We start from the raw sequence: 138,255 nt of genomic DNA, 5'->3' as shown, positions 1-138,255 counted from the left end.
ACTTCTCAAGATGCAGTTATCCCTTTACATGGATGACTGCTTTTGGAGAAACAGTAGGAACATGAGGTTTGCCAGGTTCACTAGATTCAATTTCAAAACCAATTCAAAGATATCTTGCGATAATGTCAGTTGATAGCAAAGAATAGCACTGAATTCTTGATTGTAAAATTTTAAGGTGCAAAAGAAGAGAAGCAAACATCACTCTAGAAATACACCTATTGAGACCAGCAGGTCAAAGGATGGTGGAGGATTGTCCAGTCACTCTATTTTTCTTTCATAGCCAGATGAGGAATGTTGCTTTGTAGGAAGGGACACAAGTCCTTCTGTTCTTTCTTTCCTCTGTTCTGACAACAGCTCCTGGGACCCCCCCCCTAGAATTCCCTTTTTCACAGTGACAGAAAAATTTTCCTCCCCCTCTCTTCTTTTTTGGTTTCTGTTTTTAAGCTGTCTCGTAGAGCCTTGCACTGGTAGCTGGTACCATGTCTGCAGTCTTGTGGCAGTGGCACGTTCCTTCATCTTTAAATGAGTTTCAGGCTGGTCACAAGCTTTTAATGGTCCATCAGACCTCAGTCTCATGGAGAAGCAGTTCACATTTTGGATTGCTGCTTTTGGCATGTGTGCCTGCCCTCAGCATTGAGACCCACACACACTGGACTTAAGAGCTGCAAATAAGAATTACCCTCCTGAATAAGAATAAATGGGAGAGTCCATAACTCCCTGGCAATCTCCATTATGTGGTCTAATGCTAAAGGAAAATGTTTTAGAATTCAGTCCGAGGTTGGTGAGTATTTACATTTCTTGATAAAGAATCAAGGTTCTGGTTTAGTTCCCCCTTCCCAGAAGTAACACCTGTTCCTTTATGGTTGTTGTCAATGTTTCATTTTCATTAATATATTTGATAGAAAGATTTTTCCAGCATTAATCCCCACAGAGATAAATCTGACTGTAAAGAAAAGGGACTCTCTTCTACTTGTCTCTTTACTCTCTTTTTAACTCTTTCACCATATCCCTAAATAAAATGTCAACACCCCAAATGACGTATTTGTTACCTGGTGATGTTTTCTAAGGAAGCTTTGCAGTCTATTTCTTTGCCTCCTTTTTTTTGGCACAACTGTACAATAAGATCTCACATCAAATTGCCCCAGTAAGGCCAAGAGAAGCTGTAATGTGTATATAAGTGCACTAGTGAAAAGGTCTTTTTGATTTCCCTCTGGGAACTGATAGAAAATAGGAAATGCTGTTCAGACGTCTCTTCCGTGAATCTGTGTCTCCCATGAGAGTTGTTCTTACCACATACCTAAACCAACATTAATCCAGTATGTAAACCAGTCATCCTTTTCTACTATGAGTGTAGAATAACTTTCTCAAAGAGAAAAATTAATTCTTTGCAGATACCTATAGCACAGGTATGCACCTAATTACCACAGTTTGATCAGTTACAGTGCCTTTTCTACAAAGTAGCTAGTACTTCCATACTCTTTTCCATACTGTATGTGTTTAACTCAAAAGTACAAAGGTACAGCCCTAACGTTTACCAGTCCCAAGTTGGAAACATATTTATAGATACACATTTAATGTACTGGACCTCAGTTAGCCCTACAATAGCAATAGTCACTCACAAACATCCACTAAAAAGCCCAGTAATGTAGCTATGATGACCAAGCTTTGCAATAAGAATTATCAGTCTTTTGAAGAACTTATGTTTTACAATAGTGAGCATTCAGGGAGGTGGTGTTCATGTCACCATGTGAACAATTCGTTGCTTCAGTCTTTCTATTAATATAAATTGCAGACTTGCTTACATGTAGCAGGATCCATGGAGTGAGGGATGAGTAGGTGTGGGGATTCATATTTATGAGTAACCCAGAGCTGGGTCATCCCCGTAGTTTCAACTGGCTGATGACCAGCTGCCTTGTTATCCAAACCCTCATCTATTGTGCCTTCAAGGAATCCATCCTGCAGGGATGCTTCTGGGCTGCATGCTTCTCCATGGCTCCCTGAACAGCTTCTGTCCACTGTTCTGAACACAATTCTGTATAGTGGTGCTCTCTGTTCAACCTTTTAATGGTGCTTTTATAAGATGCTGGTTAAATAGTTTGCATGTGCTTTCTGAAAGCTGACGTGTAAAGCTGTGACACACAGTGCTCTCTCTGGTATTGTCTGTGTCCCAGAACTTAGCATTAACTGTGCTACTCTTGACTACAAAAGCTGACAGTGCTGCCCTGTCTCTTGATCATTTCACTGCAGCCAGAGTGGAGTCACCACGTGTGACAGGCCTGTCTAGGCTGGGATATGGGTGTTTAAAAGCAGCAATTCAGGCCAGGCAGCTTGGCTTGGAAGCAGCTAGAGACTCTGATCTGTGCATTGTGGGCCAGGAAACATCACAGCCCAGCTCAAGGACTTGTTTTCTGTCTCCTATTGTGCATATACATTTGTTTACCATGTGACTGTAAGAAATCCATTTCTGCAACAAACATTTTAATTTGGACCACACTCCAGTGAGGGACTTTTGCTCTTAGGCAAATAACCAGTTATTTCAGATGAGTTTTATGTTTTGAGGTTGGAGTATGCCTGAATAGGGCTTTTCCATACCTCACAAGTAATTTGGTGTAGTAGTCTGCTGCAGAACAGAAGGATGCAGAAAGATGCTTAGCCTGACAGATGCTCCTTTGGTGGTGTGCTGAAGACTTTCAAGGGCAGATCTCTTCCTGGGAGCAGGGAACATAATTACTGTTTATATGATTTCGTACCCTGGTGCTGAAGTTGATTTGTAGCATCTCTTCTGGGGTGGTGGTGGCTGAAGTTATTGCCAGAGCAGATCTCAGCCTCAGAAAAGAAAATAAATACATATAATATATATCCCTTGCTGGCAAGCAACATGTATTCAGGATTATGTTAAAGATAAATGCTGAGAATGGAACGTCACAGACCTAAAAATATAGGGTTCCCTTTCTTCAAGGAGAGAGAACCCCCTTGTTTGGTCAGCATAAAATATCCCAGGCTTACAAAATGTATTAAACAAATTAATTGCCTATGTGGTGATTTTCCAGGAGTGCATTAGGATATCACATACAGTAGGCACTATTCTTTTCTCCTGAACAGCAGAAAGATGACAACTTATTTGTAATACAAGGTTCCCATTGATTAATTGATAAATCTTAATTTACATATAATCCAAAGGTCAGCAAGAGTGTCTATACAATGTAGACATATTTAAGCACCACCACCCCAATTTCCATAGAAATGCACAGATTATCTTTACATTACATACCCATTGGTCTGTACCCAGTCTATGTATAATATAAATCTTACAGTTCTGTTTTTACAAGCTGCAAAGTTTTGTTTCTGGAGACCTTCAGTTTTAAACTGGCCAGAAGGACAGTCACTACAAATATGATAGCAAAGTGCCTAAAAATATGGATGTTTCTGTAAAGGTAAAGATACTCTCTTACTACACAGCCACTTGACTACTGTATGTGGTGCTCTCTTGCCATACACATCCCTAAACATTGCCTTTCATTTGTGGTGTTTGTTTATTGTTATAATAGCACAGTCTTGCAAGGATTTTGTCTTTGCAAATTCATTGGCTGATTTTAACTAGCATGCATTTTTACAGAAAATACAAAATTATGTTTTTTTTTAGAAAGCAGCTATGTTATTTCTTATAGTTTATGATAATGCAACAATTGGCTTAGATTACTTAGAAGGTATATAAGTATCACTTGACTTCAAAATGCTTCATTTGAGATTTCAGAATGCCTCCTGTTCACTACAAGACAATATAACCAGCTCTTGTCCTTTTAATCTTGTTACACTGGGGAGGTGGCTTAAACCTTACAAATCTTATTACTAAAAAAAAAAAAAAAAAAAAAAAAAGTGCTGATGTTTTCAATTCCTAATGTCTAAAAAGAGAACAATTTTAATTCGTATTTTTAACTTTCAGCATAGGTGGATTTAGACTACCCTCTTATTTATGGAACTGCTCTTCCCCACTTTGTTCAGCTGTCACCATCTGAATATCTCTTTAGCCCTTAGGGAAATATGGCAGTTGTACAGAGAGCACAGAAACTGCATCACATTAACACTTCTGAATGGAACCTTTTCAATGTGCCTGTGAGATTCAGGAGCCTGGACTTCAGTTGTTCAAATGTTTTGAAGTAATTGCATTCTGTCTGGAGGACATCTGTGGAGGTCTTCACTTTCTTTCAAGGCAAGAAATTCTGTAGCTCGCAGGCACTCACATGACATTCAAAGCACGTGTAAGATGTGAATTGTCACAATGCTTATATGTATTATTAAAGAGACGTCTAAGAGCACAAGAAGCTGCTTTCTCACATGTCTGAAGATACTGGAATTTGCTCTATGTATCTGAACTGAGAAAGGTCACATAACCAGTCTCCTCAGAACATCCTACGAGCAGACAGGTCTTTGAATGAGCCACTGTGGTGGCTCTTGAGTTTCTGCATGCACCACCTTCATGATTTCCAGCAGAGTCTATCTCGTCTCTGTGGTGATAACTACTTAGGAATGGCCCTTTGCTTCACAGTCCCAACCCCTTTAATTTAAGGAAGGGGAAGTGAGCTGCTTCTCCTCGGTCTGACTTGCTAGATGAAAGTGTGCTAAGAGCCCACCTTCAGACCCACAAAAGAGCACTCACTGTCAGGGTAAGACAGGTACAGCCCACTGCAGCAGCTAGGAAGAAAGAGTAAAGTAACAATAGCCAAGTTTTGTTTGCACTTCCCCATCTCACAGACAACCTGTTTCAAAAGATTTTAAAGTAGAAAAGCTTACAGTAAAGGGAGGAGTTGTTGAGAGTCTCACAAGAGATGAATAATACTGTTTATTCTTCTCAGTATTCCTTATCTACTCCCTATATAGAGTGGCAGGAGCAAGTCATCACCACCCAACCATGATACAGTTGGATTATCTTTTATCAAGTCTCTGTATCAACAGAACTGAAATAAAAGAATTCTTAAATACATGTTTTTGTTCTGTTAGAAACCCAACATGGACAAATGTAAATGCACTGAAGTAAGTACCATATGTAGAGCCGGACTTGCATCATGAGGGGTTTTTAGCAAAAAACAAAACCAAACACCAAATAAACAAAAAATCCAACTCTAACTGGAATACTTTATTTAAACAGAATTCTTTGCATGAGCCAAGGCTGCAGGATTGGGCCCTAAGAGTTTAGAAGTTTGGTTTAGTGATAGGTATTTTTGTTTGTATTTTCAGTGAAATGTATTTTCTATTAGTGAATGGATATGACTTCCACAAGAACAACAAAAATTGTCAGTTATATGGAAAATTATGTCTAATAGCTAATTATTAAAATCATGCCTCAGTAAGAGTCACTAAAATTTGGTGCTATATGAGCTTTAGCGTAAAATAGCTTTATATAAATGAACATTGCATACTAAGAACATAGTGGATAAGAATTTGTTAAATACAGACACTTTTGTTTATTTTATGCATTGTTTTATAATGGAAAAAAATGTGTTACTGGAATATCTCTGAGCAAAGTTCTCTTACATAGTGTTCTAGCAACAAAAAGTGTTTTCTTGACAGCTATTTGAGTCTCTGATCACTGACACAGAACTTCAAAACATCCTGAAAACAGTATGAGCTTGTGAAAAGAGAGGCTTGGAACTGTCCTGGCTATCTTAGAGTGGATATAGTTGCATATACTGCAAAGTTCAACTCTGTAGGCATCGAGAGCAACTCAGTGATTCAACTCCTCTGCCATATTTACCTGGAGTCAATGCATGCAGACTTCTGAGATAGCATTAGCTGAGGCTTGTTTGCTACCTGAAGGGTTATTTGGCTTGCTACCTTTTTGAAATCAAAATACTTTAATCAACACCACTGCAAACACTGAAATACTGTAGTTTTGCAGAATCTATGTTCCGTAAATTGTAGTTTAATTTTAATTGCAGGGCTTATCCTACTGTTAGAGCAGTTCCCATCCAACACTAAATTGCATTTGTAAATTAACAAATGCCATTAAATTCCTCTCAATATTTTGTAATAGAATACACAAGTTGATGTCATTTAGTCATACCTTTGTTCCAAGAATCTTCATCAGATATTTCTATAGCCAATTCAGCTTTTGGCTGCTGAAAGCACAGTAGGCAATTATGGTTATTTACTGTATATGTAGACGAGTTGTATGTAAATATTTCTGGGGGAAAAATGCTACATGAACATATGAAGCTGTTATCTAAAAGTAAGAACATAGGTCAATAATAAAAAACAGGTTTTATTTATGTACAGTAGTATCCTAATATTTACTTGTTTATATGCATAAAAAATTATATGATTCTGTAATTATTCTCTGAAAGCATTTAAAAGAGGCTCTGCCATTTTCTCTGGTTATTATATTTGCAAGTAACTCTTGAATTTATTGGAAATCCATGTAAATGATGTCAAATGGGAAACATGTTACATTGCAATGAAATTAATTCAAAACTCCTGGCAAAATTCACTGGATTAAAATCTATATATAAATTCAATAGCCAGACAGAATAAACCACAATAAATAAGCTTTGTCTTTTGTTTCAGTGGGTGGGTGGGTGGTTGGATGGTTGGTTACCTGTGCCTCTTTTTGTTGTTTTCTTACAAATACATTAGTCAATCCTTGCAGTCACTTCATCCTGCAGGTCTTAAAATCTGCATTATTTTATAGAATTTTGTTTGTTCTTGGAATTTTATGTTGATTTCATTATCTGACAAGAACTACTAAGACTTCTTTGTGACATATAGCACCTTACACCTCCCAAAGCCACAATCCTGTCAAGATTCAAGCATGCACACAACAGCACCCATTTTAAGTTGTCTCTGACTAAAGCAGGGGCTGCCATAAATGTAATGGTACTATGCTCTTTAATGCAGGTAAGAACATTGGGTATGAGCCTTTCAAAGTTGTGCAGCTTTCAGCATTTTTAAAGTTGCAATTACCAGCCCTGTGGATTATCCTCTGAAATTGCTGTGGCATTTGATTCCTTTTCCTTTATTATAGATGCTCTCTAGGTAATGTTCCCCATCCATTTGCCACACTGCTCTGTCAGTAGCAAGACTCATTTGTGTAGAAATACTTTTAAGACCATCCTGAAGCATTTCAGAGGCAGGTGACTTAGAACCATTGCTGAATATGTAACACAGAACATGGAAGTCTAACACAAAGAAATGTCATCTTCTAAGCATGTGACTGGAATAAGGCTCCTTTGTACACTAGAGCATGAGGCTAAAATAATAGCTAACCTTTTGGGGCTTGCACTCTCCATGACTTGCACCTTCCTTCTCATTACGTTTAATGACAGATAGGAAAAGAGCAGCTTTGCCCACTTAAATACTAAGTAGTTACTGATGAACAGGTTCCTGGAAAATTCACAGTGTAGACAGGGATTAGTTATGCCAAGCTGGGAGGCTGAAGAAATTAGACGGAGACAGACAAATAGAATCTATTCACTGACAAACTGATGGCTTTTTAATATTTAATCTGGGTAAGTATATTTTAATACTCAAAAGATACAAGGTTATAGGTGAAATAGAGAATTTGTAAAAGTAAGGAATATTTCATGTGCAAAATCATTCAGGATCTGATAAGTGTAAAAGAAGACTGCTTTTTACTGCATCTTTGTTCAAGGGCCAAGAAGCTGCAAAAACATGCAATTTTATATGATTTTTTATTAAGTAACTGTTGAATATTATCCAATGCGGGCTGCTCTTCTGAAAAAAAAAAATATGTGCACAGCATTATCAAGAGAACTTTTTCATGGATTTGTTTTTTCTGATTCTTCATTCTGAACAGTTGCTCAGCCATAAAATAGCTCTATTACTATGGTTAGCTTCAGGTTTAAGACCAACCACACCGAATTATAAATGTGGCTGGTTGAAATATTGAACAATTTGCCCAGATTCCGGCTAATCATGTAGCTGCATGCACACACTTGGGAACACAAAGTACAAGCATCTTTGTTCTCCATAAGCTTTGACATCACTTAGAAGTAAAGCTTTAACCTAATGGGAGCTCGGTGTGCAATCAGGAGTATACTGCAGTGACACCTGGTGTTTAAAATAGAATTAGTCCCTGTGAAGTGTGGCTGACAATTTACTTTTAATTGGGTATATATTCACTCAAAGACTCACAGTTCATCCTGTGTTCATGGAGCATAGCATTATGTTGAACTAGAAAGCATTGGAGCTAAAGAGTGGCTTGACATTGCTTCGTAGAAAATGTGTCTGACAGATTTGTTTCAAAAGCCCAAAACTGCAGTGACATGATCTTCCTAGCACTGTAGCTGGCAAGATACTGTAGTACTACTTCTTCTCAGTTGGCTATTACATAAATGAGATTGACCTTTTGTGTAACTCACACGACTGGAATTTGTGTGCAGCCTTTGTGGAAGAGCTGATAGGCAAGAATAGAGAACTGTCAGTTCAAGCAGAAAACGGGGATCCTGTGTGTGTCGTCGTGCTAGAAAGCATATTAGAGCTGCAATAGATTCTTCTGAAACGGCTCTTGCTAAAGAGCTTATTGACCAAAGTAGTCAAGATCTGCATATTTACAGATGTGACTGAAATGGCATGTAAATCCCATTATCAGTTAATGTAATTAAGGATTATTAGGATAATGTAAGATAATAACGAGGATCATTATTATTATTAAGGATTTCAGTTTGCCACAAGATGAAATAAAAATAAGATCTGGTAGCAATCTCTAATTTGGACTGATGAACTATTTCTATTATGCAAAATGTTTGTTCCACCTATTTGAAAACCACATACATGCTCTACATTCCATTCACATAGTTAATCCTTAAAATCTGACAAGGGCAAAACCCTAAAGCTAGTATTCTGATTTTCCTTTATGCCACAAAATTCTGTTAAGGGGTTGGCCAAGCTACAAAAGTCAGATTATCCTAAAAGTCACTGTTTTTTTCTTTCCTTAATTTTTCTGGAAAATTATGGGAGCCTGTAAAAACAAACAAATAAACATGAACCTGAACTTTCTAAGGCTGCACTTAGGTTGCATGTCAACCAGCAGAGAGCCAAGCCTTGTCCAGCAGATACTTGAAAGTTGGCACTCAAACTAGCATTCAGAGGTCTTTCTAATTTCTCACCTGCATCTTATTTTCAGCAGCAAATTACAAAGGAAAAAAAAAATGGATCTGGGCAAAATAAAGTCTGGATGGGTTCTGAAGGAAGCAAACAGCTGCTGCTCCAAGTAATATAATGAATCTTGCAACCCAGCAGCAGAAACTGTGCTGTTTTTAGGTTAGAGGGCTGAGGTTGTCACAGACTGGAGAAGAGATTTTATCAATAGCTTGCCTTTAAATGCCACGTAATTCCTTGAGTACTCCTTCAGGTTATTTTGGAAGATAGGAGTGACATTTGCTTTCCCCCAGTTTTCATGCACCTCTCCAATTCATCATGATCATCCAAAGATAATCAAAATGCAATGATCTCAGCCAGCTCCCTCAGCATTTTGGGGTGCATTCCACTGGGGTCCATGTCCAGTTTGCTTATGTATTCTGTAACCTGATCCTCTTCCACATCACGTACACATTCCTTGCTTCAAACTTTCCCTGTCTCCACGTCCTTGGATTGCTGAGGCAGGTTTTCCTAGAAGAGACTGAAGAAGGCATTCAGTACCTCAGCCTTTTCTATGTCTTGTGTCACCAGCTCCCCTGCCAGCTTCAGCAGCAGCAGGCTCACATTTTCCACAGTCCTTTTGTGACTGATAATGGTCACAGAAAGCCTTCTTGTTGCCTTTGACACTCCTCACCAGATTTAATTCTGGTTGGTCTTCGACTTTCCTGTGTTTTGCCTGCTTGGACAGCATCTCTATACCCTTCACAGGTCTCCTGTCCCTGCTTTCACCTTCTATATACTTAATTTTTGTGTTTTAACTTTGCCAGAAGTTCCTTGTTCATTCATGCAGGTCTCCTGCCATGTTTTGCCTGACTTCCTGCTCCTTAGGATGGACCCCTGTTGACATTGGAGGAAGTGAAGCTTGAATATCAATCAGCTTTCTTGGATCCCTCCAAAGCCTTAGCCCTTTGGACTCTTTCAAGCAGATCCCATTCAGCCATTTCATTCACCAAATAAGAGGATTTTTGTGGAGAAGTAGTATTCTGACCTTATTTGCAATGACTTCAGCTGCTTGATCAGGTGTGGGGTTTTTTGCCCACAGAAACTGTCTCAGTAGCTGTAAGCATAAACAATGGCACAAACCTGTATGAATAATGTGATGGTATTTGTAAATCTGACGTTTCTTTCCCTCCAGATTTTGCATCTTAGGTAACACTTGAAGGAATTGAAAAATGTTGATTGCCACTCATCAGTGACATGTCTGCAGCTAACACTATAAAGACTGATAAGATGACAAGGATCCCATCCTTTATAATTTTCAGCTAAAATACTCATTGGGCAGATGAGTGTAAAGAGATGAGTGGGAGTGAAGTCCATTCTCTGTTGTTCATTGTAATAGGTCTTTTGTGGTACTCTAAACAGTGACATTATTTTTTTCCATGTGTCCCAAATTCCCACTAGGTCCTCCTGGGTTCATCTACAATGTTCTCCAATACACATGGTGTCTGGCAAGCCTCCTAGCCCAGGCACAGCCTGCTTCTGCAGCCCATGTTACCAGAATATACAGTCAGCTCTGGCATATGGGGTAATATTCCCTAAGCTGCCTCAGCACAGCTCCTCCTTGGTCCTGGAAGGTCCAAGCCTCAGCTCACAAGCCTGCATAGAACCAAGCAAGCCTGTGCAAAGAGAGCTCTATGTCTCTGCACCAGCACTGCAGTTTGGCCACAGCCCAGGAAATTACCCCACACAAGGGAGATAAATAGGTGGGTGTATTTCTTTTACTCTCTGTTCTTTAACTATGCATGGGTGTCAAGGGGAGAGGAGAAGGCAGAGAATCACAGGTTGGAGATCACCTAACTTCCCTTGTCAAAGTGCTTCTTATGCACCTTTCCTCTTGGAATTGTCCAAGCAATGGCTTATAGTGAAAATTGACCAGAAACTCAAGACAGAAAGAATTCAGGTTGTTTGTGGTCAGTTGTGTGGTTCACAGAACAAGAGAGTTTGGAAGAGAGAACTCTCCCATTGGAAATGTGTGAGCTGGAGGAAGCACCACCATGAGGTGCTACAGCAAGAGGAACCACCTCATAAAGAGAACATGGCCTGGGGGTTATCTTGTGCATTTCAGCCACATATATGACAAAATTAAAAACAAAATTACTATCTTGGTGCCTGTGGTGGCTGTACAGGCACGCACGTTCTTAATAAATTAAGTAATTTTAGGTTAATCTAAAAAGACTCTTTCAAAATACAAATTACTCCTTTTTGGACCCAAGATGAGCAAGTTTCTGTTTGCTTTTAAAAAAACCCCAAAACACTTTAACATGTATGGAGGATACCTGTGCAGCTATGATAGCCCTAGATGGTTATTACAAAATAAGAGCTGAGTGTTTGGGTTCCCTGTACCACTAATGGAGTTAGGTGCCTTCAAAAGAGTCCCCAACAAGCAATGTACTAAGAACAAACTGCTTGAGGCAGTCACTGAGGAACACAGAGGATGATATTGAGGGTTTGCTCACCCCGTGTAGGATAGGCAGGTACTTCCCGGAAGTCATCTTTCACAGACACAAACCATCCCAGTATGTTCTGACAGCTTGTGTCTTGAAACCTTGTGTGTTGGGTGAGATGATGACAACTACTATTTGTAGCATGAAAACAATAGCCTGAAGAAATACTTAGCACATGTTCTCTTCTAGAGAAGTGTAATATGAACTCATTCAGAGACTAAGCAACCATGACCACATCCGTATGGGGAGCACATGTCCTTTCAGCTAAACACATCTCTATTTGTGCACCATTGCCCTCTTGGCAAATCTGCATAAATCCAATGCTTTAAAGCATGTGTCATCTCCATTATAGTATGGTGGGAAATGTAAAGTTCTGGGTACACTTTAGGCTGCATTCAGAACTAATTTAGAGGAGTGCTTGAACTCATTTGAGATTAATATCTGGTCAGGCCAGGACATCTCTCATGGGTAACACTGAAGTCCAGATTTCCTTCTGGTATTTCAGAAATAACAACAGAAGCTGTATCTTGAGGTATTTGTCTCCAGTGATGCACATGCAATTTCCATACTGCAGAAAGAAGAAAGCTGCAGCACTGACAGCCACACAGTACCATTTGAAGTGTAGTTAATTCATTATTAAGCTAATTCATTTCTTCCTCTATAAAGTACATTTGCAACAAGGGAAAAGAATGAGAGTCCTATCCCATCGCAAGGGGTTTGTGCTACTTATTCTTCACAGACACAGAGATAGTTTAAGGTAGGCAAAAAATTACAGGAATTTTCATCAGACAGACTTTGCCAACATCTGCCATGTTACTACACCCAGCTTGTGGATTTGACACCAAAGGCCTATCAAGTAAGTGCTGTTGCATGTTTGCCTTTCCTCACCATACAGAAAAAAATGTCCTCTTTTTTCCTAGAAAGCTGCAAGCCCTAGGCATGATTGCCTCTGAATCCATCAGTGGTCTCAACAGGATCCAGGATTTCAAACGTTCTTCTTCCTTGTATGTAGGTTTTGGGGCCCCCTCATAACTTTTCTCAGGGTTTTTAATTTACAAATTATACTCCCTGTTGGGGCAGAAATAAAAAAACTTGCCATTAAGTTGCCTGATTCCCTAATTCATTTATGTCTCTGATGAACAGATTCATACTGTCTGTTTATACAACATGCATCCACTCATAGGAACAGCCACTAGTGAATAACTTCTGTTCTTGCTCATTTTAGTGAGTAGTATTTCTTCTGTAAGGGATGTACCACTCACTCCAGTGACCACAAAAGAAGGCGTATGTTCCAGAGACAATTTTGGACTAACATGGGCATCCAGGAAGATTGCAAAGTGTTCTGTTCCTAATGGGAAGAAGTTGGGTACTGCAGGGTACAAGGAAACTCTATTGTTTGTGCCTGATGGGATGGAAGAGCCAGAAGGGGAAGAGGAACAATGGGAGACAGAATGCAGTTGGGATAATTTTCATTTTTAAGACTGCAAAGCTGAATTTCAGTCTTGGGTTCTGGCAGATATGCAGGGTAGCAAGCACCCTCCATACAGATGTCTCAGAGTTCTGGGAGGTTTTAAGTTCAAAACAGTGACTTCAGCATTCAATAGCCCTGGCAAGCCTTGAGAGGAAAAATTTGGCATGAGTTAAGGATCTCAAAGAGAGGGGGAGGGAGACTGCTGCCAAAAGCTCTCCATTTTGAACTTAGTTTTTCTCAGAAACTCAGTTTCTATTGCTGTTCATTAAAGCTACAATTTTTATACCTGAGGGGAAAAAAGAGGCAAGGGATAAGGAGAGGAAGATGCTCTTAATTTTGAGCAAGTGTTCACTTCTTTCATTCCCACCCTTAGGTTTTTGACGGCACATTCTTAATTGAAATAATTATTGACTATGCTTCTCAACTTGAGTTTGGTTTAGGCAGTAACAAAGGCATTTTTGGCAATTAGGCTTAATCTAGAAACTGAAAACAAAGCTCAGTGTTTCTTAAAAACAAACAATGTTTTTACTGTTTATTAAGGGAGGTTGTTTTTTTCCCTCTGGTGCTATTTTGAGTTCTAGCATGTCTATTGTACACAGGCTGGAGCGTTCACTCTGGCTGTTTACAACAATTTCCCTTGTGTTGCCAGGATTTTCTTCTATGAAGCATAATTTTGTAGGCAACGTACAAAACAAGCTGCAGTGTAAATAAATGGAATATGTGTGAAAAGTGTTGGCTCAACATCCCTCAAATTTGTCACTAGCCCTAAAACTGTCATGAGAGCATTAAACACTCATGACAAGTCAAAAGCACAGTAGGTATCTCCTTGGATTAAATTTTAAAGGATTGTTTCATTTGTGCAAATTTGGAACTGCAAATATTTCTCTAATTTCCGTGTCTTTAGGGTAGGCTTTGGTGACTGCCCAGATTTCATTTTGGGTCTGCTGAGCTCACTTGCAGTCACAGCTGTTGTTGCTACCAACATGCCCGAGACCACTGATTTTAGCACTGGAAGGAGACTTTTATGGTGCAGTAGCTGGAAACTGTTTTTCTGGGGCAACCACGTGTGGAGTTAATGGGATAGAAGCACTTTGTACTATTACATCTTCATGTTCTCCACAAAAGGTCTATCTCACGCACTTGATGCACACCGGGCAGAACCACATGGTCATAGGACAAAACCAATGCTTTTTTTGACTCTTATTAAACTTTTGAGGGAGTGGGTTAAGCAATACAACATCTTACTGTGATGTTGCTACTGTGGAGAAACAATGAAAAACTGAAGCAATGGGGAGTGCTCTTATTGTCAGTACCCTCACCCTCAAAGATGGCTTGGTACATGGCTACAACACAGCATCCCCCCAGCCATGTAATCCATCACACACACATCAGACAATTTGGGATGTGCATGCAAGTTTATATGTATAACACAAGGCAGAGTCAAGAGAAAAACTTTGCACAAAATAATATTGAAAAAAAATACTGAAAGTGTTGAATTGCAAGTAACTTAAAAGGTTATATTGCAAATTCTCCCTACTAGCTTCATGATCAAAATCACAGGCCAAGATACAGGAGCTTGTGTCGCCCTGTGCTGTGCCCCTTTTCACAGTTGGCACATGCTCATTCCTGCAAGCCTGGGGACAGCCACTGAAATCCTCTCTGATAGCTACTGCTCAGACACATTTTCATTTCTTGTCATAACCAGACTGGTGTAAAAGTTAGCCAAGAAGCACAGCTCTTGTGAATGGGTGTCTCATCTCCTCCACATGCTAACAAACACCTTCCCAGCATCAGTGAAAAATCAAATGTGCCACCCTAAGTGGACAAGAGCTCTGTCACATATTTAAGATCTAAGAAACTGGTTACAAATCATTATTAAAACAGAAAGAAAAAGGAAGGTAATAACAAGGCTTATAAATGTCTTACTGGTATGGATGCCACTGGTAAGGACTGCCCCAACCTGAGCAGAGACTCAGACTTCCCTCTGTGGGCAGTTTCTGAATGCCCAAAAGTAGTCGTTGCTGGAATTACCTTCCTCTGGATCTGAAACAATTAGGCTGGCTCCCAACAGGGTTCAATAACTCAGAAATGGTGTTTTGTTAGACTGTATGATCAAACAAGCCATCACAGAATGTAAGATCCCTTTCTATTTATCAGTTGCTTAAGAGATGGTTAATAAAACTATCCAGTTTTCTGATGAGCTGCTGAAAAACTGTGTTCAGGACCTCTGACAAGTGGCAGCTGTAGAGAATCTTAGAGTGCCCTAAGAAAGAGGGCAGCTGCACTGTGACACCTAACATGAGAAAGAATCAGGGCTGCTGCCCATGGCATTTCTGAAATAGAACATGTGCATATGCTATGTGGAACACAAGCAAGATACATCCAAAACTTTATGGATAACTCAAATCTTCTGAAAGGCTGCAACAGATCCTGTGGTTCCTAGAGGTGTCAGAGCTATTGTGTATGCTGCATGGCTGATCTGCCCATGTGCTGGATATAGATGAGTTTGACTGAAAGAAGAGTTGTTTTGTTTAGCTCAAATTGACATGGACTTTTCAGTGCATGTTTTCTCATGTTTTCTCATTTAGGCCAGTTTCCTAACCAGAATTCTACTCATCTCCCCAAATGAATGCTGTAATTTACTTTCAATATGCACTTTTCATCTTCTGTGGAAAGCTAAGAGGGGTGCTTCTGGAGAGGAGGAAGCCTTCCAGGAAGGAACTGCAGTGAATTAATTGCTTGAGGAAGCCAGTGGCCTGCCAAACTGGGGATTTCAAAAGCAAAAGAGAAATGGATTACTCCTCCTTCTCCTTACTACTAAGTCTAAAAAAGAAAGTTCAAACCACAGTGAGACATATTTTAAGACTTTTTTTAAGTCTATCACTGAATCATTCTATTATTTTTCAGTTGTAAGAGTTATTCAATTAGCAGTGACCTGGTAGAACAACTTTATTTCTCTAGGTACCACTTGGTGTGGCTAAGGAATACAGTAAAACTGAGACTAATTTGCTGTGAATGCTAGTGCACTAGACCATGAGGCTCCATGTCACTAGAAAGCTGCATGTGGCACACAGATTACAGGCTATTTTTTATTGTCAAACTCAATCCTTCATTCAAACAAATGCATTGTCAGAAGCCTAATTATTTCTGTTAGAAGCATTTCAGCTTGTTATAAAGGGGCATAAATTAGTCTTTCTCTGCAAATTCTTGATCAGCACATTACAATTCCAAACCATTTGTGAAATACACCATTTAATTTACAGCCTGTTTCTCTCTATGTGGGTTCTGATTACAGAATCATCAATCATTATAGAGTATTAGCTCTATGATGAGCCATGCACTGGTTGGTTTTTGTTTTTTTTTTCCCACTCTGGTCTGAAATTAATGCCATTAGTTTTTTCCTCATTATCTCCTGTTCCTCATAATTGCTAACAGGCAAACTGGAAAATCTTGCCTTTCATTTAATCATCTTGCTCTTTTCAGCAGTGGGAATTTTGGGCAGATACAGTAACAATCCTTCTGCCTTCATATTGTACTACAAAGTTTCACAGGTTTTAAAATTCTTTGTTATCAAGCAAATGTTCTGTGCATGCATTGGAAGCTGACTGTAACTATGAATGGAATTCAAAATCAATTGAATCAAAATCAATGGAAAAATTTCTACAGGCCTAGCACCTGTTGGTACATGTCTCTGAGCAAAACTTGTGCCTTATAATTATGCTTTGAGGGAAGAAACACAGCAAAACAGTAATATCTCTTTCCATTGCTGGCATCTTCAGGCCAGGTCAGAACACCAAAATCAAGGTGGCTGGAACACGATTAGAACTCAAGGATTAGAGTCTGTGGGTTTTTTACCCATAATGGAAATAATAACAACTGGAAGATGTTTTAACTAAATCTGTAAAGGAGATGGGATCTCTGTGGAGCACAGCTGAAAACATGCATGTGGAAACCTGGGTCTGGTAAGAAGAGCTGGAGGTGGCTACCTGAGGAAAAAAAGACCTGGGTGACACTACAGCAAAATGTCTATTTGAGTACAAAAACAAGAGCCAGTTTTTTAAGACTCTGTAATGATACAAATCCCACCAAGCAAGATTTACTACATCTCTGGGCAAGTGATGCAGGGTGACCTCACATTGCTGGGAGGCAGACACCACCTTTAGTGAAACCTTACCCTAGATTTAATAGCTCAAGGGCAGGTATCTCTCCTGACCAACATCATGAACCACAGGTGGAAGTGATCCATCTCACAGCTCAGGCTGATCTGGACCTTGGAGCAAGAGAAGTAACAGCAGTTCTTTCAGGCAGGCTGCTCCCCCTAAACACAGTCTTTGTGGCTTATTGCTGTGAGTGTAACACAGCACTGACACAGCTTTCTTGAAAGGCTTTTATGCCACCCACTTTGGTTTTGTGTTGATGATGTCAGAGTGTGTTACATACAGAAACAAAGGCCCTGGCTGATCTACCGGATGCATCAGTGTGAATTTGTACTTCAGAGGACAGTACAGGCCTTTGGAATGCAGGTAAATATATGAGTAGGACAAATCTTCAAAGATTCACATAGAAAATTTTTCTGAAATACTGTAAATAAATTATATCCTTTGGTGTGCATAGATTGGGAGCACAACAGCCAAATCCTGAATTAGGAGCAACTTCATTGTAGAGAAACTACCACCAAGATCTATTCGAGATTTTTTTCAGCCTTTCTTAATACTTCTCTTACTTATTTTATGTCTGTGTTGGTTGATCTGAATTTTCTGTAAACTGAGCTCTGAACACTTTTGATTTTACTCTCTTAAGGAAATCGGCTTAGTAAATTTCTTTAGTTTAATAAGGAATTCACTGTGCTCATCCACTTTCTGAAACCAAACCCAGCTTTGGTGATTAATTGTTGTTTTCCTGGAACAAGTAGAAGAAAAGTCTACTGCTTGATCCGGCAGCAACACAAGGCTTTTGGAATCTGTCCACTTCTGGAAAATTTAGCCCAGTATTTTTTAAGGGTCTATCACTTTCTGTCTTGTATATCAAGATAAAGTAATACTCCTTGTCTTAAGAAATTTTCAGAAAGAGAAAAAGGCTGACCATCAGCCTTTGAGAAAATTTTAAATTTGTCATTTCAGGATCCCGCTTTATTATATAAGGTTTTGTCCAACACATTGACAAAAGCAATATCATAAACATCATATAAGACTTTATTTAGCCACAAGGTATTTCTTAGTAATATGAATGACAATAAGCCCTAAATTGCAAATAAAAGCAAAGATGTGAAGGAGAGTTGTATTCAAGGATTAAAACCACAAACAAATGTGTTTATTTATCTCAAAGCAACAACATATGAGTAAAGAGAAGTTTTCAATTTAAACCCTTTTGAATGAACTGGAGAATCTAATAGCAATGGGAAGCAGAACTACTAAGGTATTATCTGTTCAAAGGCAAGAACATGTATGAAAATGACTACTAAATCCATTGTCACAAATGTCTTTGAGATCAGTGAAGCGGAGATATTTAGTGACTTGGCATTGCTCAAAACCCACTAATCTCCATGAGCAGACTGAGATTCAAAGCAGACCAGAGAGCAACCTTTTGTTCATCATAATAAAGAATTTGCTGTATTCAAATGAAGTCACAGCAAAGTGGATGCGTGCCAGTGCAGCACCAGTGTTCCAAGAGAAAGGCAAGCTAGGAAATTATAGACCCTTCATCTCAATGTCTGCAATTTGCAAAATAAAGGATACAACTGAAGAGAACGTTTGCAAAATGCATAGGCAAAGGAGTATCATTCTCTGTATCTACTTGTAGGTAACCAGCAAGGATAGGTGGCATCAGTTAATTAATCTTTTTTAAAGAACTATGCTACACTTTAGTTATTAAAACACTCAAAATAATTGGTGCAGCAGGCTGTTCACGTAATGCACTGCGGCAGAAGAGGTTAATTCCCCTCTAAAATCAGTGCCGTTACTCTATAAGAACTTGAGCAAATTAGTAATCTAGGTCCCAAGTCTCCTAAATTTGGGTTTTGCAGATAGCTGAACTGAGCAGCACAAAGAACAATGCGACCACGAAATAGAGACACAAAATGAAAATGATCCAGACTTTGAAGAGCAGCTGTATCATGTATCTTCAGCACACTTACCTGCGTCATGGTAATTAGCCCAAGCCTCTTTTACAAGGGTGTCTAGTCCTCCTCTGTCCCAGTAAGCTTCCATGACGAAGAATTGTGTTCAAGGAGAAATTGTGAGGAAATAAGTATTAGAAACAAAACTCTTGGCTTCATACACATCTCTTCACACACACTCTTCATTCACTATCTTGGGGCTAGCCTCCCATTCCTACTACTTGATCCTCCTGCCTTTCCACTCTTCTGCTGTCCTTCTTCTGTGACTAGAACCATCCTCTGCCACTCCTGTTTATTCTTTTCTTTGTTGTGCTTCCTTGTTTCAGTCTGCCTTCATTTTTCACTTCTGTGTGTATCCAAGTAACATCTTCCAAATTACTAACTCAGACAAGGCAGTAGATCTAGCTCAAGTGAAACTGTTTATCTCGTACACAACACCAAACTTGTGCATCGTGTTAGCACCTTTTGGTAAAGTATCTTCAATACCAACAGGACAAAAAGCCTCCAGGAAGACTTGTGCTGGCTTCTCCCTCTGCTCTGCTTGCTCTGCTCCTTCCTGCTGCTCCATTCCTCCTGCAATAAAGCCTGACTTGACAGTTCATTCAAAAACAATCAAACAAACAAACCAAAAAAGGAATTATACACTAAGAATTTTGTTCTATAAACACCTGAACCCTTTGTATTTAGTAACATGTCAGTACCCGCAAGATTTTCTTTTTGCTTACATAAATCATAGATTAAAAAACAACACACCTCGACCAAAGGAAGCCAGCAGAACATAAGAGCTGAAGTGTTTCTAAACAAAGCCAAACTATTTAGAAACCAAAAAATTAATTTGATTTAGAAATTCAAGCCAAAACATTACCGTTGAAAAGATAATCACAAAAAAAAAAAAAAGCTTTAAACACCATCACTTTAAAATTCAGTTTTTGTTTTACAACAAAACCAAAGCCCTAATCTCCTGGAAGAGAAATGAGTGAGATGTAGTACATAGAACTTAAAACCTTTTCCTGATTCCCAGGGGGTTTGCTGCAGCTGAATTGAATTTGCCACAGCCATCAGCTGCGACCTTGACTGCATATCACGTTATGTGTATTGTACCCAAATCCCACTTTACACGTGTATTGTGCCTGTAAAGCAGGTGACTGCTCCAGTACAAGTCGTCCCAATCGCGTTCACGTCAGAGGGTCCCTGGTTATCAATTTTAGCTCAACAATCATGAGGTGTTACAGATCCAAGTTTGGGTAATTTAACACACTTGCCGGTTTCTGAGCTCATGTAGGAAAGTCTCTAAACGTTTTTTTTTCCCCTCGCAGAGGAAGATTACAATGGCTTTATTTGGTATTTTTTTTAAGGAAGCCTAAAGTCTTACACAACCCTCCGACGCGTAAGCAGCGGGGGCTTTACGGAGTTTATTTATAACCGGCTGTGGCACCGATCACTGCAGAGCCCGAACCGCACGGGGCCACGGAAAGGGGCAGAGCGGAGGCGGCTGCTGGCGGGGCTGCTCGGAGCCGGCACCAGCGCCCTCCTCCGCCACCGCGTAGGAAACACGCGGGCCTCACCGTGGCCGGGACACGATCTCCTTCCCCGCTGGGGGCCCGGGACACGGCCTCTTTCCCCGCCGGCGGTCCGGGACACGGCCTCTTTCCCCGCCGAGGGTCCGGCCCTCGGGCCGCCCCTTCCGAGGGGCCGGGGCCGGGCCGCCCCCGCCCCTCCCGCGCAGCCCCGGGCGGCCCCGCGGCCCCGCCGCTCGTGTTTACGCGCCGCGCTCCGCCGGCGGCAGCAGGAATCCGAGGCAAAAGCCGAACAGGATCGCGGGCGGGAGCATGGAGCGGGGGCCGCCGCAGCTCGGCTGGCCCTCAGGCGCCCGGGGGCGGTGCGGAGAGCGAGGGGCACGGTCCGCTTCAGTTGTGCCTGTCCAGCCCCGGGCGTGTGTGACTTGTTTGTTTACTCGGGATTTTGCTTCGTGGAGGAGAGCAGGGCGGGAGAGGCAGGAAGAGGTCAGCCGCGTTTCCACATGGGGAACGGGACAGCTTGATCCCGAAGGAGGACGGACGAGTAGAGCGGAACAAACAGCCTGGTGTGGTCTCGTTCAGCCTTTTAGGGAAAACCGGCCCATCCAAACTGTCCGTTTTTCTGGACTCTCCCAAGGAGTTGACTGGAAGGAGAACCTCCAGAGTAACTTGCATTTTTTCAGGGGGATTCCCTGGAAAAAACACCAAAACAACCAAGCCCAACCAAACAAAAATACTCCACTAGCACCAAAAAAATATCTTTTATGAACCACTGCACTCAGTAGAAAATAGGAACGTGTACAACACAGAAAACATCTCCTGCCTCTCCAGCTAGTGAACTGGTTTGCAGCTGATTGATGAAGGAATCTTTGAGGTGCAGGTGATCCTCGAGTTACCTGGCTATCTGGTGTTTCCCTTAAATTTTGGTTAGTGGTGTTTACTTGGAGCCTTGTCGGTGAGGTATGCAAGCAAAAGAATGTGTAGTGTCTTTCTTCAAAGGAAGGTATTTATCTCCACGATAAAGAATTTATGCAAATGAAACGATAGTATCTTATAATAGGTAGCAAGATGATCAAAATGAAATGGTACCCATTACTTAATTTATTGGTGTAGATATTTTTAGTGCTGATGTTGACTGGCAGCTATGTAGTTTTTTTCTTGCTTCCACAAGATTTACAAGGGACTTTCCATGTAAAAAGCGAGTCTGAAAGAAGTTTATGGGTCCTGTAATATTTACGTTGTTCTGAGTGCCTGATCTAATTTGTTCATTTTGAAAGGAAAAGCTAGTTATTTTCTTTGTAATTGCTACCTCTGCAAATTCATCTTAGACTTTCAGAATCAATCAGAGTTTTTTGACCCTTCGCTGAGAAAGAGGAAGTTGTCATGCTAATCTTGCAGTTTTCTTAGTATATATTTAATCTAATTTGCAGGGGAAGTTCCACCTGAATTAAGACAATTAATGAATACACTTGCTTAAAATAGCATTTCCATTATCATCTTTCATTTCCTATATCCTTCCTTTAATTCTGATGTCATTTCAGGGATTGTTATTTACACGCATTGCTTCTACCCCACATGAATGAGCACAAACAACATAGAAACCCCCTCAAATACCTTTGTGTGTGTCTGTGTATGTATGTAAGAAAACCCCAACTATGTATATATGGTTATTTCTATTTTGTGCTTGAACATTTGCATTTCAGAGGCCTGTGTGTCTGCCCTCAATGTAAACTCTTCTGTTTTTTTTTTTTTTCTGTCCTGCGCTGCTTTTGTTCGGAAAATAAAGTGTTTTCTTTCTCTGGTTTCTTTTTATTTTTTTTCCATGTTCAGTCAGCTAATTAAGTAGGAAAATGTTACTCTTACTTTTTTCAAGTTATCCCTTTGTTTTTCTCAGTCTAGTTAATTTGTAAAAAGGGGAAACATAGTCATTGTACTAGCACTAGCATGAAACGCCAATGAGCTGACCTCTTTATTCAGGGGAGGAACAAAACCTTTTAAGAGACATAAACATGTAAATCATGTTTAAGTACTAATGGCAACAGGAAGACCTCTGGGGAGGGTTTTTTAAAAAGCCATGCAGGTTGGCGTTTCTTCTCTCACAGTCCAAGGATGGACTGTCTGAAATTCCTTTCGTTTCTGTACCAGTAAGGTTATTCAGACCTAGTCAGTATTTCAGAGTGGTAACTGAAAAGCAATGTGTAATGTCTGGTGAATTTTTCCACTTCATTCCAACGCATGGCTGGCACTAGGACCTCCTTCATGCAGAAGGCCCAGCCTTGTCTGCAGGGTGGCATTCTACTGCACACCAGCAAGACACAGAAGTGACCCTGTGCTCCCCACTCAGCTGACAAGCGGGGCAGAGGCGTGTCACAGAAGCGATGATTTCACATACTGAGAAGGGGGTCGGAAGGTTGCCACCTCTCCTTTTAAGCAGCATCTGGTAGACAATTTTCTGCCTAATATTGTCAGTCATTCCCTTGTTCTTGAAGGTGCCTGGCTGTCCTCCCAGCTGGAGTGAGAACTTCAATGATCACTAGAAAGCAAAACAAATGCAAAGTTTACAAAGGGAGTGTGGAGAAGGCAGGTCCCCGAATAAAGAAGTTGGCAGGGGCTCAAATGCCTGGGATTATGAAGAAAGTGGAACACACACAATGCACACACTGGTTTGAATACCAAAGCTCAAACAAATACATTTGTTGCACACTGCAAAGTGAATTACTAGTTGATTAGGTTATATTTGAAAAAAAAAGTTATTAAATGTGCAGTAAAATGAAGGTTTCTTTGTTTTTGTATTTGCTGCTAGATATTTTAAAGGCAGGAACTGAAGCATAGCATCCATGTGGGAGGAGGCAGAAGCAGGGGGATCTTGCTTCTAGTGATACAAACCTGGCATTCATGGACAAGGGCAACCATATTCAGATACTAAAGAAAATAACAAAAAACCCTATTCTTTCCTTGAAGGCATATTTTTAAAAAAGCGGAAATAAGAGAGTAAAAGAAAAAAATAAAAAGAGAACTAGCTAAGGCAGGATTCGGGGTGCTCCAATAAAATGCCTGCAGTTGATGAAGCTACCTTCTCCTATGAGGCAAACTAAAGTACACCAGTACTAGTGCTTGTTAGCTGTGGCTAGTGCTCATCCCTGATGGAAGCTGCTTTGCTGAGTGATGGTCTCTGGTGGAAGCAGTTCTGGGATCAGCAAGCAGGGAGGTTACAGAGTAGTGCCTCCTTTGGCATTATGGAAAAAACCTGCTTTTGGAAGTAAAAGGAACTTAATCCCTTGATGTGATATCAGGCAAGCTTTGCCTGCAGTCTTGATCACAGCGGCAGCTGCTGACTAGAACAGAATGTCAAACAGATCAATAAATAATTACATTAAAAATTTGATGAATACTTAATGATGGACTAAGTGAAATGTTTGGGAAAAAATATGTATCATAAGACAACTCTACCTGATGTTAATTAGCACAGAGTAGTTAAGGCAGTGCTAGGGGAAGCCGATTTTTTTTTCCTGTGGCTAGTGCAAAGGGCTTCCCAGTGGGTATACTGAAAGAAGTTAGACAATAATTATTCAAGATGAACTGAAAAGCTGTCAGTGTAATTCACCTTCACAGACTGCTCTAGAACTTGTAGAGGGAGATATATATATGCTTATATGTACTTATTGTTTGAATTGTCTCATATGTCTTTAGAGAGAGAGAAAATTCATATGAACTGATTGTTAAGGTTAAAGGCAAAGGAGCATCTGAAACATTTCTGCTGTGTACACAAAGGGAGCGTGGATGTGCACATTAACTTTTAATAAGCTTGGAAATCACTGACATGTAAACAGCTCCTATTCCAGCCAGAGCCTGTACTTGCGTTAGAAGCATATTATGCTGTGGTACAATGATGAGATACCTCTGTTGAGCTAAGTGATACTGTATTACCCCATATATCACAAGAATTTACTTGATGTCAGGCCCTGGCTATGGGCCAGAATTGTTCAGCAGATCACCCCAAGAGTGCTAAGACTGAGTCTCGGGCAAAAAATGTTGATGTGCGATAGTGGATTATTATCTGTGTTTGACTTGTGTTTGTGAATGTAAATATATAGAAGACTGTACCTAGGTCTCCCTGACTTCCTCCACAATGTAGCCCCCCTGGGAAGCACTTGAAGGACAGCAAGGGTTCAGCTTCAGCTCCATTCATACTACAAGTCAGACAGACTGGAAGAAACTGAGCTAACAGTCATTTCTATCTTTTGTTTGTATCAAATATTGTGAGAAGTTATTCCTACTACAGCTCCAATCTGGCTCGCCTGAAAAGTGCTAGAAATCTTTAACCAATCTGTTGTAGAGTTGTCAACACTGGCTTCTCATTGCATTTGATAACCCAACAGGAGTAAAAAACATTAGCAGCTCAGATTACTAATGGAAAGTCAGTCTTCTCGAAACCCCTTCCTGGGACTGCCTTGGCCATCAGCCTAGTGATCTCTGGATTGTCATTCCCTCTGGACCCCAAAACTATTTTGGCACCTCTCACTCCACCAGAATTTGGTTACACTTTTCTTCACCCTGACCATCTCTTCTAGGGCTCACATGCTGTCCTGCTCTGCTTTGAGACCCAGTGGGCCATGATGTGGTGGAGTCCTGTGGAGGCAGCATTTTGGGGGATGGAGCATCCTCCTGCAGGCTTGGGATGTTTTGTGTTCCTGAGAACCTGCCTGAGCTCCTCTGCCTACTGCCCCCATGCTCCCAAAACAGAGAACCCAGCTAAGTAATTCTTGAAACAATTACTGAACAGACAACTAAAAGCCTTATAATTGGTTAACAATCTCTGTTTTTATGTTCACCCTCCAAACCTCGGGGCAAGAGGTGTCAAGTTAGCTGTACCTTACAGCAGGTTCCAGAACAAACCTGGCAGAAAGTATGAATAGGGAGTTCAAAGAGAGGCTGAAGTGTGAGCTGTCATGGGAGTTAACAGATGTGCCTGTACAAACCCAGCTGTACTTTATCACCACTGTTTTCTGCAAGAGATCCTTTGGTTTCCATTCCTTTTGGACATTTGTGGTGTTCATGCTAGCACACAGAATCTAATTCAGTGATAACACACTTCCTCTATATAGTTTCTAAATTTGTTTCTTGTTTTGCTGCAATTAAAACACACAGGAGTTTGAAAAATTAAAGGAAGTCTCTCAGTATATATCCCAGTATGTGACAGATAGGAATGGGACCCTTAGTAACACATAATTCAGATAACTGTGAGTACAGACCACTAGAGAAGATCACAATTAGATTCAGGTAGTATTGAAATGATAGAAAACATTTCAAATAATTGGAATAATTCTATTTACATGCCTTTAAGGTATAAGAAACTATGACTAGCATTGAAATTCATGTTGAAATTCATGTTTAAGGTAAATCTGAACATTCAGCATAGAAATAAAACAAAAAAAACCCCATTTATCTTATTTCTTTTTTTTCCTTCCACAGATCTCTCCTTTATGCAACATCAGTTTCAAAAAGCTGTGAATAATCCACTCAGCTAGGTGTCAAGAAGCTAAGTACACATATAGTAGCAGGAAAAAAGACAGAACATCTTGTGGCAGTGTGTACCAGGAGTTTTGGCTGCTGTTCTGCTGAGATGGGCTGAGCCGACATTGCAGTGCAGCTGGTCAAAGCACATGGAAAACATCTGGAAATGACACTTTTGGAGGGGAAATTCTGCTGGAGGCCCTGATATGCCATAATTTGCCAGCAATTTTGTTGCAGAGCTTGACCCAGATCTCTGGGAACCTTGAAATAATGAATGCAAACAACTGGTTTGTGGGTTGGGTTGAGAGAATTCAAACAACTTAGGTAGTTTGACATGAAAAGTAACTTAACTATTTCTTTAAGAATGGGTACTGTATTATGTATAATTTCTTGCCTAAAAGATGCTGTATGCTATATTCCAGAAGAAAAAAACAGCACTACTTTTGGAAAGGGATGAATTAACCCAGGGTGAAGCTTGGCCCCATGCTGACAATATGTGTACATTTGGCCTGTTGGCAAGTCTTTACAACAGAACGTGCAGGGAGAAAAGTACTGAACACTGAGAAGGGAATGACTGTAATTCACTTGTAGATGGAAAAGAGTATACATATGGCTCAAATATAACATGTAAATGCAGATTTAAGACTTATAGAGGAAGAGTTTAGGAAAAGCATGTGACAACTTTAAGTATAATTCAATCTCAGGAGGCATTAATGAATGGCATGGAAGCCTGTAGCAAATTTAAATGCTGGCCACAGTAACTTCAAACTTTTTGGAAACTCTCTTAATTTTTTTTTTAAAGCTTTTTGGAAAGGCATTTTAAAGCTTAAAGCATAGAATTTAAACCAGAAATTATTTCCCTAACTGTTCAGATAATTTTTTTCTCAACAGGCTATAGATACCACTGTTTCAATTATTGATCCTGGAAAAAAAAACCCCAAAATTTTCTTAATTTTTTTTTTTTTCCTCCAAAAGCTCCATTTTTTCCCCATTTATTTTTTTTAGGACAGAGAAGGGAGATAACTGAATTTTTACTGAGGCCTAAGACATCTGGCAACCTGTCCTGCAGGTTGTCACTCGAACCAATTTCCAATTAGGTTGGAAAAGACCTCTGAGGTCATCGAATCCAACATATGATTGAACACCACCGTGTCAACTAAATTACAGTACCAAGTGCCTTCTCCAGTCCTTCCTTAAGCACCTCCAGGGACTGCCACTACCTCCCATGGACAACTCAGTCCCATGTCCAAACACCCTTTCTATGAAGAAATTCCTCCTGATGTCCAACACAAACCTCCCCTGGCATAGCTTAAGACTTTATCATCTTGTCGCCACTGCTTATCTGAGAGAAAAAGCGGCCTGGCTACAACCTCCTTTCAGGGACTCGTAGAGAACACCGAGGTCCCCCTGAGCCTCCTTTTCTCCAGGCTAAGGAACTCCAGCTCCCTCAGTCACTCCTCACAGGACTTGTGCTCCAGACCCTTCCCCAGCTCCGTTGCCCTTCTCTGGACACGCTGCAGCACCGCAATGTGCCGTCGGGCAGCCCTGTCCCTCCCGCCGTGTGAGCACAGCACAGCACAGCAGGGCAGGCCCGGCCCGGCGCGCCGCTCCCCCGGCAGGGCGCACTCGGGGCGAGGCGGGTGGGCGGCGGGGCCGGTCTGCCCGGCAGCGAGATCCGCCCGCGCCTCCAGCCGAACGAAGGCAGCGCGGCCCCGGCGCCCCGCGCCTGGCGGAGCCGCGGCCGGCGGGAATCCAGTCCGGGTTTTGGCGCCGGGGACCGGCGGCGGCGAGGAAAGGCGAGCGGGAGGGGACCGCGCGCTGCGCCCGAAAGCCGGGCCAGGCCGGGCCGGGCCGGGCGGGCAGCCGGCGGAGTAGGAGGGAGCCGGGAGCAGGTGGGCGAGCGGCGGGGCGGCCACGCCGGCTCCGGGCCCGCCTGGCCGCGGTCGCGGGCCCCCATGGCCGCGGCGCGCCCGCCGCACACACCCACCGCCGTCCCCCGGTGAGCGCCGCCGCCGCCCCTTGGGCACCTCGGCGGGGCCGCTGCCCGCGGCCGGGGCTGAGCGCGGCGGGAGGCGGCCGGGCCGGGCCGGCCGGGCGGAGGCACCATGCAGGCGCGGCGCTTGGCCAAGCGTTCCAGCATGGGCAGCCGGCGGCTGAGCGCGGCGGCGCCGCAGGTGGACGCGGTCCGGCCCCCCAAGCCCGAGAGCGCCTGGAGGCCGCCCCGGCGGGAGGGCTCTGCTGCGGCGCTGGAGGAAGAGGACGAAGACGAGGACGTGGTGGTTGAGGTGGAGGAGGAAGAGGAGGAGGAGGAGGGCGGCCTGGGGAGCGCCCCCCCGGCGCTGGCCGGCCCCGGCAAGGGCCCCCTCCGGGGGAGCCTTAAGGTGCGTCCCGGGAGGGCGCGGTTGAGGGGCACGAGCGGGGGAGCGGGGCTGCTGAGGCGGGCCGGGCCGGCCGGTGTCCCGGGCCGGGCCGGCGAGAGCTGGGGGCGGCCTGGCGCTGGTGGCGGGGCCGGGAGCGGGCTGGCGCCGGGAGACTACGGGAGACTTCGACGGCGGGTCGGGCCGGCCGGCCCTCGGCGAGTCCCAGGCGAAGTGGGCTGCGGGGGCGGCTGGCTGAAAGCGGACGGGGGGCGTGGGGAGCCACCGGGGTCTGGAGGAGTTTGAGCATTTGGAGTGGAGACTTGGCTGGGTGAAGCTCGCGGCTGGCGGGGTTGGGAGGATGTTCAACCCGGCCGTGTGCGCAGAGGTGTTCGGAGAGCTGAGCCTGCTGGGCATGCGAGCTGCCGGGGCAGGGCAGGGCTCGGCTCCTGCGAGCGCGGGTGGCCGTGGTCGGGAGGCCTGGGTGGGCGACCTGTGGAAAGTTTAGCAATGCAGCCCTTCTGTGCAGAGGCCCGATTCAAATCCCATCGAAACGTGCGCCGGCAGTGCGCTGAAATCGGTGCGGTTTGGAACAACCTGATGAAACACACCCACTGGCTGAGATCCCGCAGATTCAGGCTTAATGATTTTATTATGATGCGTTTTCTGTAATTATTTTTCTCTTGGGATAACCAGGGTAGTAGGATTTAGTCTATGTATAGTGCTATAGAGGATTTGTGTGATAGATGTCCGCTTGTTGTGGAAAATTAATGTGTATAAAAATTTAAAGGACACCCACTTGAATTGATTTTGTTTTTCAATCTAGGTAATAATTCTTAATAAGATTTCAGGGTTGGATAATTAGGAGTGCTGTGTTACTACTGGAGTCTTTCCTGTATCCACAAATGGGGGGACAAGAAGGAAACAAATCCAAAACAAACAACACACAAAGGAAAATAGCAGAAATGCAAGTTATCCCCATATTACTTCAGAGCAGTTTTGTTACAGCACTGTGAGAATCAGTCTGACACAGTTGGGTCATCAGACTGTAGCTCTTCACTGGGTTTGTCAAATGCCATGAGTTATGGTTAGGGTGTCTGGGTCAGACCTTCCGTGGTACTGAGGCCTGACAGGCTGGAACAGCTTTGTTGCTACTGAACCAAGGCTTGACACTTGAGTGGTAGCCTTAGGATGAAGAGCACCGTAATGGGCTTCTGGTCCCATCATTCTCCCCTTAGTAATGAAAGTCTTAAGTCGTAGAGGAGGTTTAGAGGGAGTTCCTCTGTGTACCTAATAGCAAAGAAGAGTGAAATTCTCAAGTGGAGCACAATAAATTGAAATATAACTGGATTACACAGGTATAATCTGCATATAATAAGTAGGAGTATACTGTCCTCTTTGTCAGCCCTAAACATGTTTTCAAGTAGTAGGTTGCTGGTATTTGTGCCTTACACTTAGGAGTATGTGTACATACAGCAATATTGTGCTTGTCTGTATTTTACTTCCTTGAATAGTAAACCTACCTAATAGGTGAGATGAGTGTAATAATGTCTATACTTATAGTGTATGCAATAAACTGTCAAGTCACTGTTGATAGCCAGGTGCACATATTTACTTTCTATGGAGGAATGTTTCTAACTGTCATTACCTGCTTGATTTCTGCCTTCTCTGTTTATACTTTTGAGTATTATAAACTACGAGGGCTTAAAATTTAGCATTGTAAATAAATTATCTTTGGTTTCTGTGTATTTCTTTAGAGATTGTTAGTGTGGGAGTTCTCAAAGTTTAATGGGAGGGTTCTTCCAAGTAATTTTGAAGCAACAGATTAAAATTCCCTGCCTTTGGCATTGTGTTTCTGCGTGCTTTTGAGCATGAAGCAACTGAACTGCAAAGGTGCTTTCCAAAAGTGTCTCTTGGCTATGTGGCCCTGAGTGTGTCAGAGGGTGGGTTTTCCAAGCAGGTTGTGTTTCTGTTAATGAGAGAAGCAGGCAGAAATTGAGTAGTGAGGTCCAACTGCAAACCACTGGGAAGGTAATAGGACTGGCAAGATCTGGTTGTGGTTTGTCAACTGGAATTCCTTCCAAATGGAGAAGTGGCATGGAGTCAGCAGCATTTGGCTCCCGGACGGGGGCTTCTGAATTGGGTACTGAGATCAAAGTATATTGTAGGGGTGTCCACTCCTGAGAGATGGCATGAATTGTTGCATTGACCAATATTCTTCATAATAAGAGAAATCCTAAAGAGCTCCAGAATTTATTTGGACATGAAAACAAAGTGGTCTAGGATTTTGCAGTGTATGCTATCTCGATGATGTAATTAAGAAACATCACATGGTGTTCTGGTGTATATACACATGTACACTTGATGCCTATGCCCTTGGGTGAAATGGCATTTTAAAGTTAGAGGTTTCAGGGGCTTGTGACAAAGTCACTTCTGTTGACTGCCTATGATAGGTGGATGAAAGCATCAGAGGGTCAGCAATGGAATTAATATTGTTAAAAGGTGCCTGAGAATTTGGTCCACCAGTCAAAATCAGCAAAGTACTTGCACTATTAGGTCTTACAGCCATATTCTTTGCTTCAGAAAGAAGTCCACTGTGTGGCTGTGCCTTTGGTAGTCTGATTTTGACCCTCACTCCTAAGCATGGGGATAGAGAGGAAGAAGTACTTTATAAAGATAAATACTATTTATCTACTTTCTGAAGTTGTGGAAAGAGAGAACTTATATAGACAAAAAAGAGAGACTGGTGGTCATGGGAAAGATACAAAAATTACGTCTTTATGTTGCTGTAGCTGTCTAGCTGTCCAGGAGAACACAGGAAGACATTTTTGTTGCTTTTTCTCCTCTGCTATGCTGTCATGCTAGAAGAGGCATGAGTGTGCTGTGTGTGGCTGGTGGGTAATGGCAGAATAGCCAGAGTCTTGGAGAGCTTGTAAACCCTTGTTGAGAAGTGCTGTTTTCTTACATTGTCAGACCTAGTTCATTAATCTCTATATGGAAATTAATTACACCAAGGTGTTGATTATGCAGACTCATTGTGCATGTGAAACTCTTTTTGTGCAGGCCGTATTTGCTTTGGCTGCATTTGGATTTTCAGCCATTTGAAATGAGGTGAAAAAGTATAAATAGTGTAATTGCTAGTACTTTGTCTTGAAGTATAGGTTAATTTACAGTCCTGTTTCTTTCGTATGCAGCCTAGTTCAGATATCACAAACAGTGACATTAGTGCTTTGCTGGGGTTAGTGCAGTCTGTGGAAACTGCTGAGTTTCATCATAGGGAAAGAAGTTTTGAAGTAGGGTCCATCAGCAGTCTTCAATGCTGACTTCATCAGATCCTTAGAAGAAAACTCCACTGCAAGTAGCAGAGTTATGCTAATTTGTCTGTAAACCATCAGAATGCTATGATTGAAAATGTGGGCTAGTAGTGAGCATGGGCTTGTGATAACATGCCAGCATGTTGCAATGTTTTCTCTACTGTTAGGAATAGTAAAGGGGTTAGTGCTTTCTTCTGTTTAGCCAAGTTGAGTTGCCAGTTTATCTCCAGCCCAATTTCTGTCCTCAGGCTAAAATTATGAACACAGGACATTGCTAATCCAGCTGACTGTGGGTGCTGCACCTGTTCCTCAGCCATGGAACTATCGGTTCCAGATACTGCCTTCTTTGTGAGCACCTCTTCATAGTTCAGAAAGATGAATTTCCCACAAGTGGATTTGATCCTGCAAATACTTAGCTCCCAAAATGATAGAAAATGATCAGATGAAGAGTCTGAAAACTAAAGGCCCAGAGAGCTGTGCAGAGGAATACAAGCCCAAGCAGTGTAAGCAAGACTTGAACTTCATGCTTACACTGGGCACAGTTTTACCCACCTTGGGAAGTGAAATTTATGTCAGGTGCAGGGTAAGGAGCATGTACAAGTCTGTTCAGAGGTTTCAGAGTGGGGATGGCAGACATTGGTAGGAGTTCATGAAAAATTATGGTTTTGGACAGTTTTTGTGGTTTGTTATGTTTTGGGTTGATTTTTTCACCCTTTTTTTTTAAGATAAAGGCATCTGTGTGATATATAGGATGCAGGAGAATCTTTAGAGCTTGTGTGGAAGAAATCAGTTACCTTGTAGTTATGTGATGTTCAGCTGCATTGAATTAACTCTCTTCTCTTTTGCTCCTTCTTCTAAAGCCAGGTGTGATTTCATTGCTGTCCTATAATCAGACTTTCAGCTTTGCTGTTTGAACAGACTGTATACTTGTTGCAGACAAAAAAGTGGGTTTTCCTGCTTGATTAACAAAGTGTTTTTTAATTTAACTTTCATGTGTGTGTTCAAATGTGTTTTCAGAGGCAATTTGCAAAATACAAGCTTCAAATACCAGATTTACTTAGTGGAGGAGAGACTTTGCAAGACACATTAGGAACTTAGGAGGAAAATTAAATGTTCCCTTTCATACTACTACTAATAATAATGTTACTTTTATAAATACTGCTAGTTATTAGAACACCAGAACTCATGTCCTGAACTTGGAGCCTGTTAGGCTAGGCTGTGTACAAACTAAGAGCAAGCATGATCCTGGTCTGCCCACTTCTGCAAAGAGTAACATGAGATAGGAATGGTCACTGATGGGCTGTGAGGAACAACTAAAGGGTGAGACAAGAGAGGCAGATAAACGCCAACAGCTTAGCCATATTTTTGTAAGTAGATAAAATTAATTAATTTTTGTATTTCAAACTTTGTTTAATTTCTTGCTGTTCTTGAGTGAAAACCTGTCTAGTGAAGTTGGTGTGAAAAATTGATGGGTAGACTTGGGATTTTCTTCTTCCTTTTGAAAAAATTTAAAAGTTTATACATAATACAGGTTACTGGAGGTTGGGGGCTAGACTTGGTGAGAAAGTCAGATAGTGTTTCTTTTCTCCATTCTCCCCTAATAAAGAATGAATGGGACTAATTTGCTGAGGATTTTTTTCTTGTAATTTTGTTGTGGTTGTTTGGACATAGACCAAACAAAGCCACTTTGCCTCTAAAAGGAATTGTATTAGAAAACTGTAATTGCATAAAAGTGAAGCCACTAACAGTTCTGATCTTCATTTGCTATGTTCTTTTTTGGTCTAGAATGAGGTCAGTTGAGAGTGGTCAGTTGACAGCTTCCAGGTATTCAATATATATCAGTGGATAGAGATGTGCTGCTCAGTCTCTGTCACTTGTCATGCTCAGTCTCTTGGGAAGGGACCCTGGGAGACCACCTGGCCCAACCCCCCAGCTCCAGTAGTGACATGTAGCGCTGATTGCCCAGGACCATGTCCAAATGGGTTTTAAATATCTTCAAGGAGAGAGACTCCACAGCCTGTTTGGGCAACCTGTGCCAGTGCTGGGTCACCCTCACAGTGAAGAAGTACTTCCTAATGTTCAGAGGGAACCTGCTGTATTTCAGTGTGTGGCCATCGCCTCTGGTCCTGGTACTGGGCACCACTGAGAAGAGCCTGGCTCTGTGTTCCCTCCATTCAGGTGTTTCTAGATGCTTTCAAAATTCCCCTAAACCCTCTTCTCCTGGCTGAACAGTCCCAGCTCTCCTCTTAGGAGAGATAATCCAGTCTCTTAATCACAGAATCATAAAACAGTTTGAAATGGAAATCGCCTTAAAGAGCATTTCTTTCCAAGCCTCTTGCCATGGGCAGGGATGTCACTTGCTGACTAGACCAGGTTGCTCAGGGCTCCATCCGACCTGGCCTGGAACATTTCAGGGCTGGGGCATCTACCACTTCCCTGGGCACCTGTTCCAGTGCTTCAGCACCCTCTGAGTAAAGAATTTCTTCCTAATAGCTACTCTTAACATGCCCTCTTTTAATTTTAAAACTGTTGCTCTTTGTCCTGTCATTATGTCCATGTAAAAAGTCCCTCTTTCCCCTTTGTACCTTTGAGGTACTTGAAGGCTGTAAATGAGGTCTCTCCAAAGCCTTCTCTTCTCCATGTCAAAATCATTCTGGTGGCCTTTTGCTGCGTTTTCTCTGGTGTGTCCATATCTTTCCTTTATTTGGGATCCCAGAACTGAACCTGTCATTCCAGGTGTGGCCTCTCCAGTGCCTTAGTAGAGGGAATGGGATCACCTCCCTTCATCTGCTGTCAGTACTTTGTCTAATGCAGCCCAGGACATGGTTCGGCTTTTTGCCGCAAGGGCTCACTGCTGGCTCATGTTCAACTTGGTGTCCAGTGGGAACCCAGGGCCTTTCTACAAAGCTGTTTTCCAGTTGGATGGCCTCCAGCACAAACTACTGCCTGGGATTGTCCCTCCCCTGGTCCAGGACTTCACATTTCCCCTGCTTGGGTTTCTAAATGTTCCTGTTGGCTCATTTCTCTAACCTGTAAAGGTTTCTCTGGATGGCAGTATGATTGTTGGGTGTATCACCCATTCCTCCCTGTCTTGTGACCCCTTCCCAGGGATCAAGGTGAGGCTGGCTAGCCAGCCTGTAGTTCCCTGGGTCCTCCTTGGAGATAGAAGTGACTTTTCATCTGACAGCTGAGTATTGAGAAAGTTATTTTCATGGGCTGGTAATTAACATTTGTAATATGTCCTGTGACAAGTGCAGATGCACAGACCATCTGTGCCTTTGCTGATCCTGTAGTCTTCCAAGCTTTCTTCAGACCCAAGGTTGCAGAGAAGTCTAAGAATCCTGTAAATCAGCTTTAAACCTCAAGTCCTACTGTGTTTTTCCAGCTGCTAGATTAGAAATTCCACTGTTACAAGAGCACCAGAGAGCTCTTACTAGACTGTGGGGTAGTTTGGTGCCTCCAAGATGAGAGCTAGGCTATTTGGCCAGTCAGGACCATGCTGGTCCTTCCTGGTATCTGCTCTGTATGTACTGCTGTGGATTGAGCTATGATGCTTTTTTTAAATTTTTTTTTATTCCCTCAGAATGATTCCCCATTGGCGTTATAATATTTTCAAGTTATTCATTGAATTGCTTATTTCTAAAAATAGTGAGCAGCTTGACTAATACTGCAGCTTAAGGCCAGCCCAAAGACTACAGAAGGGCAATAGGTTAAAAGGGAAACTCTTAAGTGTTTTTGTTTATTTGCGAAAATTGAACAGGAAAGATAAGGTGAATGAAAAAAATGTTCATTATCTCCTCTGGGAATCAGCTTTAACTTCATGAATTTGTGTTCATGTTTTTCACTGTAGCATGTTGCGGAGCAGAGCACATAGGAGTTTAATGTTACCACTGCTGCTGCCCAACAATCTGTGATGGGATCACTTTCGCTACTCTGGCACCTTGCCAGACTTTCCAATCTCTAATGATTACTGCAGTGACATTTGTCTTATTGTATTAAAAAGTAAATGTGTGGGTGGTATTTGTTGTTTGACAACAAAACTAATGAAGACAGGAAACTGAACAACTTCTGTTGCTTGAACTTTGAATAAAAACACAGATCTTTTTATTTGTGTTTTTGTAAAACATACAGAGTCTAATTTCCATAAAATCCTGACCCAGCTGAAGTTGATGGAAAAATCCTACCAGTTTAAGCAGATTTAGGATTTCAACCCAATTAATTGAACAGAAGTACAAATCTACTAGTAGCCTGAAACCTTTTCATAGTGGTCCTAATAATTGTAAAAGATTGTTATGATCACTAAACACAGAGTCAGAGGGAAGGTAAAATGCCTCAGTGATCAGATACCGATGTGTGAAATTATATAGCTCAGTGTTTTACCATCTTTAATGTATTTTTTTACATGGTGGATAAAAGATTATTTGAACTTTAGATGAACAGTGCTGTTAAAACAAGCAGTCAAGATTGGATGGTTACTTAGATTTTATTTTCTGCTTCAGCAGATAAGGTGGCTGATGTCTACATCATACTGACATAGACAGCAAATTGTACAATCACCTTCTGTAAACCAGACTTTGTAAAGCTGGCAAGATAAACATTTGAGCCAGCCTGATCTTTTATGTATGCGTATCCCTTTTAAAAAACCTCTCATTGGATCCAGAATGCTTTTAACCTCATACTTCTCAACAGTTTTCTTTCTATAATGCAGTGATGAGAAATGTGAGTACTTCAGAGGAAAAAAAGTCTTATTTTTCTACTTTAAAATACTTTAAAGCGGTCAGTGTGATGCAGTCGTTGCTGCCTTTAGGTGTAGGTCAGTGGTGATCCATAAGGCCACAGAAAGCCATTCTCATCTGGTTTACAGAGCTATACAGAAAAAGCAGTGAAATGGATAAGGGTGAATTGGTGGTTGCAAAGGATTTACAGTGATGTTTTGCTTCAATATGTGTGACCAACGCTCTTTCAGACAATTGTCCCTCCTTTCTCAGAGAAGGAGAGAGGTGATGGTCTTGCCGATGTTTCTTTTTCCATGCTGGTAGGTCCCTTTGCTGGAGCTGTGTTTTGTGCCTGGGCACTGGATGAAACAGACAGAGTTTTTGGAGTTTTTGTTTCATCAGTTCCAAAAAGGGTAAAGTGTTCCCTGTACTTCTGTCTTTTCTTCCAGCTCCCAATTACTCACAGGCAGCCTTGAGCTTGTGCCAGAATTTATTGTGTGCTTTTGTGGGTTACTGAAACAGTGGAAAACACATACAGCAGCATCTGTAGACTCTGTGGTGTTCTTCAGTTGTGGTGGATCAAGGAAGGGCTTGCCAAGTAACTTGATAGTGCAGAAGAAAAGGTGGGATATCACAGCTAGGACAGGCATATGGAGGAAAGAGAAGGTTAGAAATGGAGCAAACCTTCATCCTTTAGAAGACAGAAGCCATGTGGCAGCTGGACGGTGCTTAACTTTGTGCCTGATGGTCCTTCAGGTTCTTTGTGAAGGCTTTTCTCCCATGAGATATTGCATCCCTGTAGTGGTTTGATAGAGGGCTGTTTCCTGGAGCAGCTGGAGAATGTCGCCCTTTACCTCTGTGCATTTTTACTGATGTTATTCTGTTGCTTCCAGGGATAATGAGTTGTAACTCTGTGATACCGTTTATTGTACAGTCAGACAAAAAGGAGCTCTTTTTTTTTTTTTTTTTTTGGCGCCGCTCCTAATCTGAAATAGAAAAACTGCTACCCATTTTTGTCTCGAGCTGAACCCTGACTTGGGACAATCTTCTACTGGAGGTAATGCTTCTTGCTTGTTCCACTCTGCTGAGGGATTGCTGAGGGAATCGTGCTTTCTACTCCCAGGCTCAAGATTTGTTAGAGGAGATAAGGACTTGGGTTTAGTTTTTGTCTTGTAATACCTCCTCCAGGCTTTCAGCATCATGGATTAGCATCAGCCCTTTCATTTACAGCACCTATTTAATTCAGAAGTTAAAACAGTTGCATACATCTGTGAACTACCTTGGTTTAATTTCACTGAAATGCCATCATTTGAACAAACAAAGAAAAAAGAGCCAAGTCCCAGGATGTAAAGGCAAATGGATTGCATTTCCATGCCCTTTTAAGTGTTCTAAGATCTGCAGTATCTCGTCTCAGCTGGCTGCTTTCAAAGTCAGACAATAAATTTTGATCTCAGAAATCTCACACCTCTGTTTCTTAATTGCAAGAGATCTTGAAAATAAAGCCAACCTGGTTTTATTTTCACTAAAAATATCCTGCTATATATCTCTGTCCAGTCAAGAGGAGGAGGGCTTTCAAATGCAGATGAACCAATCAAGGTTTTTTACTAAGGAGCAATGAGGCAGCATTTCCAAAACCTTCTGCTAAGTGTGGGGAGTTCCCTACTGCATCTATAGTTTGATTTTTGTGAGCTCTTACTTGCTTGATCCTGAATGAAATTATAGAAGTGGTAGTACTTCTTTGAGCTGCTGCCATCCTTACTGATCCCAGACCACCAGCAGATGAAGAGAGAAAGAAACAAGTGGAGTGTCTTGTACATCTTCAGCAATGGTCTTGAAATAGTTAAAAGATATTTTATTTGCACATGAAATTCAGCTAGTAAAGACCATAGTGATATATCAGTAAGACAGTCCATACACAAGGCTGTATTAAGCTACATAATCTGTTCTGTACAACTTTTTTATCTGGACAGCATCAAAATCAGGGGCAGCAAAGATACTAGGTACTTTACCATCGGGTTCTAGGACCCTTTTTGCATGTCTTAAAAGTAAAATCCCAATTTCATAGAAAATAAATGTTCATAGGCATACCATAGAAAATACCCTGACATGAGGTTTCAGAACTTCAGTCAATGGGAACACCTGTTTTGATGTTGATCACTACTTGAAGCTTGTAAGTGCATCTAAAATAAATAAATAAAAATAAAATAGAAAAGATAAAATAGAAAAATAAAAATAAAACCAGAAAACAATTATTTGAACTTCCCTGCTACCCCACATTAGCATGCTTGGTTTTGTCTCCAATTCCAGGGTTTTTTGAGCTTCCCCAAAGGTGACCAGCAAGACCCAAGCGTATCTTCCTCTTTTCTCCATCTGTTGTCCTTGGCCAGCCCAGGACATGCATTTCCAGGCCCTCATCTGTTGTCTGTGTGGCCACAGGTTGCTGTGGTGGCACTGGGCAATGCTTTCATTGCAGGAGAGGTGAGGGGAACCTGTTGCCTGGCAGAAACCCTTCCTTCCCACTTGCAGGGCCAGGCACGTAGGTCCTTGTGAGAAAAAATATGTGATAATTGGTTTAGTTAATTTTAAACTCACTTTTTGTGCAACCAGTAATTGGGAAGGCAATTATGACTGCCCATTCCTGGCCTGCAAGTCCTGCTATAAGTGTAGTGGAGTACCAGACACTCAGTGGTGAGCGTGCTTTGCAAAGATTGAAGCAACAGAATTCCTAAATAAAAAAGGAACCTGTTTTTTGCAACTATGATCCTCCACTTTCCTCCTGTTTAAGGTTTTCCAAGGTAGTGTCTGTATTTTTAGGTGTCTAGAGGCAGTGTGTTTTTCAGGCACTTGTTTTATTTAAGAAAAGGGAAACAGGGCTGGAATAGTTCTGCTGAGATCCTGCCAGCGATGCCAAGGATCTTAGGGGCCAATGTCCAGCTGGAGCCCAGGTAGCCAGCTGGTTTTACAGGGTGGTGACTGCAGGTCACACCCCTGTATGCTCAGCATGGCCAGGACACCGAACACAGTTATTTCTTTGGGACTTAAAGATTGCAAGCAAATTTTGAAGATGCACACTTCAGTAGTTAGTAATAAAATTTGGTAACTGTTACTGTATTGGTGTCTGATAATGTGAGAAGTTATGTCATGTAATGTCACCTTTCTGTGAGGAACTTACTATGCCTGCATATGGGACAGGAAAGAAAGCTATCATACTTCCACATCTTCATTCATTAGTTGATGTGGTGGAGAGAAAAAGGCACAAGTATCTGAATAATTTTTGTTCAGACCTGAAAATGGTGGATGGGAAGGACCGTGAATTCCCAGTGTTCCTTGCTGTCTCCCCTTGTAATCTTAGTAAGACCTTTCTGTCCAGTTTTAGTAGCATTTATGCTTCCTGTGCCAGTTAGTGCTCTATTTCAGATGTCACAAGTTGGTGGTGGTTTTATTTGGGGTACAATGGGTACCTGGTTGGGTACTGGATTTCAAATGTGGGAGTGAAAGTTTCTACCATTCATCTGGGTAGATTCTCTATAACTCAGAAACACCTTAAACTGATACTGGGATACATGGGTTTTGTAGACGAGTTAGGTTTTGCCAGGTAGGTGCTGACATACATGTGAGAGTAGAATATTCTTGCTGACTTCAGTTCTTACTGCATAACAATGTATTGTGAATCCAGGGAACTTAAAATGCTTAGGATTGTGTTTTAATATATAGAAAATATGTTCTATGGATGGTTTTCTATATTCAGTTAAATGAAGATAGGGACTTTGTCCTAGCCTGGTTGAAGATGAGTAGTACATTACTGTACATTAATGTGTACTGTATATTGTAAAGAACACTTACAGTGACCTTAAAATGCATTATCTTCTATATTGTTAGAGACCAACAATTTATAAATGCTTACAGTGATTAGATTAATATGACTTATGTGTAATGAACAACTGCTAGTGAAGTGAGTAATTAAATGCAAAGTATACTCGAGAATGTAATAATACATTGAAATTCAGGGCAGATTATTTCCAAGCATCATTATGAGAATCTGTCTTATCTCTTTGTGTTCCAGTATGAATAGAGATTTCTGGCAAAATGGAAATGTGATGCATTCTTTCCTTCCAGTGAGGACACTGTTTCAGAATGTCAAAAATTATATCTTTTTACATAAAAAAACCCCTCTATTACAGGAACCTGAACTGGAAATATTGTACGAAGCAGTATGAGTGAACCAAAATCTTAGTCATTCCAGGCAAATAATTTAAATTTTTTTTTTTTAATTTTAATTTTAAAAATTTAATTTTTTTTTACTTGCATTTAATTTTGGTAGCAGGTTTGTTTTTTCTCATTTTTCTTTGTTATATTTTGTTGTGAACTTTATTCCTGATTTCCTTCTTGTTGAGAAAAGTGTCTTTTGCCTGTCCCTAGGGCATTGCCTGGCTGTTCAGGCTGGCCTGAAAAGTGCCTTGCAGTTACTGAGCTCTTGTTTTGGCTGAACATTTTAAACGTATGTCACGTTACATATACACACTTTATTCTTGTTTCCCATTAACATGCTAGGCTGAAATGTATTGATTCCTTCTTTTGCTTTCCCACTGAGCTGCCTATTTTTTTAGTAATGGATGAAAAATGTTGCTAAAGCCTTGTTTAATTTTAAAAAAAATCCTGGGACTTTTGTTTTCTTAGCAGTTGGGAATTTTATTGGCAGTCCCAAACACTTAGGATTATTACATCTATTTCAGAAAATGGAAAGAAGTGTCACAAAGCAGAATCAAAAAACTGTGTATGAAAAGCAGTGGAGTTACACAGCAGGTTGGCTGATGCTAAACCATGTTGTAGCTAATCTGTCTAATCTGGTGGTTTTTTAATTGGTGTTTAATCTAAAGAGTTTTTGATGGAATTAGATCAACTGATTACATTGTAAATTCGATGGAAATCAAAAATCCACATCCCAAACTGTGCCTTCTTTATCAGCTATGTAATGTTAATATTGTGCATAGGCCTAGGACTCACTGTTAAGTTAAAATTATTTATCTATTGACAATGCAAATAGCCAGAATTGGAGCAGTGAGTTGGGTGATTGCTGGTGGAGTGGGGTTTTTTGATACGTGTTTTTTAATTAGCATGTTACACTCCCACTCACATACCACCATCCCCCAGCCCTGCCTCCCCCACTCTGGAAAACAGCCTAGTGTGGCTTGTTTTTTTTGGAATGAAGCGACACTGGAGTTGAGTCCAGTTATAGTGGTCTGTAAGTGAAGTAAAGGAAATACAACTTTATGGGTTGAGGGAGAAAAAGAAGTTTGTACAAAAATGGAAACATGACGACAGCTTCAGGATTATTAAGATAAAGTGGAATTACTCCAAGCTAGTTTCCCAAAATGTATTTCCACTAGTGTGTTTGTTTATTGGGAGCTTTGGATGCAGTCAGCTTTTCTACAGATACTTCCCTCACCCTTGTAAAATTGTTTTATTGGTTTTTAGAGGTTTTTTCTTTGCTTTTATTGTAAAATTATCTTTGCTGTCTGTATGAACAAAACATAATGGCACAAAATAGGCCACAGTTGGAAGATTATTTACTTTACACAGTCCTCTAAGATTCAAAGTGTGCATGGAAGGGACATGCTCAACTTTCTCATATGTCTTTGTCCTTCCAGATCCTAGCAGACATTTTTTAGGAGAAACATAAGTTAGCTAGTGTCCCCCCAGAAGCTTAAGGGGCTCTCACTGCTGTACTGCCTGACAGTGAGCTGCAAGCCTCTCTCTGCTGAGGCTGTGGTTGCAGGCCAGTTTTTTGGCAGGTGGATGCAGTCACACTTGTGGTGTAAGATCTTCCTCCTCTTGTGTACATCGGTGTAGCTTGATTGAAGCTGCTGAATCAAGGCACTGGGTGTGAGAGGCAGTGCTCTGTTGTGTTGGGCACCTGCCATATGGAAATCAGCCCTTGAGCTGTTAATAAAACTGTCAGCAAAGTAGGCATGGTATGTGATGTGGCAATTCTTTCAATAGTTTGTTGTATTTCCATTTGTGTAGTCTGTTGCAAAGCCTGGTAAAAATTACATTTCTATTCCTGCTGTGCTCACCTGAATCTACAGGTTCTGCACCAAAAAAATAGGAAATTTGAAAGAACATGGGTAGGAGTCAGTTTTTACATTTGAAGATAGATTTCCATACAGCTGGGTCACATAGAGGCAAATAATGCCTGTTAAATGTTAGTGAGCTATTTGAAAATAAATAACTCTGTTTTTTAGGCAGCAATGTACCATAAGCAAGGGAAGATGATAAAGTCCAGTCAGGTTGTACTCAAGGGGTGACATACATAATCTGTCAAATCTGAGTCTCTGTGTTTCCATATAAATGTGATAGGTCTACTTGTTCTGGTGTTCACTGATCCTTTGAATAGACAATTCAGTGCTTGAGTTGTCTTTTTGATCAATAATTTTTTTGCTGTTCAGGGTAAAATGCAAGCTGAAATTGGAAGAGATTGAGGTTTGACTGCAATGTCAGCATCTTACCAGGATGTGCTCTTGGGTAGGGCAAAAATTGACTGCACATAAGTTAAGGCCTAAACTACTGGAAAATTGCAACCTGCACATCATTTGTAAGAAATAGCAAATAACTTCTTTAAATTCCTCTGTTTGTGTCAGTGTCAAGCAGGCTCATTTTGGACAGGACATACATTGCGACATGTGGTCTTAATGTGGAGTTGAAGACCAGCAATTTGGTTATGACAAAATACCACCACATAAAAGTTTCTATAGGCAGGTTAAGATATGTTTTGCAATGAAAAATTACTAATATACTGCTGAAAACAGTAACTCTGCTAATCATTTAGCTGTCACATGGATTATTAAATTTTGTTGTTTAATAATAATGAATCAAGCTTTAAAGTAAAACCCTTAACTTAGTCGTAAAACCCTCAATCTAAATATATACCATTGTCTTGACAACTTTGAAACAGAAATTGAAAGGCTTTCTTAATAAAGTTTTTACTTAGAAACCAAAGCAAGAAATGGTTTTCAGTTTTTGCAGGATGATTACTGAAGGAGTAATGCCACATCAGACCTCAGCTCTGGCACTGCCCCATGCTTGAGCTCCAGTGGGGAAGGCTTGGGTAATATGGTTGTTTCTAAGCGGAAGAGTATCAAAACTTTCCTTTGCTCAATAGTGATGGGGGGGATATTGACAAAGGCAGATGGAGATAACTGCAGAGAGAAGCAAAGCTAGATTTTTAAATTTACAGGTGGTTTGTAGCTCCTGTTTCTGTGACTGAACTTCCAAGTGATGTTGCTTGCCTGAGGCTTGGTTGTAAAGGACTCTGAAAGTAAGCTGAAGGTTGCTAATGGCTTAAGGGTGAAAATACACGGTATAGAAAAACAGCCTATTATCAAGTGGCTGGTATGAGTGATAATTCATCAAGTGCATGAAAAACACGGAAGCTTTACCAGCCGTTGATACTGGAGGCAGTAAGATGGCAAATTTGGCAAACATTAGGGAATAATGTAATAATTGAATTTGAGAACAGCAAAGGATGGAGAAATGTGGAGTATTGGAAGTAGGCTGAATTAAAATGGTGTCGAAGTCTTACCTTTTGTCTGTCTGTGAGACAGGCCTAGACAGGTTGGACTAGATCTTCCACAGAATTTTTGCTGAAACATTCTGCTGAAACAAACTTGAAGGACCACCACAAGACTCCAGTGGACAAAAGAATATGAAGGACGTATTAAAAAAAAATAAAGTTACTGATAAAATATGACAGAACCATTAACTATCTGGAAAGATACATTGGAAATTGTCTGTGTTATCTCCAAACTACGAGTGTTGGTGAAGCAGAGCTTGAAATCAAAGGCATCCTGGTCGTTAATCAATGTGTTTGCCAGGAAGAGAGGAACCTGATCATTCAAATGACCATGGCCCTCAGCACTCCTCACATCAGTGGCTGCTTGTGTAGGTGGTTGGATTTCCAGCAAAAGACACCATGCACTTCCAGCAGGGTGGGTGTCTCAACTGGAAATGCCTTCCACAGACATGGATGAATTAAAATAGAAAAACTGTGTGTGGAGTAGAAGAAAGCTACTGGAGAAAGCCCACCAGGGAAAACTCTGGGCTTTCTCTCATGATCACCTGCTTCTAAAGCAGAAAAGATTCTCTGTGTAAAGTCGCTCTCAAGAGAAAGTTTAGAAAGAAGTTAGTATTTCCAAGCATCTGTTGAAAACTGAAGGAGAGGAAGACAGTTAGCCTGAGCATTGGATTTGGTCTTCTGCTTTTCCTGACTGAAGAACCTGAGCTGCTTCTGCAACCTGAGCATTTGCTCTGTGATTTTTGTCTTTCTTCACTTGCATATTGCATGCATGGAGCTAACTATTAATTGCGGCATATTGACATATGAAATGTGTTTGAACTGGATGTGGATAAATTTGATATATAAGAATAGATTATCTGCTTTCTGTGGTTTTGGCTTTATTTTACAGCTGTAGTCTGAGCCTGCAACCTTCTGTCATCATTAGTTAGGTCTGTAAAGAAAACTCAGCAATGTATGGCACAATATATTTGCTGAAACTGACTAAAATCCTGCAATTTCATAAAGAGAAGACAAAAATACCTTTTTTTTCCTTCGTAGGGTTATGCATTTAGTCTATTAAAAGAATAATTAAAACCATCCTGATGAAAACTGAGTTCAGTCTGGCAATGGAGAGTAGGAAATGAGGGAGGCTGTCCCTCTCCGTGCTCTGGGCACTTTCTACACGAAGGGTTGTAGAAGGTAAGGAGGCAGCTGCTGGTGCTGCCTCCTACTCGTGCACATCAGCACCCCTGCCATGCACAGCGGGTGCAGCTGCTCCTGCCCTGCACAGAGCCCTCCGCACCGGATGAGGTGGAAATCCTGGGCAGGGAGGAAGGGAGGTGTGGTCATGCAAGGAAAGACCATGTGGCAGTGGAGGGGATGGAATTCAAGTCTTACATAAACCCTTGTTTGGCATTACATAATTTCTAGGGGCTGGATATTAGAACTTCGGTGCTTTCAGGTTTTTTTGTTTCTTCAGTGCATTGCTTATAAGTCAGTTTTAATGAAAATTGAAGGCAACTCAGCATTTCAGTTTCTCAGAGATTCTCAGGCACCCCAAAAAAGGTTTGTTGTAAATCTAAGAAGTTTTTTAAAAAATCATTAAATCAGAATTCAGTTTGTGTTATTTATATGTCTTCTCCTAATTCTGTATGATCACATGCTGACTGTTTTGTCTTCCAGGCAGATTTTCTTGGTAATGTGTCATCTGTTTGTGTGTGAAGAAGTGTAAAGTGTCTAATTCTTTCTACTATTTACGTTCATAGAGTAATAACTCTTGTTTTGTTCTTGAAGCAACTGCTAAAAGCCCCTCAGTGGAAGCACTAGAAGTAATTAAATCATCAGTCCTAAATAGTTATGCGTTATTGATGTGATACACTTTACAGAATACAGCAAAATTACTTTGGCAAGTATGTCCTTCCTGTGAACTTAAAATTGCTTGCACCATTTTTATAACTGGCAAGGTTTGAAATCTACAAACAGAGATCTGTGGAGAGAAAAATGTATTTTAATGCATAAATGTATATACAAATACATTGATTAATTTTTTTGGATGATGAGAAGGAGGAATAAGTTGGAAGAGTTGACACAGGAATTTCAGTTTATTGGCAGTTACTATCTGAGGACAATACAGCTTGGATATCTCCACTGTAAAGATAAGCAATAATTTATAAATATTTTAAAATCCAGTTTGCCAGCTCTGGAAGGCACTTGGATTTCTCCAAGCAAGTGCATGTGGTATGGAAGTACCTCTGCTTAAGACAGGAGAAGCTCCTACTTTGTTGGGCCATATTTCGCTTGGCTGTTGGGTTGGTTGGAAGGGTCTCCTCACAAGTAGGTCTGCCCTTGTGAAGCTGGGGAAGCACAGCTGGCCAGGGAATGAATTTCATAGGAAAGTTTACATCCTGTACTTTATTTTGCTTGCTGGGAAGATGGATGAAAATTCTGATGAGTTTCATCATCTTCGCTGCAACCCTGCGATAGTTTGCTTTCTAAACACCAGCACATTGTATTCCAGAGTGATAGTGTATTTGTTAAAACACCTGTTTGCTTGGGAAGTCCTTGCTTATGAGAAGCTGCAGACCTGAAGGTCTGGGAAGTGCTGGCAGGCAAAGAGACAACCTGGCATTATTCCTGGGTGTGTGTCCCTGCTCACTGTTGCTGGATGGGCTCCTCACAGAGATCCTGCCACCTTTGCTTTTGGCAGGTGAGCTGGATCATAGAAAATTATTTTTCTGCTCCTAGAAAAATCCTCATTTACAGATACAGCTTTTAAAGAATCCAGTATGGGGCTGTAGGAAACATAATTTTTTGGTTATGTTTAATCTGGAATAATTCTGACTTTTTTCCTGGCACTTCAGGAGGAAGGCAGCTAGGAATCCTTTTGAATAGCTATGCAGCACAGATGTGTGTGCATAAAAGACATGTTATTTATAATCTGGTTTCTGACATTTTAATTCAAATACTTTTTTGATTTAACATAAAAAGGTTGATAGCCTTATCAGATGGACAAGAATTGCTTATTTTCCTGGATAGTCTTCAACATTTTTGAGAAATTAATGTCAGTTTCAGAATTTATGAAGGACAAAGAAATGGTATTCACTAATTGAAATAATTAATTAGAAGTAAAATGCCTGTGGGTAGTGGGTTGTTTCCCATTTTAGGAGAAGTATAGAAAAATTTAATAATTGCTTTCAATTTTTCAGGCAGCCAACATCAAGCGTGAAATGACCTTCCATGCATTTCAACAGGAGGATGTAAAAAGTGACATCAGTCGAAAACTGCCAGACCAACAGTTTCTCCTGTTCACCACAAAGGAGGAAGATTTAAAAACAGCAGAGACCAAAAAACTAAACAGAGCTCATGAGTATGAAAAGGAAAACACTCGTTCTGTTTGTCTTCTGGAACAGAAGCGCAAGGTTGTTTCTTCAAATATTGATGTGCCTCCAGCAAGGTGAGTTGGATTTTTTTTTGTTGTGTTTTGTTTTAAGCTTTTTTCCTTTTTCTTCCCTGCCATTTTTTAAAATGGGATATTAGGTACAAGTTTGGTAAACAGCACTATGAGCTGCTAAGACTAGTGTTTGTGCCCGGGCAGTGCAGAGTCAGTCACAGCCTTCCTGTTTGAGAGATCTGTTGGGAAATTAAAAACACCAGTAGCAGAAAATGAGGGCATCTGCAGAATAGTGTACTGCTTTTGCATTGTTTCTGCTTGTAGAATGTGCTGCAGCTGAGGTACTTGGAGAAGAGAATGTGTCTTAAGAGGAAGAGATTGTTGACTCAGCTTCACCCTGAGAAGTAATCTTCTAAATTAGATGCAGAATCATCTTACCTGCTAGCAATTTCTTTTTCAAATTTTTTTACTGTCGTACTTGCAGACACTTTATACTCATTGGGTATTCTGTGTTGCAAGATGACAATTTCTTTTTCTTTTCTTGTTCATGTTAGCATCAGTCTGTCTGTAAAGATTTCTGCTTAATTTGCCTGGTAAATTTACTTGCACATAATTCAGTAAAAGGCCTTTCAAGTTTATGATGCTACTTAGAAAATTTGGATGTTTAGTTTTCAGTTTGTTGGCTTTCTAAAAACCAACATAACCACATCATCCAGAACATGATGACATGATGTTTTTCTCTGGCTGTCATAGATGTCACTTGCACTGAGTCCATGAGTATTTTTGCAGAATTTTCCCTCCATGTATATGTAGTAACAAGCTATATATTAAAACCTTGAAGATGTTAGGATACTTATTTGAGATTCTCATTAGTAATCAACCTTATAATGTCTGAGTGCCCTTCTCATTCATCCTGCGTATCTCAAAGCAAACAGGATCACAAGAAAATGTAGGTCAGGAGGGACCTCAGGAAGTCACCTAGGCTAACCTTCTGCTCAAACCATATGTTAGCATTTCCATTTAACAACTCAGGCTGCTAAGGTGCAGGGTTTAAGTGCATTTTTGTGTGACTTCATGTGGATAATCCACTTGAGGTAGTAGTCAAGCTCCCATTTTCTATAGCTACGAGATCATCCTTCCTTGGAGGGGTGAATATTTTTTCCCTAATGAACTGGAAATTAGGATGAATAAACATCTTTAATGCCTTCTTAAGGCTAATTGTGACACCAGTTGTGAGCACAGGATACTTAAGATGAAAGGAAGTAAGTTTACCTACAAAGGCGTCTTCTAAACTTGTACTTTCCCTCTGCATGTATTTTGTTGGGAGTATAAAAATTACTGTGTTACGTTGTGTGTTTTCAGACATGGAGGTTGAGCTCCTGCATTAGCAGAATTAATGAAGTAGGAAAGAAACCTGGAGTTTATGTTCAACAGCATAATAAACGCTTTGGTCATTCTTGCTACATATTTTCAGTCAAGCTCAAGTTTTGCTTTGAAGCTGAGGTGAATTATTGGGTCATTTGTCCACAGCTGACAGGAAGAACACTGAAACCTTTGCTTGGAGATCTTCCTAAATATTTGCTGTTATAATGGAGGGGAGCACCCAGTCTCTCTTCCTTGGCAGCACAGTTGGATCTTAAGTTGCGTTCTCCAAGAAGACTCCATGCATTTAAACTTTCTTGCCTCTTTCTAGGCCCCTTCCAGTCCTCTGTTGCTGACTGTGCTGAGAGAGTTGCATGTTCCCCAGAGTGAATTCCTCATTCCTTTGCCCCCTGGCAGGACTTGTTGTGTCAGCTGTCTTGTCCTCTGATGTGAAAATCCACCCCCCTTTGCAGATTTGTTATATCCATTTGTTGGAAGGTCATCTTGAATTAATCAGATAATGTTTATAGTTGTGTGGGACAAATAAGGGCTTTAATACGATCTTAATTTCTTATTGCTACATACAACCTCTACAAAAAAAAAACAAACCTATTTTTTTTTATTTTGTAAATAGAGTGTATGTAGTAATAAGTGAAAGTGAAGCTTGCTATTTATTTTGTTTTAAAACTTTAGTGGAACTGAGTGGAACCTATTTCACGTCAGATGATGAAGGGAAAAATGACATTAAATTTTGCAGTATCCACCTAAACCCATGACAATATTTAAGTAATTTTGAGGCAGAAGTTCATTATAGCTTCAGATTCATTAATAGCAGGGGCCTATGAGTATGTCCAAAAGAGCTCGGAAAAAGTGTTTGCAAAAGAGCTGTTGAGAGGTGGATAAATGTACTTCACTTCGACCACAAAATGAAACAAAGAACATCTCTTCTTAGCTGATTTTAAGGGTCTCAATGAGTAAGAATGGAAATCTTTGTGAGGCACTGTATCTAAAATGACTAACAGTTCAGCAAAACACCAGCATGTTTCTTGGAGGCATTCAACTTCAGGGCTTTCATTATTGCTTATATACTCTGAAATTTTAGAAATGCGGAAATATCTTAACTGAGTCCTAGTGTTCTGTGTGATTGGTAGCCAGGTGCATGGAAATTACAGTAAAATAAATATTTTATTTGATGCAGAATTTTTAAGTTCATTGTTTACATTTTTATTTCATCTTGGGAAAATACTACAGATGTTTCTCTCTATTTTATGTCCTGTACTGGAATTGTCTTTTGGATTAGGACAGGAGGAGATCATGACTATTTCATAATGATTTTTATTTTTGGAATGCAAGAAATGAAATTACTGTTAACAGCATTAATTCTTTCCCTTTTCAGATATCTTCACTGGTTATTTTGAACAAAAGTTTTCTGAGCTAAATCGTGTTCCTTCTTCTGAAATGCAGAAAAGCATGAATGAAACTGTTCAGCTTGAGCAAATGAATTATTTGATACAATGAGGAAACTTCAATTCTTCATTTTTCCTTTTAAATATTGAATTTATTGTCAGTTTTGATGCATAAGGGACTGCAGTCATGGAAAAAGGGGTCTGCCTTTGAACTGCAGTTGCCTCTGAGAATTGAGATGTTATCTGTAGAAGAGAGAAAAATACCCTTTCGGTTGATTTTCAGTTCAAACAGCAGCAATCAAGCACAGCCAGATGCATGGATCTGAGTAGTGAAAGACCATTTTGTAAGAAGAGAGTGGTATCACTGTGGGACTAATCACCTTGTCTCATGGGCAGAAGCAAGCCCACCAGCCAGGTCTGCCAGTATTTCAGATAACTACGTCGGTAGAGGTCAAATGTAATCAGAGATGATGTCCCTAGCAGGCAGAGGTGTGGAAGTTAACAGGACCTTCTTGCTCATTTGTATTTTCTTCAGTTACTTACCCTCATGGACACGCAGTTCCCAAGCACGGCAGTAAGAAAGACATGAAAGAGGCTGGACTGTGCTGATACAATGGGTGTGAGGATGTGAGGAGGGACCCAGTGCAGGTCAGGTACTCAGGAAGGGGCTTCTTCCTCTTGGAACAATGAGGATAGAAGGGTAGGTGGTACAGAGCAGGGAATGAAGTTTCCTTTTTTTGAGTAAAATGTGAGAATAAATGTCTGAAAATGATGATGGTGTTAAAGGCCTTGTAAGACTGAAGTGTTTTGACCAATGGTAGCTGGAAACCCTTCAGAACTTAAATGCATTAGTTTAATGCAGGATGAAGGACATCAGAGGAAGTCCTTTCTGGTGTGCAGAAGGCACTACTAGGCAGGCATCACTTCTACCCCTCTGATGGGTGATGGTATGGTATGAATAGATACAGAGATTTTCTTTTGTTAGCCTTCTGCTAGATGACCTCAAAATATCGTGAAATTTGTATTATCCTCTTGATACATCATCTTCCTTTTCCCCTGCCCTCCCATACTCTGTTGTTTCTGAAGAACAAAAGATAAATTTTCTAACTGCCTAACTTTTTCTACATAGTTTGTGCTGCTAAAGGACAAGCCACAGCTAAATACCAGCTGCTTAAGCACTTCCTTATAGTGTTAAATTAGTTATTGTGCAATAAACCCTAGCTACTGTGTTCTTCTGTTGCACTGCTGTTAAGCAGTCACATTTGCCATGACAATAATATATTGGATTTTGCTATCTTCTGATGCTTTTATATTAAAAAAGCTGCTCTATTACTGTGAAATTAATTTTTATTCCTCTACCTATATTTTATCTACTAATTAGTTTATAATTTAATGGGAAAATATATGAAATAATTGAAATAATGTAAGTGAAATGTTTCTAGGAATTCTCTCTGACATTGTCTCTTTTGGTCTTTGTAGAATAACTACAGAAGGCTGGGGCAAAATGAATTTCAGTCATGTTTCCTGACCATCATTATAAATAAATAGTACAGATGGTGATACACTTTCATCCCTAAATGATTTTCTTGCGTGGTCTCTCCAGGAACATAGCTCTGGGCAGCCTTCTGATTAGAGTGTGTTGTTGATCTGTAAGGCCTGCTGGGCATGATTGATTATGCACCATGCATTCCAATGGAAACATTTGCATATTTTCATAGCCAAAACTCTCCAGGAGCCTGACTCCAAGATCAAAAGCAGTATCTGCTTAGCTATGATAACCTCATGGAAGGACTTCCCAATCTGCTTGTAGAGGGAAGAACCTGACAATCAGGTTGCCCTTTTCTGTTTATCCAGAGGTGGTGTTTATTCAGAGATTGTCATCTATTAGTTTACTCCATCTGTTTTAGACTTGTCCTCAGTTTTCTTGGGGGAGCTTCTTTCCTGTATCACAATTTTCACTAAGGGGATTGATGGGGCAACTTCAGAGGGCATCAACTATTTGTTGGCTGCTGAGGATTTTCAGCCTAATTGGGTGAAAACAAAAGGCCATGAAACCAGACTGTGTTTTGGAGTTATTGACTGTAGCTCTGTGAGCTTCTGAGCCCTCTAAGTTTCTGCTAGCCCAATAGCTTTACACAGAGGTGTGATATTTTCTCCCATTTTTTCAGAATCCTGTAGGTTGAATGCTACTGTTTCTTAAGTTTCATTTTCTGTACATTCATGCTACTTAGACACTTTGATAACAGTTGTTTTTATATAACACAAACTACTCCCAGAGTCATTCCCATATTTCAAAGCTTCTGTAAAAATTCTGATAGTTTGCAATACCATGGATTTAAAAGCAGCTTCTTTGAATAAATGCACCAGTGAATTATTGAAGTAGTAAACTGTTGCTTTGTTTGCTACACTTTAGTTAAATATGTGTGCAGCTTGATTGACTTTTACCCAGTCAGTCAGTAGAGCTTGATTATATTTAGTATTGATGGTAGTAAACTGCTTGTCATGGTCTGCTACAAAATGGTGTAGTGCCTTCAAGGGTCAGTCTGTTAATGGCAAAAAAGTCTTATCCAAAGAGTAATCAGAGAATGAGTCTGTTAGCATATTTTGAAGTAAAAACCTATATATTTCTGGATGCTGTTTTCTAGTGCTAGAATACTTTTGCATTCTGGAGGGACTGTAGGTATCCTTTGAGCTCTGGATGCCTTTAATCTGTCTGCAGTATGCAAAAGCAGTGTAGCAGAAACTTCTTTGAAAGCGATATATTCAATTGCTAATACAAACTCTGCAGGTAGTGACCACAGAGCCAAACCACAACTCCAGAAGTCACCTTGCTCATCTGGAAGGCCATCTTCATGTTAGTTGCCTGGGTGTGCATATTGTTTGTTGCTGTGATAGCTGAACCAGTTTCTCATGATGTTGAAAGAGATGACAGCATTCCTGACAGCTTGCAAACTGCTGGAAACTCACCTTTCAAGTGATGAGATGTGTCAAGTCTCAAATATGCTGGGGAGCAGAGTAGGACTGTCCCATAAGTGTGGCTGACCACTGGGATGGTTAAGCTTGCTATAAATAAGCTTGTATTTTCTAGTTGGTGGTATGGACTCAGGCATTACTGTTCTGAAGTCCCCACTGTCAGAAAGCCTCAGCAATATGCTGGATGGGTTCATTTATTGAAAGAGGTATAGCATTGCCAGCTGTAGAAAAATTTGCTCTGAAATTGTGCGTAATATATCTTTATTTTTCAGTGGACCTTTGTCAGTTTGCCAATTTCTGTCCTTTGTGCTGTGCCGTGTGCAGATTTGATACTTGCAAGGTATTTCATGCTTGATTGTGTTACTGGAGTCTCCAGGACCATTCAGTCAGTTGCAGCTTCTAGAGGAACCAGTTATCTGACAAGTACAATCTGTTTTCATCACTTGTCTTGGATATTCTGGATGGCCTATCCAGCAGGATTTTGCCAACGTAATCTTCTTGTTAAAGCACAAATTTTGGATTAGTTAACATTTCTCTGGAGGTATTTTTTCCCAGTAATGTTTAAAGCAGAAGGAATATTAATCTCCTGAATTAAAAAACATGCTCTTGCTGTTCTTAAGTTGTAATGTTTCATATTTGATAGTGATTCTCACACAATGGGGTGTAATGGCAACTATGTGTGATTGTGGCTTAGAGCCTGATTTACCATAATTGATTCTGTGAGAGCAGAATATGATTTAACAGTGGTAGACCTAACAAGGATACAGTTGAAGATTACTTCTCATGAAAAACTGACTCTCTTTGGTGGGACCTTTTGTAGCACTGGTCATCACTTCTTAGTTCGTTGTTCCCAGGTTTCCATAGTATTAATGTTAGAAGAGGGAACTTTAACACCATCTGGTGACTTTGGCCATCTGGATTTTTGGCCAGTGTTAGTTTCCATTCTTTTAACTTCGAGCTTGCTACCCAGTGAAAAATAAAATGTGTGAAAATTTGATGGTGCAATTAAGTGTGGTAAAGTTAAGTTGTTCTACTGCCTGACATTGGATTCTGTATTATTTTAGGTAGTTACTATTTTCAGATGGAGGCTTTGCATGTGCATGTGTATATATACACATATAAATAAGTTTCCCATTTCTCTCAGAAATCCTGTATTCAAAGCACTGCTTTGAAATTTGTCTTCATCTGTCAAAGTATGCCTGCTTCCCTTAAAAACTTCTAGCCAGTACAAAGGCTACATAATTTTATCTGTGTGATGGAAGTTGCCAACAGACAGTGATCTCATTACGAAGCAAATATCAGTGAATTCCTCAAAAGTGGCATGGGTAAAAAATGTGTCCCTAATCTGCAGCAGCCATTAGGCACTGGTTAGTGAAGAGCTGCATTCAGTCAGCACTGCTGCTCTCTGTGTTAGCCATTGATGTGAATGCACGGCTTGTTCTCAGCTCTTCAGTTCCCTTAAAAAATGGAGTGTAATTTCAAACCACTCTTCAACAGCAGGCAATATTCAATAAGAGTAATTTCTTTGTGGTTTCTGTTAGCTGTGGCACAAAAAATTTCCACTTCAAATGCCATCTGTGCTGAGAAAAAGAAAAAAGTCAATGGGTACATGGTTTTTAACTTGTGTGTCTGAAAAACGTGCAAGAATGGGCTACTGTATATATGGTTACACAGATTAAACATATCATTGCTATATTCATAGCAGTAATTTTATTTAAATGCTGTAAAATTAGAAATATTCTAGTTTCTTCAGTGATATTTGATGTTATGTCACTGAGGTCATCAAAGACATAAAGCCTCCCTTTCTGAGAGAAGTTGTATCACTGACAGTTATTTGCAAAATATTTTTAGAAGATTTTGTCTTAACTCGTTCAGCATTATATGCATAAAAACCTTCATTTTGCACATTTTGCAAAAAGGAGATAGTGTTGCTTATCTCCATTTACGGTAATATGCTTGCATTGTGTGTATGGGGAGTTACAAGTATTTTGTTTGTATCCCTAAGACAACTACACTACAATGAAACTCCTATGACTCTTATTCATTTAGTATGTAAGCCATGTAAGTAGTTTGTATAAAAGAAAAGCTATTTTAAGATGTCTTTTTTTAATAACTGTAAGAAATATTTATATGATTATACACATCAGATACCTGTTTTGCCTAATACTGCTTCAGGTTTTGTGACAATAAGGGTGTTGTCAAAGAAGGGAGCACTTAATCACTTTAAAATATCAGTATCTTAATTAGGAGGTGTGTGTAAATTAAATTTTTATAAAGGGCTGTTTTTATTTGAAGCAGAACCCCATCTTCTTGTGGTTTTACTAATCTGCATAGTTTAATATAGTCTATAATTCTATCCTCTCAAATCCCTGATCATTTTGAGAATATAGTGGAACAGAAGTGATGCTAGATACACAAGGTCTGCATGAAGCCTCTACAAGTTTTGATCAGCTGTTAATCTTTCAAAAAGATTCCATCTGATCTTGTTACTGAGGCAGCACTCAATAACATGATATTGCACCACACCTGTACTACATGTGGAAAGCCTAGCTCCTTACCTGGATAAACAGCTGCTCTTTGGAAGCTTGCAAAAGTTTAACCTGATCACAGTTTTCTCTAGCCTACAATGAAAAGTTGTTTTTGTTCTTCAAGTATGATAGTCAAGGTTTGTAATTTTGCATGGGTCTTTATTTTAAATTCTGCCATAAGAGTTCCTGCAGGTGGTCTGATACTGTGACCTCAGTCCATCTGTGCTTGGTGCCCAGTGACCAGAACAGAGGTAGTAGCGTCTTCAGAGGACTGGGGGAAACAAACTGTGCTTAGAATATGAACTACTACTAGTTGTGCCCACATTGAAGGTTCATCACAAAGTACTTTGCTTCTTTGGTCTTCCATCAAAAGAGTAAAATGAAATTAGATGAGAAATTTTGCTAAAAATATTTAACATTCCCGAACAAATGTATGTTTACACTCTGCATAACAGCAATGTTTAGAAATATTTGTTTGTTCTCGTTTTGGGATAAAACATTCTTCCTTAGTGGCTGTGTATGTGATAGCCTCCTTGGGGAGCTGAGGGAAAAGTATAAAATAAAATTGCCAAAATATAGTAGCAGAGTGTTTCCTTAATTATGCATTATATTAAATTCTAGGTGTCTGAGTGTTGCCCTTCCTTCTCTTCAGGGACCTACAAATGGCTGGACAACTGAGTGTGTTACCCTGTGGAAATAGTTGTCCTCTGCAGCATCAACACCAGCATATTGCACTGAGGCTGCTGCTCTGTTGCCACATGTATTTTTTGATAGTAATGGCAGTATTCCAGATGGTAAATGGAGTCAACAGCCAGTTGATGCTTTTAGTAAATTATTCTTATATTGTAAGTTGTTGTAAATGTTGCTCCTAATTTGATTTGGTTTGTTACCCAAAACTTAATGTCATGGCTGTTTGTTTGAGGAAGAACAGAGTGTGATATTTCCACAAGTAGCAGATGTACTGTCATTATCATCAGCTTTATAATGCACTGTAGGGCACGTGTTTAGGTAATGCTTTCCCCAGGAAAATCTCTGTTAAATACTTTGTAGTCTTAATTTTGTATGTGAAGGACATTCTTCATCCCATTCTGTGCTCCCAAGCTTATGCTCCCTGCTGTGTATGTTAATTTGGATCATGTCTTTTGTTTTCATTTTGTATATCCAATTGGTTCCTCCCTTGAAGGCAGGCAGTGACATAAGGTGTTAAAATAGGCATTTAGTACTTTCCTATACACACACACAGAGTGCCACATACTGCACTGTCACCTGATGGCTTGGTGTGAGGAGATTCTTCACTTGGCTGGGTGAGGAGGAAGAAAATGATGCAGAGGGTATGCTGGGCCTATTTTGATATTTCTTTCTGATGAAAAGTGTCTGTGAAAAAAAGGTTTAATGTCACTCCCTTATAAGCCTGTGCTGATGCTTTAGAAAGAATATTTTGGCCGTTCTTCCCCACCTTAACTCCTCACAACTGCATGCTGAAGTCATGGACTGTTGTTAGTGCTCTCTTAGACTAAATGATTTGTTCTTTTCTCTCTAATAGAAGGGCTGTTAGTATGGGGAATGTTTATATTATCTCTTGCTTCTCATTGTTGCTTAATTTATTTAATATAACGGTGGTTACTTTTATGGGGTTCACTGGGCCCTTAGTTCCAAGATTACAGATGAACAGTTCTCATAGTAAATGCAGAGTAGCTGTTAAATAATGTGTTTATGGATGTGTGTATACACACACACACATATATATACATATTTAAAATTGAGGGTAAACATTTGTTTGGTGACATACTTGTGTGCTTATCTCTAGTATTTAGAGAAATGTCTTCTTGAAATTTAATCTTCCTAAATTAATGTTTCTACTTCAAGTACCTATCTAGAGTACTTTTAGATCACAGGAATAATAACAGCAGTAGTAAAGATCTAATCAATGTTGAAAGCCCTTTAAAATATGTCACATAAGAAGGCTTGTGGTTGTACTTACTCTGTTTTGTGGTATATATTTTATGATGATGTTGACAGAAATTCAGGTTATTACAAAGGAACATACATTACTCTCTTGCTAATCTCTGAATTTTTTTGCAGAAGAATGCACAGTTTTGTCATTTTATTATGTTCTGATCTCAGTAAGAAGCTGGAAGAGAAAATCTGCGTTGAATATGGGTCTTACCAAAATAGATATGTATTGTGTATATAATAAATCATTAACATTAAAGCAGTTCAAACCCAAACTTTCACATCTTGATTTAAGACATAATAAATGTGTATTGGTCCTACAGATAGAAGATTTGAATTACATTATTCAACAAATGTTCTTAGTTATCTTTGGTTGGGTTTTTTTTCCCCTTGGGATATTTTTTTGGCAACCTGTTGTGCAGACATCCAAACTGCTCACAGTGTTAACTGAGTTTGCCTGTCATTATTATGGCAGAGGAATATGAGAGACAGCATTTCTGCAGTGAGGAGTTGAATTTGAGAACAAGGAGAAAATACAGTTGCTGTGAAAGAAACCATGAGGGCTCAGTAGATGTCCCACCTACCAGTGCTACCCATGTGTTTGTGGCTTCCTTCTCCAGGACAAGCATGGAGGTCTCAGCAGCTGCTGCCCCTCAGTCATGGCTGCAGCTCAGCCTCCAGAGCAGTTGGAGATGTTGGCCTCATTCCACCAGTGAACCCCCCCCCACGATGGAGGGGCTGCCTGAGTACAGCTGAGGAGACTTTGGCTCCTGGGTAGTTTTTAGTGTATATGCCTGGTTAAATACAACCCTTATAACAGGGCTGCAATTCATAACAGTACTTCAGTGTCATTAGTACCTTTTAAAGTACTGACGACCATTACGTGTCTCTCAGTGGTCTTAGAAGGATGGCTTGCTTACTTGCTACAGATGTATCAGAAACAGGAAATACAGATGGTAAAAATCTTCAATTGGACTTCAAAACTGAAAACAATCTGTGCTTCTGTTCATTGCTGTATTGGGGGCAAATACATGCCTTTCTTACCTACTTTTTTAAAATTAAAGCTTGTCTGAGGTAAATGTATTGATACCATAGGTGTTTAGAAAGCATCTGGCCTAGAGTGCCCTCCTGCTTTGTAAGATCTGGCTCGCTGTGCTCTGCAGCCTCCCACCTTTCAGTGCATATTCTCCTCCTCCCACTTGCTCTGCCCAGGTTCCTTCTGTGGGTGTGCCTCTTCTCTAGCAATCCCTTGAGACCACCAGCAACTCTCCATACCTCACCTTTGGCACAGTGCAGACTGCAGCTGTTTAAAGCTTCAGGCTGAAAACCCAGCCAGCCTGTAAGCAAGCAGGGTATCACTTACCTGGGTAAGTGATTGTGGGGTGGACTTGAGCAAGTGCAGAGAATCCCAGCCCACCTCTTGGACCCTAAGTGCAGATGGGTCATTGGCCAAGGAAAGGAGTGACTGGGATTGTAACCAATCACATGTGTGTGCCTGGGAAACTCAGACTCTCTATTTAAAGAGTGCTCACAAGAATAAAGGACTTAGTCTTTGTTACATTAGTCAAGAGTGCTGTGTCTCTGTCTCGGAGCTGGCACCAGTCAACGTTACACACCTTCTTTGAAATACTTGACATTTTCGCAGTCACTCTTCTAAAGCATTCCATTGAGTTCCAGTGAGGAAGAATATTTTCTTCCACTGCAGAAGATACACCTCAGATCATCTCATGCTTCTGTGATATAGTCTACAAACTGTGTATGGAATATGTTGTAGTATGCTTAATTAAGAAATTACATAGTTGCCATATTATGTATTAAGTGTATTTGTGTGCCTGGAAAATATCCAAGCAGCCTTTCCCTGGCCCATCACTTTGTGAAGGAAGGCTTCTTGAGATCTGTACAAGCTCATGGGGGGAAGGAATTAGCTGGGGAAAAACAAATCTGGCTAACTACATACATGAACCCAGTCATAATTTTTTTTGCTAGTATTTTCATGAAATTATCAACATTTGATATGTGATTATACCCAATTTTTATTTGGGAGATAGCAGTGAACAACAGGCAAAAGTTCAAAATCTGCTTTGGTGGTGGGAAGTATTTTCATGTCTGTGAGCTAGCCAAAACTAACAGATTTCAATAAGCAAGGGCAGATGTGTATGCATGCTAGGATATGTTTTTACACGACACTAAATCACCAACAGGATAATTAAAATTTGCTGAGTAACGCCTGTGGTGAGGCCACAAGTAACATGCACATTATTTTCTTTATGTAAGCAGTGAAACAACAAATTGTTTCCCATTTCTGTCAACAGTACAACCTAAAGAAAACACTAGACTTTGAAGAAGCTTATCTTTTTAACTATGAACAAACAGAACAAATTAAAAAAAACAAACACAAAATCCTAAACTGAACCCCACAAGCCAAGTGAAGGATAGACAGCCAAAAGCCTGGAGAACAACCATTATGAACACATGGCTAATTTCCTCTGTTCCTAAAGCAGTTGTGTCAGTATATAATTCTAAGTCTAATGAGTTGGGTTTGTTCATGCTGTACTTGAGACAAAACACACAGTTATCTCTAGACAATGACAGGAGTCTGCCAGTTCTGCACAAATTTGAGTGGGTATCTGTTATGGAAATTATGTTTTATGGGCTTGAGGGTACCTTGCTTCCTCCCAGCACACAAAACTAGGACTGTTTTAGGCTATTGGGAAGTGGTGTTCATTGTAACTCAGTGGGGCAGCTACCTGTGGAAGACTGGGACTGGAGATGGGAGTGAGCAGTGCCGCGGTGTACACAGTGCTCTTGCTCTGCTGAAGCCAAGGGACTCTGCTGCTGTGCAGCCTTCCTAGTTGATTTCAGTGAAAGCAAGGTGTGACCATCATCTGCAGTACCCAACTTGCAGAAAAAGGTTATGGAGTTCATAAAAGACTTTACAGAAATCTAGGAGGTAATTGATAAAGATTTTCCTTGGAATGTATCTGTGTATATGTATATAGAGTAAATTCTTTATGTTAGAGTTTATCTTGATGACAAAATGGATGTGCTGTCATTACTGCAGAGTGTTGCCTTGTTGATAGAGAAAATTGATGTTGTTTTAATGGAAAACATTTGAACATTTTTTAACAACCTTAAACTCATACCATGTTCTTTTTAAACAATATGCCCAAACTCTATCGCTTAGGATATGCATGACTGCATATTTTATTTCTGGTGTATTGCCATATTTCCTGTATCATCATCTATGCCAAATAATTGCTCACTTACTACACTGGTAGCTTAATACTGTTGCCTCAAAGATGTGTTTAGAAGATATGATAGATACGGGCATAATATGATTTATAGCATTGGAATAGAATAATTATTGGTTAAAAATCCTCCATGGGGCATATAGATCATGCAAGATCAGTAGCATTTACCCGTTTTGGTAACTGTTTGTCTAATCTGTTTCTCAAAGCCTACCTGATAGCAAGTCATTGTTTAGAGCAGCAGTCAGTCCCAGGATTTAATTTTTTTTTTCTGCTATAATTTTTTACAATTACAGATAAAACCTTGATTGTTTTGGCATGCATTGGCTCTTCCCCATATCCCAGTGGGCTTGGAGAACTGTATAAACCCCTTCTTTATATGTATTTATTTTCTCTGCCATTGTTTTACATAGTGGAAGGGATACCTTCTATCCAATTGCTGTTTAGCATAGGTTGCAGGAATAAAGTTGAAAATGAGCATCCCATGGCAAATCATCCCATTTCATTGTATCATAGATGTTCAGGCTCTGGCCTTATGCCAAGGACAAGGGATTGAAGCACGCTCTGGAAAGCTGGGGTTCACGTTTGGGATGGGGTTGGGATGGGGACGGGACTGACACCAGTCAGCAGAGACACACAATGGCAGAAATCCTTGAGCAGGAACCAAAGATGCCTGTGGTTTCTGTGTTGCTCATGAGGAATTCTGTTGGTCATGCCTTTTATGCATCTGTATTTTCTCTGGTTTTATTGTTTCCCCCCCCTTCCTCATTTCTCCAGTTTTATACCTACATAGAAGGTACAATGGTGGTGAGAGGATTAGAGGAGCTCCACAGCTGGTTCAGTAGCTCTGTGAGGTTAGTGAGTAGAATATCCAGGTGAGATTGATAGCATTTTAGTGTGCTGATCGAAGTAACCTGTTGTGAAAACTGACTCCAGCACTTGTTTTTCCACATTGATGCATTGTATGGGCACAGCTTGGACCTGACCCAATCTGCTGTAGTTCATGTATGGTTGGAAGCCAAGAAAAGCAATTTATCCACCAAAGAATGGCACAAAAACTAGTTTAGGGAAGGCGTATTTGTTGTTTGCTTGCAAAGCAATCGTTGCCACTGCTAACTCTACAATTTAAACTGAGCAGTCTTTTTTTATGTTGCTGCACTTCCTGCCCCCACCTCCTTGCTTCTGTGTTTCCCAAAATGTGTGTAGGATCCCAACAGAAGAGTGCTGCTGGAGTGAGGGAGGCTTGCTTTGAGGATTCAGCGCTTTTAAAACAGTTTGTTTATAGCAGGTATAAAGCAGGAACATTGTTTTACACTTTGAAGGAGCGGGGAAGTTGGCAACCATCCATCTGTGCAGCTTTGAAACTTGATTACTATTTGTTTGAATAGTGATGCAGTAGATAGGGTTTGACAAACTCCAGATTGCAAAACAGTGTTGATGAAGGATGTGTTTATGTAAGCGTGTACAGTATATATATATATATATGTATATGTGTGTGTATATATATATGTATATGTATATGCATATCTGTAAAGCTTTGTGAACAGGAATTCAAAAAGTCTCTGGTTTAGATGAGTCTCAACAGTTACTTCTATTTTCCCTTCCCCCTGTCAAAAAATACTTTGATTGTCTTCTGTGGGAATTGAGTTGAAGTTAGACCTGGGAATGGTTGAACAGATGACCCACTGTTAAAAGGGAAGGACCATTACCCAGGTATTTTCGAGTGCATCATGCAGTTCAAACTCAACATCCTCCAGGAATTAATCACTCCGAGAATGGCTGCTTTGCTAACTACATTTGCTGTGAATCGTTTCTCATTTATTTTCCCTTGTCCGTGTCTGCACACAGTTATGTACTGCAGCACAGCTAATTAATGTGCTGTGTAATTTAGGAGTGATGATTTTTTGCTTTTTAACTCAACTTCAGACATGCACAGAGAGATGAGTTTTAGGGAAAAAGTTCTGCTTCAGTGTGTATAGGATAGCAACTGTGCTGACTAAAAATAACAGCTCTTTGAACAGCATTTTTGTGATTTAGTGCTGTACAGACACTAATGTGCTCTAAACTGCGAACACTAAGCAAAACCACTTTAAAGATGTTCAAGAAGCAATGCAGTGGGAGGAAGTGGCTGCCCAGCAAGGCAGGGGCTGTGCTAGGATTAGAAGTGGAGACTTCCTGACGGCCAGCCCTTCTCTCCTCCTTCTTTTAATTCCCAACAGGCAGCTTCTCTTCCTCACTTTTATGCCCCATTCACACTTCCCATCTAAAGTCCATTCTTCAAAATTCTACCTCAAAGTTGACTCAAAAAATAGGGAAAAACCTCTGATCCAAAGACAAAGCAACATACTTTCTACTCCATATGAGGTCTTACATTCTTATAAAAAAAGTCTGTCGTTCCTGCCTGTATGCCAAATGACCTTGGAAAAGTCCTTGGTTTCTCTTAGAGAATTAATGACTTGTTAAGTAAATTACTTGTAAAAGTAATTGTTAAATTACTTTTTATTGGCTCGTATTTGGATTCAAATGGTGGTCCAAAAATGTCATTTATTTATTTAAAACCTTTTATCTTTGGGTGTTTAACAGAAATTATGTGAAATGTGGTTTTAAAGCAGCTGAGCATCCAGACTTGCAGTTGTCCCAGGCATTCTGTGGTGAGACTTGTACATGAGTTTATCAAATTGATTCAGCCACTTTCTGAAAATGATAGGCTAAGTCAATTGCCTAGGTTGACACAAGGGATTTGCTAGCCTTGGCAGTACATTCTGACTCCCTGTCCTGCTGCACCATAGCAATTTTAGGTTATTGCCAGTCTCTCAGAGCAGTCCAGAGAAGGTGTTGAATAGCAAATTTTAACAGTGGTCTGGCAGTGAAGAACTGAGATTTTTGTGTTTTTACCTGGTTTAAAGCCCATTTTGCAGTCATATTGGTCTTCAGACAGAAGAGTATGATTCATAGCAGTTGAAATTTGAAAGAAGAAAACAGCATCATTCATTCTTTCATTGTAACTTACTTTATGAAGAGCTTAGCATCTGTGATACCAACCCTTGCGCCTCACCCAAATGTAAAAGTAAATAGCAGATTGTACATTTTTGGGGAAGAAAATACATGCTCATGCATTTTATATTCTCCACAGCTCAAGCCACAGAAATGAGCTGGATGATTCCTCTGCCGCTATGAGATTGGGAGGGGGGGTTAAAGCATGTGCACTGTTCTCAGCAGTTGCACACTTATCAACCTGAGCTACATGAAGAATTACTAGAAGTGGGAAAGTTAAAATGGGGTGTAGAGCATGTGTGCATATTTTATAAGTATATATAAATATATACTTTCTATATAAATAAACAGTGCTACAGATGAATACATGTCAATCACAGTCACAGTGGTAGAAATGGCTCTGTTAAAGCATCAGTGCTTCCTACGCCATATGTTGCTGGTCTCTTGCAGTGCTTTGCTTTTGTTCAGCAAGACTCTCTAAACTAAGCATCCCATCATAAGGGTTGACTAGCATAAAAATGCTTACAAGACTAATCTCATTAGATAAATTCATCATTTTTAGTCCACATAATGGAAGCTTCTGAGCCAAAGAAAACAAAATTGTGTTAGAAATATGACTGTCTGCTGTTAGACAAAAGAAGCAGGGATAAATCAGCCAAAGAAAATGTTGTAAATGACTGATGTGATGGTCTGAAGTAGTGTATTAGTGTCATGACCGTTGTTTATCTAGCAGCAGATAATATATTAAGTTTGGAGTAATGGTGATCCCCAAATAGATAATTGCCTTATCTTATTGAAACTGAAAATGCTGCATTTAACCAATATGAACCTTCTCTTACAGGAGATGTTAGGGACATGCAGAGCTTAGAAGAGCAGAGAAAGCTTTCTCCTGATTATGCTGGGGCTATTTAACTTGACAGTAAGCATATTTAGAACCAACAGTAACCTGATTTACTGCATTGAGTAAATGTGTGTGCTTTGGTGAGCTGGTGATTTTCCCTGTTTAACCCGGCCAGCACAAGAACAGAGCTGATTTTGTCATCGCTCTTTTATTAGTAATATTTAATAGTGCTTTACTAGCTCATCAAAGAGAAACTTTGTAAAGGCAAAAAAATGAAATGTCTGGTGAGAAAGTGCTATTTTGCCTTTTCTGATGGTTTCTGAAATCCTGCACTAGCCAGAGAGCCCATCTGCTCTGTCCATTGGCATTTCGGCACCTCTGCTGGAGCCTCCATGTCTCTTAGAGCTTTGTCCTACAAGATTGCATGTTTTGTTTCCTGGGGATCTGTTCCCTCCCATTTTCACATCTGGATGTATTTTGTAGTCCACTGGGACCTATACTGGGGTGAAAATTCTGTTCTCAGACATGATTTTACTTCCACCTGGCACGTAGCTCCTGACGTCTTCCTGGTTATTTCATCCAAAAGCCCTTTTCTTGTATATTCTGTATATATTTCCTGTGTACCCAGCTGTGTGTTTTCCATATCTTGCGCAACCAGATCTTTCCAGAGATCTTTAGATATTCCTTAAAGTGCCACTTCTGCCTGATGTTACACCACGGTTTTCCCTCTTCTGATTTTGAGCATGCCTCTTTCTGCAGCTGGTGCACCTGCCCATCTTACGGATTAGATCCCTGCCTGCAAGAAACTGGCAGCAGTCCTTGGTTCTGAGCTTGTGTTATGCAGATCAAAGAAATGTAAATTAACACATCCCAGTATTAAAAAAGCCACATAAGCAAGTTTTGTGTGCAATTATGGTACTTCTGGAAGGTTTTTTTAAAGGATCCTTTAAACCGTTGTATGTTGCATTTGCCTGTACACTGTCCCCAGAAAAGATGTTTTATATTCCATAGATTTTCAGAATAATGTTTACAGAACTAGATTATTTTAGAAAGATTAATAACAAGTAATGAAAGTGCACCTATCATTTTGACTATCCAAGTGGGTGTCATTCTGTACATCCTTTGAAAGCCACAGAAATAAAGTCTTCTATGTAAATAGAATTTTTCCATGTTGTAACTCTTCATGTATATATTTTCTGCTTGAAGAGGCTTATCAAGCACTAAGGGCTAAGACTTTTTGCCATTAGTCTCTAAACTGCATTAAATATTTGTTTTGTGCAGATGGAAACAAAATACGGAAGATGTATTTTTTCTGAATTACAAACCTAAAATTTCTTTTTTTAAGCAGAGGACTTACTGGCACATTTTCTTACCAACTTCTGGGGCAAGGTAATAGCATAGAGAGATCAAACAATCTGTTGTTTCATCTAAACTTCCTAAAGTTTCTAGTCAGACTTTGTCCAGGTTAACTCCAAGCATCCAGTTGGGGGCTTCAGGTGCGGGGGGGCATGGAGAAGGGAGAGGTGTTTGATATTATGAGTCAGCTTTGAAGGATAAATATGTTTCTTCAAACTGAGGTAGAATGAAGCTACAGAATTTGGATCTGGGGGCTAATTACCAAAGACTTTGACGCTAAGACGGGAGATTTCCAATTCTTCATGGTACAGAGTCTGTTAACAAGATTCAAAATCTGCATTTGGATCAGAAGGGGTGCTTTGACTCTTTTTTTACTCTGCTGAAATCTTATTTTCTGAAATCTTGAGCATATCAATGTCCAGCTGTTTATATATGAAGGCTAGGCAGGATTCCTTGGAATAGGAGATTGAAGGAAGAGCCTAAGCATTTGTGCAGACTGTTTTATGGCATCCTATGTTTGTACGTGTCCCAAAGTCTCTATGTAAAGTATGGGTTTGTTAATGCATTTATTGTTTTCTGGGTGTATGTATTTTAGGTTTCTTAACTTCCTGTCTGAAAATGCAATTGGGACTTGTATTAGTTTGGAATAACAAGGTGTCCTGGTTGTTAATAGGAGAATTACTTCACAGTTTTTTGAGCAAAGAAGCTCTTCAGGTTTTTTTTCTGTTGGTTTCTGAAAAAGGTCCTAGTCTGGAATGACTCAATACACCACTGTATTTGACACTAAAAATGCTATGCAAAGTTGTAGTATTGAAGTTCTCTGAGCTAAAAACGTCCTCTAACCTTGGAGTTAGGAGTTGGACCTTTTTCCTCTGCTTTCACACCAGGCAGGTTGTGTCAGGCTGTAATGGTCCTTTGCCCCTCTGCAACTGCTCTCCGTGTGACCTCTAACCAATTCCTTCTGGTTTTTTATGTGCTTCTCAAGCATTTCTATCACTTTGAAAATACCTCAGTGATGTTCCCCAGGGAGCAGCAATGATTCCTGCATGGCTGGGAGACCTCTCATGTTGTGGCACATCTTTTATCTTGGCTTAGGCCATATAGTAATGACTTCTGTCCTGCATCCTTCACCACTGTTAAGTGTGCTGCTTCTGCAGCTTGTCTGTGTTTGATTTCTTCTCATTTTCTATTTTTCCTGTGCATTTAAGAAGCTATACTCTTTCCTTCAGAAACCTGTTTCAATTATCCTCTGTATTGCTGTCTGCAAAGCTCTTAAGACATCACTGAGAATCCCTGTGTGCCTGGTTTCTTTCTCCAAACTGTGGATATTAGAGAGCATAGTTCAACAGGCAGCATGAAGCACAGAAAATCCAGGAGTTTGGAAATAAAACTAGCAAACCTGTAAGCCTCCTGCAGCCACATTCTGTCATTCTCACAGGAAACAGAAACTTGGTTTTGATCTGGACTAAAAGATGATACTGCATGCTAGAACTACATTACATAGCTTTGGGTATGTTGACTTCAGTTGTTTGTGATAAAGACTTTTATAAAGGGGGAAAAGAGGTAAGATTTCAAAATTGTGGAAAGCATACTTTTTATGTGTTTTCTTAGGAATATGTGATATGGGGTTTAAAAATTTCCCTAGATTATGTTCTTCCCCATTATATTCTTATATGAGAGTTTATATAGTATGTCCTTACTCAGTGAGAAGAAAGAACCCTGATCTTTGCATGGGCTGTTTACCAGACCAGTGAATGCTATGAGCCTGAGAGGTGTTTCCAATTTAGTTTCATTGAGTGGTATGCTGGCTGCACCAGGCAGCTGAGCTGGGCTTTCTACTGCAATCAGTAATTTTATAAACTTCTTCAGAAAACAATAACTTTAATTATTGAAGAGTATGAAATAGACCTAAATGAGCTTGTTAATATTAATACTTCCTGTACTTTGTGAAGTTACTATGCTTGTTATGGACCTCGGCTAACATACTTTTGTAAACAAATGCAGTTGCCCCTTCTGTTCTTGGACAAATAGGAAAACACCTTGGATTTCTGCAGGTTTGTATCACAATTGTTCCTGGAGCATATCTTTCCCATGCATTATTTCTGTGGGCTTTTTATTAACTGTTTAGTTTGTCTGTTACCCGTTATTAATAGGTTCTGATTATTCATTTGTGTTGCATATTTTTACATCCGTGCCTTAAGTGTCTGATGCCTAATTGGAACAGGGTTAGAGAAATGAGAGATTCCAACAGCATGGCTGTTGAGTTTTTTTTTTTTTTTTTACAAATATATCTCTTTGAGACCTCGTTTTGAGTGTTTTTGTGATCCAAGGGTTGTCTAATTGTATGCTCTATGAGAAAGCACCTAGAAGTGATACTTTGTAAAGTACTTGTAGATCTTATTCTAAGGCATGTCTCTAATGTTTTTAAAGTGTTTTTTTTCAGCTGGACTGATAGATACGCAGTTTCATTCTTCTCTGAATAGAAAGGTGTATCTTGTCTGTGCTGGACCTGTGACAGGTATAAGAGAACAGGTCCTCCAGCTTCTGTTCCTTCTACCTACCTATATAACTATAATGATCTTTTGGGGATAAAAGCTACGTGAAAAAGTAGGAGAAATCCTGTGTGGGGAAGAGGAAACAGGGAGCAGTGTGGGTGCACCCGCGGTTTGCAAGCATGATGTCATTCTAATTTGCGCTGCGAGGGGATGAGCTCATGGGGGAGGGGCCTTGCAGATTTACAGCTGTGCCAATTCATCTCTGGTTTGATTAACATTCTCCAGGCTCCCTCCTTGAACTGAACAACAGGCACTGCGTTATGAATTATTTAAAGACCTATGGGAGCTTCTACTAAATAAAAACAAGCACCAGTGCAAAGAGTGAGCTCTCTATTTTGCTTCCATAATGTTGTTAGAGAATGGCATGTCTGCCGTTCCCAAAAGGGTAAGCAGGTATTTTTTTCTCCCCCCATTCCTGCTCCTTAACATTTTTGTGCTACTAGTTTTCAGCAGCAATCTGAGTTGCCTTTTTGTGGAAGGAGGGTATGTAGACCTAATAGATGTATATATATGTATATATGTGTCCTGTTTCAATGCATTGTGGCTCTAGCAAAGCTTTATTATTCCCCTCAATAACTGGGTTTTAATTTCTAATAGGAGTTTAAATCTAAAACTTGGACAGTTAGGAAAAAACAAGCATGTTCTATTTCTAGAGTCCATGTTGAGCCTAATTATTTATTTAACTTTTCTTTTTAAATAACCCACAAGAAAGTACCTGAGAACTAAATAGATTTGCCTTTCACTATTTTAAGGAATTTGGTGGTGTTTAATATAAAATAGATAAGTTTTTCTGTAGACAAATTTAAAAAAAATTGCTTCCACTGTGAAGGAGGTTGGCTTCCTGATATGTCTCATGATCCAGTCTGGGTGTTCATCAGAAACCATGCCATTTTGCAAATGGGTCAGAGCAGCTATTTGAAAATCAGTTAAAGTACCTGGGTACTGCATCAGCCATGCTCTGTCTCCTGCCTGGCTGCAGGCTAGAGGTGTTATTGCATTTGTATACTTAGAGTCAGTGAAATTCTCCTCAGAAGGTGTTTTAACAGATATTTCTAAAGATTAAGATGCTAGGTTTAGATTACATGTTCAAAGGATGAATTGTGCCTAGCATCTGGAAATATTTCAGGGCCCCTCTAAGAAGCAAGATGAATCTTCAGCATTATTTTTTTTTCTTCTAGGTACTTTGTATCTTCTACCTTAGTCCAACACCTGCCTTCTGAGATGAGGATAGGGTGAACTGCTGTACTTCTAAACTCTTAATTATTGCTGCTGTCTGTAACGGCTTCATAGGATTATTCATTCCTGATGTAAGGTGCTTTAGCCACTTCTTGTAGATGCATCTGTCTTGGTAGCTGTAGGACAGCAAGCAATACAAATACAGGGAAATCTGAAATAAAATAGTGGTTGGGTTTGAGTTTGAGTAAGCAGTGGATTTGCTCTAAAAGCATTGTGTCCCCCCTTTCAGATTTGCTTTCAGGTTCTGGGGAGAGTCTGAATGTCCTGGAAGTGAAGAAAAAGATGAGTGATTTGCTGGGCAATAATACTCAAAAAGCTTGTTTCTTGGAGAAATAACTCAGTCCAGAGGCCAAGCTGGTTTGTCAGTAAGTTCACCAAAAAGCAGCCCAGTAAGAAAATTACTGTTCTCTAAAAATTATTGCAGCCTGTTAGAGCATGGGAATTCTGCACTAGCTATCCTCTTCTCTGAAGGGAAAAGAATATTTTTTGTATACAGTACTACAGGTAGGCTTTTTAAAAAACTTCTGCTACTGAAGGTTTGGAAGGACTTAGTATAATTCTTGCAGACTCTATAACTTGAACAGATGAAGATGCAGGATACATGTCAACTTCATGAAAATATTCTAGAAGCATGGGCAGCAGGTAACAGCTCTTCAGTGCCTATAAAATGTTTCAACTTGGAGCTTCCTGTTCTTCTCCCGCTCCAGGAGCATTAGGAGAGTCTGGAGAAAAGCAAATAGACTTGCAGTTAAAGTGCTGACTTCCTTTTACTCAGCTTTATCTGGGACAAACAAATTGTATACTATGCCAGCTTGTGTATTTTCGAAATAGTAATCTTTTAATTTCACACCATGAATAGGAGCAGTGCCAAAATACACTTATTCAGAGATGAGTTCAAAATGACTTCAGCATTAACTACCCAGCATGTTCCTCTGTAAGAAATCCATAGTCTTCAATAAACACTTTTTAGTTTCCAGTATTTTACAGCATGTTTTGTACAGCTGTGCTCAAGAATGAACCTAATACTTGCATTCAAAAACAAAAGCAAAAAGAAGCCTGCTACCCAGATTTAGAAGTTTTGAGACAAGTCCACACCTTGATTTTGTGGACGTAAAGTTGAATTAATTGTTTTGTAAATTTTGCTATGAAATGCTGTTGGGATGCTGTTTGTTCCAGGAGTAACGAAGGAGGGGGATCTGCTCTGGGTGTCATGACTGAATTGGTAGCACCAGCTGATTGTGGTGGTGTAGCTGATGCTGAGCAAACTCCTTTGCTCTTTTGCCTTTCCATAAGTAAAGTTGGGAGTATTTTGCTATACTGAAAAAACTAATTAAGAATGGAATCTTCCTTTCAGAGGATTGAATATAAGTCTTGTGCAAGCTGTTGTGGTCAGGATATCTCCTCAATACAGAGTCCAGTTGACTTTGAGCTCAGTTCATCTTGCCCTGAAGGAAACACAAAGTGGGAGATGGAGTTGGCCAGACAAAAACTTCCAGTGCCATGTTAGGTGCCATCAGGTATTTGAGATGCCTGTGTGGAACTCTGCATGTGAGTCACACAGCAGCTGATGACTGTGGGGGACAGGGGAGAATATGCTAGAGTGTCTCAATGATGCTGGATACCTAAATTTAGGCAAGTCCAAGCTTAACCCTAATGGTAGGGTCTAGTCTTGTGTTTTGGTAATTATTGTGACCTGTCTGTTGACAGTAACAGAATTGCAGGTGTACAGCACCTGAATCCACCCTGTGTCAGCTTTGCATGTACTTCTAACCCATCCTTTAAGTGAAGCTCATTGTCATGTATCCCATGTATTTTGATTTTTAAAAATCCTCAAAAGGAGTGTTTGAAAAGCCCACTTATTTCTTATGGCAGTCAGTTCTAAAACATACTGATGCATTAAAGGCATTTTGTTGCCAGATGTGAAAAGCTTTCTGGGAGAGCAGAATTTCTTGAGAGAAACCAAGACTTAGTACAGATCTTATAGCTGGAGCAGCCTTGGGTGCTCCAACAAGCACACAGTTCTAAGCACTGAGAATAAAATGTGGAGCTTTCAGCAGGGGGATGCAAAGGGAGAGGTAGTGCTGCTTTCCTGCTAGCCTTGATAAAAGATACAAATTGGTGTCAGAACTGTGACTAAAAAGCATCCTTCAATTATAGTGGTTAAGCATATGGAAACTACAAATCAAGTGTGATTGCATGTGGCTTGTGGGAGAGTGAGAATAATCTGTGCTCTCAACTATACCATTTTTGTACCCAGGAAGCAAAATAATCGAGCTGGAGGCAATATTTTACTACATTTAAAAGCTTAAACACTGGCATGGAAGTCCTAGATTTGTTACCAAAGCCATGTGACTATTTTTTCTGAGTTTTGCTGTATTTTTCAAGATGCTGCTGCCTTTAGGTGTAGTGGGGGAGACAGTGGGTTTGAGGGTGGAAGGAAGGAAACTACCACTTGGTTTCATCTATTAACAAACTCAGCAGGGTGCAGTTTTTAAATTCGGGGGTGGGTTTTTATTTCCTGAGATGCATCTGAGATTTCCAGATTCCTGCAGTTGTAAGAGCTTTGTCTGGAAGATGACGGGTGCAAGTTTGAACTTTATCTGCTGGCATCATGCCCAGAGTCCCTTGCCTGGGCCTAATCCTGAGCTGTTGTGTTAATGGAAAGCAGTGGTATTGTTGTGCTGCCTTCTTCCCAGCACCAGACATCTTACCTGGGGGGACCTTGATTTGCTGGCTTCAAGCTGACTTCTGTGTCTGTGTGTGTATACATAAATAAATAAATAAATAAATAAATGTTGTTGTACATATGTATTTTAATTTGTGCTCCTGTTTAGTTGTTCTTTCAGGAGCTCACATATTGAAAATGACTGTTTCAGAGTGACCTGACATTCACATTTGCATATGGCCATTTCTAGTACTCGGTTTGCAGAATGGTGTTTTAAATTAATGGGAGCATTTTCTGCTGGTTTAGAAATGCATGGCAATTTATCCACTCAGCTGTTGCTTAATTCCGCATTTAATTTACCTAAATAGATAAATAAATATATAAATAAATTTGAAGTAATTCATCAAACTCCCTTTTATAGGGCTTAAGTCATAATACCGATACATTATAATCCTATAATAAATGCCAAACAGGCATTTTCTGGGTCGATGGAGGTTCTGTTTTAGAGGGGAAAAAAGAAGATTAATTTTGGTAGAATTCCTGGTGTAAGCTAAATTTTACAGGATTAGATCCTTGATATTTATGACAACTTGAAGAAAATACATATTTTCATTAGCTGACCATTTGATTTTTTTTTTTAATTTTGGGAACTTCTTGAAGCATTTCATGCAGTATGCTGCTGGTACCCTTTGTGTTTTGGTTGTTTCCACGAGGCTTGGAATAGCCAGTCATGCAGAAATATTGATTTTAGCACATGTAGCTTAAAAACAGCCCAGGAAAAAGGATTGGTTGGGTAAAGGAGCGAAATATTTGTAGAAACTTCTTGTTGAATCTTTTGTGTTCCCTGCTGGGAGTTTCTCCAGTGGAAAATTAATGGGAATTAAATCAATTAGCAGGTCACCAGGGCTGTCAGCTGATTTCTAAGTGAAGCAGGTATTTATTTGCATTTTCCACCAATAACTAGATTTTTGTTCCCACTATAAATGAATTCTAGAAAGCATTATGCAGTCAATTACCATTCCATATTATCAAGCTGAGGTTAACCTTGTTAAACTTCTCTTGTCAAATTATATTTTAAATAAGAGAAGAAAAATGCAACATATAACTTAATGAAATATTTCATGAGTGCAAGTATGGGGGCCAAAAAGAGTATCCCTTTTATCATGTCTCTTTTTTCTTTCGTATGGGGGATTATGGGCTACTGAAACAAAATTTCAGATACTGATTTCTCCCGGCAGTCTAATGTGAAGAATGCAATCAGTAAATGTGCTGAAATTCTCTGGACTGTATGCGTGGCTATGCCGTGTCATCTTCTAAGCTGCACGATTTTCATCAGACAAAAACTTCCATGGGGAAAAAAAGTTGGGAAAATGGATACTTCAGAGTTGGATTTTAAAGTACAGTTAAAATTTTGGCTGCAAAAAAGCTTCTCTAAATGTTTGTTTTTTACAGATTTCTGTTCCTACAAGTTGAAGCTGAAGTGAGGCTCGAGTTAACAAAAATAAATAATGACCCCACAGATTTTGTCTCTGTGATTTAGCTTTGAGAACAGACGTTACGCAGATCCTTGCCAGAAATCATTAGATAAAGTCTCTCTCTTTAATAGCTGTTTCTCTTCTACCAGTTTTTGAAGCAAATCTGCTTTCTCTTGACTGATATTGCAATAACCTCCAACCCACTCGTAACAACTCAGAAACACTGGATATTACTTTCACAAACATTGTGCAGTGTTAGAGAACGTATTGCACACATTAAAGAAGTATGATTCCATTATATATTTAGTGAGAATACAGACTTGCTGTATTTTACTCTAAACTTAAGTTACTTCTGAAAGTTTATGTGAAGGCAGCTTCTGAAGTTGCATATTATCTGATTCTAGTGAATCTTTGATTCTTTCAATAATGGTATTTTTAAAAAAAAAATCAACTGAGAAAGAAACTGCTTATTCTTGAGGAATAAAAAATTAGGTGATTAGTCAAAAAACTAACGCTGTGATTACTTTTTTGATTACTGCATTCAATTGATCTGAAATGTTGGCTGTTCACCATGGCAATAATGCCACAGCAGAATTGTGCAAGACATTTGGGCTTCCCTGAATAACTCAAATTCAGCTAAAATATGCAGCCGGCTTTACTTCTGCCTTCTGTGATATGAGTGATGCGTGAAGCTGTATTGATCCCATTGTCTGATTGCAGCAACTGATTGCAATGACATTTTGGTTTTGTTTTTTTAAGGTTTTTTGGGGAAAGTTTTCACCTTAAGACTTTACTGAAAAACTGGTCCTTATTACAATGTTGTGCTCAGCTGTATCCCCCCAAATGACTGGTTATTCTAGAAGAAGCATGAGTGTGGACACACATGAAACAATACAGTTCTGTTTTGCTTTAGATTTTCATTAAGTATTTTGAAAAGATAGTATTTTTGATAGAACATCCACCATCAAGTGATTAATATGGTTAAGACATGATCCTTCTGAATCTGGATACCAAAATAACATCTGTCTGCTAAAGTTGACAGCACATTAATATGTTTAAACAGCCCAACACATGTAGCTTTATGGTACAGTTGTCTCTTCTCAAATTAAAAGGTAGATATTTAAATTTGTCTCAGGTATGTTGCTTGGCAGTGAGGTATGCTGAAGGAAGGTGTGAATTATGGAAGTTGGCCAAAGCTTTTTTCTTTCTTTCTTTTTTTTTTTTTTTTAATTTCACTGTGTGTTTGCACCCAGCACTATCCAATTGAAAATATTTGGTTTTTAATTATTCACCTTTGGCTAAAGTGTAGATGTTACTTAGGAGTGTGTTTATCCAAACATCGCTAAACTGGGGACAAACCTTTGCAGTTACCAGGAATTCCATTATCTGTGAAGAAATACACAAACCAGACCAGTTCAAACCAGTGTGAGTCTTACACATTCCCATGCTGGCGTGCTTGGGCCACTGACAGAGCAGTGGGAGCAGGAAGGAGCAGCTTTCTCTTTCTTCTCCTGGGCTGGGTCTGTGCTCAGCCAGGAACATGCTTGGTCATCAGATGTCACTGCATGAAGAGTCAGGCAAAATAAAATGCTCGGGGACGAAGCTGTTGCATTTTCACCTCCTGTTCTGTTGAGTGTTGTGGGTTTTTTTTGCTGGGTTTCTGCTTTGGAAAGGCAGCATTTTCCCAGTTCCCTGTACTGCAGTCCCAGGGGCAATGCAATTGTTCTACTGCTAGGACTCCGTGCACTGCTCTTCATGAGCCAGGAATGGCAGCGAGGAGTCACGCAAACGTCATCCTTGGAGTTATTTAAAGAACAAGGAGAGTCTTTACAAAGCTAGGCTGCTGACACTCTTGGCTTTCCTGAGGCAAGCAGTCAATGCCAGCAGAGGAACCACAGATGGACACGTTGCGTAACAGCCTTGCTGGTCGGCTGGTTGATGTATCCCTTGTGACAGAGCATCCCTTCAGCGCAGCAGTGAGCAGGGAGGGCAGGCAGGAGAGCAGGCAGGAAGGCAGGCGTATGGAAACCGTCACAAGCTGAATCTGCCCGTGAGTTTATCATCACATCTTCAAAACAAGTCCCTGGTTGCAAACTGAGACCAAGAGAAATCAGTCTGAAAACATGTGTTATTGTTTTAATAATACTTTTGCTAGTGAAATGTTCTTTGGAGGCTGTGTTATTACAGATGCTTGGTTCAAAGTGATTTATCATGCTCTGTATATTGCTGTTTGTAGCTGAATATCTTTTGTTAGGAAGTCCATTTCTGGATCACATACAGACACAAACATGTGACTATGATTTTTTTTTTCCAGCTTTATAAGTTAGTGCTTATCTTTTTAAGCTATTCCTTTAAAGTGAAAAGGAAATATAAATTGGGTGTATGATTCTTTATCTTGTTTTATATGTAATCAGTGAACAAAAAATTTCAACTATAGGGTCTTACACAGGAGGATGGAATATGAAATGTAAAAAAACAGAAAAAAATAATTTGAGTCATAAAATCATACTTTTTTAGTTTCATGTGCACATGCGCTCAGTTTTTTTGTTTCCATTTTGCCCCAGTTTGATTGTGTGCATTATCACAATGTGCGTAAAAATGTCCAGCCGTTGTAGTCAGTGGCTCTGCTGTGTATTTCTTCATGGTTAGTAGTCATGCCTGAAGCACAGAAATGCCAGTTTTTTTTGTTTTTGCCAAACTGTTTGTCACAAGTATGTTTTTAATCTGTTTTAGTTGGCCAAGTTGCGAGACCCATGGGTCTCAAGGTTCCAAGTCAAGCAGTTTTAATAGTTTTGTCTCTATGGAGTAGGGCCTGAAGCATATAGGTATTTTAGGAAGGGATCTGTGTGTGCTGTCCAAGATCAATACCTTTGTGACAATGCTGACCAAGGGGTGAGTTGAACCTATTTCTGAAGCTGCAGCCACAATGATCAGGGCTGTAAGACTATCATCATCTGTATTTGAAAAGAGGAAACACCCTACTAAGATACACTTGGTAGTGCTTTGGCTTCCTTTAGTCCCAGCATGTTCTAAAGAAAGATGGTGGCCTAAATTTCCTTATCTGCTTAGATCTGCAGTGCAAAGAGCAAAATCCTGTCACATAAAGGATAGAGAGCAATTCCCACTGTCCAGGGGAGGAGCTCTTTGCTGAGCAAGTTGTCAGGTACTTCTCTATAGTGACTTGAGTCAGGTAGATCATACTGGTCTTCCAGGAGTACTTTCCTACCTGCATATTTTCCTTAATGGCAAGTTATGTGAGGACTTTGTGCTGGAGATGAAATAAGGCAAAAATTACCTTAAGCTAACCAGGGAAATTAGTGACCTGCCAAGTTGTGCTTGGCAGGGGAAGAGTCAAAGTTGTGTGTGTGTGTAAGAAAAAATTGTTGAAGGGAACTAAGAGAGAAATAATGTGTCTTACCTGTTTTTAAATGCCAAAGGGTGATGGTAGAGATGAGACTGCTATCAGCCCCACTGGAGAGTTGCAGCTACATTGCAGTTTTTGCATCTGTATTGAGATATGCAATGAAGAAAGCATAAATTCAGTCACCTTCATTTTTCTGTGGGGAAAAACGATCAGAAATGATGGACATTCTCAAGATAGCTTACTCTTTAAGTAAAACTGGTAAATTGTCAAAAGGCGGTAATGTTCTGCAAAGATAGTGTATTGCTGCAGTGCTCCAGCTTGCACAAAATACAATGTATCTACAGGGTAGTAATGTAATCCCCCTGTGGAAGTTCTCATGTTTGTATTGTATTAAAAGCTGCTGTCAGGTGAGTGCTGCTTTCAGTGACTCAGGAAGAAGTCAGTCGTTCTCCATGAAGGCCATGTCTCTTTTGTCCAAAGTAGCTAACACACTAACTGGGAGCTCCCCAGAGAGAGCAAGGAGGAGGCTGTTGTTGTCCAGTTCTGCAGAGAGGACTTGATGAAGGCAGATGTTAAGCAGGCACCAAAACCTGACTTCCAGCTGATCACAGGCTAAAGCTTCTCCTTTTCATCTGTTTGATGAAAAAATTTATTTGTTAATGTCTTTATTTGCCTTAACCATAGAATTTTCATTAAATCATGGCGTTTATTTTCTCCCTGAAATTCTTTGATGGTTGTTGGAAAAGACAGGCATACTAGGGGAAGTCTGGTGTCATGAAGAAAATGGTGTGTAGAAAGAGTGGAGCAGAGCATCACTAAGACAAGGGATGAGGATGTTTGAATTTGTGATAACTGTGGACAGACTGCCTGACATGTGCAGAGTCGTATGTGGCTGCATTTGTTGTTCTCCCAGCTTTCCAAGCCTGTGTTTCTAGTGGGTATAATTTTAAGAGTAAACTAATAACAGTGCTCCTCTGAGACTCTGTTCTGAAGAAGGAGGTGCTGTTGTTGTGTACAGAGAGAATTCCTTAAATAATTTTAGCTAAAATTTTAAATGTCAATGCCTCTCTGACTATAAATACTCTAATTCATTAGTGTGGAACATTCCACATGCTTAGCCACTTCTACATTTGTGATCTGAAGACAAATAAACTAAACCATTAGGCCATTGCAAACTGTATAAAAATAGGGGGAAAAAAGATGGAAAATATTGTACTTAGTTGACTAAGGAAAAGTGTCTACTTCTTGTTCTGAGAGGAGAAAGTGAATTGAATTCTGTAGTGGAAAACGATGCCTTCTTGTCAATAAAGTCTGTGTTGTATTTGATAGAAACAGAAATAAGGTTTGTAGTACCATGGACATTTCAGTAAGGCTTCGGTGGACTTCTACAACATGCATCTGTAGTTTAATAGAGAATACTGCTTGCATAGGACAGTAGGGAAGGTGGTGAAGATGTTAATGAAGATAATTTTTTGTGTGATTTCTTTTGGTGACTGTTATGATTGTTGTTGTACTTCTCTCAGCAGCAGGAACAACTATGGAAGTCTGAGAATAGATGACATGAGCATAATATCAGACCCACAATAAGTGGCTGGCTGTTTTGTGTCATGGCAATTATTGCTTGTAATATTTGTGACAGCAGTGTTTTCCTAGACAAAAGTAATAATGAAAAAAAGCAGTGGTGAGCAGGTTTTGCTATCTGATTTTAAAACTGCAAGAATATATTCAACAACTGGGTCTGTACAGCCTTGTTGTATTGTGGCTTTATAAACAGCTTCTAACACAAATACATACATTACCAAGGAAGTGTTTCTGTCTAGCAGACCAAACTGGGGAACAAGATGGACCTAGTACTAACCAGAGGCTGGGTGGTATATTCTCATTTTCCCTTTGATATCTGCAGGCCACAGTTTTGGTAGTTTCTTGTAATGAAAAAAAGGTTGAATTCAGAACAAGAACACTGAAGATGACAGCAGAGTTAAGCCAGATGCATTCTTCAGATACCCCATATTATGTCAGTTGTTTTCATTCTTTTCAATACAAAGCATTCAAGTAATTAAAAAGTATACAAAAACACAACAAAAAGCCCTGGACTCATAAACCAAAACATGTTTTATAGCACAATGAATGTTTAATGTTAAAAGCGTCTTGGAAAAACATTTAGATCAGGAGTGCTTATAAATATTCCTGATACTTCCCTTTGGTTTTATTCAATCTGGATTGACCATCTTGTGCTCTTACAATGCTTTATCAAAAATAAATTTCATAGGACTTCTTAATCCATGTTTAGTTTTGAATGTATAGATTGTTTATGAAGCTCTGCCTTTAATTCACTCTAAATGCAAATCTGTATTTTGGTTATTTCCTATAATGGCAGTACAGATCATAGGTAAACTGCTTGGAAACAAATGACAGGGAATGCAATAACTTGCAGACTAGTTCTGCCCAAATCTCCTACCATCCCAGTAGAACCATATGTGGTAATTGCTGCCTCCAGCTTTTTCTGCATCGTCTACCACTTTGGAAGGTGTTTTGTGTATTGCAGGTTATTGAATATCAACCTTCCTCTGCTCTCATGTTGTGTATTTTCCACCTTCTGCTTGACTATGCAACCTTTATTTTTGATGGTTTGGTATAGTTGTGTTGCAGTTGTCTCAGTTACAGGGTCAGATTCTAACTTCAGGTCCAATTTGTTCCACCAGGATTGCTGCATGTGTTTTAAAAATATAACCAACCCAGCTTTGAGCAGCCTGATCTACTGAAAGATGTCGCTGCCCATGGCAAGGGCGCTGGAACTGGATGATCTTTAGGGTCCCGTCCTAAGCCATTCTATGATAAACTTTTGTTTGTTTTTGTTTTGTTTTTGTTTTTCATTGACATCTCTCTCTAAAAGGGCAATGCTTTCACTTCCCTCAAAGAAGGGAATCAAAGATGAGAAACCAGAGGTCAGAAATTCAGTGAGGCACTAGGTGTCTTCTCAGTAGCTTTAAAGAGAAGCCTCTGTGTATCCATAATTGTCATGAATCACCACTCATACTACTGGTTTTTGGGTGCTAGAGCTGTTTATAAGTGAGTAAGTCTATTTTAAATGGTGTTGGTGGGGTAAAAAGTGAAATGCTTACTTACTTTAAGGTCTAGCTGAAGGTCTGATACAGACAGTATAATGTTATACAGTTTAAATGAACTGTGGCATCCCACTTGATGGCTTTATTGCAGCATAATGCAAAGTAGTGGTGTGTGGTACTGTTTTTCCTGCCATGACAAACATTTTCAGTTCATTCTATTGCAGCAAAAATGTTCATTTCCAGCTGCAGCATCCGTCACCAGAACTATGTGTGAAACATCCCTTTTCACACTGGGACTGGTATCCATGGTATAGTTTAAAAGCAGAGTTCCAGGTCTAGTGCTGGGATTTGTAATTCTCATTATTTGGGATACTGGACACTTAACAGTACTACATGAATGAAAAAAAAAAAGGTGACTAATCTGCCCCCACTGCTTCTTGCAAACATCTGTCAGTTAGAAAATTGTACCCTAGGAAGACATCCTGATCTGGAAGATACAGAAACAATTTTAAATGTTTACAGATTAAGGAGGGGCCTTCTACAATAGATTGTTTTAAATTCATCTTCAGTGGGGTTGTTAAGGAGGAGCATTTTCAGTGCAGTAGTTAATGTTGAGTGGTGAAGAAATATATGGTCATGGAGTCTAATACGTGCTATCAGTGAACACTGGCTGCTGTCTAGAATAGATAGTCTAGATGGTCCATACCTTCTCATTTTCTTGTTGATATTACTCTGCTGTACATAAATACATAAATTTTGGTGCAGTTATTCCTGCCTGGGATTTCTTTGACAGTCACATGCACATACTGTGCACTGTACATGCAGGGGACAGTGCTCTTCGAAAGCCCCAACTCCTCCGCACACCGACTATGCAGATGGCTTGCTCAGCCACAGAAAGCTGGCAACCCTTAGTGATGCTTTAACATGGATGTGTAGTGTCAGGCACCTTTGGCTCATGTCTGATAGGTCCTGCTCTGCCCAGAAGCATCAGTGCCATTTCCTTACTCTCCATTTGTGTACTCAGATCTTGTTTTGTAGTGTCTGTTTTCATATCCATAATTTTAAACATATCTTTAGTTCTTAATCTGTTCAGCGGAAGTTTAACTCATGGGATGAGGAGATGGCTATCTACAAGGTTGTATTTGGTTCCTTTGGAAGAAATTAAGTTGTTTTGAACCTTTGAAAGGTTTGAAGAGTTGTTTAAAAAGCAAGAAGAAGGATGGATGTTTGATTTAATATATTTCTTCTTTATAAGAGATGGTTCCATGAAGAGAATGTGCCCTAATTGTTTCAAAGTCAGATGCCCTTGTTAAAAGCACTGTGTTAGTTAGGCCTGAAGATTATCTGGTGGCAGTACTTCACATTTCAAAATCTCCAGTTGAAATTTCAGGTGCTAAGGAAACAACAGAAACATCTCATCTGTAATTGTAAGATTTTAAAAAAAAAAAGGCAACCTATCTGAAAAATCTGAAAGACCTAGTGGCAAACCGTGTCACCCAAAACAAGTTTAAGTGGTGTGGAGTGTGTACAAGATGGTGATGCTTACTGCACAAGGTATTTTTAATGTGGTGGTATCTATTTCAGTTTGTAGTCTTGCACTCTTTCTTAAAACAGAAGGACTCAGGCCTTCTTTAGCTCTTCAACACGTTGCCAGTGTGTTGTCAGAACATCAGCTTGTCTCTTGAGTCATCATGGCATAAAATTGGTGAAGCAGTTTCTTGACACTGGAATAGCCTGAGGGGCTTCACTTTGTATCTCTCCTGTGTAATTCGGAGGAGCTGTGGGTTGCTATAAAGTACATCAGCCAGGTCTCTGGCTGACTGAGACATTTTCATTCCAAAACTCCTTCATGTCTCAGCATTGGGGTGTACCCTGAACTGTGGCTTGATAAACACGGCAGGAGACTGATGTAAAGAAGTGCTTAAGTTCCTGGATATGCTCACATCAAAAAGGAAATTTATAGGAGGTGATGTCGTAGCAAATAAAGTAGATGAGCTTGGAGCTTCTGCTCTGCATATCTCATAGCTTGAAAACAATAGAACAGTCACAGAAGTAAGAAAATCAAACCTGCTGCAAGGTAGTATCTATCTCCTGAATTATGTAACTAGATTTCTCTGCTCCCTGCCCTGAAACCTGACTGAAGCCCGGACGTGAGGACAATGTATGGAGGAGGGAGAAAATGAGGAAGAGTATAGCTTATAAAAGAAAAGCCATAGCTGATAGAAGATGTATTGAAATATCTAGAACGTTCTTTCTGTGCTTTTTTAATCTAGACACAGAGTGTAAGGAAATTTGTAGATCGTGGGGATAGGATGATACATCAGTTGTGGGAATGTCCGTATTGCGTCTTCCTTTGACACAGTCTGTGCTGGCTGCGAGTACTGGACCAAGTGGTCTATAGAGTCCCACATATAAAGTACAAGAGTTTATGTGTTGTTGGTATTTGTACCATACAGCCTACTGCTCTACCTGAAAAATATCTGGAAATGCTGCTGCTATCTCAATAATGATCCTTGCTGAGAAAATGAAAACTAAGAAAGGAAAAGCATTAAAATCTGTAATGTAGTTATGCTGGATGTAAAGATGTCAGTTGTGTATGTCACTGTATTTAGAAGGAAACATTTTTGTCACCTATTCAAAACAAAGAAGTTCATTAGCACTGAATAATTCCAGCTTCATTAGGTGTAAACAAGCAATGAAGAGAACAGCAGTGGGGATTTACTGTTCCTTACAGGTGACTGAGCTATCCTTGTGAGTCAAATCATAGATTTCAGCAGGAACAGGGAAATAAATAACAGTGTTCTTGAATAAGATGTTGACACGACCATTTAACACCACTTGGAGCAGCTTTGCTTGTGATGAATGTACTCTTATTAACAAAGAGATGAACACAGACTTGTAGGATGATCAGGGAAATACAAGGAGAACCTATCTGAGAGGTACCTGGATGCTTTCTATGAATGTGTGCATAGACAAAATAGCTATGAATTACCTATAACAAGTATTGTAGTCTGTGTAGCCCTGCAGAGCTGGTCCAAGGACAGGAGGTGAAGGGAAGTCAGGACTGGAGAGGGCAAGATAAGCTAACTCTGCTTTCCCTGTTCTGAAGCAGGTTTCTAATGGAGGGAGAAGGACAGAAGTACAACCAGTTGTGAGGTGAACTGTAGCATGTGTCTCCTGAATGTCTGCAATGGCAAAGAAAGCCCTGGAGGATGGTTTACAGTGCCATGACCTTTTGGCTTGTGCATACTGTAGAAACAGTGACTTAATGGTTCCACTCTTTGGGATATACAATCTCACTTCAGCAGGAAGCAGAGGATCCTCTCAGAGGTGTTTCTTGCCTCTAGTTTCCAGATCTCTTTCAGCAGTGCTGGCAGCTCTGGCCAGCATTGTCCAGAGTCAGTGGCTTTTTATTTACAATCCTCTTTGCTTCTTGCTTGAAAAAAATAATTATTTCCAAATAATTGGAAAATGCAGAAAGAATGACATGTAACTATTAACAATAAAGAGAAACTGACCCTTGGGTCATATTTGAAACTGATTTGATTTCAGTAAAGTGCTTGCCATCTTGTTCACATTAATAGATACACGTAGCAACAGCACAACATGCCTGTGGCACTTTGATTTGGTGAGATGAGGACTTGCAGGTTTTTCCAAGTGTTTCATCAATGTATATTTTATTAGAAAAAAATCAATGTGTGGCAGAAAAAAAGTTAAATATTATTATAAACTTGACTTACAGCAACTTCTTAGAGACAAATTGTGCTAAACAGATTACCATGTATGTGCATTAGGACTATATGTATGCAGTAATATTATAAAACATACTTTGGGAATATTAGACATTCTTACAGGGTGGGAATCATGGTGTTTGCAATGGGTAAGGGGGAAAGAAGGGAAAGCAAAACAGTTTTGACCTTGCATTTTCTCTTACTTTGGGAAGGACAAAGTTCCTGTAGCATCTGCTCTAAGGATATCTTCAGCTAATTATTCTTCTCAAAAATTAAGGAAGACTTAGGAACTTTTACTTTTGTTACTTTTCCAATTTTTTTCATGTTTAGAATAGTAATCTGTATTGCATTGAGCAAGTGGTCCAGCCCCTTTTCTCTGAGGAAGTTTCCCTGTGAAGTTTTCTTTCTGTGAACAGTACCCTGTCAAAGTGATCTCATTTATGAGTGGGGATGTACCTGTGAACAAGCTAGAACAGTAGCATAAGGCACAGGTGGGAAAGGGATGGAACATGAACATTTTGGATAAAATTTGGAATAACTGGTCTGTTGCTTCAGGGCACTATTGAGACTTGGTTTGCAGACAGTTATTTGTTACATCACCAAGTAGCCTTTAAAGTAGAAAAAATGGAACAGAAAATCTTCCCTAAAAATCCTCAAGATTTGTGGATGACCATAAGGGATAACCATTCTCTGCAGGGTTCTGTTATTCCTTTCTTAATTTAATTTTTGCCTTTCACTCACAATCTACTGAGAGATTACCCTTTATATGATTGCTCTGTTTTGAAGTAGACAGTTTCTGTGTCATGCTCCTACTTCAGCTTTAGTCATTGCCCCAAGGGCTTGTCAGCAGATAAGTCCTCCTGATAGGTTGCAGCTGTTCTGAAAAGTAAAAATTATTCATTGGATCGATTTTCCCAATATATAGAATAAATTGTTCCTGTAAACTACAGCTTATCTCCCAGTGCGGAATTTGGCTTGCCTCACTGTTCCCATTTATGCAGAGCATTTAAAACGGAGATTTTATCGCCAGCCAATAATGAGAGCAGTGTTTTACTACCTGTCCTCTCCCTCCCCACTCCCAGGACACGGTACCCCATATTTTGTAAATCAGATAGCAAGATCTAGAGTTCAATCCTGTTTCCATATGGATAGGTTTGAAATTTCAATTGTCTTTAAGGAAGTCAGACAAGTTGCTCAAAAAGCAGTAATAAAAAGGTTTCTATGAAAAAGGCATTTTCCATTTATTTTACAAAACTTAAGCAAACTTTTCTGGGGAACCTTAGGGGGCAAAGCAGCTATTCCTTCCAGTGGACTGCAGAGGGGGCAGCAGGAGCAGAACATGTCCATGGGACGTGTTTACATCAGACAACAGAAGTCACAGTAAATTTGACATCCCTTTTATTACTGGTGCAGCTTAGCCAGCATTCCTGGAGAGACCTTGTGTGGTGGTTGCCTCCATGGCCCCTAGGGTATCATCACTGGATTGTACATCCACAGGGAGGGAAAGGATGCTCCAGGTGCTCCTGGGGACACACCTGGCTTGGGAAGCCATCTAGCTTGAGGAGGTGGCTGGAGCAGCAGAGGGAGAGCCCTGTGTGTGGGAGAGTACATCAGCCAACCTTTGGGACCAAATACTACAATTTTTTTGATATCTACATATACAGAATGGTAGTAAAAAATGAATGGATTCTCTTCTGTCAAGTTTGAGTGGTTTTAGTGAAAACGGAGACAATAGAGAAAAATGTGTTTGTAAAAACAGGCTTATTCTTTGTGGAACAGTACTAGATACAAAAGACTTTTGGAAACCTGCCTGTGTTACACACCACTTTCTCTTCAGTTCTGTTAAACTGTATTTCCTACTCCAGGGTCCTGAGAACCACTCTGTGAATGTCTCCCATCTCTTAGGACTGATGTGCAGAGACTTTTTATTGTCTTTAAGCCATTACAGTCCAAATAGAAAGTCAATGTCTCAGTTACTGGGGACTCCGTCAAGTGGTCTGAGGCTCTAACACACCAGACAGACTTCTAAAGACCCTTTGAATAACTGAATCACAAAATCTGTTAGCTTGGTCAGGAGGAGGTGGAGAACTTTGAGGTGGTCTTTGATACATTTTCCTTTTTTCCCTTGAGAAGTTCAGGTATATATGTTTTTTTAGAAGAAAAGTTCCTGCATTTGTATTTTTATCATAATTAATTTTAGTCACTGTCAGTATTAAAAAAATTGCTTGTGTATAACAAGCTTGTATATAAGGACAGCAAAAACAAAGGCCCTTCATTTTGCATATGAATTAGTCTGCAAATATAAAGTTAGTGTGGAAAAGATTAATTTTATATTTGACCACAATGAGCAAAGGCAGAAATCCCTGACTTCTAATTAGTGCATTAGTGCATGTTGTATCTCTCTTTTCAATATCAAACACCAGTTCTCTTTTTAAATGTGTAATTAGTAACACTCTCAATGTTCTGAGATATATCGTAGTACTATGCTGATTTAATACAATATTTGGAACTATTTCTCTTTGCTTTTTGCTTTATTGTGAAAATTATTGCTTTTATTAACGAATGCTGAAGACCTTGGACTATTTGTATGGGTCATTCTCACTGTAATTTTTGGTTTTGTGTTTGGCAAATGAGTGATTCTTAATCTCCATAATTAGCAACCAAACACAAGAATAAGATATAAGATAATTTATCTGTTCTGTCAGTATATTGAGTTGTAAGAAGGTAGCCAAGTTTTATGGTAAATGCAAAGTATTTTATGGACTAAGAATATTTTGTAGCATGATGTACATCTTTACTCATTACAGAAGAGCGGTTGTAGTACTTTAGATACATGTACATGGATTTTCTTGCTGGTTCTTTGTTAGGATGTTGGTTTTGCCTTTAGTGATGAATTGAAGAAAATTAAAATATTTTCATTTTACTTGTAACATATAATTCAGGTTTTTTACTTAAGAAGTGCTTCTGCTATTACTAGTACACTGATTACAATGATTCATTATATGATCAATCATATTTTGGGTGTTGAAAGCTTCTAACAACATGTTTATCAGTATTGATGCAGTGCTCAGTATGATACTATCGGGGTGATGTGGCTATAGTCAAGTGATCAGACTCAGGTTTCAGAGGTCTCTTTATGAAAATTTAGCACATAAAAGTATGGGAGGGAGAGAGCAATTTAAATATAATGTTACTTTGTTCCAGTTACAGCTTATTGATGCACATGTATTTGTATGGTACTTCTTACAAAAGGTCCAGGTGTTTTATGAGCCACTGTCATAAGCTGAATTTTGTGTGGAGGACAGCAGACAGTTAACATGGAATAATAGCATTTTTGTGCTTGACTGCTTCTCTTCTTACCAATCCTAGTTAATTTTTTTTTTAACTGTGTCCCTCTGGTGAGATTGGCAGTAAGAAACAGATAAGCACATGAGTCTTCTAAAACAAAAGAAAATGTAAGCCACTTAGTAAATCTGAGTGTTTAGGGTCTATGGGCTTCTGGTAGTTATTGTTTATAAAGTAGGATAAGGAAAGGCAGGCTCAGTAATGATGGAAAGCAGGGGTATGTGATTCTAGAGATTGATGTGATGTGATGTGATTCTTGGTTCTGTGACCATCAACTTTCGTAGCCAACATCCACTTGAAGTAATTGCGCATATCATTCCCTTTCCCCTCCCTGAGGCTCTTCTCCTGGTGCTGCAGTTTCTACCCCCTTGCAGCCTGGTCCTGCCAGCTCCAGGATGCTGCTGTCCCTCTCGTTGTTTGATGGGAGTGGAGCCCTGGTGAGAAAACACTGCCTGGCCAACACTCAGGCTGTGCTGGGGCAGCTCTGGAGTGTAGGAGAGCCCTTGTAGCACAGTGAACCAGTGCTTCATGGCTTTCAGCATTGCTGCACTGGAGTCAGAGGTTTCTGCTCCGAGAACTAACTGAAAGCTTTGGAGCTGTGGGTAGAGAAAATGAATTTTTTTTTCTTTGCTTCAAGTAATCTTGGCTGTGCTCTTCAATGAGGTTAATTTTATCAAAAGCACCTGCTACCACTACCACTTTCTCTGCTCTAAGAATGTTCTCCAGTACCCTTAAAATATGCTTGGATAAAGTACTGACTTAAAATGCAGCCTTTCCAAGAGGAAGGTCTGCAGGCTTTTTGATCTAAGTCAGTCAAGTAATAAAGAGTAGTCTAAAGACCTAAAAACTAGAACAAAATTTGTATTTCTAAAGATTTGTTTGAGAGCAGGTCCTAAAAAATAGAAGAAAAATGGAACTCTTGTATAGGTGTGCCCAGATGGGAATAATACTTAGTAGAGAGTTTGAAGGTAACAATGGCCAGGAGCTGTCAGAAGAAATGGGACAGTAAGAGATTGATTGTTGCACTGATTTGGAACACTTGCGTAGCCTTGGACTTGTCTTGGACCCTCTTTTTCTCATTTTTTTGAGCTTAAACCCAGCCTTTCCTTCTAGAGAGGTTTGACTGGGGTAACTGTGGTGGTTGGTTGACACTGATAAATTATTATCAAAAAGCAATAAATTAATCATCAGAATCAAGGAAGGGATTGATCAGAAATAAGTGTAGTAACCAAGTCTGATTGGCCTTGACTGTTAAAAAAAAAGGACACTTTTAATTGCCAGGCTGGCTGGCTATCTCATGTCTTTGGATTTGCAAACACTTGGAAAGAGAGGATCTAAAACTGCTTGGTTCTCATATGCAGACTGGGCTGACACAAATACATCCATCCAGAAGCTGGGAGATGGCATTCGGAGACTGGGATATGAGGTTAGAGAAAAGAAGAAATCTTCATAGTTGATGTAGTAGATGACCTTACAACTAATTTGCATTTCGTTACACCTAATAACAGTAACATCAGGGCTTATGATTTCAGTCCACAGAAAATTGCCTTAGCAATGGTGGGATACATTTTTTGGGAACAGTTGATGCATAACAGACAAGTTATTCTCTCCTCTGAGTCCAAATAGTGTTGAACAGCTGTGTGCAGGTTCAGCTTGCCAGCAGAGAAAGCTGAAAAGTACTGGAGCAGTCAGTCTTAAGGCATCAATTCACATGTGATGCTGACTAAATGCAGATGGCTTAAGTGGTTGCTGTCTTCAGTTTTGTGCCTTGCCTGCATCTCAAAGGCTTCTGCTGCTGCTGCAGTACTGGCTGAGTGATATATGAAATATGTGTGTTTACATTTATGAGCCAAACTGTAAAAATGGAACAGTCACATAAGCCAGCACTTGTAGCTGGTAAAATTCTTGTCTGGGAAGTATGAGCAGAGTGGTCATTTGCTGGATGCAGTTGAGGAGCAGTAAATAGTAAAAATGGCTGTCATTCAAAATGGGCAGAGTAGTCCAAACTTTGTTTTATTTGGGCTGTTAGCCTGATAAATTGGATCAGGAAGAAAAAAGGATTCCATTAATTGCAAGAGTGTGGTTTAGCATGGCTAGAAATGGCAAGGATTCTCATGACTATTATTTGCCTGCTTTTGAAAACTTTTACCTTAGGCACAGATGCCAATGCTGACAATTTTGGAACATTGTTAAATTATTTGGAGCAAGGGTTAGATTTTCAGAGCAGCAGTGCTTATCATTGTAGAGGGGAGAAAAAAAATCAGAACTAGAAGAAACTGCTTGGGGAAACTTTGGGATTAGCTTTGGGTCTATACTCTGACATCTTGACACCAAATTGGCAAACACTTGCAACAACTGCTGTAGTGTGATTTTGCAATTCTACACAGGCCTGGATGGGAACATGTTAATCCTGTTGCCACACACACAGAAGAAGGCTGGTTGTTGGAAGGCTGGTTACAAATACTAGGGATCAGGTTCTCCATCTTATCAGGAACTTTAGCTCATTTTTTCCCCATATGCTGCAGAAATGCAGATAGTAATGGTTCATTCACAGCTGGATAATCACAAGGACAGTTGGTGTAGTCTGGCAGGAGCCAGATACACAGCAGGTGAAGCCTTCTCAGAAACTAGATTTTCATACTGGGGTATTAGGTAATTGGAAAATCATCTGGCAGTGTTAGTCTTGAGAAAGTCTAGCATCTCCTTGTCAAAATCAAGGAAGGGTCTTCTGAGCCCATAGGAATTTGGTTTTCTGAGTGAAACACTCTTCTGCAGGCACAAGGAGCTAATGGGTGACAGATTCAGGATTCAGCTGATTATAGCAGATATTCAAGACCTTTCCAGTACTTGATGGTGACCATATGGCTGCTGTGCTCTTTGCAGAAGCCTTGGCTGGAGGAAAGAAGGGTTTCTACAGATAGAATCAGAATGCAGCAGGAACCATCATCAGTATTTCAGTTCCAGGCACTGATGTATTGCCAAAGACAGTTGTGAGAGTTAAGCTGTTGCGTGGCGTGGGAGAGTGTTCATCAGCCTGTGTGTGGGTCCTTGCATCAGCCAGAAAGCAGCTGTGAACCATTTCATGGGCAAGTTCAAGGTTTGCTTACTGAAATACCAGGAGCCTTTGACTGTAGTATAGTTTCTGGTTAATGAACCTGATGGGTGAGATAGGATTCCAGAAAAAGGAGTGCACCCAGCACATTCTGTACTTACTGACCAACAGTTGATGGGAAACAGCAGGTAGCTGACCACCTTTTATCTTGGGCTTTAAATTAGACTCAACCTGATCTGTTCAGTAGAGCTCCTGGCAAGGTACAGAGATATATCCAGAGACCAGAAAGCGCAATACAGAATACAGGGTGGGGGACGGGGGGGAGTGTGGAGAAGCACCTTTTTGTAAGAATTAAATTAACTTGATCTTTAGGAATTGAGAAGATGATTTTGGATGATCACTCATATGTTTGAAAGCAAACGTTTTCAAAAAATTGTCTGCTTTGATTGCACCCACAAGGTGGAAGTCCCACAAGGATTTCCAATCCACAAGAATGGAAAGCAAAAGTCTGCTAAACGTAGTGGTTTTGGTAGGTTTTTTTTTTTTTTGGTGCATTGACTTCTCATAAATTGTACATTGTGAGAAAGTTACTCTTGAGTTAAAAAGACAGAATATAATTTTTACAGACAAAAACAATTTCCTTCATGGCCTAAAAAAACACCATGACTCCATGAGCAGTGGATCACTGAATCCTGATGGCATTTGCCATTGTCCAAATCTTCTCTTCCTTTCCCTGGAAAGCTGACTGCTCTCCTTTCCCTTATTACCCCTTCTTCATGTCCTCTCCTGAATTATGCAGGTTCCCAGCAAGACCAGGCTGAGGCAGCCATGGGCCCTTGTGCCATCATGCTGGTTCAGGCACCCATCACACCTGCAAAACTCCCTCTCCCCCTTTCTCACCCCTAACCTCCTACCCCTCCTGCACCATTTTTATGCCAGTTTCCTGATTACTTTTAATATTTGGTTTTTAATCTGACCAGGAAAAATTTAGGAACAGTCTTTTGGTGAGGGTATGGGGATGTTAGTAGTGTTAAGCAGAAGCAACAAATACATCCCTTAGTTCCAGTTCACGGTTTTTCTTTACCCTAAAGAGACTAATGTATGTTGCTATTGTTGCTAGTTATCTCATCCAATTTTGCATCTCCATGTGTTCATCCAAGAAAACTACCTTAAGAACACAGTAGGCTCTAAGAATATGGATAGCTGAAATTCTAAAAAATAAAAAAGGAGCAAAGTCAAAGTTATAGAGAGCCACAGTAATCCTGAAAATTTTATACAAAGATGCATTCTCTTTTGCCACTTCTTTTCCTATTTACACTGAGTTAGTTTGCTTATAGAAGCCTCTTGATATGCTCTGGTTGCCAGAAGACCAGTGCTTGGAGAACTCTGTGAAGCAGCTTGCTTTTGTTACTGTACTGTGCTGGCTTAGGATTTGAGCTGGTATTTAAAAAAAAAAAAAAGCCACACTAAAAAAAGTTAAATATTTGTTGATGTGTTTCCTGTCTCCCACTCACTGTGTTTCAGGAAATCTTTGGAAGAACTGGACATGGATAAAGTAACAGCAGCCATGGTACTCACCAGTTTATCCACCAGCCCTTTGGTCCGCAGCCCTCCTGTCCGACCCAATGGTAAGCCTTTGAAGCCAGGGGCTGTGGGAAGGGATGCCAGGGGCCTTTATTGGGGGGCTTGTTTCCAGGAGTTGTGGCCATGGTGGAGAAAAAATGGTGAGTGGCTGTCTTCTGGTATCATGGGGATCATACTGAGCTTTGCTGCAAAGTCAAAGTCTTCGGTGCAGCACTGGCAGAAATTAAGAGAGATTTTCTTTCACTATAGAGCAGGTCGAGTTTATGAAATGAGAGGTGCCCATTCCATAAATGGGATATGAGCACTTCAAAAAGTCTCTTGACCTCATTGAAACACTTAATTTTTCAAAGAGCTTGTTTGCATTTGCAAAGTCCTAGAATTGTGCAATGCTTAGGATTGGGAAAGACCTCTGAGATCACCAAGTCCAGCCATCAACCTGGCACCCCCACCACATTCACCTCTGAACCATGTCCTGAGTGCTACATCCAGGAAACATGATAGCAGTTGTTCTTGTCATCCACTCCATGGAAATGAGATCAGATTTTACCTAAGGCCACAATAAGGCAAAGCACTTTCAGATCACAGCCTTTGACTGAGAGGCCATGCAGTAGCAATCTGCACAGAAAGAGGTCTGCTTCGCTCTGCACCTCCAATTCCTGTCTGATGGTCTTCTGTCAAATCCATAATCCATTTAAGGACTACTTCATTCATGGTATAGCAGAAGACACACAAATAAATATAAAAAGTTTCAGGTAATGAAGAGATTGGTAATGAAATGTAATTGATCTATGCAAGATTGACTGGAGTTAAAAGAAAGTTTAAGGAATAATTTAAATTAGGACACCCTTGTTAGGGTATCTCAGCATTGTTTGTGTGACTGACTTTTCTCACTCACTTGTAACTGCTAAAAAACCCACTAGATGTTCTCTTACTGTCAGTAATTGGAAGACTGAGGAATACTTGCTTTTCTTCACAGGCATGATCCACTAAATTATGTTCTTAAAGGAAATCTTAGCAAATGTCTATGTTGTGGTTTTTCCATTTATTTTCAGAAAATGTAAATTTTATACATTTAGTTGGAATTCTGGCCATGAACACCCATAGCTTTGTTCATGTGCTTTCCTGTGTTGAAAGCCAGAAGTGTTTATTGGGAGTGCCACTGCTCTGAGAAGCCCTGGAAGACCTCAGGCAGTGACATCCCTGGTGGCTGTCAGCTGCAGGACAGGATGTTGCCAGCCCCTGGATAGGGCCAGCAGAAGGGTAAAAGCACACCTTCTCTCCAGCTGCTCAGCTCACAGACAAAACCACAGCTGAAGATGGATCTGTGCTTGATGTGGCAGGCAGGGATTTGGTGTGGCCAAGGCACACACGTGTTCCCTGCTGTATCCCTGTCCTGGGGAGCTGCTCTACTGTGAGTGAAGCAGGATCTGACACCTTAGTCTGAGCAGGTGAAACTTGTCAGGAGCAGCAGTGCACATTAGCTACAGCTGTTTGGAAAGATCTTCCAAACAAGCCTTTTTAAATTGCTAATAGGCAAATGGTGGCTGTTTAACTGCCTTTGATATTTCTTAGCATAGTCTGAATGCTCTTTGATACTTCTTCATATAGCTTGTCTGCTTGTTTCCCAAAATCTGGCAAGACTAGCCTGAAAAAGTAATTTACATGTTTTCCGTAGACACAGACAAGATTTTGAAGCTAGTTTTGGGCACCTTCTCCCTGAATATCTTAGCTTTGCCTTAGTCAAGGCTTACTAAAGGCTTAAGTGGAAGTGTAGAGTCCTGATAATTTAAAGCTTATTTAGTGTTGCAAGTCTAGGCACTGATCCTAATAGTACAAGCGACAAATGTATTAATGATTAGTTTTTTCTACATGCTTTTCCAAAAAAGGGCACTAAGTAGCAGTATAATTAAAGGACCATTTGTTAAAACAAATGGAATTTTGCCTAGAAGTAAAAAAAAAAAAAAAAAATATATATATATATAGCATTAACATTAAAGCCAGATCTGTGCTGGAATTCCTGGGAGTGATCACCCATGTAAACTGGATCAGAGTTGGGTCCTTTTTTCTCTGCAGCTGAATAATATTTGGTCTTGTTCTCTTCACGCAACTCCAGCAATGTGAAAAGAGCCCCAAAATAAGACTAAGTTATATTAGTTTTTATATTAAACTTCTTTACATTGACAGATTTGTTAGTATGAATGAGAACCAGTGTTTGGCTTTCTCCTGTTGTCAACATCATTCAGTCTTTTCCATGCTACTTAAAAAATGTTCCAGATTTGCATCTTTTTCTCAGCAAGGTGAGAAGAAACAGTATACACTGACAATACAAGATACCACCACAGCTATGTCAGAAAGTAGTAGTTGAAAGAGTGTTCCTTTGTTTTTCTGAAGACAGGGAAATTTTAAACTATGCTAAGGTCATAAGTTGATACCAGATGTATTTTTTGGCTTTGGCACAAGACTGAAATACCAAATATTTAAAAGAAACAAACCCCACCTTCATTACAGTCACATGAAGGTTGTAATCGTGACACAAAACATGAGATTTTCATGTGTTAACTTAGGAGCTACCAGAAATTTGTATGTGTGTCATTTCCAAAGAGGAACTGGGCAGGGTGGAGGGGGAGGATCAATTCCATTTGTGCTGTGTGGTCCTGATCAGTAAATCAGTACTGCTGTGTACTCAAGGGGGCACTGCGTTCTGCTTTTTTGAGCAGCTGATGTTAGTCTTTAAGGATTTTCTCAAAAACCAACTAAATTAGGAGAAAAAAAACAAAAATTCATTGGTTGGGGGTAAGCTTTTGGTAGCTTACTTTCTTGCCAATATCTTTAGTTAAATTTATCTGTAAGAAATTGAGAAGGAATGAAGGAGTGACTTCTGCAGATCTTTTAAAGACAGGCACTGGCTTGAAAGGACTTGTCTCACACTTAAATATTGTTTCATGAGCAGATAAGATGTTATTTGCTTGCCAGCTCCAAAGCCAGGTATTGCACAATACTCAGGCACCTCCACAGTGTCACTGGGAAAAACTTCCAATGCCTGAGTTAGGGAGAAGCCGCACCTAAACCGTCCCTGTGCATTTGCCCAAGCCCTGTGAGAACCTGAGGTTCTGGTAGAGCTGCCTGTGGCTGCACCCTGGATGTGCTTGGGCCATGCCTTGGCTGAGCTGATGACCTACATACTGCTCTGCTGCCAGGAGTCCTTCAGGGACTGCTGGCATCTAATGTGTGAGGACCTCTGCATGTGAAGCATGGCTTGAGCTGTGCCTCAGGCTGCACAGGCAGTGCTGCTACTCACACCCATGGTGCTGCAGAGTGCAAGATGTTAGTTCAAGTGCTCTCTTACCATGTAATGTCAGGGGAGCTGTGGCACTGAGGAGGCAGTTCCTCCAGCAAGTAGGTGTGGAGGTGATCAGCATCTGTGTGTTCTACTTCTGAAACCAGGTGCCTGTACTCCAGAGTGTCCCAAGGGATATGTACCACCTCATGTAGAGATTCAGATTAGGCACAGGCGTGTGTAATGAGAGATCATAAGAGCACAGAGCGTTACTATGGTTTTCTTTGGTGTTTTGGTTCTGGGAAGATGGTCATGTTTTTGTGGATAATGCTTGGTGCTCTGGGGCTCAAAGTGTGTGTCCTCTTCCTAGGGGATCTCCTGTTGCCCATACAGTGGCTTGGAGCTTGTTTTGGTGCCACACCAGTCATGTGTTCCTGTTGAAGTTTCAGGATGTATTTAGAACCATAGAATAGTTTGGGTTTGCAGGGACTTTTAAAGTTCAATTTAAACGTTTTCCTTAAATCATGCATGCAATATATGATGATTTATTGCTGTTTATGCTTCAGAACAGGTTCTCTTTTTAAATGCAACATTTTTTTTTTAGAAAAATACTTTGCTGCTTTTGTTTGTTTGTTTGTTTTAAATAAAAATCAAGTGTGGAATATGTGATTTGCATGCAGTGAGTTAGATGTGGTTGTCCTCTCTATATCCAATGCTTTCACTTTCCTTTACTGAATGTGCAGTTAATTACCAATATGGCATCTAAAACTTAGAAAAAAAGGGCTCCTTAGCCCTATCACAATGATACTGTTGTAATAATAGCTTTTGTTGTTTTTGACAGAATCCCTGAATGGATCTTGGAAAGAAGGAGGATTTGTGCCTTCTAGTACCAGCAGCAGTGGATACTGGAGCTGGAACGCTCCCAGTGACCAGTCCAACCCATCCACCCCATCTCCACCTCTGTCAGCTGATAGCTTCAAAGCTTTTCGGACACCTTCCCAGCCAGATGATGGTATTGATGAAGGTGAAACAAGCAACCTTCTCTTCGATGAACCCATTCCTAGGAAGAGAAAGGTTAGCCTCATGTTCAGTTCCATACCCATGACTAGATAAGATGTTTGTAGGCTTACTTTGTTGTGAGGAAGGAACAGGTCACCCAAATACCACTGCTTGTGTATCCTTCCTTGGCATCCATTTAACTTAGGGATTTCTAGTCACTGTGTCTCATTCAACGTGGTCACCTCCTGCACACACATGCTGCCATCAGCACCACATATTTCCTGCCAGATGGTGAGGTGCTACAGAGCCTCCTGCTCAGAAAACATCAGAGTGATTTCCAGAAGGTGTTGCCTCTGGCCATTCAAGGGATTTCTGTCCAACTTTGGCAAATTTTCTGCGTGCAGGATGCAACAGGCAGCCTTTACATGTCATCACAAAAACTGACTATAGCCTTAATATTCCTTGTTCCCTGAAAGTGCTGTTTGTCTGACAGCATGTCAGATACCTTAATACTGTGAAGCTTTCTCTGCACAAACATATGGAGTGAAAAAAGGAGAGAGTGCTCAAACACAATGGCTTTTGATGTAGTGTTAGCATTAGTCAAATCTATCCTCGGTTGGAGTCTAAAAGCAGGCTAAATAAAACATGACATTAAAAAAAAAAAGGTCCAGAACTAACCCCAAAAAAGCACCGTTGCTAGCCAGCAAGCTTCTCTGGAAGAAAAAGAAAACAAAGAGATGGAACTAGTCCAAGTTTCCTTGCCTCCCAACACAACAGGAAAGATTTTACATAGCAAGATGTAAAAGGGCTTTTTGTAAGGAGAAAAAACAGAGAATTTATTCCCTTAGTGAATTTGTTTCTGGCTCAGTCTGCGACAGTTAATTGCTTCATCACCATCAAGAAGAAGTTTTAATGATTGTTTAAACCTGTTCAGATTTATCCTCTTGCTCCAGAAGCTGCTTATTTGCTGATCCATGCCATTCTTCCCTTGTTCATGGGAAAGGGGTGAAAATGTTTATGCGTCTTGCTAAGAAGGAATAAAGTATTTTGGAGGACACCTTTGTTATAATAAATTAGAATTTGGAGCTGAGCATTGCACTAAACAGAGACCATTTGGGGTGTGTGGGATAGGAGGAGTAGGAGTACAGAAGTGTCCTGGCTTGCCTTTTACTTCTCAGTTAACCTTCATCTTGTTAGCACCACTCTTACTTCTCAGCTGTGATGAGACAGATGGTTTGCAGCTGCCATCTTTATTGTTTTCTAAGTTGCTTTCCAATATTTCTATTTATGTACCCATCATAGGTATATTACGTTATCTGTTCTAGTTCACAGGGATTTTGTTTTTTATGGCAAATGTTTTATTCAGATAAATAGTAACAAGAAGTGTTAGACTGCAGGGAACTATGAGAACATGCTACTACAATCAATTTGTACTTTAAAAAGCCCATCCGCTGAGATTTTTTTTCAAGTTCTATTCTAATCATATATTTTTAGCAAATGCTGAAACCATCTACTAGCATGCAGTTCCAAAGGGTCCAAATTGAAGAAAGCACCAAGTTAGCTTTTGTTCAAGTCGCAGTGAAATGTACTCAACGCTAAGGATGTGCTTGTTTCCCCCCCCTTTTTTCAAAATTGAGTTTTATGTGAATATATTAATTTAATCTTATATGTAACTGCAATTATAGAATAATAATAGAGAATGTTGATGCTCTTCCTTGTGTTAATAATGTGCTCTATAATAATCGAGAAAATTATTTTTGAGAATTACAAGCTATTTAGGATTCTTCTTGTATTTAAACTGGACAAAATCAGTTTCATTTTAGGGTAAAATTAGCTTTTAAACATCTCTAGAGTTTGTTACATCTGTGTTGTTTTAAGACTGCTTTTCTCCAGAGTCTTCAAAATGTTCAAGATTGCCTAGTGATAGCCTTGTTGGCTGTGCTCTAAAACAGTGATGACTCAGTGGGGATCAATGAAGTTATATTAAAGAATATAAAAAGAATATTTAAATGAGATTATACCTGTATTTTTTAAAAATATTGAACACAGACTAGTAACTTCTCATTCTCTTGTCTGAATAAGGTCATAGCAGCTTCTGAGTGAAACAAAAGCAGGTTGTGCCAGCTTATGGCAAATATTGACATAACAGAAGCTGTGTTTTTCTGGCACAATTTTTTTTTGTGCTGCAGATATCATGAGAAGAAACATTCATAAGAGCTTGTTTTGGAAAGACCTGAATTTAAGAAGGTGCCTTGGATTAATTGAGAAGTCCTCATCAAGGCTTTTTTAAAGGAAGTGTTGAAAGTTTTTATATAATCTACCGCCTTTAGTGGAGCAGCTGAAACTTAAAAATGGAAAAGTGTTGCCAATGAACAGAGAGAGATGAAGTTTTGTCACAAGCTGCACTGGATTCTCTTGAATTCAGCAGGGTGACACACTTGACAAGAGACTATTAGATCATTACAAATTTGGAAGGTTCTGAACCTTCACAGTGTTTTGTAACTGTTTATCTGGTTTGGGTAGTTAGGGGTTTTTTCTACCTTCACAGAATTACAGAGTCACAGAAATTTTCAGCCCTTAACCCAGCACTGCCAAGTCCAGCACTAAACTATGTCCCCAGGCAACATATCTACAAGTTTTTTAAATACCTCCAGGGTTGGTGACTCAGCCATTTCCTTGAGCAACCTGTTCCAGTGCTTGACAGCCCTTTCAGGGAAGAAATTTTTCCTAATTACCCTACAACTTCCATACAACTAATGTTGCTTTACTCATAATTTTCAGAACTCCATGAAGGTGATGTTCAAATGCCTTTGGAAGAACTGTGGGAAGGTACTGAGCACAGCTGCAGGAATTCAGAAACACATACGGACCATTCACCTTGGGTAAGAAAGCAGTCTTTTTGGGAATCTAAAGGATTTGGTGTAGAAGAGGAGCAATTGCTCTTAGCTGGACAGATGAACTGGATTGTCCTTGACACAGGTCTCATATCCCTGTATTTCTAAGAGGAAATTGCAGAATAGTGCATCAAGGTGAATGAGCATTTATTCCAACAGCGAGGCACTTTATTTCCTGAAATTCTCTCAACTTTGCTAGAAGGTCAAATAGAGCTCGAGGTCACACTGCACTTCCCTGTCAGCTGCACAGCTCAGTGCCATTATGTCATGTTCTGTCTGCACATCACATCCAGGATGACACTGTGGTAAACAGGTTCAGGGTCTTGCATGAATACTTTTCAGCTTTGTTTCACATCAGGTCAGATGCTTGTGCCAGTTCTGAGTTGACTTAATGCCAAAAAAAAGTTAATACCAAAAAACCCACCAAACCCACAAACCACATAAGAAACCTAAAAATAAAAGGAAACTGAGCTGCATGTTGTCATGGTTTGACCCAGTCAGCAGCTAAGTACCACAGAGCTTTTCACTCACTATCCCCTTCCTCCCTTGGAAGAATCAAAGGAATAAAGAGTAAACCTCATGAGTTGAGACAAGAACAGTTTAATGGATTAAACAAAATAAAACACTGATGATTATAGTAACAGTAATACTAGACTAATACTTGTAAGGAAAGGGGAGAGATAGAGAAACAAAACTGAAGAGAAACAAGTCATGCACATTACGGTTTCTCACCACCTGCTGACCCATGCTCAGCCTGTCCCCAAGTAGAGATCAGCACCTCCCAGCTAACTCCCTCCTGTGTATTTAGTGAACATGACATCCTATGATATGGAATATCCCTTTGTCCTGGCCATGCTTCCTTCCAGCTTCTGGTGCCCCTGCTCACTGGCAGAGCATGGGAAACTGATAAGTTCTTGATTTAGAGTAAGCAGTGCTCAGCATCAACTAAAATATCAGTGTATTAACAACACTCTTCTCATCCTAACTCCAAAAGGCATCTCTGTGCCAGCTACTTGGAAGAAAATTAATTCCAGCCTAGGCAAAACCAGGACACATATGTATGTTACTTGGACTAGAAGCAAAAGCAAATGAATCTTTTAGGAGACAAGTTTGTTTGAGAGCTTTAGTTTGCAACTGATAACTCCTGTGCAATTCACTGAGTGATGTACCTGTCTTATGTATAATTACAGTGGGGACTCGCAGTCTTCACCCGTTAGGTGAAAATATATCTTTGTTCTGTAGGTCTGTGTTACCCACAGCTTAAAAATTAAAGCCACCACAAGAAAGAGCTGGAGCTCATGGTGGTCTTGAAGAGGTCAGCAATTACTGTTGGGCTTTAGAGTTAGGCTGTGGGAAACAGAGAAAATCTATCAAAATGCAGTTAGGAATGTTGATCTGTGCTTTGTATTATGGGGACATCCTCTCTGTAATGTGGGAGAGGGAGAAGTAAATAGCAAAACCTTTCTGTAATTTGCTGGAGTTATAAACCTGTCTGGAAAGAGTAGTTTTGGTGAGTGACTGGCTGCATTTTGATGAATGGTACTGCTGGTAGAGCCTTTCAAACCTGCTGGACCTATGTTCTCAACAAGTTCTAGTTTGAACTTCAAGGTAACATGTAGTCTGCTGGAGCTACTGCTTTGACTGGGTTGCTTCACTGTTAGCACTTGTGCTCAAATGCACATCAGATTAAACTTTGAGGCTGTCAAATCTCCTACATGCCCTCCTTCAATAAGTCTGTTTCTGGAGAGCAGGACCAGAAAGTCCTGGCCATGGCAAGCCAGCCCATATGAGTGCTTTCTCTGTGTCTGAGTGAGTTGCATCATGGGACTGTTTTCTTGCAGATTCTTCTGTTATGTCACAGAAAGTTGCAGTGAATGGCAGCCATAACTATATTTGGTATAATTAAGTAACTTCTGATAAGATTGCATACTGTTTGCTGTAACATGAGTGAAGTATATCTTGCCTGCATCTATTATCTTCACTGTGACTTTCAAAGATGGCATTCGTTGGGATTCTTGTTAACTTTACAATAGTTACAAATGAGAAACTGATACTTGATCTGAAGGAGTCAAACATCTACTCCAAGGTGAAAGAATTTGTGAAGAGTAACACAGAGAGGGAAGAAAAGTAATTCCTATTCATTTTCCCTTCAGATTAGATGATTTTTCTCTTCTCCTTACCTGCAGTCAGAATGCAGATAAAGGAAGCGTTGAAACTGCAAATATAAATTTATTGACAGTATGAATATATTCACTCATGCATCTAGAACTTTAAATTTACCTTGGGGTTCTTGCTTTCAATCAATTCTTACTTCTATCTCTTGATACAGACGTGTAGGAGAGTCTGACTACAGTGATGGAGAGGAGGATTTTTACTATACAGAAATCAGACTCAACACGGACTCAGTAGCTGATGGCTTAAGCAGTCTTTCCCCAGTCTCTCCATCTTTAGCATCTCCTCCTTCCTTTCTCACCCAAGACGCAATCCGTCCTGAAACTTCCTGTGCCAAAACTGAGACTAAAGTGATGACACCTCTGAGCCGCTCAGCTCCTACCAACCTCTACCTCGTACACACGGACCATGCTTACCAGGTAACACCAGTGGGATGAGCTCCAGTGGTTACTCTAATGCCACTAATATGTAAAGAACTGTCACATCACGGTGTTTGGGGTTTCATGGGCTGAAAGTCAAAGGCATTTTTTTATTTAAACTGAGATGTATTCTTCTGAGCTCACTGTTTGTGTGCCTGCCACAGCTGGTCGATGTTGGGGTGCTAATTATCCAGCCACACATAGGTGCATACTTCAGGTTGAGAAGAGTTGATCTGTGTATCCCACTACCTACATCAGTTCAATTTTCACTGACTGCAAGGAGAACCCAAGGTGACATGCTCAGATGGGGTTTCCTGCGTTGTAAAAATTTCCATCCAGTCAGCTGAATCCCTCCCAGAGTGTCCATTTCAGATCTGTTTTTATTGAACAAGTACAAGTTCTGCTTGAAGTGTCAACAAGTACCCAAAGGATGCCAGGAGCAATTAATTTCCTCTTTTTGTACAGTGTGAAATGTCAGTGTGCAGTTGTGAAGCAGAGCAGGAAGAATGAAAAAGCAAATATGGTATCCTACTATTTTTGAAGGTGATTCTTTTCAAATGGCAAAAACTGCTGTCTTAAAACATTCCAGCTAAGTTTAGACAGAAAGCATTAGTTATAAAACTGCACTAAAACTTGACATGTTTTGGTCGGGATACTGTAAGATAAAAGAATAATAGAGGCTTTGAAGTAGTATGGTCCATGACCTGTGTATGCGCTGGAGAACTGAGCTCTGTTAAATTTATTAGATGCAATAACTATCATGTATAGCGTTGTGCAGATAAAACTTACGTGGTGTGTTTGAAGCACACCTACTAAAAGGTCAGAGGGAGCTACAGAAAATTCACAGGCATGTTTTAGACTTTTGTGCGTGTTGAAAAGCATGGGTGGAAGTTTGGTATTGCAGGTGGAAACTGCATTAGGTAGCATGCCAACCTGGAGACTGATGAAACCAGCTAGGAGAAACATTTGCTTCTCAGTGTCGCTTAAGCCCTGTCTCAGAGACTGAGGCAACAAGTCTAGGCTGATGACAAGTTTTGGTTCATTTGGGATTTGCAGTCATGACAGTCTGCCCTGCTGTTTGGAAACCCACTCAACCCTTTTTTATAAGCAGCCTCTGAGCAAAGCACTTGCCTAATTCAAGTGTTTTAGGTCTTTGAATTGGATTTGAATTGATGTTTTCCATGACACAAGACTACCAATTGCCTGAGCCCCATGGGCTTTTCAGTTTGTTCTGGTTTCAATGCCTAATTTCATCAGGGAGTAGTAACACAGTCCACACTGTTCACAGCTTGCTAGTTGGAAGCAGGAGGCAGGGTCCCTGTTCAAGCATTCAGGCTATCCTGGCAAAGGAAGCAGCTTCTGTAGAGAAGGTCAGTGGCATCCTCTGCCAGGATCCCTTGAGCCCTGAAAGAAGGGCCAGGAAGCAGGGTGGAGATTCAGATCTCACCAACCAGAGGAGAAAGTGGAGATTACTTCACTGGGAGCAGCTCAAGGAACTTGGGTAAGGGAGGCTGAATATTGTTCATCACAGGATTCCTGTTAAAAAAAAAGGGGGGGAGGAGGAAATACAAAACTCAAAGCTCGGTCACAAGAATCCTAAAGAGATCTGTTAATTGCCATTTCCTTTATGACTGGAAAACATAAAGTAGACTAGTTGTAGTAAGAAAGATATGAGGAAAGTGAGGAAAGTCCTTATGCTCTTCCCCGACCCAGTCCTGTGGGTGGGGAATGATGCAGAAGAATAATTGAAGAAATTCTGGTAAGTATAGCAGTTGAGGCAAACTGTACTAGGGTAACCCCAGGAAAAGGTGATGCTAGAGCAATATAGGAACCAAAAGAACAAATCCCTCTGGATTCAAGGAGAGCATTTGATCTTCAAGCATATAGGCAGTATTTGTTAAGCAAGAGATTAAATTTAGTGGAGGAGGAGGAGCTGGAAAGTCACAGACAACCGCAGTGAGTTATTTTGAAAGGGCTTTTTAATGTCATTAGTGGAGTTAAATGAAAAGCTGTTCTTGGCCCTGATCTCACTTTCATGAAAACATTTTGGTAATACACAAATACTATAATAAATTTCACTGATAACAAATTTGGGAGATATCAGCAGTAAGAGATTTATAGATCTGGCTTATGTGACTGGGTGATCTTAATAATAATAGGTTTTGGATGCAGTTTACTGCATCAGAACATGCAAGAACATGTCAGAACATGCAAAGTCCTGCATCTGAGGAGCTAAAGAGATTTTTCTGCTGTAAACTGGAGTAGTTAGAAAATTATGTAAGAAGGAAACCTATGTTCATTAATCAAACACAGAATGACCGTGAGCCAACATCAGCAGAGCTGTGGAGGGAGAAAAAACAGTTGTCAGCTCTCTTGGATAAGAAATATCTAGGAGAGGCAGGGATTTTTAATGCCATTATACCCCCATATAACTTCAGCTGAAATCCTGAGTTAGAGTTTTGGTCAGCCAAAAACGATGTGATGGGCTCCAACCAGAAGAAGTAGAAAGAGGGCAGAGAGGACATGGGTGGCCTCCCCAGCCCTGGGACTGATACCTCAGACAAAGCAAGGGACGAGAAGAGGATGGAATTACTGCCTGGGAAGAAAGTAAAAGGACAAGCATGAGAGGGGAAGAGGATGAGCACAGACTATTTCAGATATAAGGGTCATGTTGGCAAAAAGAAATGAACAAATACAAATTATTCATTAATATATTTTGATTGACAATTAGATGGAGGTCTCTAAGCAAACTGAGGTTGAGGTATAGAAATTCTTCACTTGGTTGTAATGTTATAGTTCTTAACTTATGGAAGAGATTGGCTAAAATACTAGCTTGACAAAGCTGACTGTGCTTGATGAGCAAAGATGCACATCTGGGAAACAAGTGAACAAGGTGATTGACTAAGTCTGATCATGTCTGTGGTAGGTATTTAGGGACTGAGCAAAAGGAGTTGAGCACTGTGATATTTTAAGCAACTGCAAATTGCATCAGTTTTAAGCTTCATGTTTCTTAACAAAACTATTGCCTGTACGTGTTAAATTTAACTACAGAGGAACTAAAGGCAGCCTGTTTCAGCACCTAGGATTTCTCTTCCAGGTCTTATTCAAATACCTGAGGAAGTTGCCTGGGTTTGAGTTGCCATCCTTGTGGGATGCTGAGCAGAGGCAGTGCTGCCTCACTGCTCATCCAGCTCTCTCCAGTTCTTTTGTCTGGAGCTCTGTGGTCATTCACTCCTTCCCATTTGAACAGGGCTATGGTGGAGAACTACTGGTACCATCTGAAGTTGTCAAATTGTTCTTGATGCCTTTCAGAGAGGTTTTTATATTTGCTGGAGCTCTGTGGATGTTTACTTTGGATGTCTGTGTGGATTCTCTTGGAGCTGTCCGTGACAGAACATTGCTGCCATACACAGAGGCATCTGGTGGTCTCACCTTCCATTTCCTGGAAAAGCTCTAGGGGATTGCTTCAGCCCTTGTTTGCTTGGAAGATTATATTTGATGGGGACTATCAGGTTGTAGTTTGTCAACACTCCTCTGCCTGGTGGCTCAAGGAAGCACTCTGTTCCTGAAGTAGTGAGACAATTTCAACCTCAAACACAAACACTGTTTAAATGAGTCTGTTGTGTTATTGTCACGTACAGTCAACTGAAAGGCAGAAGTGAAAACTCATTTTAGCAAATTCTTCATAAGTTTAAATGAAGGAGGGGTTTTTTTTGTGGTGACAGCTCGAAATTCAAAAGTCAAAGTGAGCCTTTGTTCATGCTGGCTGCTCATGCTCCTGCTAGGCAGGGTAGCTACACAGCTATGAATTTCATGATCCTGAAAATTACATGGGATTCAAAAAGAGGCAGGGAAGAATTCATTCAAACTCATAACTGAGTGAGAAGACCAAAGGAAAGGCATAAAATGAAAAATGCCCAACAGCCTAAGCTCAGGTTATCGCACTTGTGCGCCAGGGCAGCACTGGGTGCTGCAGCCTGGATGGGAAGAACTTAGGAGTTCAAGGAGCCCAGGAGTCCTTCAAATACTTGCTTTAGTTTAGTATTTCAAGAACCATTTTTTGACTCCAAAGGATGATTTACAGCTCTTTGTTTCTAGTAGAAAAAGCTGTTTTAATTCGGATGACTCTTAACATTTGTCCAGTAAATAAGAAATGGGCAGCACTTACTGTTAATTGCCACCATCCAAGAGGCCTTGCTATCGACACTAAAATTGTGTAAAACAACTGCCATGAGTTTAAGTATGGCCTTGTTTATTACTGTGGAACAGGTGATCATCTGTGAAGTAGTTTTTGCTTCTTGCTGGAATTATTTTAAAAGTTACTTGTATATGACATTTGATTTTGTCTGTTTTTTTTAACAGATCTAGGTCTTAAAGCTTTTCTATGGGTTCTTCTGAGAGCAATCATCTTTCTGTAAATAAGGTTTAGGAACAGTGGTATATATATAACTCTTTCCCTTCCTTACTAGCTTATCCATGATTATCCTTTCACAAGGGTAAAATGCTTGTCACCATGGAGTTTTTTTATACCTTGGAAAATCTCTCACAGATTTACCATTTCAAGGAATGAAACATCCTTTGAAATGCTTAGGAAGAGGAATGGTTCTTCTTGCTGGAATAATACTTTCTTTTCACACAGGCCACTCCTCCGGTGAACATTCCAGGGTCAGCAAAATTCACTCCCAATGGCAGTAGCTTTAGCATCTCTTGGCAGTCGCCTCCTGTTACCTTCACCGGCATTCCAGTAAGTGCACATCAGAAAAGGAAAGAAGGGGAGAAAAGAGGGGTTTTTAGACCTTTTTGCTTTATTTTCACAGTGTGTAATTATGGAAGTAAACATAAAGTATATGTAAAAAACATAAAAGATACCAGAAAGAAACAAACACGTGCTTGAGTTTGCCAGCATGGATGTTTTTAACACCTTCGTAACTCTCTTTATCAGTGCAGTTATGTTATTTTTGCATCAGTGTCTACAAGCAGACAATTTAATCTCTAGTATCTATAGTATATATTTTTTTAACTATATACTTACAAAAAAACATTCTGGTAGGTGCAGAGCCTGGCACTGTGTGCTTCTTTTTTGTGCCACTAAGAGATTCCTTAAAAAAATGGATGGAAAATCAGCGTGGTGATAGTTAGGCTAACAGGCCAGTTGGATTCAGGCAGTGAAGCTGTAACCTAAATGAACTCTGAAGATGAAGCATTTTTGAAAGGCAATTTAAAGAAACAATAACATGAAATCAAAGTCCCATTTTAGGAGACTACAAGTATGTAGTCCCTACTGATAGCAGGAAAATGTTGTTTTATACAGGAATATGTTCAGTACCTATTGCATTTTGTTATTAATACATATTGCAGTTTGACAGCTTTTTAATGGGGATGTATTAGTGGAAATTCAGCACTGATCCTTTCTTCAAAAAAGCTGGTGTACAAGGCCCAATTCTATGAACAGTGATGCTAAAATCCTGAGGCATCAGTGGGACTGCAGAAATGTGATATTTGCTTAGGCACAGAATTGCAGTGATTCTAAACGTGCCACAGTGTAGGTGTGGTACTGTGGGGGGAGTGAAAAACCTTCATAGAAGAGTTGCAAGGGATTCAGTTTGTAGTGTCTGGTGTGGGGACTGCTGAATGTAAATGCAAATCACTGTTTATGAGTAATGGGAAATTTTCTCTATGATGAATATAAGTAAATATTAATGTAAAGTATCCTCATGTTATTGGAAAGCACTGTTTTCATGATAAATTGATATTCTGTAATCAGAAGCCTTTTTATATATCATACCATCTCATTTAATATTACACTTTATGAATTTATGAATTTTTAAAGTGTGCTATATAAGGCACATTACTCATCCAAAGAACCATATAGCTTTTTTTCTCCTGACAGTGAACATTAGACAAGGCAATAAGAGATACTATTTCCCTCCCTTCTCCAAGTGAATCTCCAAAGCTTCTTACTGTCAACCTTTAGCAAATCTTGGAGATTTTCTGCAGAGGCTGTGGCATCCTGCAGAGCTGATAAAAATGAAAGTGACTGAATCAATTACACTGCACTCTGCCAATGAATATTTATTAAATTCCATCAAGGAACAACTAACAGTGAAAGACATCATGCTGGCAGCAATTTCAACAAGAGTGCCTTGACAGAGTGTGCTATCTGCAGAGTTCCCTGAGAATTTGATTTCCCAACAATGGGGTTGATACAGAGTAATTATGAAACTGGCTCCTTTTGTGGAGTACCAGAAACTGGTGCCAGGAGTGTTGGGAATCTAAAAGTGCAATTAGTCACATTGTAAATCAGATACTTAAGAGGACAGGATTAGACATGTATGCGTCGAGTTTACTTGTTCAGGCAACGGCGCTGGTCTGTGGCTGTAGAGTGGATGGTTCTCAACAGAATTTAAGAAATGCTAAATCACTTTCTGAGAATTCAATGGAGATGGCAGTGATTTAAGTACAATTTGAAAGTAATCCCAATACAAAACCTGGGAAAGCAGTGATGCAGAATTATAAAATGCTCAGGGAACCTTGTGAACTGCCATTATAACTCTAACAATATTTATAAGGCTGTTTAACAAAGCAAAAAATAATAATAAAACAAAAATCTAGCAGGTTTGCACACATTTGACTACTTTGTCATCAGTGTGATCATTTATGAGTTACAAAGGCTTGCCTGCAGTGAAAAAAATTATGCACAGTAAGTGAGGGTGCAAATACAAATTTCTGTTAAATACCTGTATATTAAATTGAAGTTTTATTTCTATTTCCAAGTAAATTAGATATTGCTTTAAAAAATCATGGGTCTGGCAATTCCCACCCTTACACTGAGTGTAGGTAGGTACTTCACCTACATTTAGACTTTCTCCTTCTCTGGTGGGATTTATTTAAGGCCAGACTATGTGACACAGCCAGCATAACAAACTCACACAGTTGTGACATATGTGATCCCTGAGATGAGACAGAAATCTGTAGCACCTAAGGGAACCTCAGAGAATAAGTCCAAACCATTATTTTTTGCTTCACCCTTAATATTTAAACAAGCAGTTTTCTAAAATGGCTTTGGAATACTTTTCTGGCCTGGACAAACCACTGAGCAGGAAAAGATTAGGTACAGATTTGAAAAAGTGCATAGGTCTACACATTTTCAATATGGTCTCCTTTCGCACTTATTTATCAACAAGTGTATTTATCAACAAGTAACCAAGCACCTCAAAACATCCCATATGTGCTGCAGGAACAGTTGAGCTCAGTATGTGGCTACTCTAGGCTCAAGAGTATTCTCAACATCTAAACACAGGCATTTATTTAGGCTTCTTGTAGTTCTATTAGGGAGGGGAAGTGGCCAAGGTCGCTTGATCTGTTTGTCCTGGAGGGGAGACCTCGTTGCAATCTGCAACTTTCTCCTGAGGGGAAGTGAAGGGGCAGGTACTGATCTCTGCACTGTGGTGACCAGGGACAGGACCTGAGAGAATGGCCTGAAGCTGTGTCAGAGGAGGTTTAGTTCAGATATGAGAGAAAGGTTCTTTATCCAGAGGGTGGTTGGGCACTGGAACAGGCTCACCAGGGAAGTGGTCACAGCACCAGCCTAGCAGAGTTCATGAAGTGTTTGGACAATGCTGTCAGGCACAGGGTGTGACTTCTGGGGATGGTTCTGTGCAGGGCTGGGAGTAGAACTCAGTGATCCTAATGGGTCCCTTCCGACTCAGGTTACTCTGTGGTTCCGTAATTAGGGGAACCTCCAAACCACTTTGTGCTCTGAATCATGCATAGGTTTGATTCCAAGGCAGATGGGAAATAGACTTTTTCATACTATTTTTCTAATATAACTTTGCAGGTGAAAGGTTGAATGTTGGAACAGTTATAAGCCGTTGCAAGGTGGTGGTCTCTGCACAAAGCAAAAAGGATAGATTGATTATTCTACCAGTTGAGGTTGAATTAGGAGAATAAGTCAGCCACACCCTAGGGATGCATGAGGAGTGTGAATTAAGTGATGCAAATGGGATGAGCCATGGTGAAGTCCGTATGTCTTGATACTGAAGGACTTAACATAATGACCATGTACTTCCACTTTTGTGTAATGTAGGGTAGAAGCCTTCCTGAATGCCAGTATGGTCTCTGCCATCTGATACTGACTAGTATCTGCCTGCTCATAAGACCCAAAAAGGTTGAACAGGCAAGATCTTTGATAATCTGATGCTTACAGATCACAAACCTTCTCTATAACCACAGTTTCCCCCTCCAGGAGTTGTAACTGGAAACTCCAGGCCCTCACTTCAAACAAACAGCATTGTTTTACTGTGCTTCAGACATGAAAAGCCTCCAAAGGCAAGGATTGCCTTCTCAGGGCTTGCTCTTAATCTGCTCTTAGTGTTTCCTGCAGAGAGCAGCTGACTGGTATTGTTTAGACTTGCTGCAAAGCCTATCAAAATACACTAAAGCTCAGCTTCAATGCTGTGTAGCTGCCTTGGTGTGCCAGTCAGTGGAATCATTGTGCAGAAACTCTCTCAGAAGAATGCAAGGGAGGAGTCCACACGCTGCAATTACTGTTCCAGCCTGATCTGTATCTGGAAGTAAGCAAGATAATTGCTTGTAACATAGGCGGCCATCCAAGTACTCTTCTGTTCAATGACAAGCAACTAATGTATTGAGTGTCAGTTACTTGTGGTAGACATACAATAATTTCTGGTTTTTAAAATGTTTCTGAACTCTTAGCACAAGTACTAGAGATCTCTGGTTACTGGTAATGACTGGAAAACTGTACAGTGTCTGGTGAATGCCAAATACTACAGGAGTGCTATTGCTCTGCATTTTATCTTCAGTGTTTCAATCATTCTTAGGTAAAACAAGGAAAGTGGTTGATAAAAATTTGGAAAAAAAGTAGCAAAGAGCAAGCTGCCCTTAGTACTCTGGAGGGATGGAACAAAAGGAGCTAGTGTGGTCTTTGGATGTACAAAACATGATAAGCCGGCAGAGAGAAAAGAAATTTCTTCCAAGTTTTGCAGGTATATTTTATATATCAGTAATGGCCTAAGTTTGTTCGGAGTGTGAACCACAAACACAGTTAAATCAAAATTTTTTCTTGCTACTAGTCAAGAGTAAAAGTTGAAAGAGTATCTGCACTCAATTACAAGCATTAGTTTTTTGTTACTATGGAGTAGCTTTAAAATAGACTTTGTATCAAAAATCAAAGCACATACAGTAATTCTCTTCAAGTGAGGTCAGTCAGTTCCCTCTCTTCCAGATATTGTAAAACTTCAAAAGGGCAGGAGGGAAAACTCATAGCAGTGAACTATGACCATATCTGCAGTTTCTGGCAGCAGGAGGCTGACTGCACTACATGCCCAAATGAAGCTTGCTACATTCAATGCACAGCAAAAAAAATGAGTGTTCAGAATTTTTTTCTGGTATTTCAGATGTAAAGTTGTTGTGGCCTTCACACAGGGGCAAAATAAGACCATAGTAAAATAATTTAGGTATTATTTAAGGCCAAGCTTTATGCCATTTGATTGCTTGAATGATGTTGCCAAGCCCCATGTTCATGTAGGAGAAGTCTGTGAAAGTCTCAGAAGACCAAACTACACCCTTCCCTTGGAAACATTCCCAAAGAGCACACCTGCTGGGAAGGTTTACTGTGTAGAGTAAGGATATACAACATCTTGTTAGCAGCTTTGATCAGAAGGCCTGCATTTGCACTCCCTGTCTGTTGCACCTTGAGGGACCCCTACTGTAAGTGCTCTTCAGCAAATCCTCTTCTCCAAGGGTGTCTCTCCACAAAGAGTGCCAAGTGACAGGAGCAGGAAATCCCTTTATTTCATAGGAGACTATTGGTATTGATCTCAGCACAGGACAGAGTTTATTTTTCCAATTGCTTTTCTTTGCTTAAATGGAGAAGGTTTTCCTAAGAGCTATTCAGAGATTTTAAATAAGAATTAATGTGTTTCTTATCTTTTCCAAAACATGCAGGGATGCGGATCTGTATTTTGGATTGCTCTAGGAGGGTGACTGGAAATAAAGGGAAACAAAGAGAAGTTAATGCAGTGTACCTAATGCTAAATAAACTTGTAACTTAATTACATTTGTATGTTATATAGTCATCTTTTCTGGGTATCCTTGCCACCATGCAGCACAATTTGTGTTTTCTGGGAAAAAGTATTTATACTGCATTCATATGTGTGTGTTCTTTGTAAGCAGCGTTTTTGTCTGTGTTGACAGGTCTCACCAACCCATACTCGTCCTGCAGGGAGTGGAGAGCAGAAACAGTCCCACACAGTTCTTTCATCACCGCCTAGAGTAGCATTTGGCTTGAGGTATGGGACCAGTAGCTCCTGCTGACACTACAGCCTCACAGCCTGAAGGGCATTCAGTAAATAAGTTGTCAGTGGCCAGAGAAACAGCAAAAGCCCACCACCAACCCTGATTGCACTTGTCAGACAGGTTCTTGCTAGAGCTCTTCAAAGTAAGCATTCAGAACCTTCTTTTTTTTTTCACTACCATCAAAGGTAAAGTTCAGCTGCAGTGTCTGGTTTTGCACTTTTCCCTGAAAGGCTGGAAAGTCTTATGTGTTTATTACCATTCAGTCAGAATGGTACTTGGCTTTGATTGAACTATAAGAAATGGTCTTACAGTAAATTAGATCAAGACAAAGCTTTTTATGCCTTGTCTTCCTAGACATAAGCTGCCTTCATTACCATTAAATCTAACTGATACTTGACCAGAATCTACTTTTAAAGTGTTTCAAAAGGGTAAAAAATCAGACTGTAATACTAAATTTCTTACAGTAAAGGAACTCCTTATTTCCTGTAGTCCTAAAGGTGACTGTACCCTGAAATGAGACATAAAGAAAATTTCATACTTTTCATTTTCTTCATGACTCTCAGATCAATGCATATGCTACAAACCAAATTTGAGATCTTCCCAATTCATGGATGGTGCCCATTAATTAATGCACAGTTATCAGAAAATGTGTGGGTATGCAAGAGAGGAATCCCATGTGTGCCATGCAGCATGTAAAGCAGGTATTAAACAGTTCTGTTGGTACAGTTACTTTATTTGAAGATGCCAGGACAGAATTCTGGCATTGCAGTAGTGAACATTGGATTGCTTGGTGAAGCATTGTTCTTCAGGTTTGCTGTCTTGCTGTATTAAATTCTTAAAAATCCATTTTAACAGTTACTTGGATCGTTTTCTAAACTTGTAATCTTTTGAATGTGGTTATAAGATGGAAAACAGGAGCTTTAAAAACAGGTGCTGCCCACCTTGCTGGCTTTGGGGACCACAGAGAAGGTACACACAAGAATGTGCTGCAAGTGAGAGCAAGGGTTAAAACTTCCCACTCACTTTGTTGTTTCAGTCAATGAGCTCAGAGCAAACTGTGGGAAGGACCAGCAAGGTTAGGAGCTGGTAGCTTTTCTCTGCTTTGGCATAGCTGATACGTGCTGGGGTCAAGGTCTGCTGCTCTGAGCTGTCACAAATATTTTTACCACACCTCTGCAGCACTTTATCCTGACATGGCCTATGACTGCCCATTACAGCTTGGCATTTCATGTGGCTAAAGTATAATTTACTAAGTCCAGGTTTAGTTGCTGGCTAAAATCAGGGCTGTATGTTCCTGGGATCATCCCAGGAGCAGAGGAGCAGGCTCAGGAGCTGCTGCAGAAGCTGTGGAAGCCAGATGAGTAGAAGGCCTGATCCCTGAGAGTGATGGACTCATGGCCATACATGTGTCTGTCACTTCATCAGCTCCCAGCTGGAATGAAAACAGCCCAAATCCCGTGAAAGGCCATGGGTTCTCTGCCTCCTGCACTCTATTGGGTTTGTTGTCTTGGTTTTAGGGTGAAAAGCAAAACTGCTAAAGCATCACGTTAATGAGCTTCCCTTTCTCTCTGACAGGAAGCCTAGAGGGGAGGGGAAAAAGTGTCGGAAGGTCTATGGGATGGAGAACAGAGATATGTGGTGCACTGCCTGCCGATGGAAGAAGGCCTGCCAAAGGTTCATCGACTAACGATTGAAATTATGCAGAGGATTTGGGGAGGGGGAGGACAACAGCAGAAGCAGATTGCTGCAGCTGCGCTGTATCACTTCCCATTTTCCCCTCCAGTGATGTGGTGTTGAAGGTTTTGGTTTTTTGGGGTGTTTTTTTATTTGTTTGTTTTTTGTTTTTTTAAGAGCTTTGTATTTCAAAATGAAGCACTTGTAGCCAAGGAGAAGCACTAATTAAAACCTGTGTGGAGCAATAGAAAAAAAAAAAAAAAGAAAATAAAAAAAGAAAAACCAAGACCACACAACAAAATCTGCAAAATCTGTCTCAGTAAGTGTGGAAACCAGAGCAGCTATTAGTGTTTTTCTGTAAAAGAAAGGAAAAAGTTAATTGTTTTGCTAACTCTGTGAGCTGCTTGCTCTGTAGGATCATTTTTAACCATTTCAGTCTTTCTGCTGTGAACATCTGTATTTGCTAAACTGAACAATTTTTCTTTTCCTGAAACGAAGATCTCTTTTTGAAAGCTTTCTAATAAACACTTCAGAGTCATATAAGCTACAGTTTTCTCAACAAAAGCTGTACTAAGACTAGAGACTGCTAAATAACTCTCCTGATACAAATGATCATTATTACATTTTTGAAAAGGGCATGTGGGGAAGAGTTGGGATTTTCATTTGTTTGTTTATAGGAGAAAAGTAAAGCTGATTTTGCAAGAAGGACAAGCAGCACTCCTGGAAGATTTTTAAAAGAGGCACAGATCAGTGGAGTGGAACAAAGTAATTTAAGTACCAAATTGGATTTTGATCCTCTAGAGGAAGAAAAGCAGCAATGGCAAGTCACCAGCAGATACTGTCATGAGAAGTCTGAGGAAAGAAATACGGTGATGCTTGTTTGAAACCCCCAGAATATAAGGGAGCTCCAGTAGCTTTTCTTACTACTCTCCCCTTTCTGAGGGGAGATGAACAGTTGGACTGGCAAGCTGTTGCTGCAGGAAGCCTGTGAAGAACTGGTTAATGCAGCCACTAGGATTATGTGTAATACCTAATTCAGGAACACGATCCAGCCCAGCAGTTCTGCTTTTGCTTCCTTTTCTCTTATTCTAAAGATCATTGTTAAGATAATGGTTCATTCAGCTTTTTCGTTTAAAGCTACTAAGATTTAGTTGATGCAAAAAATGGGTAGAGAAAAGAAAATACCCTCTTCCCACAACATCATCTCAGAAAAAGAAGTGCAACAGCCAAGGAGCAACATATTTGTGGTAAAAGATCATTTCTTAACTCGTTTTGATACATGAATTAACAAGTTTCTCTATTTGCAGTACTTGTATTGATTTGGGTATTTCAGTTCCTCTGTCCATTAAGAAGTATACACTGGAATTTGGCAACCTGGTGTTCTGTGTCCACTTGTATCAAATTACTGTTAATTAATGATAATTTCAATGCAAAAATAAAGGAAGGATTTACTAGGAAGTGAATGTATATGGCGAAATAATACTTGCCTGTTAAAAGAAAACAAGACACAAAAGCAAAACTTTCCCTATTAATAGAGGCATGAAGGGCCACAAATACCTTGGTTATTTTTTTTTCCTAACATTTGAACCAATTGAAATTAGACCAAATATTTTTCTACTTTTTTTTTTTTTTTTTTTTTTTTAGTTGTCTAAGCTGGCTCATTCTCATAAGAGGACTTTCAAGTATCTAAACAAATTTCTAAGATCTGGTCCAAAGTTTGATAGCTTTATTAAGTGTGCAGTGCTGCTTGTGTCTATGTAAAAGCCCAAAATAACGATGCAGTTGTTTGGAATATACACTGTGGATTCCATAGAGTAGCATTGAAAAGAAGAATCCATAATAGGAGCTACTGAAGGTTATCATCTGATTTTCTATGAACAAGTTAATTGGGCAATCAGGTGGCTAATTTGAGTGTGCTATTTCTGCAGTTATTTACAAATTGTATCATTTACATGCACAAGTGGCAAGATACACTTGCATGCATGAAATTGCTTGATTTTTTGCCCAGTTGTGTTCTTTAAGTCACAAAAAAAAGAGAAACAGTCTCTGAAATCCAGTAAGACCCTGAGATACGTACACGAGTGTGTATGAGTATTTTTTTATGTGTGTGTATATACATGTAAAACTATATGTATTATATAGTTTTATATATGTATATAAAATCTGAAATTAACAGGGAAGAGAAAGATTGTTTTCTTTACAAACAGGAAAAAAAAAGACACTAAGGGTCAGTGGATATACATAGACGGTATTATCTTCTTTCCTCTTAGTAAAACAAGGATTTTCGTTACATGTTGTATTTTTGCAATTTCCTCAGTAAAATACCTCATAGTAAGTCATAGACATTTCATCTTCAAACACTGGGCTTGCTGATGGTGTAATTACTTTGATAGAGCTTAAAAAATTTGGGACTTTACCAAGATACTCCTGCCAATTTGTTCCCCGCCTCCCATTTTAAAAGCACTCCAAGACTATAAAGCATTCCGTAAGTCGACTGTTGTTGGACTAACAGTATTTGCTTAAACATTTGTTGTCCACCTCCTTTTTGCTTTGGAGGATTTTTTTGAAAATAATGTATCAGATTGTATATTGTTTCTATAATGTCATGGCATTGTGAGCACCTTCCTGAGGGCACTTTATGAATTACTGTAATAAGATTATTCTTTATTAATTTCTGCACAGAAGAATGGTTTTGTTGCCAGACCATATTGCCCTCTGGTACAAACTGAATATGGATTACGTAAAGGACTAAAGCCACAAACCATCAAAACTGGAGAGAAAGTTGGTGTTAATGAGGCAGAGAACAGAAGGTAATGGTAGATCCTGCCAGGAGGAAGCTAAATTACCAGTATTTTTACATAACCTTTAATCAGCGGTTTATATTAGATCAGTTTTGGATCTTATGGCTGTGGCATTTTGATTCATAAGTAGGCACTTGTTGAGGTACCATGTCTGAGCCAAGGCCGGCGAGAGCGTGGCAGCCCAGCCCCTGGCTGCACGCGGAGCGTTCTGCAGTCACTGTGTGCTTTGAACTCCAATTAACTCATCAACTGCACGAGCAGTTCAGCGCCTGCTGAGATCCCCTTCGTGATTCTCACACAGCCAGCAAGAACAGAAATGTCAGCTAAGCCTTCCTTCTGCTGGCAGTACTGATCATAACCTGGAGTAATCACTTCCATTTTTGAGTCTCTTGCTTCTGTGTTGCTTTGGGCTGCGTCGCTGTCCTCCTAACACCTGATTTATCTCACACTTCTGCACTGACCAGTCGAGAACAGTCAGATTCTTTGTTCTCCTGAGGAAGAGCTAGCCTGAGTGCTGTGATCATTCATGGTCATCACTACATGCCAGTTCCAGTTTTTTGTTTCTCTGTGGGAGGTAGGTCATTGTCTCTGACCCCACAGAGAAGTCAGAAAGAATGTCTTGAACACATCATGCAGTGTCTGTGTGCTACAGGGATTTTGACATGGGTTCATCTAAGTCAAGAGCCAGAACTTGATATAAAAATGTAAGGGTCTGTTTTACTGTTAATAGTATTGTCGTTGGTGACAGAAATTGGCAGCATCAGTATCAGAGTGGAGATCAACTGATCCAAACATTTTTCTTTAGGAGTTTCCTTGATAGAACAGAGCTTTTTCCCAATTCTCCATTCACCCCATCCCCCAGAAGATCTGGAAAATGAGATAATTTTAGAAGTGGGAAATTTTAATGGCAATTTTTAATATTGACTGTTGTCCAACTGCTCCTCTATGAAGCTATTGAACATTAAAACTCAGATCATCTTAATCATAAAACAGTTTCCACACAAAACAATGTGCCTGATTCTCTAGTGCCTTGCACAAACACAACAGGATATACAAGATACGAAGTGAGTAAAACTTCTTCTTGTTCCAATTTGCAAGTTTACAGTTTTAACCAATACCAGTCATCACCTAGCATGTACTTGTTGGCAGGTCAGCCCTGCTTGTGTGAATAAGCTGAGCAGAATGCCTGTCTGTCGGATTGTTTTTCCCAAATCCTTAGCCTGGTATGAACATTAGCTATCTAGCTATCTACAAGTTCCTTGCAGTCATTGGCTATCGCCAACGTCACCGTCTTTACTCCTTCTCCCTTTTGTTTTTCACAATAATGACTAGATAGGCAGCACAACAGGAGGCAAAGCTTTAACCGAAAATTCTCGTAGAACCTGCACAATAGTTTCCAGCACCATGCAACGTCCCAGATGTTCTTGGCACTAATTTCCTTTTGTCAATCATTCTGATCCAGTACAGTTGGATAGCTTTCTATTGCTTGCTGTGGCCTGGGACCAGCTAAAATGGCCCTGTTGAGAATCCAGGACAATCACTGTAAGTGTTGCACTACAAAGTGATTTCTTTCTTCTGCTGCCTGTAAATGTGGAACATCATCTGGGAAGCAGAATATGGAATTGGAAGCTTGCTAGCCATTTACAGAGATGTTGGAGGTTGCCAGCGAGGCTTCCTTCTGTTGGTTCAAAGTTAGAGGCATCTGCTGGAGAAAGTTGTGCTGCACCTTTTCTTAGAAATATTTTGATATGGAAACATCTGTAAAGCCTCATCTTGATCTTATATTCTGTTCAGTCTTCCTGTGAGGTGGTAGCGCTAGGAACTGAGAGCAGTATGGAGTTCGGGCTTTCATCTGCATTTGTCAGATTTTTCTACTAGCTATAACCAGTAAGGTATCATAGTGTAGAGTTTATTCTAATATAACTTCAGCAGAGTTTTATGGCACCTTTGGAAAATACCTAGAAGGAAGTCATGGGCAGAATTCAAGCTGAGCACTCTCTGTCTACTAGATAGGAGCAGCCTTTCTTTACATCCATGTGGATGTAAAAAAAGGAAAACCTTCAAGACTGCAAAACAGCCAGTGTACACCTACACTTGGGAGTGCCCACTTGAACTGCTCTTTCCATCTTGGACTACAGTGCTTTCACACTGACCGTGCTCTCAGTTCTATCCAAATGTGGGATTTAAGGAGGTGTGTGTCTCCACTTGCAACTTGTTGTGCTTATTCCTCAGTACAGAAAGCATTCATTATGTTCTTTGAGCTTCACACAGACCAATTTTAACAGCAGTGCAGAAAGACCCTGGGAACAGAAATCAGGCTGATTCTGATGGCACCAGCCAGAAGAAAGTACAGGTTGCTCTGGTGTTTGCTCACACTCACAGCAAAGACTTGTTCAGCTGGTGAAATAGAAGAGAGTAGATAAATTTAGCAACAAGCAGGTGTTCTGCTGGTTTTTGACACATCTTAACACCTAGAATGTTTCTCCTTCTGTATTTGAATCTGAATGTAAGATCTCTCATATACCCTTGAGGGAAATAAATTTAGCAATATAAATGCTCTTTCAGAATTAAATCTGAATTCTTTATGTAATTAAAATCTAAAGATGGGCTTGAACATTCTAAAATGATTGAGTGTTGGTACTTACTGTTTGCCAATCCTCTTAAAGATTCAGGTTTGATTCTGGAATCCTTAACGTAGTATTTGATACCCAGCATGAATTAATATATGATGTGTAATGGCAATGGCCAGATAAATAAAAGTTACTGAAATGTTTGTAAAAAGCTGTCTCTGTAAGACAGGAAAAAAGGAAATAGTTGAAACAGATTTCCTCAGGGAGGAAGGGCAGGATGGCTTTACAGAGGGATATAAATGCAGGATGCGAGTTTGTTTGAATGGCAGATGTCTAAGAAATTTTTTTTTCTATTTTAGGCAAAATGAAAAGAGCAATATGTCACTACTTGAATTACTGAAATTAGAATGAAGCACTGATTGGTGAACATGATCTTACTTAATACTGTAGCTTAGGAAGTTCCAAATAGAAAAAAAAAGTTGTATAAAAGTACAGAAAATTAGCTTAAACCATAGTCTAATTATAATGTAAATCTATACATTTGTGTAAATCTTTTCTGTATCCAGTGTAAAATGTAAGGGCTTCTTGTCTACAAAGTTGCTTGGTCAAAATATGCTTTGTCTGTAATTGAATAACTTGTTACCAAATGACTTCAGCTAGCAAAAAAGCAGTAGGTCAGCATGATATCCTGGAGAGTTGTGTACTGCACTTTGCAAAGGGCTAGTTCTACATGAAATTAAAAGAAAACGTCACCGCATATTTTTTGTCATACCTGCAAAGGTATCAGCTTCAGTAAACTCAAGGTTTTGAACTGGGCTGTCTAAGATGTTTAAATTCCACAAGTTTTGCAAATTCTCAATTTTGCTTTATTTTTACACAGAAAAATCTTACTTGCTCCATAATAATCTTTCCCTATCAATTCTTTTTCTGGTGTCCAGGAACTCTGTTTTGCAACTTCCCAAATGTGTATACTGAAGTGAATAAAAACCAGCATCTTCAGTATTAGGAACTACAAATGTAAATAGCATTTGCATGGTATCAGAATTTTTAGTATCAGTGTTTAACTGTAGTAATTATTTCCTAGAGTGATGCCAACAAATCTTTCAGGGAATGGGAGCACATAGTCTGTAAATTATGAAGTACAACTGCACAGACATAGAACTTTTGGTATTATAGAAGTAAAAATGTAGGCTTAGAGCACTGAAGTATATGTTTATATCCACTTATGTAGTTTGTTGATGAGACTCCTCATGCTCCTAAAGTTTGGCACACATTTTTGAGCTCCTCTGAAATCAGGCCTTGGCAAGAGCAGATACTCCAATAGCTTTGTCTGAAATATGCACTTTGTGAGACAATCTACCTTTTCCTGGATTTATGCAATTTATCATGTGTTTAGAAGACGAGATTTACAGAATTCTTTTTTTGTTATGATTTTTTGCATTGCAGAAGGGAAGGTAAGAAAGAGACAAGTTCAGCTGTACATTTCAGCATGTGAAAGCATTGGTTAAGTTTGTAAAAGGTGTGTATCTGACATGAAACTTGAGCACACTGAAAAAAACCACATGATAAGCAGGTCACATTAAATAAATTTCTGTTGTTCCATCTGTATTCCCTGTGCACTCAACAGTCCTCCAGGCAACTGGAGGCATAGGAGCTCTGAGTATGCAAAGAAATAAATGAGTTTACCTAAAAACTTTAGGAATACTATGTTTTTATACCACTAATTATGTTACCTGTGTGTAATTTTTAGTGTTAGAGAAAATAGACAGTAGCCTTATTAATCAGGTGCAATACTTACAAAGGGCTAAATTAATGAAACAAGTGATGTGTGTTTGTACATCACTGCAAACATGCACTCTCTGAAAACTGACTTTTATAGCACTGGGACCTTAATACCTCTCTGAAATTATAATGTTGGTATAATTTTATAACTGTTCATTATACATTATGAAACAGAATTTGGGACTTCCTGAGAACCACAAGGAGGAGGGGGAAATTGTAAATCACACAGACTAGTGGTATGTTATTTTACATGACAAAAGTAAACTAAAACACCTTTACAAAGCCATACAAATTCTGGATTATTGAAAGAAAAAATCTACTTCCCTTGGTTACAGAGATAGTTTAGTCTGAAATTTCCCTTGATTTGTCTCTTGCATTTACTCAAAGTTTTGGGGGTTTTTTGTATTCTAATGGTGAAAACATTCCTAAATTGCCAGTATTTGGCTTGAATGGTACTATTTTGAAAAAAAACCTTCTAAAATTGAGTTTTTTGGGATACTGTACAGTCTGAATGAGATCATGCAACGTGATCTGCTCCAGTTTAAGCAGAAAGTTCATATAGGCAGAAGATTACAGGAAAAGATTTCTTTGAGGATTTATTGTTCAGTCATGAGAAAGATCTGAACAATCAAACTAAAAGCTCCACTCACATATTTCTTCTCTCCGTCTGCACTGCAGGTTTGATAGAATACAAGCTGCCAAGTACAGTGTATCTGGCTTTCTCACCCCTGTTCAAGGTTTTTGTTTTGCTGATAAATAATGAAATACAGATCATCTTCCCATCTCACTTACTGTTTTTGTCTTGTGCTCTAAGTCCAGAATTAACTGAAAAACAGAAATAATCAGGTCTGTTGTACAGAGACTGTTTGGTTCTTTCCCTGTTCGACAGACTTCTAACAAAGGGCCAAAGTAAAATGCAGGGACATTAGTCAAAAGGGGCTTAAGGCAGTCAGGAAAGACCTGGAAAAAATTCCTCAGAATTGGATCCTAGCAGGAGGAAACTAGTCTTAAGCAGTCAATTACAGAAGTTCTGTGGTTAATTTTTGGTGTTTTGGGGTTTTTTTTCGTAAATGACAAGTTTGATAAAAAGTCTTAATGCACAGTTAAGAGCAGAATGCAGATCACATTCTTATGAGCTGAGCCCTCAAAGCAGATCAGGTTTTCTCAGGAGGGCTCAGTTATTCCATGAACCGCTTCATTGACAAGGGCTGCTCACACGGGTAATGGTTGTAGAACAAAGGCATGTGGGTTTTTCTCAGTGTACTTTCCACTGCAATTGAGAGTGTGAAATTGTGAATCTCCCTTTCTGAAGACTTGAGAATTGTGCATTCAGCTTATGAGAGGGATGGATACAGTAGGTACCTCTGCGCACGTGCAGGGCTCTTGGAAGAGTTTCTAGTAATACCAGAGTGGCAGTGCTCTGGATGTGCTACTAGTGACAGATTTAAGAGCTGTTAGGCTGGTGGTATTCAGCTTGTAATCTATCCTAGTGATACCAGCCTCGGGAGAAGGGAGTTTCTCAGTATGAGATCCAGAATAGCCAGCCCACTGGGGCAGGAGTCATCACCACAGGCCTTGTGTGCTGTTGGCTCAAGTGCTGCCTTTGCTGTGTCCAGCTTGAGGGAGGTTGGTTGTCCACATGCATTCATGACATGTTCATACTACAGAACACTCTTTTGAAGAGAAAGGATTTCTTTTTCAGCAATTAAAATAAAACTGTGGGATGGCTTTTATGTTACACAAAGTTGCTGAATGGGTCACAGCATTATCAGACTTCAAATCAGGCATGGTTGTTTCCCTCCTTCCAGAACCATGCTGCAGCTCTCGTGGGGGCTCTCCCAGAGCCCTGGAACCTTAGCCAAGTTTTCCCAAAGATTTGCTGGAGCCCATCACTGACCCCTAAACCAAGTTGGACCCCCTGGTAAAGGAGGCTCTTTCCAACTCTTTCCCAACTCTTAGACTTCCTAAGTTAATATTTTATTAGTAGACCTTTATAAAGGGAACGCTGCCCCATCGCTTGCCGCTGGCATTTCTAATGCAGCACCATCCACTGCTGCATTTGCAAGGAGCCAGACATTATCTTGGTCTGTCATGGAGTTTGGAAATATTATTTTACCTTTAGACTTCAGCATCCTGCATCAGACTGCAGTTCCACAGCAGGTTAAGGTGACATAAACTTGTGCTGCTGTTGAGAAAGCTCTTCCTACCCTCAGCAGAGACATTTCCTGAGTTATGCTGGCTTGAGCCAGTCCTGTAAGTGTAGGTGTATATAAAATGCTAGCTAGCTTATGGCCTGCTGGGTCTGTGCCACTGCTCTTTCATGGAGCAGGCATGGTAATACTGCCTTTATCCCACTCTGTCTTGTCTGGAGCCTCGTTAAGAACCTGAACTTGCACATACCCCTAGAGCATTAAACTCAGGAGAGCTCCACCTATGGCTGGTGGCATTGATTTTGATTGAAATTAAATATATAGAGGAAAAGAGAGGAATTAGATCAATAATTGTATGTGCGATAAGTCTTAAGACTGCATCTTAACTGCGCTATGATTTTGCTGAGCAGATATTGGAGTTAAGGGATGTGAAAAACAACCTTACTGGACCTTGTTCCTCCCTGGAACCAGTCTGGAATTATTCACAGTAATATGAACCCTGCAAGGTTCATAAAGGGAAGTCATGACCTCTGTAGATCATTGGGCTACAGAGAACCAGGCTATCCTTCTTACCCAGATGTGGTAACAACCAGGAAAGATCCTCATCTGCTTTTCTAGTGCAGTTTTTCAGCCTTTTTTTTTATTACAGCTTCCATTTAATAGTGATGGGAATGCTGGGCGAGAGGTAAAGGGTCATCAGGTAACTGAAGAAAGAGGACCATCAGCATCAGTTGCACTGTGGCTTCTTTTAACTCTCTGAAAAAGCAAGCATGCACTTGCTATTCATGTTGTCTCATTTAAGAAAAGTATTTCCATCATAGAAGGGGGTGAATTTAGCACAGGGTAAGCAGCCATAGGAAAGTAAAAACCCCAAGGTTTTTAGGCAAACTAATTGCCTAGTCTTTATGAGTAGGGGATTTCTAAAATATTCTGCTTGCAGAAGACTGCTGTATTTATATCCGCACATCCTTTTTTCTTGCTTCAGTTAGAAAAGAGAAATACTTTACTGCATACATGTTCTTCCTTTGTTTCCTATCAAATCTTGTTTCAGAGAGTATGAAGTAACTTCAAGTTCTTCGTTAAAAACATTTTTTCTGAATTACTATTTTTAGAACCAGAGCATTTCCTCTTTCACTTCAGTGTAAAATTACTGAGCTTTAATTTGCTCTGCATTGCACTTTATATATTTTTTTCACTTTTTGGCCATATATTTTTGATACACAGAACAGTAAAGATTTTATTAATCTAGTTTTAACTTGAAATTAACCACAAAACTAAGATGTTTTTATAAAAATGCAAATTCCATAAAATACAGTAAATAATCTGTTTGGGTCAGAGACATTTTTTAATGAAACATTGAGAAATACTGTAGCTTCTGAAATTATTTATCATTTAGCAGATTCAATACATTAATGGATATCGTGGTTTAAAGTGGAATGTGAATGAGGAGGAGACAAAGTTCTAGACAGTGGATTTCCTAAAGCAAAACCTGCATTAGTTTAATTGATAAGGGTTTTGAAAAATGGCCTAATCTAGTTTAAAGAAGTGTGAAACTGTTTAATAGGCTAGTTTAAAATGCCAAGAGCTCATAGAAATTTGGAAATTATTTTAACTTAAGCACCCAGGAGCTGTTTCTCCCGGTGCTGACACAGCTCTGTGCAGTGCAAAGCCCCTGGGCTCTGCAGGGGATGGGCTCGTGCTGGTACAAGGCACCAGCAGAAGCTGTAGGAGAGTAGGGATTTTCCTGCGTTAAACAGCAGCTCTCCCAACTCGCAGGCCCACTGCCAGGTTGGCAGTAGGATTTCCATTTGGTTTTTCCTGACTTCATCCCCACTAGTTTTGGGAGCTAGTGTCCTAGAGACAATCCTTTTGTTCCTAAGAGAATTAATGAACTCATCTTCCCTCTGGTTTTGGTGTTAAGCTTACAGCACTCACACTATTGCATGTAGTTTTATCTTAATTTATAAATGCCAGTTAAACAAAGAATAGATACTCTGCCCCAGCACAGATTCCGTTTAAATCTTATGGAGCATGCTGAAAAAGAAAGACATTTTTGAATTTTATTTTGTCCAAACTATTTATTCCAAATCATACGTAGAAAAGTGGGGAAAACAAGGCATGTGGCAGTGAAGAGGGGAGAGAGACAGTTATGCTCATTTTCTTCCCAAGGTGAATCATTCCTGGGCTCCCCTCTCCTGGGCTGAGTGTGTGTGTGCATGGACCACGCACAGCTTGGAAGTCATGTAAAATCCATCCTTGCAAAAGTTCTTAGCTGGCCACATCCCAGAGACCCCACTTCCTTCTCAGAGGCTTCCAGACATTTTGCTCATTTCTACATCTACATAGGTAAAAGCTACCTGCTGCTCCAGTAACCTGCATATAATTTCACCTTGGACTGTAAATGTATCACCTTGCCATTTTTAATCAAGCTGCAGTTCTTCCTGCAAAAGATGGACATGATCCAGGTATTTGTGCATGCTGCAAGGCTGTTGTGTCCTTCCAGGGACGACCAGGAGTCCCTGGAGTGAGGCAAGTACGCTGCCAGTGGTGCACAAGCCTTTTGCTTAACATCAGTGATACTTGTGCTGAAGAGAAGCATGGACTGATGTCACCTGTCCATCCCACCACAGAGATGAGGGCTGCACAGCGTGGCTCAGCTCTTGGAATTATGGGGCAAATGGAGCTTAAAAACTTAAATAGTAAGCACAGGGTGTCTGAAAACTCAGTCCATGTTCAGCTGAGGAACAAGAGTAGTAACAAGGTCGTGTTCTGTCAGGCAGCACAAATGACAGCTCTCTGGCCCGACTGGTTGCTGTATTTCCATGTATGTTTGAAGGAAGGCTTAGAAGAGAAGACTTGGAGATCCTGCACGGTCTGGTTTGATTCTGCCCTCTGGGGGCAGCCTATGGGCCAGCGCAGCGCATTTAGATAAGGGGCTTCCACTGACAGTGACGTAGACATAGCAAAAAACTGTTTCTCGTAAGAAGCAGGTGCTTTTCTCATTCTTACAACATTAAAAACACACAACAAAATGTCACCATACAGACCTTTGTCAAATTCTCACAGTCCCCTGTAGTACCAGCAGCTGGGAAGAACTCAAGAGTTCAGAGGACCTTGGCCATAACTCATCAAAAAGCCTCTGCAGTCTGTTGCCACTGAAAATGATTTAGTGCTGGATCAAAGCCACCCAGACTTGGCCCTTCCAAAATTCCTTTGAGAATTTTACTGTTATTTAATATGAAAAGAAAAGTTTTAAAATCGTTGTGTCAGTGTAGGAGTCAATTCTGACTGCTAAACCAAGACTTCCAATGGACTTCAGATATCTCGGGAATCATTCTCAGTACAAGTCAGGACACTCCAAGAATTTCAGTTGTTTTTCTTAAACAAAATTAGCAATATGCATATTAATGCCTAAAAGTTGATGAAAATAATTGAGTTAAGGTACTGGGAAGTATCTGCTTGCCCCTGAAACTTTAAAGAATGACTACTGAATTCATGATTTGTTAAGCATGAGCTCCTGAGTTTTACCAATGTACTAAACCAGCTTTGTACAGAGTAATTTTATAAAAATTTGAGAAGGTTTGTTTTGGGTTTTTTTTCCTCAAATTACTCAAGTAGTTCAGGTAATGAATAATTTGTTCCTGGTCAATGCATTTTAGAATGAGCAAATCTCATCCTCTTGCACTTCTAATATTCATTGTATGGAAAAAGAATCTTTACTACTTTTCCATTTTTCCACTGAATGATTAGTTCACTAAGCAGCAGGCAATGTTTCTTGACTTCAGATTGCAAAATATGTTTAGATAATTTTACTGTCCTCCATGTGAATCTGGTTATCTGATTCTTACTTTTTTCTAGCTTCAGAAATGCTTTTGTGCAATTTCCATAGTTGAATAAAAATCGCCATGGTAGAATAAAACCAAAAATTTCCATGATTGAATAAAAATTACAGGGAAGAATCCAAGTCAAATGCTAAGTAAAAATCAAGTACATGAAACAAACATGAAGATAAAGAAAGTATAATGAGAAAAGTCAATGCATTACTGAATTAAGTACTTACAGAACACGTTGATTTGCTGATCTTTGTTAAAGTTACATTTAGAAGCAGACCACTGTGTTTTAGTGTCACAAGTGACAAAGCAGTTTTTCTTCAGAAGAAGTGCAAATGGAAAAAAACATTAGATAATTTAGACCAAGATTTTCTCAATTTAAACCCATCCTGCCTGTTACATTATTGTATGTCTAGGAATGCTCAGGTCAACAGACGTTCCTCACAGGAAGCAGCTAGATTCCAAAGCATCAACTAAGTAAAAGGAAAGGGAGCAAAGTCATAGGATTTTCTCAGTACTAGCTCAGCTATTGCATAAAAAGACCAAAAAAAAAAACCTAAAACAGCAAAAAAGCACTACTCGCTCCTGAACTAGAATTTCAGCAGTTTAAAAGAACCATGTGTTCATCTGTTCACACACCATAGCTAAACCCAGGTTCCTGTTAGTTTGCTTGTTTGTCTTATGAGGCTTTTACTTCTTAACAACTCTCAAAGCAGGGTCTGTCATTACCAAGATGACCACGGTAGAATAGGAATCTCTTGAAATCCTAAAATACATGATTAGAGAAACAACAGACTTCAAATGAAAAACAATATTATCTCCAAAAAGCAAAAAGAAAAGTTAGTTCTCTATTTAGGAAATGCCATTCAGCTACCCTTAACTCCCAAGTTGTGTGTTTAACTGACATCCTGTAGCTTTTTCACCTCACTTTTTTTGTTAAAAGCAGGTGGTGATTAAATTACATAGCAAAGGACCTTCCTTTGCTCTTTGTAAATGAATGTATACATAAAACTATGCATTTTCACACAGCTGCATACTGAATCATTTCGACCTTTCCCCTAGCTTAGACACCCCCAAACTTCTGGAGCTGAAGGTGCTCCCATCTCCTTTGGCAGATACTTGTCTCCTGTCTTTTTTCTGCTCTCCAAAAACCTTAGATGCAGGACAGAGGAATGCTGAGCTGCACAGCCCAAGGAGCAGAGTGCCTGGGGACCTGTGGCCAAGTCAAGGACCTGGAATGCTCTGAGGGACCAGTTTGGGCTCCAGGCCCAACATGGCCAAACACAGAGGTGTGTATCTCTGCTCCCTCTGCCAGAGCTGCTCCAGCCCCAGCACCTCTGGCACTCTACTCAGCATTCTGGAGGCTGGGGCTGCTGAGCAGGGCCAGCAGCTGCTCCCACCCGGGCTCAGGAGTTTGCAGCCGCACTCAGCCCAGCTGTGCCAAGGAGAGGCCACTGCCCCTGGGCCTGCAGACACCATCCTCCCCCTTGGGACAGCCTTTCCAGCCATCCCAGCAGCCCGGGTTCCTTCTGCCCAGCACTTCCCCAGAGTGCCCTGCAGCACGTGGGAGGCAGGGATGGCTCCTCAGGGGTTGTGGTCTCACTGCTGAGACCTGCTGCCCCAGGGAATGCAGTGCTCCAAGTGCTCTGCCCTTCATCCTAATCACTGAGGGACTGCAGGGCTGGGATGTGCAAGGGACAAAGGATCAGAGCTTGGGTTTAGTGTACCTTCTGTTGGAAGGGACCCGGAAAGATGGGGAATGGATGTCTTGTTCTTGTAGCCGGTGGAATTGAATAAAGGAAAAAGGTACTGCATGCAACATTTCATACTCAAATTTTGGGTTGTCTCTGTAATACACATCAGCCCAGTCTACTTAATGAATGAAGTGTGTTTCTTAGGCTTCATCCTACAGGAAGACAGACCAAAAAAGTAGAAGTAATAAGAATATCCTTGCTTTAGACTAAGGCAAGCATGGACTCCACAACAAAGAAAAATTTTGTTTATATGCAAACTGTTTAAATATTTGATACCAGTATGAAGGCAGTCATATTCTTATGTATCCAGAGATTTGCACTCATCTAGGTTATGTTAATTAAAAAGATTTTTTGTGGTATGTATTTGTATCTGAGGGGCCAAGTCTTTAATTTTATATTCTTTACAAGAATTAGTGTGGCAATTACATTTTTTCCATTTACTGAGCTACCTGCCCATGCTAGTTGTTCATTTGCATAAAGAATATTTCCACTACTTCAGAGGTTTTTGGGTGTTTTTTTTTCAAAGGGAAGCTGCCCCAGAGAGTTCCACAGGATTATCCAGTGTGAGTGGGAGGTTCTCTGGAGCAGCAGGTCACCCTTACCAGGATGTGGCCTGTCACTGCAACAACCACACATGGATTCATTTCCCTGCAATCTGCAACTGCCCGGTGGGTCTGGGGTAGCTCCAGCTGCATTCCCTCAAATCAAAGTTCTGACTGACTCTGTCAGTCCTTTGCTGTCACTTATTATCACAAAGTTAACTTTTTACAACAAGGAGAGCTTCCAACTCTGGCACTGATGGAAATACTGAATACTTTTAATATATATATATATATATTTGGAAAGTATTTGAACAGTGTTTTGTCTTTTTTTATACAACTTTTAGCCAAATAGAAAAATTCTGATTATTACTTCTGTGGATACCTGTCCACCTGTAAATAAACTCATATATTCAGGTACATGAACCTGAGGAAAGAAATAATAAGGACTGTTCAGAGACTATGCGCTTTGCTAGCTCCTGGTTCCTTTGTACATAAGAGGTAACTGTTTAAATGGTGGGTGGGGTTTTTTTAATTTACTTGTTGTTCCTCTAAAGAAAGAAGAAGAAAAAAACTTTTGACTTTGTTTTCTCTTTTCTGAGTTAATACAAAGATTTTCTAACTTTTTACTGCAGAAATGGATAAATACCTGGTGCTAAGTGAATGTGAGTCAAACTGGCCATAGCAGACACACCAGTGAGAATGCACTTTTCCTGTGGCACACAATGTATTTTCTCAGAAGGGACCTTCAAAGGACTGTCAGATGTTTACATTTCTTCTTGTTGCCCCAAATAGTTTTGAATATTCAAATAACTTCCAAAAATAAAGTCATGGTCCATTACTGATGTAACGAATCCTTACATTTAAGTATCAACAACAGCTTTGTACAAATACCATTTTAGGGATAGTTGAAATATTGGGTTTTCATACTTTGTAATGCTTTGATGTGACAATAAATATGCTGTTGCTATCTAATCTAACCTCATTGTAGACCTGTAACTCCCTGTTTCTGGTTATGTCATGAATTGCACTGGCTTGAATTCAGCCAAATACTGACTGTTCAGCTGAAATATTCCGACTGTTATGATGTCCACAAAACATTAATTAAATGCACTTGTATCTGACTACCATGGAGTATGTCAAATTATTAATGTAATAAATCCCTCGTGTATATCTTCTGTTAGTTGTTTATGTGAACTTCAGCTCTTTCACAGCCATGAATGCCTGTACATCAACCAAGGACCATCTGGAGTCAGTGAGTGACAACCTTTGCATCAACTTTGTTATGAGCAGGGCTGATTTCCTTCCCTTTCATCAGAGGGCTGATGTTTACACACTGTGAGCTAAGACACACAGGACAAGGATGTTGAATTCTAAGTTTTGCCCCTGAGAATTTGAAGTTCAGCCTTTAGCTGGTGAATGTGGTTTCCCACTTCCAGGCTCCTGCTGCTCCTCCCGATTCATTCTGCAATCAGCATTTCCCCTGTCCTGCTCTTGCCTGGCAGCTGGGGAGCAGCCTCCCCGTGCACAGCAAGGAGCAATCCTGACAGCAAAGAATCGTTTGTTTCAGGATATGTCTTTACCACAGTAAAGCTGATGAAACTACTGCTTGAAACGTGCAAGCTGGAGAGGCATCCCTGAAAAAAGGAATAGTTTCTTGGGGGGGGCAGGGGGGAATATAAATTAATACCATTTCTGTCCAAATTCTTTACTCCCAGCTTTGTTAAGTCATACTTAGGTTTTCCTTTGGCAAATGTGTTCCAACCCACTGCTGCAATGCCAAGTCCAATATAAATAGCAAGGCTATTAAACTTAATGAGTGGTTTAATCACTCTTGTTGTGCTCGCGTTTTCCTCCCTTCAAGCAGCAGCTCCTCACCACACACGCACACACTCGGTCACCTCTCCAAAGGGAGTCCATGGGCGAACCTGTTGGGCTCCGCCTGGTGCCCAGCCAGAGGTCACGGTCCCGGTCCGGGTCCCGGCAGCCGGGGTGTCCCGGCCGTCCCTCCGCAGCCCGATCCAGCAGATCCAGCAGATCCAGGCTGCTGCTGGAAGAGCCAGCTGTCTTCACAGCCCGGTTCCTGCCAAACAGGTACTCAGAGCTGTCTGACTTGTGTCATTAGAGCAGGGAATCCTGTGGCTGATTCCTGTAGATAGAAAAAGGAAGGGATTTGAAGTCATATAATTACCAAGGAAGCATTTCAGTGGTATTTCAGACTTAATTCCACTAATTACATGCCACTTTAAGAGACAATAATCTCTGCTGTAATTTATGTTTCTGAAGACAGGTGGGTTGTCTTCAGAATTACAATTCTCATCATGTTTTCTACATTAAAGGGATTCCATTTTAGACCAAAATTTAATACATGTGCTTCCCTCCCTCCGCTCCTGCACAGGCTTTGTCTCTTTTTGATCCAGTTCTGCACTAAGACATGACTAGCTTAGCTGCATTCAGTTCAGAAATACTTCACAACCTCATGTACTTCCCAGAGAAAATTTTGAGACAGAATGATTCAGTCTCTACCTGCCTCAGTAACTTCCTCTAACTTCATTCCTTGTACTAAAATAATTCACTAGATTCAAATTTAGACTTCAAATAATCTTAGCTGCAAGAAAACAATTTCTGTTTAAATGACCTGTGCATTTTGTACTTTGCATGCTGCCATCATCTTGCTTTATGCTACTATATTTGAGACCGGTTCTCCAAATGTGGCCTTACAGAATCATTATGTTATAATATTGTTTCTGATGTGAGGTCCTAATGGAAATCTGCTGCATCAAAAGCAATGTTTTAGCAATGCAAATGTAGCTTAGAGAATAATACTATTTTGGTGCCCTTAACCAAACATATTATTTTCTAGTTCATTTGCTTAAAGTGCCAACTTTTTTCTTGCTCTCTGACACACTCATTTCCATTAAGCCAAGAGAAATATTTATGTTTTTAAAATTTTTGGAAGACTAAACTACACTTCTCTTTTTGGCTTACAAAACAAAAAGCAAATATTATGCTAAGATTTATATTCTAAATTTAACTTTGGAGCAGAAAAAGAATTTGCACCTTCCTGAATTATATTTTGCTTGTTTATCCCCGGAAGACACCACTGTGGACAAACACAGCTCTTCTCTTTTTTTTTTCTTTCTTTCTTTTACAATTTCTGGGGGAGGAGAAGACTTTTCAAATGCATTTATTTCAATGCAAGGCAAATGATAAGTAAATTTCTCATTACTGTCTCAGCTTTGCCTTGTGATCCCTATTGTAAAGTCTTGCTCTGAGACAAAACTTCACAGATTTTTTTCCAGGTTGTAAAAAGCCAAAAGTTATGGGGTGGTAAGAAAGGGAGGAACCACTACCAAGGACTAGATTAAACCACCAAGGTTGTTTTTAACCAAGCAAAGGCCATAGCTCCAAGTGTCTTGTCTGACTGTGACAATCACTAGTCTGCCAAACATTCATTTCAGTATTTTTCAATAGTATGTGAACATTCCCCTTTGGCTAAAAGCAAACTTACCCAGGCTTTTAAACTGTTATCTTTGCAGGCTTTTTAGCTTTTCTTCTAAATACTATAAGCAGTATATATATATATATATATATATATGATACATGTGATAATGTGTGTGTGTGTATACATAATCTGTGTATATATATTTCAGAGGTGCTTTTCATAAAATTAGTTTTCATAGTGACAATATCTAAAAAAAGCCGGGGGGGGAGAACGATAAACTAGCCCTTCTTAGGAAAAATGAGAATAAAAATATGTGCAGCCTACAATTGTATTACGTACAAGTGATACCAAAAGCAACGCGATGCTCACCCCGTTTATTGAAGCAGGTGGGAGCTGCACAGTCTCGACTCCGAGATACATTTTTTCCACGCATTCAGTGGAAGCAAAAACTTATCCCGTGCTGACCTCCTGTGGTACATAAGGAATCTGCAGTCGCCAAAAATAGTAGCCAGAAGTCAACAGGCCAGCGAGGTCGGAGAAATAACAATAGGCTGGTCCTCCTGTCCAGGCTGGGAACGCAGGGAATACAGTAAGCACGTCCCAGAGGACACACATCCCACATCCCTTTAAAACTTTGGTGTTTAACTCTCAAGCGCACAAAATCCTACATCTTCCCCAGTGCTTAAACGTGGTGAATTAATCAGGTAAAAACAGTTCCCAAATTTGAGAAGGATTGATCTAAATTCCTTGCAAAGAAATAGGAGCCGTTTCAGCTTGGAATCTTGTCCTTCATCCTTGCAGGTCAGAGCTGTGTTTGTGTCATCACCAACACTGAGTTGCCTCCCTGTGTACAAGGCATGTAGCATCCTTCTCTCACTACTTGTGGTTGAGAACATTTGACTAGTTAATCTGTGGAAGGCCAAGTCTCCTGTCTCACTTGTGACTTTTGCTGTTACTCCATTCCCCACCAGCACGGTGCACACCACAGCTGTCACAGGGAGGTGATACACATGCTCTACATCTCAATATTCACTCCTCTGAGTGCTTGCTCACATCATTCAAATCACTCATTCCATTTAGGCTCCAGAGGATCAGAAAATGAGTCAGTAAGTGGGAACCCAAACATATTCAACACCATCCCTCAGTGGTGAGCCCATTTAAGGTCAGGGGAAGCAGACACTACTAGCTCTGCCAGGAGTGCAATGTCAAAGTTCAAGGGCTGGGACAAGACCAGGATTACCATATTCTTAGCCCACTCTGAAGTCCAGTTGCACTAGGTACCCTTTCATTTTGGTACACCTGTACCTGTCCCACTAGGCCTACTTCCCTGTCCGTGGGATACACCTCCACTATCCTCCAGATGATGCAGGGCATTCCCTGCCTTCAAAGACACAAGGCTCTCACTAGCAGTGCCCATACAAATGTCCAATAAAAAAAGGAGCTCTGAGTCCTGCCTCAGAAGAGGGAACGTATTTATTCCTGCAGCCTTGCTCTTTTGTCATTGGCAGAAGCAGCACTATGTATAAAGCACCCTCTGAAACTGGAGCACACCGAGAATGCCTTCATCTTCCCACACAGCTGGAACTGCTACTCAAACACAAACACAAAATCCTTCTTACTGCAGATCCTGTGCTTTAAAGTCCAACCCCCCACAGTGAGCAAGCCACCCCCAGAAATCACTGCCAGATATGCTTTTAAGTCTTTTTCAGGCCATCAACACACCTTCTAGTCATTGTAGAGGAGAAACTGGCACCTTATTTTTGCTTCTCATTATTTCCCCCCTGTTTTATGGTCCGCTGTCTATCAGCATCACCACTGTTGCTTCCTGTCGTGCCTGTGCCATGAAGTCAGTGAAGTGGAGACTCACGTAACCAAGTTTTTAGCCAGGGCTGACCAGGCTTTCTACAGTGCTGCAGTGCACAGATTTCTGTTCAGAGACTCAAACGACATCCTCTTTAGAAAAGGGCTGGTTCCTTCCTTCTGCTCATAGACCTCTTGACCTATGAAACCAAACAGGATACAGAAAAAGGGAAGGAAGGAGGAAGGAAAATGTTTTTTCCTTCCTCAGCTTTGGTAAAAAAACAATTTTTCAAAAATATTTTCAAAATCCCACTCCCAGGCTGCTTCTTTCTTCAGTCTTCTTTAAATATTTGTGTTTGTCCCCAGAATGGTGGTGAGAGATTTTGGCATTTCAGGCTGAACTTAGACCATTTGGCTCACTACCAAGTGCTGATTTTCTGCGTTCCTCCCCCTGCAAGCTCTGTTTCTTCCCAAAGTCAGCAGCAAAATGAGAAGTACAATCCCTCACTGAAGTTGTTTTGTATTTAGAACCAGCACTTGATAAAGACATATCCTGCACTGCACTGCTACCAGACATGTGGAGAGAGGCAGAGTGGGTATGGTGTCAGGGCAGGGGAACTAGAAAGCTATCGGAGGAAAGCAAGATGAAAGTGGAAGGGAAATGATGTAAGTGGGTGATAAAATAATTCTGTTATATAGGAGCAAGCCAGAAGGATCAAAGGATCTCTTATATTTGCATTTTATCCTCATTTCTGTTCCTCACCATTTCCTTCCTCTGCTGTATATTATTATCACCTCTATTATAAAATTTTCTGGTTGCTTGCAATTATCCCCCCTTTAATCTCATGGTAGGCTCTTCCTCTTTGATGCATGCCTTCTTGCCATATGACTGATTGTGTGACTGCTGTATATATATGTAAAGGCATACATTTATTTCAACTTAATTTCCCCATTGTGTCTCCAGTTAGGTTGTGTGTCCTTCCACAATCCTTTCTGCTTACTTCAGTTAGGCTTGATTCAGCTCCCAGCAAAAAATGTTGCAAATGGAAAGCTCCTTCTAATGTCTTAATTTTATTTTTGCACAAGTTACAGTTACAATTTTTGTACAATAAAAGAACAAAATCTACAGAGAGGAACACCTAAGTATCTTCTTCATGGCAAGGCTAAGTAGAGTTCAATAAAGAGACAAACCTGTGGCTGGCAGGTCCTTGATTCTTTCTTTTTTTTTTTTTTTTTTTTTTTTTTTTACTTCTGAGAAATAAACCACCTTTTTTTTTTTCTTCCTGTTCATCCCCTTGCCTCCCTCCTACCAGCACTTCCTGGGACCCCTGCTTCCCCTGTCCCTGCAGACCAGGCTTGGTGGCAGGGCTGAAGCATTCCCTGAGACGACAGGGAGTTGAGCAGAATAGTCGGAAATGTCAGAATAGAGCAGAGCCAGCTGGAAAGCCAATAGGGAAGATGCTCCTCCTCCCAAGGACAAGCCAGGGCTGCCTCCTCTGGTGGGAAGCAGGAGGCAAAGGCGAGCTGCCCAGCCTGGCCCCATCCCTGTGCAGAGAGAGGGCAGCTCCTCTCTCACAGGGCTGACACCAGGCAAAAACACCTGAAGCCCTTTGCACCTTTCATCTCCTTCTCACTCGTTTTAAGTAATATTATTTTAAGTGTAGTAAATCCTTTTGAGTGTATGAAACACACTGGCCCTGGATGGCAAGAAAATCTTGTCTTCATTCTTCTCCTCTAAAGGAATGGCCTGGATTGTCTGAAGTAGTCAACTGCATGTAGGTGTTCTATGCTCAGGAATGTGATAAAGAATGTCAAAAAATTACCAAACTTCACAAAATATTTAAGAAGCTTGTAGCATGAATATGGTTAATTAAACCTCTTGATTTTTAAAGAAACATAGAATATCATGGAAAAATTCTTCTTTCCCTTGTTCACTGAACTCCTGACAAGCACCTACAAATAAGCACCCCAAGAGCTCAGGGGAAAAAATGGTCACTGAAAGGAACACTGAAAGGACCTAGGAGAGCACCTAAACTGAAACTTCCATCCTGCCCTACACAAATCTTCCATAAAGCAACACCTCTTCCAGAAAAAAATAAGCTTGTATTCTCCATGGCTATAAAGAGCATCTGTTCTTCATGTCCTCCAGAGTATCAGCCCCAGTGCTCTCCTCACTATCCCCTTCCTTGCGAAGGAGAGAGCGATTTGAGATTCAAAAAGAGCAACAAGTGATTTAATTTTGTCTTCCTTCATGCAAGTTTTGTTCTAATAAGCACTGAACAAAGCATCTGCAGAAATGAGAGTGACAAAATGCATTTAAGTTTTTTAGCTTTAAGCTCTTGCACATGCAGAACTGTCTCTCTGGAATTAAATGGGACTGTGGTTGTTTCTTATACTGCTCTGTATTCAAATAAATCCATTAGGAGTAACACAAGATGCAGCACCACATCGTTTTGCATTCTTAGATCACAACACGACCTTGAATATCTTTCCACTGCCACCCTCACAGGCTTCACTGCAGACGTGCAAATGATTTGCATAATATTGCATTAGAAAAGAGACCTCCGGATGTTGCTACCTCACATCCTTCACCTGCACTACTCTCCTTAACATACCATCACATCTCATATGATGCATGCAGCTCAGCCTTCACTCTAAAATCTTGTGAGTTAATTGATGCCCCCTGTGTTCCCTGCTGATCAATTACAATTAATCACAAAAGCCCCACCCTCCAGCCCCTGTGATCAATAGTATTTCCCTCTCAGGAATAGACTTCACTTCATATATTGTTGAAGATTCTAACAGTGAGAGTAAGAAACTGGATCTTGCTCTGCAGAGCTGAAAAGCCCAGCACTAAAACACCTTTTGCAGCTGTGAGTATCAACACCCACTCACCACTTGCATTTTCAACCTTCTCTTTAGTAAGATGCATTAGTCAGACTCCTGAAATGAGTGCCTTCAGGACTTATTTACTGTTCTTGTGGTTCTCCTTTGAACTCAAGCCAGCCTGTGCCTTCCTAAAACATTAACAACTGTGGCAACAAATACATCTGATAAGAGTTCACAGAGCATTAGCATCAGTAAGCCAACAAATGGCTACCAAGTGTTGGAGAGCTTTATGTGCTGGGGATATATCACAGACCAGGGAGGCTCTTTAAGACCTGCAAAGGGCAGCTGCTCTCCTGGGGAGTGTGGATGCACACAGCTGACATGAATTGACTCACATGCCTCCATGTCCTAGCCTCAAGCACTTTCAAAGCTTCTGGTTTGGCAGAGGAATATATTGTTTTTCTTGGTAATTCAAGTTTCTTATGACTGGGGTTTGGTTGGTTTATTTTTGCAGGGTAATGGTGTTCTGATTTCCTGGCTTTAAGAGAGAAATGGTGTTTTATGTGTATGGCTACTGAAATAACAGTTACCTCAGGAGGCTGGTGAGAGATGTGATGAGTGTCAGTCTGCTAGTTCACAGCATGAACAAGAAGATGTGGAGAGATGGTGGGGCTGGAGCCTAAACTGCAGAGCAATGATGAAATGTGTGCACAAATGTAGTCTTTGT

General features: G+C 40.2%; 1 protein-coding gene across 1 annotated transcript; it reads left to right on the top strand.

The window, feature by feature from the left end:
* The first annotated feature begins 28,475 nt into the window (after positions 1 to 28,475).
* ZNF704 (zinc finger protein 704) lies at positions 28,476 to 114,442 on the top strand. Its single transcript, XM_062502635.1, has 9 exons — positions 28,476 to 28,595; positions 47,359 to 47,606; positions 92,217 to 92,320; positions 96,395 to 96,627; positions 99,334 to 99,434; positions 101,776 to 102,037; positions 106,677 to 106,781; positions 112,253 to 112,347; positions 113,930 to 114,442. The coding sequence occupies exons 2-9, from the start codon at positions 47,380 to 47,382 to the stop codon at positions 114,039 to 114,041; spliced, it is 1,239 nt and encodes a 412-aa protein (XP_062358619.1). The 5' UTR covers positions 28,476 to 28,595; positions 47,359 to 47,379; the 3' UTR covers positions 114,042 to 114,442.
* The last annotated feature ends 23,813 nt before the right edge of the window (positions 114,443 to 138,255 follow it).

The sequence above is a fragment of the Cinclus cinclus genome, chromosome 1 (genome assembly GCF_963662255.1).
Source record: "Cinclus cinclus chromosome 1, bCinCin1.1, whole genome shotgun sequence".
Classification (NCBI taxonomy): Eukaryota; Metazoa; Chordata; class Aves; order Passeriformes; family Cinclidae; genus Cinclus; species Cinclus cinclus.
This window is presented reverse-complemented; position numbering and strand designations above follow the sequence as displayed.

Excerpts from the sequence above, each read along its gene's own strand:
- ZNF704 (XM_062502635.1), top strand. The coding sequence starts at position 47,380 with ATGACCTTCCATGCATTTCAACAGGAGGATGTAAAAAGTGACATCAGT. Across the intron at positions 92,321-96,394 it reads CCCTCCTGTCCGACCCAATG|AATCCCTGAATGGATCTTGG; the intron begins GTAAGCCTTTGA and ends TGTTTTTGACAG. Across the intron at positions 112,348-113,929 it reads AGAGTAGCATTTGGCTTGAG|GAAGCCTAGAGGGGAGGGGA; the intron begins GTATGGGACCAG and ends TCTCTCTGACAG.